Here is a 140,871-nt window from a genome sequence, read left to right as displayed (position 1 = left end):
GACGTGTTCCACTCGCAGACAAATGTACCTGGAAAAAAACAAAGACCGACGAGGCCAGAGGGAAAAATGAGAAACTGATTCATCAGTTAAGGTATCGGATGTATGCTACTCCAAAATATAATGTTGGCCATCGGAAAGTATCTATGCGTATCAGAGTATCGCAGAGTAACTACTTCACCCGTGACGTAAATTGTAGCCACCGACAACCGCTTTACGTGGTTTCAGGTAATTTCATGTTAGTACGGAGGGTCAGTGATTACACACAGATGTTCGGCCTTGTCTGAAATAATGGCCGACTCACCAGCCCGTTTTGAGTGCGAGAGGTCGGGTATTCGATCCCTAGTCTCGTCACACAAAATATCTTACAAATGATAATGGTAGCTCCATGATTTGGCACTCGGTATCACGAGGTAAAATAAGCCGAAGTATCTGTTACTGGATACCCTGGTCAATGAAAAATAGCTTTGTAGCTCATGTTGTCTTACCATAAGGCAATCATAACCGATGTTAAATAAAGCTTATCTCTACCGAAACATGGAGTATTCCTGTACACCGGACTTTCTACAGCAAAATGAAGGACATGTAGGCGTTGCCTTAGGTCTGGAAAATCTTTTTCAAAACGAATTAAAATGTAACGAACCTGCTGTGTAAACGGGTAACTTAAGTTGACTTATTTTCTATACACCTGTATGTTCATCTGACATCAACATTTCAACTCTTAATTTAGACTTTTATTCCGTTATTGTTAATTATAAGTACAGACTGATAAAGCACCTTGTAAAGCCAGTTGGTTCTGGGAAAAATTCTAGACAAATGGATGTATATGGGCCAAGTTGTTGATTCAGTATCGCAATATTCTACCCGGCAAGCAAGATTGAGAAAATTGCGTCCTCTTTATCCTTTTTCACAGAGTATAACTATTTGTCTGGTGTCTATACAGCAGAAGTCGGTTGTATATAGTCACCATTACGTTCGGCACCTGATTCAAAGGAGTTTGTGTGACTGATTTTCACGCACGACTTTTTCGTGGCAAAATAGCCATAAAAACGCAGTGTCATGATATGCTCGGAATCATTCTGATTTCACTGATGGTCATACTACTCCAGCACGCGTTCTTCTTTATGACAACTTACGGTTACAAATCAGATAAATGCGACTGTTCTCGGTGACAACCTATATGACAGATTCAATGTCATCTGTCTATAATGAGCGTGAAGTCATTTATAAATAACTACTTGGAACTGTACAGAAAATAATCCAGGAATAGCGTTAAGTGAATAAGTATTCTCATATATATATATTTGAATATTTCAGGACCAAGACTTTGATACTTTGCCATGAAGAGCGTGACATAGTTTTTACCAAAGTTGACCCAGTTTCAAGTAATACACGTACCTAGCTTTCATTAGACACATATTTTGATATGGTTTCATGAACAGGTAGAAATCATGGCCTCTATCATGTTAACAAAACTAAAGTTCCTCCAGTTTCAAATTTGATATAGTTTTTATCAACACAATCATTTTGACCAAGTTTCAGGTAGGCCAAACAGAAAATGTGGCATCTTGAGTTTTAGAAAGGTTTTTCTATAGTCTGTTTAGTTTCTTAGTCTTTTTTACCCAAGATGGTCAAGTTTCTCTGTACATTTCATAGGAAAATATTCTGACCAGGTTTCATGTAGACTGGGTATAAAATATATGCCTGCTTTACTATGATTTATACAAGTTTTTTTGTTTTTTTACAAAAAATGACCCAGTTTCGAACTTGACATGCACTTCATTAAGACAAACAGGTAGAAAATATGGCCTCTGAAATGTTACAAAAGTTTTTCTGCATTAGATCTGATGACCCAGTTTTCCAGTTTCAAGCTTGACCTAGTTTTCATTAAGAAAAACAAGACACAGTTTCACTTAGATAAGTTAGAAAATGTGGCCTCAGGAGAGTTAACAAGATTTTCTTAGATAGAACCTAGTACCCTCGTGTTTGATTTAAGGTGACTCGTGATTGAACTGAACAAAAACTAACAAGAAATTGCTACTCAATACTGTTATGTTATGTTATATTCAAGTTGGAGACAAGAAAAAAATGGGCATTGATCTTCCTTTACAAGTCTGGTTAAAGCCCAACCAGCATAAAAAAGCAGTCAAGATACTATTGTTATTATTATTCCACATCTATCTAACACCATTTTCTTTTCTTTTACAAAATGTACTTCCCTCCCAAAAGAAAAAGAGCTGTCGGAGGACAGCAACGCTCTACTATTCAACATCCTTGTCAGTTGAATAAATATAAGTCGAAAAAGTGGCATAGTTTTGTAAAGGTTATGGAACCGGTACAATGCATATCAGCTCATGACAGTGTGAAGTTTCATTCCATTCCCATTAGTGGGTACTGAGATATCAGCCTATATACAAAAAACTTGACCAAAAACTGCTAAGTCAAAAAAGGGGCATAATTTTGTAAAATGCCAAGTAGAGTTATGGAACTTGTGCATAGCATGTTAGATCATGAAAGTGAACAAGTGTGTGAAATTTCAATCCGTTCCAGCGAGCGGGTACTAAGATAGCTTACATACAAAACCCAAAACATCTTAAGTAGAAAAAGGGCCATAATTTTGTAAAAAAGCAAACTAGAGTTATGGAACTTGTACAATACATATCTGCGCATGACAGTGGAAAAGTGTGTGAAGATTAAATCCATTCCCACCAGTTTTCCATGCAAAAACTTAACCAAAAACTGCTATGTCCAAAAATGGGCACAATTTTGTAATAATGCTAAGTAGAGTTATGGAACTTGTGCACAGCTTGTCAGAACATGAAAGAGAACAAGTGTGTGAAACTTCAATCCATTCCCATTAGTGGGTACTGAGATAGCAGCTTACATACAAAAACCTTAACCCAAAATTTCAAAATTGACAAAGGGGCATAATTTTGTAAAAAAGCAGAACAGAGTTATGAAACCTGTGCAGTGTAAGTCAGTTTATCACTGTGAATAAGTGTGCGCAGTTTCAATGAATTTCCACCAGTGGTTACCGAGATACCAGCTTACATACAAAAACTTAACAAAATCGGGATGCGGAAGCAGTGGCGAGTCCAATAGCTCTTTCTATTCTTTGAATAGTGGAGCTAAATATGAATTAAAGGGAATTCCTATAGTTTTTTATGCGCATCTTTCTGCGCAGCCGACACTTTCTACGGAAAACTGAACTGAAGTCAACATTTGTTGGAACATGTTACAGACAATCTTAAATATGAGGAATCTTGAATGAAAGAACATTTTTTATAAGTTTTATCAGTAATCAAATGTTGATACTGGTTTATGTTGTATTGACAAGTATCATGCCTGACAGATATCTTGCTATTTTTGTGGTTGTGTTTTCACATCGCATTTTAGTACAAAGACAGTGTTGTTCATATAATGTAAGATAATTGACTTAGTACTGATAAGACAATATCACCTTTCAGATTATTTAGTATTCAATTATAGAAAGAATTAAGAATTTTTAAAACTTTTTTTTACTTCTAGCACACATACATGTAATCAATTTGGCCAGGTTCGCGCCACTTTCCGTCCGAACAGGTGTTGTATTCTAGCGGTCTTAACATAAAATTTAGCCTGGTGACCCATACATTTTTAGCCATTTTTATGCTCACAATACAATTATCTATACACAAGAAAAAAAGGAAAAAATTCTATGAAAGAGTTTTTTCAAAATTTAAAAAAATATTCTTCACTATGGGTATTTTTCGTTGAAAAAAGTTCACAAAAGTAAATATGAAACAATATTTTTTTTTCATTTGTACCCATTATTGTAAGGATAGAGTATTACAAATATGACTATAATATCAAATGAGTATATAATAAAATCTGTAAAAAGAAAAAAACCTTATTGTGCTGTCTTGATGTATATTTGGTTGGTATTTATAAAAAAGCAGAAAATTATGAAAATGTTGAAAAATCGCTGGCAGTTTCAGCAACAGTGGGTGTGTTCAAAGCAATTTGTCACAAAAACAAGCCTGGTGACCTATTGTTTTTATTTGTTCATTGTTTTCAGCACAAAATTTCCTATCATATATGTGAATTTAAAAAAATTCTATGAAAGGAAAAAAACTATAGGAATTCTCTTTAAAACCTAAAATTTTGAACAAAAAACTGTTTTACACTTGCTTATGAAGCGACTGATAAGTCAGTTTAAACAAAGAAATGGGGTTTAAGCAACCAGCATATCAGCTTCCCTTTGATTGGGAAAGGGTTCAGTTTATGCCAAGGCACAAATCCCCTAACATCATGGTTTTAGTCATTTGCAAAACTAATGACACAGCGTCCCGTGACTTTAGGGTACACTTTATGATGTCATTAGTATAGAATGTGCCATAATCATGTGATTCCTTATAGGTGACTATTATGTGGGAGTTTTGTAACATACCCACACAGGTAAATAATGGAGCTCTTTCAGGGCGGGGTTCAATAGGACTGTGGAGGAACATCATATCGATAATGTGTGCTGCTGTATTTACGACATGTTTCAAAAATACTCTGTATTACATAACTTCAAGGGCCCATAACAGTTACTGATTAGTTGGGATCTTTCTTCATAGTCTGCTCAAAATTAAACAATAGTTAACTTGTAGAACTGGACCAAAATCAACATCTCGTCTCTATACGGGGAGATAAAACTAAGCCAGCAATCTGCCCATACATATTTCTCAGGGCTCCAGATAAGATGCGTATTAGCGTAAATTACGCTTTGAAATAATGCATATACGCATGTCTGCTAATTTTTTAGCCTATAAAAACGAACATGAAATTACAGAAACGCATGTAGTGACTTTTTACTAGCGTAAACAAAATCTGAATCATCAGGATGCTTTACATAACACAGCACGATCGGCATTCATTCTGCCACATTGAAAGTACACAGGCATTGAATGGTACTCTATAAACCTAGGTTAAACTATATTATTCACTCATTGCGTGCGTAAATCAAATTGTTGGGAATTAGCATTGATTGTAAGGAAGTGTATTTTAAAGCGGTGTTGATTTAAAATATCAACTTCCGGTGTGGGGTAAACAACAACATGTCTCTTTCTAAGAATGTATGAAGTGAACAAACGTGCTACGCATTCTTTAAACCAACAAAAAATGATTACCAAAACATGGTTAAAGGTATATGGAATAATCTACTGGATTTGACAGTGTGAAGCCAAAGCAAGCCAATGGAGAAAAAGAAGCAAAAACTTGAACGCTGAATGAAACTGAACTGCAAACAAAGTCATGGGTGTTACACCCAATAGATACATATGTTATAAAACTGATTTCTGTGTTTTTTCTCATTTACAAATTTTCAGGAGTAAAATTACTCCTAGTCAATTTCAGATTTTACCATTTTACTCCTTCGCAAGAATTATGACGAGTAAATACTCTTAGGCCAAAAAAATTATCTGGAGACCTGATTTCTGATGTAAATAAAGTTGGCAACTATAAAACACATTTTTCAAGTTTGGTGGTTGATCCTTTATTTATCATAATCAAGGACTTTGTATACTTGATTTCAGATTTACCACTGTTCAGATATACATACCGTACTTTGCACAAGGGCATTAGTCCGAACATCTTGGTAACTCAGGCAAAAAACCACAATAAGGTCGTGTTTTTTTATTCTTACATGCTTATTAAAACATGGTGATAAAAATTATGTTAAACTTCATTCTTCCTAGGCCTCAGGAGGCTATCTGACATCATAATTTTCCCGCACTGGTCCATGCATCAACCATTCTTCATCAAAGAATATTCAATTCTTGACCCCATTCTTTAAAACGCTGCTAAACGCAACCTGAACATATAAGAATGTTTTATATACTTATCTTTGTTATTTATCAACAAGCATAACAGACTTTAACAAGAGCATCGATGCTCATCCGATTGTTTTGTCTCTGTATAATGGAAATATTGTCCTACCCATGATTTTCTAAGTCCAAAAGGGGCCATAATTCTTGCAAAAAGCAATGTAGAGTTATGGTACTTGCTGTTCAGAGTCGGCTTTAAATGGCAAATAACTGCTCCAAGTTTTAAAGCAATAGCTTTGAGAGTTAAGTAGGAAAGTTTACCTAAACACAAAACTTAACCAAGAACTCTGATTTTTTCTAAATCCAAAAGGGGCCACACTTCATGCAAAAAGCAGGCTGGAGTTTTGCTTCTTGCTGTAGAGTGTCAGCTTTTGAAAGTTTTAACGCAAAATGCTTTGATAGTTTAGGAGAAAAGCTGACCTAAACACAAAACTTAACCAAGAAATCTGATATATTTTCTAAATCCAAAAGGGGCCATAATTCTTGCAAAAAGCAGGATGGAGTTATGTTTCTTGCTGTACAGAGTCAGCTATTGATGGTGAACAAGTGTTGCAAGTTTAAAAGCAATTGTTTTGATAGTTTAGCAGAAAAGCTGACCAAGGCCGATCAAGTGATGACAATAACTCATCATTTTTTTTTCTTCAAAAAATCAGATGAGCTAAAAAGGTTACAAAGTTAAGCCACTGACCATGAAAAAATTTCTTTTTATTACATTCTTAATACAGATTAAATTTCCTCTGGAATAACTTGCATTACTTCAAGCATCATTTAATTTAGCTATTTCATTTTCCTCTTGATGTCCACAAGACTTGTTTTCGTTGACTGTTACTTCAGAAATCTGATTGGATAGTGAATCTATCCCAGCAGTTCTTGTAACCGAGTTAGAATGGTTTCCCGTTTCATTTTCACTTAATTCATTAGCACAGGCATTTTGTGTATCACAGCCTATAGAATCAATGTTAGGTTCATCAATATTTTCATCATCATCATCATCATCATCTTCATCACCATGATCACCATCAGTACTGCCATCCATTTGATAATCTGATGTACTGCCACACTCTGTGGGAAGACCTTTATCTTGCAATCTCATGAAAGTTCCTGAAAGGAACAAAAACAAAACAAACTAGAAGGTGTTTTTGTCACAAAAACATATGTCTCCCCCCTATGTATACCTTAAGCTCTGGTGGCCATTTTGTGCATCGAAGCGGAACGTGTTGGCGATATGCACAACTAGGCTTGGTACTGATCACTCCAGTGAAGTTTCGTCGAAATCTGTCCAGCAGTTTGACCTGTGAAAACCGGACAAGATTTTTGTAATTTTTTTAGCTCTGGTAGCCATTTTGTGCAGTAAAGCAGAACATACCAGCGATATGCACAACTAGGCTTGGTACTGATCACTCCTGTGAAGTTTCATTGAAATCCAGCTAACAGTTTGACCTGTGAAAGCCGGACAAGATTTTTCTATTTTTAGCTCTGGTGGCCATTGTGTGCAGCGAAGCGGAACGTGTCGGCGATATGCACAACAAGGGTTGGTACTGATCCCTCCTCTGAAGTTTTGTTGAAATCCAGCTAGCAGTTTGACCTATAAAGCCGGACAAGATTTTTCTATTTTTATCTCTGGTGGCCATTTTGTGCAGCGAAGCAAAACATGCCAGCAATATGCACAATAAGGGTTGCTGCTGATCACTCCTGTGAAGTTTCATTGAAATCCAGCTAGCAGTTTGACCTGTGAAAGCAGGACAAGATTTTTCTATTTTTAGCTCTGGCGGCCAATTTGTGCAGCGAAGCAAAACATGCCAGCAATATGCACAACTAGGGTTGGTACTGATCACTCCTATGAAGTTTCGTTGAAATCCAGCCAGCAGTTTGACCTGTGAAAGCCAAACAAGAATTTTCTATTTTTAGCTCTGGTGGCCATTTTGTGCAGCAAAGCTGAATGTGCTGGCAATATGCACAACTAGGGTTGGTACTGATCACTCCTAAGAAGTTTCGTCAAAATCCGGCCAGCAGTTTGACCTGTGAAAGCCCGACAAGCTTAATGCGGACAGACGGACAGCAAAACCAACCATTTTATGGGGGAGACATAATTCTCGACTTGAAGATTACTATACTGGTACTGATGATAAATTCGGACAGATGATAAAGTCGGCCACCTTCGAATTATTTTATTGCAATTGGTTATTTATATAATTGAACACGCCATCTAATAGCAACCACTTATTACACCAACTGGTGTAAACAAAAATTTAGAACTCTTAGTTTAGTTTAAACAGTATTTATTAGATATATCAAGTACATAAATATATACAGTAACATTTACAATCAAAATGATGTAAAGGATCTGAAAACAAGTTTTCAGCGAAAACTTATATTAATTCATTTCCTCGACAGTAAAACATGTTGTAAGGATAGAGTGTAAAAGAATATGGTGTTTGTCTATTTATTTGTTAGTTTAAACTCTTTTTATATCTTTTTAGTTAGTAAAGTATGAACATTGTGAAAATAGTTGAGAAATGCTGCTTGGTACTAAGAATGTGCTGCATGCAGCCAGTCCGCGCCAATGGTCACCCGCACACACCGGTATGCCGGTCACGTGGAGAATCGCTTCGAGGCAACGATGTATTGTTGCACTTTAGTAAAGACCGATATATTTTGAGTCGTTGTTAAGTGTTCGTTACCAAACAGTAAGTTATTAATAGTGGGTGCACAAGGTAATTCATTTAGGAGCAGTTGTCTTTGTGGTATATAAATCGGGCATGATAAAAGGTAGTGATTTGTTGTTTCTGGTTCACCGCATATACAATAAGGATTATTTGAAATTGATTTACGAAAAAGGTCATAATTTAGGGAACTGCAGCCTAGACGGAGACGAGTATGTAGTACTTGACCAATCCTACTTCCTGAAAGGTAATGCGGCGGGGGTTTGGTTACGTTGCTGTTTAAGCGTCTCTTAAATATTTCTAACGAAGGACTTGCTTTGATTTCTTCGGACAACGCGTTCCATTCACGAATCACGGATGGAATAAAAGAATCTTTATATAATTGTGTACGACAATTTAATAAGGGAATATTCGTGTTATTTTCTTAATTGATATCTATTCTGTGTAGAAGGAGGGATAAGGTCACATAAGTAGCTTGGGGAAATGTCATTTTTCATTTTGTAGAATAGTATAAGTTTATGTTTCTTTCTTCTGTTAGATAGTGTTTCCCACTTTAAGTCGGTATACAGGTTGTTAATACTGCAGAGCTTCGTCGCGCCGGTAATAATTCTCGCTGCTTCAGTTTGTATCGCTTCTAGTTCGCGTTTAAGTTCTTCAGTACAGTTGTCCCAAAGGACATCACTGTACTCGAGAAGTGGTCTTATAAAAGATATATAAAGGCGTTCGAGCGATTGTCTGTTGATAATAAATTTCATCGACCTTAGTATTCCTATTCTCTGCCATGCACGAGTAATAACGGATGAAATATGAGGGCGCCATTTACCATCACTTGAAAATATGACTCCTAAGTGTTTATGTTCTTCTACTGTTTTTATAAGAATATTGTTCATGAATAAGTTCGGATGGTGAGGTTTATTATACTTTCTAGAAATGAGAAGAGTTTCCGTTTTATTAGGATTAAAATCAACTAGCCAAGTTTTTGCCCAATGATTTATTTTACCGAGGTCAGAGTTGAGTTGAGATGCGGCGTCTTTTGGATCGTCAACTACTAGATATAAGCTTGTGTCATCGGCGAATAATCGAATGTTTGATTTAATATCTTTCACAATGTCGTTTATATAAATGAGAAAAAGAAGAGGCCCGAGGATCGAGCCCTGTGGCACCCCGGCCATTACGTTCCTCCATTTTGAATTTGAGTTTTTTAAGACTACGCGTTGTTTTCTGTTTTCTAAATATGATGTAAACCACTGTAAAAGGGAATCCCTTATTCCAAAAGACGATAATTTATGTATTAATCCACGGTGCCAAACACGGTCAAACGCTCTTGAAATATCGCAGAAAACTACTCGTATCTCCTTGCCATCATCAAGAGCCTTGCAAATATCATTATAGATATAAACTAACTGATTTGTTGTAGAATCTCCACGAATGAATCCGGACTGAAATGGGCTAAGTAGATTTTGATTTATCAAATGATTATAAACATGCTTATGTACACAACGTTCCATTAATTTACCCACACAACTTAATAGAGATATAGGTCGATAATTTCCAGGATTAGAGGGATCTGATTTTTTAAAAATTGGCGTAACATTTGCCTTTTTCCATTCATCTGGGAAGAAAGATTTCGCTAAAAGAATGTTGAAATATTGCGAAAGAGGACTTGAAAGTTCCACGGATGCCTCTTTTAACAGTTTTGGGCTTATCTGGTCAGGGCCAGACGCTTTGGATGAGTCCATTTGATTAATGGCGTCGATAACATCTTGCCTCGAAATCTGCAAAGTAGATAAAAGAGTGTTTAAGGGTTGTTCAATATTCGGCAGAATTTTATTAGTATCATCTATATTTGACTGACTACAGAAATAATTGTTTAAAATATCCGCCTTTTCTGTATTTGTTGAGGCAGTCAGATCTCGGGTTTTTAATGTTGGGATAGTATCAGTGTTTTTCTGGTTTTTAGTTATATTTTTTGCAATTTTAAACCACTCCTTGACAGTTAATGAATTATCATTAATCCTGTTTATAAGATTTAGTTTATAGTCCGCTTTTGCTTTTTTTATTTGTTTCGTTACCTCATTTCTAATTTTTCGAAATTTTGCCCAATAATATTCAGTATTATTTTCTTTAGCTTTTTTGTGAGATCTGTTTCGCTTTCTAATTAGTTTACGGATATTACTCTTAAACCAAGGAACGTCGTTTGGGCGGATAGTTACTTCTTTATTCGGAATTGTTTTTTTTGCGGCGTCTATAATGGTTTCGTTTATGCTTAGTGCTATATGTTCCATATTATCATTTGAAAGAATAGAATCCCAGTGAACACTTCCTAAAATAGATCTGTAATTATTGAAATCCCCTTGGTCATATTTCCAAATATTTCTCTTAAAACTGTCATTTTTCATTTTGTTTAGTTTTAAGACTAGAACAACGGGACAATGATATCTGGTAAGGTCAGGAATAAATGGGTCATTTACAAAACTAGCTAGTATGCTGTTGCTATTTTTTACAATAATTAAGTCTATAACAGAGTACGAATTTTCCGTATAATGGGTAGGTTCTGTAATCAATTGTTCAAAATTATAAGACGCAACTAAATTGTCGATTTTATGTGAATGAGAGCCAGCTACATTTATATTAAAATCGCCTGCTGTTATTATATTTTCAAGTTTGGTGTTATATGCCCTGTCAAAACTCTCTTCTATGAGTGACCAGTATTCGTTATTGGCATTCGGTGGTCGATAAAAACCGCCTACTAGTAGTTTTTTATCATTTATATTTGTTTCAATCCAGATAGCCTCTAATCCGTTGATCATGAGGTCATTTCGTATATTACCATGTAAGGTATCACGCAAATAGATTGCAACACCACCGCCAATTCTATCAACTCGATCTTTTCTGAACGGGAGACCGAAGTTTGGAATTTTAAGGTCATTACTGTCGATATCTGATGTAAGCCAAGTTTCTGAGAAAATCAATATATCATAGGATTGGGCTTCGATCTCGAGAAGATCTATTTTCGGACGAAGACTTTGAATGTTCAAATGCATTATACTAAGGCCATTTTTGAGAAGGTTTACAGATGAAGATGAACTAGAGAAAGAATTATCTGGGGTGTTTGGTCCCGGATTTGGATGAACATCTCCTGACAAACGTATTAAAGTAGCAATCAAAATTGCAACCAATGATTGATATAGAATCGATTCTATTTTTATCAAAACCATGTCAAACTGCAGAAACCCATATATAAACAATTCTGTGAATGTTAATGTAATGTCAAATCGCAAAACGTTGTTTATAAATAAGCCACAGCTATGATACGGTTTAAGATTGATACTATCTTGAGTCGTCGCCTCGATTCGCGCACGAGTTATATTACGAGTAAAAAATGTGAAGTTCAAGCTTAGCAAGAATAAATAGAACAAGTGCGCAAATGTAATCCCCCCGCGAGCCCCCACACCGAAGCCAGCGAGGACCAGAGCACAAAACATGACCACATAAGCCGACACAAAAATAGTACAGCAGCATATTCTCAAACAAAAAAATGAAAAGAACAAAAAACATAGCAAAAGGAAAAAAAAGAAGCATAAAAAGATGAGAATTTCCTGAGGAAATATTAATTTGTGGGAAGTTATTTAGGATCGTAACTACTTTCGTTATTATGATTATCGTTGTAAACAATGCGAGCTACATGTATATCTTTACTTATAACATGTAATCACTGTCCAAAAAGTGAATATTTATTAATTTTAGTTATGCTATATTGAAGTTAAATATCGCTTCTTTCAAGTAGAAGGTGCAAACAATATTTATATAGTAATATTTATATTATGAGTATTATAATCATTTCTTAAATTTTATTTATAACCATAGCAAGTAAAATTGTATCTGGTATACATTACCATAGAATATCACTTCTTTCATACTAAAACTTTGTATAATGGAGTAACTACGTTTGCTTTTGTCTTTAAAACACATGCATATTTCATACAAATATAATTTTGCATAGATAATTATATACATTTTATGCATGATCCAATCGAATAGTATATCCGTCGATACAAAAATGTCCGATAGTACAGTGACAAGAACGTCTACAATTAAACTTTGTAAATAATACATGCCGTAAAATTACATTAGATATAACTTTACCATACACTTCGTAAGAGACAAAACATAGGCCTACTAGTACAGTATAATAAAATGTGAACAGTAAAACTAATAGAACATTCTATATTATGAATAAGAATAATAGACTTTAATGACTCTAACTAAACAGTATGAACATTACAAGCAAACAAGTGTATAGTCTTTAACACATATTCAAGATCACTATAATCTGATATGGGAAAAACCAATAATTCACTCCTTTAAAAATAGCATACTGACCGCTTGTCGGGTATATAAATAGCATATAGGTGAAGGTTGGGAGATTTAGAAAGACTGCACGTGGATATCGTGAGAGTAAAGTATAGTACAGAGAGGAATGCCATTCATTGGCAATTTCGTAGTAATAGTAATAAGTGTTATTCGAGCATGAATTAGAATACGTTAGATTATTCTCAAAGATGACTATTTGATACAGAGAGTATGCAACCTTATAGTGCGTTTTACTTGAGTTCACATGAAAATACCCAAGAAAACGACCTCAATTAAAGATTATAAACTTTACATACCGTAATATTATATTGAATAGGACTTTCGCTGTACATATATGAACAGAGCAGAGCATAGCGAGTCAAAACACATATTATATCTGAATAGTGTAATACGGTAAAATAGAAAAATAATAGGAACATTCTAGGTTATGGGTACAATGGATTTTTTGTGCCAATGTCTAATCGTTATGAATAATAAACGTCAAAAAAAAGACAACAACAAACTTATGTTTGCGTTTTGGAGAAAGTAGGTGGTCTTCATCACATTTATACATCCTTAAAAAGTCTTGATGTGAAAATACCAATTGAATTCTGAAACTCATTTACGATATTCAATCACAATAATCTGATATAGAGATAAACGTTTAAAAATAGACTATTAACCACCTGTCTTTTGTATAAATAGCATATACATGTATTTGAACTTGAACTTGAAGGTTGGGAGAGTTGGCATGATTGCACGTGAATATCGTGATAGTAAAGTATAGTAAAGACAGGGATGTCATTCAATGGCAGTTTTATAGTAATATCTGTTATTCAAGCACGACGTAAAATAGATACAGGGTGTATACAACATTTTCATTCTGTTTTACCTAAGTTAGTAAGATACACAAAGAATGACTTCAATTATTACAAAATTTTACAAACCGTAAAATTACATTAGATCGGACTTTCGCTTTACATGTACGAGCAGAACAGAGCATACACTTCGTAAGAGTCAAATCACACATTATATTTTGAGTACGTGAAATAGAAAAATTGATAGATACATTCTATTATGGATCTGAACAATAGACTTTTAATATCAACGTCTTAATATTTTTAATAAACAAACCAACAAATGTATGTTTCCGTTTTGAAAAAAAGTGAGTAGTCTTCAAAACATAATTATATAAAGTTTTTAAAAAATCTAAAAGTAAAAATACTAAATGAATTCTCAAGCTTACCTACAATATTCCGTAAAAGTAATCCGGTTTATTAATTCGTATAAGAATAGCCTACTGACCTCTTGTCGTGTGTTGTATAAATAGCATATACATGTTCTAGAAAATTGTGAAGGTTGGGAGAGTTAAAATGTATGCACGCGAATATCGTGATAGTAAAGTATAGTACAGATAGGAATGTCATTCAAGGGCAATTTTATAGTAACTAGTATTATTCGAGCATGGAGTGAAAAACACGGTATATACAACTTCTACAATATGTTTTTACATGATACACAATCTACATGATCTAAATTTAACAGAAGCACGAAATTTTGTGCTAATATTTATGAAGATGTGAATTTTAATTACGTTTAAATATGTTTTTCAAACAATGTGAACTTTTATTGTACACGGTGGATATATCAAACAGTGTAAAAAAGGATATTGGAAAAGTTAACCGGCGTTAACTGTGGAATTATGTCGATAAAGTAAGTTTATCACTTGTTTATGATACATATAGGTGATGTCAAAATTTAGTACAACGTTTTGTATTTTAGTTTATTTGCTGATATTTAGCACAAGCACCTTTAGGCGTGTCCTGGGTACGGGCTGGGTTTAGGCAGCCGGCCTTCTCTAACGCACTGGATTGTATCCATGTCTATAATATTTATTTTAATGTCATCTTTTCCGTTGATTTTCATCAGTGCGAACACTTTGCAGCCAGCGACCCAGGTTTTTGTGAGTTTTTTGTCACGCACTAGCTGGCGGGCCTCATATGCTATCTTTTCTCTATGTTTCGTCAAGTTTTCTTGAACGAATATGCCGTTACCAAGAATTTTCCTGTTGGCATATAGACACTGGCGGGCTTTAGAATTGGTGAATTTTACTATCACCCTTCTGTTGTAGCTAACGTCATTCCTGAAACGGCCTTTACGATGGCACTTGTCAATATCCTGACTGGAGATGTTGAGTTTCTGGCCGTTCGGAAGTTTGATTTTGCTGATGTGATCAAGGATCTTTTTTTCAACATTTTCATTCGCATCCCCAGTGTCTCCGGGAACGCCTGAGATGTCTAAGCACATGCGGCGACCGTACTGTTCGAGGTCGTCAAGTTGTAAGAAGGCATTTTTTAAGGACCCTCGCAGTGAGGCGTTCTCTTCTTTCAGAGCGTTGATCTGTGATCGCATGATTTCAGTTTCGATCTCTACCATGGCTTTAAATTCGTTTTTTAACTCGACTATTAAGTTCTCTTTAATTTCTTTCACTAAAAACTGACCTAGTTCTTTCAGTTCTTCTCTGGTCAATTTGGCGGCCATATTTAAAGTTTGTTTTTCAGGGTCAAGTTCTGGGTCAAGTTCACCTCTATCACTGAACACACTATAGTCACTGTTTTCACTTATATCAGAATCATTCCCGTCTCTATAAGACTTATGTTTTTTTATCCAGTCCTTTTCAAGGGGTGAAGATTTGTTTCTTTTCCTCCTTCGAGTAGATGGTTTGACCCACGACATGAAGGTGTCGAAAGAGTGGGTGGGATAACGATTCAGATAACGATTCGGCAAAGTCACATTTGAGGGCAGATTTTAGGAATGCTCACATCTAAAGAATATATTGTCTAAGTTTTAATCACATTATACTTCAGCTCACTTCCCTCTTTTGTGAGTGTTCACATCATTTTTGCAGATTTTTGAAGAGCGCCCAAAATTACCGCCATACCTGTTTACACCGGAAGCACTATCTAATTTAGAACTCTTGAAATGGGATATGTAGACTCCTATGTTCAACAAATTGGAAAGGGGTCTCCCTGACCATATCCTCTCAAACCTATTATACTGGTACTCCTTTTTGCATATGAATTTCAAATACCTATGACTACTCATTTAAACATTGACATTATTCAGTACTCACTTCTTTTCCTTTCAGGTAACTGCTCCAGCTCAAACTGTAATTCTCTATCTTCACTCGCTTGCTCGGCCTCAGATAGTTTTGGTCTAAAACACAAAAATATAACATTTTTTTCCATTAACAATATACAAAATAAGAGCTGCTGGAGAACATATAAGGAAGTCTGAAGCACACAGTTTTCTATACAGCACAAGTATCAGAGTTAAATATTACAACCATTTATTACTGAACCTTGGCAAACCCCAGCTTTATGAAAAAGAAAACATCAGTCTTCAAAATATGTCTTTTTTTTAAGAACTGAGAATTTCATAATATAATCTAGAACTCTTGAGTTATTCCAGTGACAACGATCTTGTTGTCAACAAACAGAATATACCCTTATCTTTAGCCTGCTGGCGGCAAGTGATTTTGCCTTTGCGAACAGTGCAGACCAAGATCAGCCTCCACATCCGTGCAGTCTGATCATGGTCTGCACTTTTCGCCTTTCAGTCAGTGAATTTTCAGTAAACACCCCTTCGAATAATAAATGGTATTGCCCAAATTGAATGATGGACCAGTCCGTTTTAAAAATTTAGCAGGCTAAGGGTTAAAACTTAAGCAACAGCATCATTTTGCCTTGATATTTTATTATCTGTCACTGATGGCAAAAATATTAATACAACTGTGTCAGAACACTTCAGTTTGGAAAGGGCTGGTACAGGTATTATTAATGTACACTTCAACTAGAGGGACAAAAAGAGCATAAATTTACTTTAAACAATGTCTTTTAATACATGTATCTTTACCTTTTCGGCAAAAAAAATAAATAGAAGAAGTTAGACTTTCACTCACCGCAAGACTACATCTTTTTTCTCCCCACATTTTGCACACTTGTTACTTGTGGAACTACACTTTGTGCAATATACATGGTAAGCTAACTTGACTGTCCTCTCTTTGCACAAAACACTGAAACAATGGATAACAACCACTTTTCAACCAGATTAAACTGACCCAATTCTTCTGCTTGCTGTTTTCAAAACAATCTTTCAAAGCATAAGAAATATGGTGAGGAAATATAAATACCTTCTACAAAATTCAGATATTACCACTAAAATCTTTTTTTCCTGTTAAAGGGAAATTAAATTTTGGCATTTTGATATTACCTCACTGAATAAAGACTTGCATTTTCACATAAGTATTTTTCACATTTCGTACTTTCATATATCATTAAATAGTTTTTACATTTTGGCACTAACAGTATTCCACAGTTTGTTTTTCAAGTCAATGGACAATAAAACGCAGAAAGAGCATTTAATACGATTGGTTAAATGCTACCCAATGATGTGTTTGTTAACTTTTAAGGTATTCATATATTAAAAAGCATAGTCATACCATGTTTTGGGCTGAGAAAGTGGCTTGTATTTTTTGTATTTGATCTTCCAATCAATGCAGTCCTTACATCTTGCACAAACTCCGGTCACCTCGGTATTCACGATTTGCTGGGTTCTCTTGCTTGTGTCGTGATATACATTCTTAAATGCCGACTTATTCTGGTATTTCTGTGGCCTTGATTTCTTAACGTTACCTCTCTGTGAGCTCATGCTCTGGAATTTCCTATCAAATAAATGGAAGCTCAACTGTATGAAATTTAAGCCTTTTTACATTAGTTTTATCACATATTAACAAACTTAACAACAGAGTGAATCTATATAATAAAGTTCAGAGTTCTAGTCAGAAAGTTTGGAAGGCATATGTTGCAAGATCTGCTGTTGTGTGGGGGTGGGGGTGGGGGGGGGGTCCCCCAGAATGTTTTAGTTTTAATGACTCAGTTAGCTCTTCTCATGTAAGCCTATCGCTTATTTTACCGACAATTTAGATCAAGTGACATGTGACAGCAATAGAAATTATACTAATACCGGAGTAACTCACTAACTGGCATGGAAGGGATAATATTAATAATGGTGCTTTTATGACAAGCCGATTCGGCAATTAAGGGTTGTTGGGAAAAGTAAGGAATGTCAAATATACAACTCAAAGCGTGAAGGCATGTCGCACACGACATGTGATAATAGCCTGTGGGACACCCTAGGGCTGTAAGGATACTCTAGTCTCATGATACAATACATATCAGGATACAGATTCAACTATACAGTACATATCGCAATACAAATGGAGTACCATAAGTAAGCATTCATGTGACAAAATGAAAACAAATCAATGTTCCTACACTTGGAAAGTACTTGAAATTTTGCTTTAAAGTTAAAGAAACTGTCATAAATGATACATTTGTTTAGTTGCTATTTTAAAACAGTGATTGTATAAAAGTTTTCATTCAATGACTCTACTATTCACTATATCGTTTCTGTATCGTGAAACAGGCCTATGATACAATACGCGTATCGCCAGACTAATCATAAATGTACCGTGATACAGTGAATTTCAATATCGTTTCATCCTTACTTAGGACACCCTAACATTGCTGTGGTCAGAAAAAATGACTTCAATATCTCTGCAAAGAACCAGGAGCTGAAATTTACTATTTAGTTGTGAATGTTTCATTTAGGTCAAATAATTCATACAGCTTTTATGAATGAAATATATTCATGACTGATAATTTTCGTCAAGTTCTGAGTCTGACAGTACTGGTACTGATGATAAACCCGAACAGAAAATGAGTTTTTTTAACTGTAACTTTTTTATTTCTGCAAATTGTAATTAATGATTGGCATCAAAATAAAGCATAACATTTGCTGAAAACTTTACATAATTCAAATTTATATTTAGTAAGCAAACCCACAAGAAGTGAGGCCCGGAAAGGGGTTTGTAAAATGGGGACTGTATGAACGTTGACTGATGATAAATTCGACCACTTTGTCATTTACAAAATTTTCTTGGTATTATTATATTGAAACTTTCCCCAAAAAGCAGCAACAGTCATTCCCGTTCAAATAATGAAAAGTGACCCAATGTCAGGCCTTCATGTTTCGACAGTGAGCATGCGCAAAAAAACACCCTCTTCCCCAGTAATTTTGGATAAATATTTTTTAAACAAATAAATGTAGGCCTAAGTCATTTATTTATACAGAATACTTACCAATGTTGTTTTTGTTTACACCAGTTGGTGTTGTCAGTGGAAACTATTAGATGGTGTGTTCAATTTTATAAATAACCGATTGCAATCGAATATTTTCCATGATGGTCGACTTTATCATCTGTCCGGGTTTATCATCAGTACCAGTATCGTAAACAGCTTTACAATAAAACTTGCTAACAAAGATTTTAAAATTATGCATCAGCCTGTGAGCAAGTAACAACCAGATAATGCAGTTAAAACACTGCAAGTCATTAAAAACTCTTTGTTCGTTCATTTGTCAACTAAGAAGAATAAACAGAACAGTCTTTGAACAGCGAAGTTCAGTCTACTGCTCCTATCCGGATACTATTCATGTTCAAATTCATTCATATACGCAGGTTCTTGATAATCTGTAAGTATATACTTCTGTAACATGAAAAGGAATATGAAAATCTCACCTTTAAATTGAAAGAGTATATCAAAAGATCATCAAGAGTAGGACACAACTCGGAAATTACAAATTCAACTCGGAAAATGTGCAATACCGGAAGGTAGATTTTATCTACTTACACCGTTATGGTATAAAACTACTAAATCAGAGGTGGCAGGTTACACCACACTAAATAGCTGTGCTTCGTTGTTTGTTTTGTTAGTTATATGGCGAATTTCCAGCTTTAACGGTGGAGGAAGACTCCAAATGCCCCTCCGTGCATTATTTCATCACAAGCGGGCACCTGGGTAGAACAACAGGCACCAGTATCGGACCTGGGACAAAAATATGTTTGTTTTCATCCTAAATGAGTTCAAAATGAAAAATCGCTATGACTAGATACCGGAAAGGGCCCTTTCCGCAAAAAGGACTTAACATGATCGGAAAGGGCCTGCCATATGTTTATTACTGGAATTTATTTAATTATTTTTTCATATTTCATTATGACATTATAAAAGAAAATAAATTATGAAAAAAAGTTATCATTTTTTTTATTTTTAAATGAATTATATAGACAAAATACGAGTAACGACTTAAACCGCGCTGATCGGAAAGGGCTTAACATGATCGGAAAGGGCCTGTCACATGTTTATTATTGAAAATTATTTAATTATTACTTCACATTTCATTTAACATATGAAAAAGACAATAATTCAAAATAAAGAAATCATCAATACTCGAATTTTAAATGAATTATAGACAAAACACGGGTCATGACATAAACCGCGCTGATCAGAAAGGGCTTAACATGATAAATGAATTACAAGAGACTTTTAATAATCTACTTTTAGACATCCACATTACTGTATGAATAACAGTCACAAATGATATCATATTCTATATCCTAAAAACTTTGAAGAATGAACAGTTTTCAAATATCTCATATATCGAAAGAAATACTTTTTAATAATTTATTTTATTCTTTATTTGATAAATTAAACATGATACATGAATGTAATTGATACAGATCAACTGAAAGTTTAATTATAACAAATATTCTTGAAATATACTTTTAAAAATTCATTGCCTATCGTTCTGTTTAAAGTACCTTAAGTACCTTATAATTGTTTATAACGAACGGAAACGTTATTCAAGAGTCACCTGTCAATCAACAAGTTGAGTAAACACCGATTGCTATACGTGTCAATCAAAAGGTTAAGGATGTTTTTACGGCTTTTCGTTGTTAAAATAATCTGCCATTGAGTAAATGATGCTTCATTCAAGGCGATTATCTGTCCAGTATAAAGAAATTGTTAGACCGTATTTGTCGCATGTCACTTGTGTGTGCTTACAAATACACTGATTAATTCATATAATCAATAGGAGTGATAATCCAATCAAACTCTATCAGGACTAATCAGAGGCACGTGTTTGTTACGCCGCATATATTATGTTAATTCTGCTTTGACAATGAACGCAGTAAACGTTTTTGTAATTATATATTAAACATAATATAATTCTTTTGAAAAGTGATTTTTCATAATTTATTTTCTTCTTAATTTATCAAATTAAACATGAAGAAATTATTCAATTAGTTCCAGTAATAAACATACGGACTGTCCTTTCCGATCAGCGCCGTTTATGCACTGATACGTGTTTTGTGTATAATTCATTTAAAAATCGAATACTGACTTTTTTTCTGAATTTATTTTCTGTTTTATTTGTTAAATGAAATATGAAGAAATAATGATGAACTATGGGTAAATAAATAAATGATTTCCAATAATAAACATATAGCAGGCCCTTTCCGATCATGTTAAGCCCTTTTCGATCAGCGTGGTTTATGTACTAACGCATATATTGTCAATGATTCATTTAAAAATAAAAAAAATGTTATATCTTTTTATTTTTCGTAAGTTCTTTAATTTTTTGATTTGATAAAATGAACTATGGGTAAATAAATAAATAATTTCCAATAATAAACATATAGACGGTCTTTTCTGATAATGTTAAGCCCTTTCCGATCAGCGCGCTTTATGTACTGGTACGTATTTTGCCTATAATTAATTTAAAAATCAAAAATTGGTATATTTCTTTGTATGTTCTTTTCTTTTTGATTTGATAACTGAAATATGAAGAAATAAAAAAAAAACAATTTCCAATAATAAACATATTGCAGACCCTTTCCGATCATGTTAAACCCTTTTCGATCAGCGCAGTTTATGTCATGACCCGTATTTTGTCCATAATTCATTTAAAAATCGATATTGATAATTTTTTTATCTTCAATTATTTTATTTTTTATTTCTTGAATGAAATATGAAGAGACAATAAAATAATTTCCAATGATAAACATATAGCAGGCCCTTTCCGATCATTTTAAGCCCTTTCCGATCAGCGCGGTTTATGCTATGACTCGTATTTTGTGTATAATTCATCTAAAAATAACAAATTGATAACTTTTTTCATAATTTATTTTCTTTTATCTATATCATAATGAAATATGAAGAAATAATTAAGTATATCCCAATAATAAACATATGACAGGCCCTTTCCGATCATGTTAGGCCCTTTCCGATCAGATACCACGGAAAGGGCCCTTTCCGGTATCTAGTCATGCCCATGAAAAATATGTAGTGAAATATGAGCCCCCTTCAAAATATACATATGTCTACTGAAGGCCAGAATCTCGAGAATCGACCCTGCTAGCAGTGGGTTCACTTCCAGGGCCTTTGTGAAATAATATTCTCTAGACAGTTCAACAAACTACCTATCACCATTTTTCACGTGTACATTTAGCTACAAATGAGACCGACCAGTCTCTAGCCCTTCCCATTCATGAAATATCTATCAGAAACGAGTGCCTTTTCTCTGCTGCTGCATTCCCAGGTATACTAATGTGGCACACGAAACGGTACGAAAATCCACGGACTAAAATATGTTTGTCACTACAAGGGTCAATTCCATAAAAAAAAATATAAATAGTAGAAATAAATACTAAACTAGGGCAACTCACAACGCCAGTAGCGTCTCAAACCAAAGGGGTCCGGCCCTGAGTTGATACTTTAATGACTTATTTTTGAGTCTAAAGCCATAATTAGAAAAAAATTCATACTAATATAGACTACTCCCTAACTCAAAAAAATCATTAAACTTATCCACTCATGTGCGGACCCCTTTGTCTCAACACGCGATATTTCTTTTTTATTGTTCAGTTCAGTAGGTATTTCATTGTGTTATCCGGTCCGCCAGTGAAACCGATCCGATAATATCATTGTATATTGTGCGAAACAATGCTGTTCCTTCGGAGATGTGTCGCTAATTGGCCCAATCCAAAGACATTGGCGTTTAAAATACCTTATGAATTCTGTGTCATAGCGTAGCATTCAATTTGAAGACCCGTGGAAATTTGAAAAACGGCCAATATCTCGTGTTTGAGACACTATCTGACGATTGTGAGTTGCCCTAGTTTATGTTTATTTATACTATTTAAACTATTTTTTTTTTTTTAGTAATTTTGACCCTTGCAGTCTGAACAACTATTTTAGCGTGGATTTCGTACCGTTTCGTTTGTCGCCACATTTCTTTCTACCTGGAACTTGCAGCAGAAAGGCACTCGTTTTCTGATAGATTTCATGACGGGGAGGGCTAGAGACTTGGGGTCGTCTCATTTTGTACTAATGTTACACGTAAATGGTGAGAGCAAGTTCTAGTTTAACTGTCTAGAGAATTGATTCACAACGGCCCTGGAAAGTGAACCCACTGCTCGCATGTCGATTCCTCTAGATTCTGGCCTTCATTAACCTGTATATTTTGAAGGGGCTCATATTTCACTACATATTTTTTCATTTTGAACTCCATTTAGGATGATAAACAAACATTTGTCCCAGTCCGATACTGTGCCTGGTGGGTCGAACCAACCGACCTCTGTAAGCCAGCTATAAAACCACACTGCTGTGACCTGGAATTACTATTCGTATTAAAAATTAGTATTATTTCATGGGATACTACTTTCTTATATTTTCCATCAAATTGAGAATACAGGGCGTGGCCCACAATGAATTTAAAACAAAGGGCTGGATGGCCCTAGGTCACTACCCTGAGTGACACACTACCATGTTTGACTTCGTGATTTCATGGAGACAAATATGCTGACCAATTTTCATAAAGATTGGATCCATAACTGATGCTGGCAAAGTTGGTGTTGACGCAGATGTTGAAGTGCTTTGTGTGGATTCCAAAGGTATCTGTTCTTTTCCGAAGTTTTGGTTCTGAATAGTCAGGCGGTAGTACCTTCAAGTCGAGATCTTTTAAAACCTACGACATACCTCGTGTGACAGCAGGAACAACATTTGATATAATTGTGTTCAAGTCTTTTTCTGATAAATTGGATGTGTTAGCTTCTAAAACCTGCTCAATTTGGTTTGTTCTTCGTTTGGTTTAGCTGCTTCCCCAGCTGCAGCAGCCTTCGCTGTCTTGGTGGCATATGAAATAGAAAACCATATACGAGAAAATGTAAAGATCAACTTCCACGAGAAATACTGTATTTACAACAATCTCTTCTTGTAACATGTTACAAGTGTATGGCAGTCCTCCTGTGTTTAACCATACAGTAAAAATAATCTATCGACTAAATAAAGTAGTCCATATGACTACATATAGTCCATTTGACTATACGAAGAAGTCCATCTGACTATACAAAGTAGTCAATCTGACTACACTATAGTCCATTTGACTACATCAATACGGACATAATATCTGAGTAACATAGACTTAGTAGCCCATTTGACTCCATGCAGCCCATTTGACTACATAAATGTAGACAGCTGTCAAGTACAATCATTTTTTGTTGTCCATTTGACAACTTGCGGTGTATTTGACTACAGATTATTTGTCTGTAACCATTATTTATATAGTGGAACAGAATATAAGAAAATAAAGACAATGTGTCTGGATTTTATAATTCTAGTAGACCATTTAACTACATTTAAACTAATCGGCCACAAACGTATAAACAAATACAGAAATCTGTTTACACTTTATAATTTTATTAGTCCAGTTACTTACATTTAGTCTTTTACTACAAACGGGCAGAAAATTTGTGATATACAAGATCTGCCATGTTCATAAGCCTGCAGAAAGTCTTGTTTATCTAACTGAAATGGTTCTATCATATATGACAGGCTAATATACTTACTATATCTATACTTACTAAAACAGCATGTAAAGATCAACTTCCACGAGATAATACTGTATTTACAACAATCTCTTCTTGTAACATTTTAAAAGTGTATGGCAGTCATCCTGTGTTTAGCCATACAGTAAAAATAATCCATCGACTAAATAATGTAGTCCATATGACTACATATAGTCCATTTGACTATACAAAGAAGTCCATCTGACTATACAAAGTAGTCCATCTGACTACACTGTTGTCCATTTGACTACATCAATACGGACAAAATATCTGAGTAACATAGACTTAGTAACCTATTTGACTCCATGCAGCCCATTTGATTACATAAATGTAGACAGTTGTCAAAAACGATCATATTTTGTTGCCCATTTGACAACCTGCGGTGTATTTGACTGCAGATTACTTGTCTGTAACAATTATTTATTTAGTGGAATAGAATATAAACAAATACAGACAATGTGTCTAGATTTTATAATTCTAGTAGACCATTTAACTACATTTAAACTATATAAACACATACAGACAATGTGTTTAGACTTTATAATTCTATTAGTCCATTTAACTACATTTAGTCTTTTACCACAAATGGACAGAAAATTTGTGATATACAAGATCTGCCATGTTCATAAACCTGCAGGAAGTCTTGTTTATCTAACTGAAATGGACCCCATATGGGTTTGGTTCTATCATATATGACGGCTAATATACTTACTATGTCTATACTTACTGTTATATGATAATATAGATACAATTGTGCCACCAATTAGAATACAGTATCTTCCAGTGCATGTGTGAATTACATATCTGCAATGCACTTCAAAATCATTTCTCTCACATTGTGGAAAAATTTCAAATCCCAGGTTGTTGAAATGAACACGTATCAGCTATCTGTAAAATGTTAGCATTAGAATGTTTCATTCCTTTCAAATTCCAGTACGTTAAGTATTCCAAGTTCTTGCTTAAACACCCTGTTTGCTTTTCTCAATAATAAAATCATTGTATATGTACGCTGGGATGTGGCGGGTGTGTTGCCTTAGAATAAATTGACAAATAAAGATATGTTTCGGATTGTAGCAACGTAAGAAAAGTTTAGCAATTGAAACATTTCGTAATGCTGTGGTCTCTGCATTTAATGCAGTAGAGCCTGGTTAATCAATATCGTTACTACCAATGAACATGACACCATAGTCAGGATGATGCTTCACTAATCAATCTTGAAAGAACAGGACATGGTTCGAGTTTGTTAAACAACCGCCACTAATTCCACAGAACTTCACGTCAATTGCCGAATCAATATTAAGTAAATCATATCTTTGCAGTTTATAAATATACGCCAGAAATTGAGCTCTATGAGAATCTCCCATGAACAGCAAACACATCTCTAGCACCAAGTAAACTATATTACTGGGTCGAAAATGACCGAGTACGAATAAAGAAAATTAAAACCATACATATACGATTGTCCAGTGTTGTACACTACGGCGATGTCTGCAGCATAACATTACATTGTGTTGGACATCAAATTGTAGTAAAACATCAGAACTGTACGTGCTAGAACCTCTTCTATTGACAATCTTGAAGTTGTTGATAATTTGCGCGTAAGCTTTTCTTGCTCCGCAATTGAATAATATTAAAACCCGTACCGTCCCGTACTTGCATAAATATATTTATTTTTCAATAAATCTGTATTTTTTTATTCTTCCAGACACACAGACCCTAAACCCCTCCCCCTCCCACAGCCTCCCACCCCCGATACACTTCTAAACCCATGAAACCTATCCACAGTTATTGATTGTGATTTTTATTCATATTCCTTTCTTGTTCATTTCTTTGCATTTCTTTTTTATTACAGCCTACCCTTTCCCACACTATAACAAATAGGTGAACGATCTGATTTTTTTCTACCGCAATGATTGCTTTCTGTAAGCCTATACAACATGCGACTTTACTGGGCTAAACCTTTATCTCACTATGCGCTTTTATTTTTTATCATATATAGGCCTAACTAAACTAAAGGAACCAGCGTGGGAGCCATCTGGTCTAATGTAATGGCTGTCAGGTATCTGAACACTAATTTTTCACTTGGTATGGCAACAGAGGTCTAAATTGAAGCTAGTTTCTGTTTAAATTTCATTGTGGATGTATTTTTGACATTTTGTTAGGAAAAATGGCAGAGCAGGTTGTATTTGGTGAAGTGAAGCTCAATTTTAGTATGAGTAGTACTTCCAGGTCACAGCAGTGTGATTTTGATGTCAGTTTACAGTAAGCAAATGTGACCAGAGAAATCTCTCTTAGAAGATACATGACCCCTACTTATCTCTTCATTTTATATCAGTTTTATCATAACTCTTTAAAATGAGGTAAGGATTTGTTCTCTGAAATGGGTCTAGCTATGTTTGGTAGCTCTTTATAAAAGGTCAGTTTTATATAGAATATATAGGGAAAACTATTTAGCTAATTGTGGCCTATATTCTTAATACAACAAGTTCCTAAAATATGTTTGAGAAAACCCCCCAGATTTGAACGAAGTACAGAGTACGTTTACATTTACATTCCCATGTCCGTGTCCGTGAAAAAGGTCTATTAATAACTGAAAATAGCTCTGACTTAGTACATGATTGATCGTGACCGGTAAACTGCGTATGATGTGATCAAAACCTTGTATACTTTGTGTGTTGTAATTACTTAGTAACAATGACTTCTTTTGTCTAGGTGCAAATGCAGTATATGGATGGCACATAAACGCCATTTAGAGAAAGAGGAGTACAGACAATGGGTGAAGGCCGGACTTGGCTTGGGATACTTAAAGGAAGGATTAGCGCCTTTTTGTGACGACATCGCCAAACAACAGCATAAAGATATCTTAGATAACATTAAACAGACAAAGAATTTACCGACTGTGACATGCGGTCAATGCACTGTGGAAACCCTCAAACCGGACCATGTGAAAATAGGAAACAAACAATGTTTTTATGGTCAAGCTAACTGTAACTGCTGCCATACGAGTGGTAAAATTGCTTGCCCAAACAACGTTTGTGGCGCCATCTATGACAACATTATAACTAACCATGCGTCCACACCACCAGCTCCTAATTGGAAAAACACCCAATCTCAGCAATGGACTGGAGATCCATGGAGTATAGCTAAATGTTTCATCAACACCCCTGGATATGATCGGAAGACATCAGCAGCCGACATCGACTGCACGGGATTACTGCATGTGATTATCAACAACACGTTTTTTCATAATCACATTGGGTGTAATTTGGCTGGCGCTAGTTTATTTTCAGAGGTAACTTTGTATGTAATGTTTACCTTATTTTTGTAAACTCTATTACATTAGACCGGTAATCCCTATAATAGACATTTCTAACGTAAACGTAAATCGGAAACAGATTACTGAATCCGTAAATGTTATTTGCAAATAATGGTCTAAGGGAGATACTATTGTATTACTATTGGATGAAATTGTCTCCCATAGACCACAAATTAGCCTAAAATTTTACGGATTCAGTATTTCGTTTCGTAATTATGTTTACGTTAGAAAGGTCTATTACTTGTATTATGCCTTCTGAAAATGTTTCCCTGCAAACACTGACAAAAGTGGTGTATATACCAACGCAATGTAATGCATGCATTTTAGGAATATGTCCCCTTATAAGTTTTGATTGTCTCTGATAGCAAGTATAACTGTAATTGATCTACTCCAAATCACACATATAGCTCTTGTCTCTGTAAGAGGAAAATCATTCGAACTTTTTCAAATTTTGGTCGACTATCTCAATAAAATATTCATGTCAATGGCTGTGCTTGTTTGGGTCAGCAGTAATACATGTACATGTTTCATCTGTTCACATGTATAAAGTAGGATATTTTTCTAGAGGCGACACTTTTTTAAATTTGCTGTAACTCATTAACATATTCTAAAACGAGTTCAGTTCATGATGATCGGGTAAAATTGATTCTTATTAACTATAGAAATCTTCTGTCTGTTTGTCAGTACGGAAACGGTTACCTAGATACATAATTCAGTCAATTCATTGGTTAAAAATGTAAATTTCGAAAAAATCTATGATAGTTATACTTTATAGTTTAGCCATAGTTTGTGATATACGTACATCAATGGATATAATATATTTATTTGAATGCAAAAAATATGTATCATTTCAGGGTAATATTGAGAAGATTATCTCTGGTACTTGGAGGATATTTCGAGATAATTTGATATATCTATAGCATCACCGTCAAATATAGACATTTATTCAAATAAGCAGTTGTAAAAAGTCAACATTTTGTTGAAACTTTTAAAATTGTATCAATTAAATACCCTCCGTAATAATAACTTTATTCCGACGGCGTCGTAGGCCGAGACATACAAATACCAAACAAACCGTTGAAATGATGACCCCGAACGAATAAAGAAACATTTGTTTATGTATTTTGAAATGTATTTACTTCATTGTTTAGGTGATACCAGTAAAACGTTTGTAGACATTACCTAGAAATAACTGACAAACGTCCTAAATTCAACACTCTGGACTAGTTACATTTATTGTCGTTGGAACGGACGATTTGAAAGTTATATTCGTGCAAATTTCAGCTTGGTACAATAAGAAGCTAAAACATTCACCTTTAGAAAGGTAGAAATATATACGCTATTATACGCTACAAGAAAGTCAAGGTGCTTAACCTACGGGGTAAGGTTTGCTACGAAGGACCCTTTACGAATATTTTAAGACTTTAAAAGGATTTTCGAGATAGTGGTCCCTGTATTATAACAAATTTTAAGCAGACATTGTTACCAAAGATATAACCGTGCAAATCCATCTTGATTTGGTAAAAACACAATAGTCTGCAATGGATCATAACATCAGCTGTTTTAGTTGGTTTTGTATATAAGCTAAGATTCTAGCAACATAATACATGTCTCTAACTTCTGTGTACATAAACAGTATTTGAGAGGAAAGTCAAACGAACTTATTAAACAGCTGTGTTCTGGAAAAATTAGAGATAAATGTTCTTTTTGTATGTTTAATCAATGAAACAGGTGAGGCAATACAGAAATGAGATATTCCATTCAAGCACCATGGAACTAGAAGAGGCAGTAGCAAACACTTACATAGATGATATGATTGCTGTACTGCAAGATGGTAAGGAACTGATTAACAGAAAAGATGCCCAGGACGCTGTAAAGAAACTTGAAGAGGTTGGTACAATACATTTTGCGACTGTTTGGATCACAGGGACCAGTATCAAACTTTTTTTGAGAGGTTGGGGAGGGGGTGGGGGCGGAAATATGAATATTCTTCATTACAAAATAAGTGTGTTTTTGGAGAGATTTTTCATTTACCTACAGTTATATATAAGATACATGATTTGGGACGGAATTGCAAAACAAATGTTGGATTTTAAGATGGATGTAAATTTTTGAAATTTCAGTTGTATCGTTATGTAGTACATGTCGGCCATTGTCCACCAAAAAGTTTGATACGGGCTCGTGGACCCAATATCTTAACAGACTCAATTTCTTAACAGATATTGGCCCAATATACAAATGTCTGCAGTTAAGTTTATACTAACTGATCTGGCAGCAAATTGGAGTCAAATAATAAATATCAAATATGCAACAAGTGGCGTGCCAGAATAAGTAAAAGAAGTTTAAACGGTTGTTCACTGGTGTGACTATTTTGCTATTTAGTATTCGCAACTTTGCCAATTATAGCGCCATCAATTTTGTAAAACGCTCACAGAATTTTCTTTGTCTTGAAATAATTTAGGAACTTTTCTAAATTACATATAATTATGTATATCTGAACAGCTGAAGAATGAAGATTTCATTGTTACAACTGAAAATATGAAGGAAGTTCTTGAAGATATCAGAGAAGAAATTAGGAATATGAAACAAACAACAGAAGGTCTTGCGACTAAGGACGATTGTGATGATCTCAAAATGAAAATCTCTGCACTTGAATCTCTCGTGTGTGAACAAACGGAGGTATACATTCTGTAACTTGTGTTAATTTTTAAGTACGGTTAAGTAACGTCATACAAGTTTTTTAAGTACAGAAGAAATGGTAACTGGTTTCTGCACTAGCGTATAACATGAGGCTGTGACTAAATACAGAGTTGGTGCACCTGTGATATATTACAGACTCCGGTATATGCCGGATTAACTAAATTTGAAAGAAAATATCATAAATGTATATATTTTGTAACCATGGTGATACTAACCCTAACCTCTAGTCAGTATATTATGCATTAGATACTCTAAATGCGTGCGGACATGCAAAAAAATGAGTAATTTTGCCGTGCGCTCCGATGGATAATAATTCCGCGCAGGCGCAGAACGGCTGCACCAACTCTGCAATGAGAAACATTCATAACGTTAACAATAAACAATGTGCAACCGTGTGCAATATAGATTGTGACGTATATAGCGTGATCCTTGACCAACTTCAAGAGATGCATGATAATAACATTTTTAGCCTATAACTGTATAAGTGTAGTAGGAGTACACTCACCAAATTCCTAATCGGTCAGTTTTTATTGTATTACTATTTTGTTAATAATGCAAGTATTTACACGAAATTTCACATACCGACATCTAAATAGGTACTGCAGCTAATTGTTGATTTATTTTTGACCGACTCACCGCAAAGTAACCGCTTTAGGCGTTTTGGCCAATTTAGCATATTTTGCACGTGCATGGCATGTGCACCAATATGCACGTGTTAATGAACACTTTTGGCATTACTGACGAAAATCCTACTAGAAAAACACATACCATCGTTAAATTGACACAGGAGCAACGCGTCCGGTTTGTCGGAATTATACAACAAAATTCAAAATCGGTCATTTCAATGAATTGTACTTTGGTTAAACGAAAAAAGAGCGCGGATGGTAGATAACCAACGAGTGAAGGTTCTTGTAAACGGAAATAAGGTTACAAATGGAAATAACCATCAAAATTCTTTTGAAATTGTAAAAATTGTAAACTAGTGTCCCCAGCTAGCAACATTCCGACAGCTCGATCCGATTGCTCTTGTGTCAATTTCACCATAATATGTGTTTTTCTAGTTGGACTTTCGTCAGTAATGCCAAAATTGTAAACGAACACGTGCATATTGGTGCACATGCATCGCACGTGCAAAATATCCAATATTAGGCAAAACGCCTAATGTGGTTAATTTGGCCATGAGTTACCAAAAATAAATTAATAATTAGCTGCAGTACCTATTCAAATGTCGGCATGTGAAATTTCGTATAAATACCTGCATTATTGACAAAATAATAATACACATATAAACTGACCGATTAGGAATTTTGTTGAGTGTATGTAATAAAAAGGTTAGATTTGCCTCAAGAAATATGCACTCGTCCTTTGTGGAATGATATTGCGCTCCTATTTAAAGTCTCGCACTAGATTTTTTTTCCCCACTGCAAAACTAATGCATATTTCTCGATACAAATCTAGTAGCTAAAGTAGTAAATCAATGTTGTTCATGTCCGAAGAAATGGAGACGCTTTATAACTTAAAAATGATTTTCATGTTTGAACAAATGATTTTTTTTACAATTTTTAAACATCAAATTAATGTTCATATCTGAAGATACAGAGGGGATCGCTGCCAAAATCATTGATCAACATTAATGTTGCACGTGGTGAATTTTCACTCCAAATGTTCTACAGTGTATTTTATAAAATGCATATAAACAAACTTTACACAAATGTCTGTCTACAAAATTTCAAAACGCGGAACTTGTCAATACTGGTGTGCTCAGAAATGGAACATACATAATGCAGAAATGCAAGCTTCACAAAGGAATCTGAATGCACACTTTAAGCGTGTCAAACGGCCGAAAGTAACAAAATGCAAGCATGACAGGGGTCTCCTGTTTTACGTTTTCGCTGATAATTTGCATGATAGACGTGGGCTATGCAGGAATCATCAATGTATACACGTGCAACCTATAAAAGTATGTTTAGCATCTACTAAAGATGTTTCTAACTGAAAATGTAATCATTGCAGTACTAATGCCAAAATTACAAGTTTACATAGATAAATTGTGTGTGTACATGAGTTACGTAGTACGTATTTCTAAGGCGTTGATTTCATGAACGTCAAAATTTCAAGATAAACAGTACATCAGTTACGATGTACGTATTTCCAAGGCGTTGGTTGCAACAACGTCTCGTTTTGTCATGCGTACATCTCTTACAACTATATGCATATACTTTGTAAAGTTATAAAGAAACGACAAAATTATTTCATTGCGCCTCGGCCAAGAACCGATGTATGACAGAATTATCGTTACTTTGGACCACAACGAACTGTGTGACGTCACACAGAAAATTAGACCAAAAATAAACACAAGCCAGTGTGCACTGACAGCAGGCGTTAAAACCAGCATGCAGTAAAACGAGTGCTGTCTCTTGAATAGCAGTCGGTATAAACTGTGTGTGAGCGTATGTGTGCGCGCGTGTGTGTTCATGTGTGTGTTGTATGTATGCGTGTGCGTGCATGCGTCTGTCGGTCGTTTTGATGGAGGGGTATATTTTACTAATTTTACTACGACTGGTGACAGGGGGCATGTAATAAACATTCGTCAGCTACTAATAACATATTTTTACATATGTACTAACAGCCCGAACCCAGTATCATACGCATGAATACGCATGTTTATAAAAAGTATTATTTTGTAATTTTGTGCGCAATAGTTATTATCATGTAAAATAATTGACAGCACTAAACTACGACCCGATATCATTTTTTTCTCGTTTTAGCTCAAAGTTTTATTTTTAAAACAAATCCTTCAGCAGGCGCATAGCGTGGCATACTCAATTACTCACTTGAGTAAACTTTAAAATTAAAACAAAAAAACACGAAAAAAGCTAATTTTTCGAAAAAGACAATAAAAATTAAAGGCTAAGGGGGGTTAGGAATTAAAACACCCCATGTTCGTAATTCAATCATGTACACTACTGCTTAGCATCGTCTTCGCGCTCTCAATCCAGATACGCACGCCTCTTTTGTGCTGGTTATCTTTGCTGTGTCAAAGAAATCAAGGGAAGTAATTATTCGCTGAAATTATAATGTTGGCTGGAGAAATTAATGTTCGCTTTTAAGGTTAGCTAGCCTTATGTCCGCCAGATCGTTTTCAGTAAATGACAGCTCGCAACATACTAACATGTCAGTTTTTACAAACAGAGAGCATTGCCCCACTTTACATTTTCTGCATGTAGCATAAGCAACACTTAAAGTTTGAAATGTTCACCATTGCAACATGTTTTTCAGTCAGGTTTTAACTTTTTGGGATTATTAGCTCACCTGAGCACGAAGTGCTCAAGGGTGAGTTTTCATGGTCAGTGATTGTCCGGCGTCGTCCGTCGTCCTTCAACACCTCCCAGCCTAAACCACCGGCCAAATATTAATGAAACTTCACATGAATGTTCCTTGCATGATCCTCATTGAAATCAGTCAGAGAAATGAATTCCATACAGAACTCTGGTTTCCGTGGCAATCGAAAGGAGTTTTTTTAAAAATCTTCTTGACCAAAACCACAGTAGCTAAGGTTTTGATATTTGGTATGTGGCATCATCTTATGGTCCTTGGCCAAGTTTAATCAAATTATCCCCCTGAGGTCAAATATGGCCCCGCCCTGGCGGTTGATATAGATTTGTATAGGGAAAAAGCTTTGACAATCTTCTTGTCTTAAATCACATGTCGGGCATAGGGCATGGATGTTTTGCATGTAGCATTATCTAGTGGTCCTCTACTAATTTTGTTAAAAATATCCCCCTAGGGTCAAATATGGCCCAGCCCAGGCCCGGGTCACATGATTTATATAGACTGGTATAGGAAAACTTGAAAATCTTGAAAATGAAAGGCCCAGCCTTTTGATATTTGGTATGTTGCATTGCTTAGTAATCCTATGCCCCTTAGTTTAAAAGAGGCCCCACCCAGGGGATCCCAAGTTTTACATAGACTTATATAGGAAATATCAATTAAAATCTTGTCTGAATGTCTAGGGCTTTGAAATTTGATATGTATAATTGACTAGTTGATCTCCAACAAGATTTTCAAATTAGGCCTAAAAAAAATTCTTTGTTTTTGTTTTGTTGGATATTTTTTTTTATTAAGGGAGACTTTTCAAAAAATATTTTTGTGTCAAAAATGAATACAAATAAGGGGGTTATGCCTTTAGAGCATCAGTAGGTTGATTTTAAACATCAATGAGCATGTTTAAAGTATAAAAAGTGCATTTTTGCATTTTTGTATTAAAAAGTTGAAAAAAAAATTCTCCAAGGCCATAAAAACATTTAGGGTAGGGCTAAAAATTTAGGGTAGGTCGGGATACCGGAAACAAACATAGTTTTACGCCCTATGACCCTGGGATGAAATGAGGCCCACTCCCGAGAGTCACTTGTTCTATGTATAATTCATAAGTTATTTAGGAAAAATACATAAAAATTATCAGATCATATTTCCGAGACTGTTTTATTATAATAACTTGTTGACACAAAGTGATTAGGGGTCACTTGACCTTGACCTACTTGTAATAAATAACTCGACAAGATAGATTAAGCTCCTCCTATAATATCGTATTTCATTATTGTTGCTGTATATAAGATATACATATTTCTATTGAGAGAGTGTGAGTTTATACTTTCGATACAACACACGTAATAAATATATAAACCATCCTTCGGGTCTTGTTTTGTTTGCGTGTCAATAAGCCGTCTCAGTAGATGAATACATATATACAACAATGGCGTTATATATTACACTACTGACCCACTTTCTTTTTAAAGATATAGTTTTAAAATTTGGATTATGGTTTGTGTACAGTTTTGCACACGGATCTTAACACTGATTTTCAGTGACCATGGATTTGACCTACTGACCTACTTTTTAATATTTTAGCATCAGTATGCTACTTCTAAGGTGAGAGATTCAGGGTCATCATGTCCCATTTGTATAACTTTAAACCTAATTTAAAACTTTGTGTATTAAGACGTCTACTTTTTAATCCCCCACCACAATTGGTGTGGGGTTATAGGAATGGTCTCCGTCCGTCCTTCCGTCCGTAACACTTTCGTGTCCGCTCCATATCTCCTAAACTCCTAAAAGGATTTTCATGAAACTTGGGTCAAATGATCACCTCATCAAGACGATGTGCAGAACCCATGAGTCAGCCATGCCAGCTCAAGGTCAAGGTCACAACTCAAGGTCAAAGCTTTGAGCCTTCCATTTTGTGTCCGCTCTATATTTCCTAAACCCCTTGAAGAAATATTATAAAATTTGGGTCAAATGATCGCCTCATCAAGACAATGTGCAGAACCCATAAGTCAGCCATGCCGGCTCAAGGTCAAGGTTACAACTCTAGGTCAAAGGTTTGAGCCTTCCATTTTGTGTCCGCTTTATATCTCCTAAACCCCTTGAAGGATTTTCATCAGACTTGGGTCAAATGATCACCTCATCAAGACAATGTGCAGAACCCATGAGTCTGTCATGCCGGCTCAAGGTCAAGGTCACAACTGAAGGTCAAAGGTTTGAGCCTTCCATTTTGTGTCCGCTCTATATCTCCTAAACCCCTTGAAGGATTTTCATCAGACTTGGGTCAAATGATCACCTTATCAAGACGATGTGCAGAACCCATGAGTCAGTCATACCGGCTCAAGGTCAAGGTCACAACTCAAGGTCAAAGGTTTGAGCCTTCCATTTTGTGTCCGCTCTATATCTCTTAAACCCCTTGAAGGAATTTTATAAAACTTGGGTCAAATGATCACCTCATCAAGACGATGTGCAGAACCCATGAGTCAGCCATGCCGGCTCAAGGTCAAGGTCACAACTGAAGGTCAAAGGTTTGAGCCTTCCATTTTGTGTCCGCTCTATATCTCCTAAACCCCTTGAAGGATTTTCATCAGACTTGGGTCAAATGATCTCCTATGTGCAAAACTCATGACTCAGCCATGCCGGCTCAAGGTCAAGGTCACAATTCAATGTCAAATGTTTTAGTCTTCCATTTTGTGTCTGCTTCAATGAATTTTATAAAACTTTGGTCAAGTGATCACTTATCAAATTGATGTGCAGAACTTCAGCCATGCTGGCTCAAGGTCAAGGTCACAGCTTAGGGTCAAAGGTTTGAGCTTTCCATTTTGTGTCCACTCTGTATCTCCTAAACCCCGTGAAGGATTTTCATCAAACTTGGGTCAAATGATCATCTCACCAAGAGCTCATGAGTCAACCATGTCAACTCAAGGTCAAGGTCACAACTCAAGGTCAAAGGTTTGAGTTCTGTATCTCCTAAACCCCTTGAAGATTTTTCATGAAACTTCGGTCAGTTTATGATCACCTCATCAAGACGTTGTGCAGAATTCATGAGTCAGCCGTATCAGTTCAAGGTCAGGGTCACAGCTAAAGGTCAAAGGTTTACCCTTTCACTATCCATAACAGTGGTGGGGGATTTAGCTGTCTCTCAGACTGCCTTGTATGGATTACATTAATGTCAATTATGAACATCGGTCTTGAATTTCAAAACTATTATACAGGAGACGTCTGTGACATTTGCATTTGTATACAATACGCATTGAAGTACTAAGCAAAAAGTAAGCATTTTAAAGAATTACAGAATGCATTTTAGAATTTTAATAGACAGACATTTGCAATGTTTGTATGTTTGCATTTTATAGTATGCATGTCGAACATTTTGGATGAAAATTCATCACATGCAGCATAAATGTTGATCAATAATTCTGGATGCGATCCTTTTCCATAGATATGAGGAATTACCGAATTGAAATCTGCAAATTATGTGCGTGAAATTAGCCAGAGCAGCCAGAGTAGCCAGAGTTTAGCCAGAGTTCAGCCAGAGTTCAGCCAGAGAAGTCATAACTCTGGTTACTCCGGCTAGCCAGAGTAGCCAGAGTTCAGCCCGAGAAGTCATAACTCTGGTTACTCTGGCTGGCCAGAGTAGCCAGAGTTCAGCCTGAGTTCAGCCAGAGAAGACATAGCTCTCGTTACTCTGGCTGGCCAGAGTAGCCAGAGTTCAGCAAGAGTAGTCAGAACTCTGGTTAGTTACTCTGGCTGGCCAGAGTAGTCAGAGTTTAGCAAGAGCAGCCAGAGCTCATCCAGTATCTAGAACTCTGGTTACTCTGGCTGGTCAGAGTAGCCAGAATTTAACCAGGGTAGGCAGAGTTCTAGATTTTTAACATGTTCTGGCTACTATGGTCAGCCAAAGTAGCCACAGTAGTCAGAGTCACCAAGATATCACTTGCTCTGGTTACTCTGGCTGTTTCTAGTTCAGTCAGGATAGCTAGAGTTTCTAGGATTTTAACATGTTCTGGCTACTCCGGCCAGCCAGAGTAGCCAGAGTAACCAGGTACCATGTTCGCAAAATATTTTCAGTCTTAGCTAAGTTTAATTATGAAACTTAATATGTCATTTCTATCTTAATAGCATATTTATTTTCATGTACATGTGTTTTTTTTTTCTTCAATTTAGTGCCATTTTTTAACAGAAGGAATATGAGACAATACACTGGGGATAAAATATGTCATGAATAAGATCCGGAATGGGCCAATGCAAAACAAAAGACAATGACAGTCAGGTCGCACTGCACTAAATCACAGTACAGTGTGGTATGGCATACAGCCGTATAAGCACTGAAGATCCAGGATGGATCGGTGTCGCTTCGTCGTATCTACCCTACGTGGGAGGCAGGTTACTTTGTAAAATTACAACTTATATATACGATGTCCGACTTTCTACGGATTTACCCTATAAAAATAAAACATACCTAAGCATTATTTACAATGTATATAAACAAACAGCCTTTGCATAGACCCGTTTATTTTATTTCATTTTATATATGAACAGGGTAGCTAGAACATATTAAAATCCTAGAACGTCTGACTACTCTGGCTGCTGTCTTTTGAAAAATAAGACAATTTTTGAAGTCCGTTTTATGAATCACTTGATACATATAAAATACTAAAAAATCAAACCTGAGATAACCAAAAGGGTCATTTCGCCATAGGTATTACAGTATTTATTTTCTCCGGCTATTCGGGCTAGCCTGGGTAGCTAGGACCAATGGACATCTTGGAAATTCTGGCTGTTCTGACTAGCCAAGGTAGCCAGAGCAACTGACATCCTGCTTACTCGGCTACTCTGGCCAGCTAGAGTAACCAGGTTTCTGGCTACTCTGGCTGAACTACTCTGGCTGAACTCTGGCTACTCTGGCTAAACTCTGGCTGAACTCTGGCCAGCCATAGTGACCAGAGTTCTGGCTACTCTGACTACTCTAAATAGCCGCTTGAAAATAGTTATTAACTTGAAATTTTTAAAACATGCTATTTTAGACAGAAATGACATATGAGTCGCGCCATGAGAAAACCAACATAGTGGGTTTGAGACCAGAATGGATCCAGACCAGCCTGCGCGTCAGAATCCATGTTGTTCGCTAACAGATTCTCCAAGTCCAATACGCCTTTAAAGCGAACAACATGGATCCTGACCAGACTGCGCGGATGCGCGGCCTGTTCTGGTCCCATGCTGGTCGCAAAGCCACTATGTTTGTTTTCTCATGGCACGGCTCAATTATTAAATTTCATAATCAAATTCAGCTAAGACTGAAAATGTTTTGTGAACATGGGTCCTGGTTACTCTGGCTACTCTGGCTGACCAGAGTTGCAAAAACATGTTCAAATCCTACAAACTCAGGCTACTCTGGCCAGCCAAAGTAACAAGAGCAAATAAAATCCTGGTGACTCGGGCTACTCCGGATACTCTGGCTAACCAGGGTAGTCAGAACATGTTAAAATCCTAGAAACTCTTGCTACTATGGTTGAACTTTGGCTGAAATCTGGCTGCTCTGGTTGAACTGTGGCTACTCTGGCCAGCCAACCAGAGTAACAAGAGTTCTGGCTATTCTGGCTAATAAATAGCCACTTGAAAATATTAATTAACTTGAAATTCAGTTTAAGCATGTTATTCAGATAGAAATAACATATTAAGTTTCATAATCAAATTCAACAAAGACGGAAAATGTTTGTGAACTAGGTTACTCTGGCTATTTTTAAAATCCTAGAAACTCTGGCTACTCTGGCCAGCCACACTAACCAAAGCAAATAAAATCCAGGAGACTCGGGCTATTCTGGATTCTATGGCTGACCAGAGTAGCCAGAACATTTTAACATCCTAGAAACTCTGGCTTTTCCTGCTGAACTCTGCCAGCCAGAGTAACCAGAGTTATGACTTCTCTTGCTGAACTCTGGCTGAACTCTGGCTACTCTGGCCAGCCAGAGTAACCAGAGTTATGACTTCTCTGGCTACTCTGGATGAATTCTGGCTACTCTAGCTAGCCAGAGTAACCAGAGTTCTGACTTCTCTGGCTACTCTGGCTAAACTCTGGCTGAACTCTGGCTAAACTCTGGCTACTCTGGCTAAACTCTGGCTGAACTCTGGCTACTCTGGCTGCTCTGGCTAATTTCACGCACATCTGCAAATTAACAATATTTTCATACGTGTATATGTATTAAACTGGTGCAACAATTACTTTTCTTTTAAGGAGATACAACGACTCAAGACAGATGATTCTGCTCAAAAGGAACAATCAGAATATGAAAAGTCCAAATTAGGTAATATTACATGATACTAACAGTAATTAAATATAGTGAAATTATGACTTAATAATTATAGTCACACAGAGCTTTTCTTTATTGCTACTATCCACACAACACTAGATTTTTCTCTTCATTTTTGTGCCCCCCCCCCCCCCCATGAGTGGTGGGAGCATATAGATTTGGTCTTGTCCGTGCATCCGTGCGTCCGTCCGTCTGTCCGTGCCGCGAAATGATGGTTAATGACTGCATAAGGGTACTTCCTTTGATGTCTTCTTCCGTTTGTTATGTGACTATTTTTCTTTTTTATTGACTGTTAGAACAATAGAGAGAACAATGGGGAGTCACATAAAGACCGTTCGTTAGAACGTCCGTGCGTGCGTCCGTCCGTCCGTGCCGCGAATATGGTTAAGTGACTTCATAACGTATTTTTCTTTGATGTCATTCATTCCGTTTTTTTTATGTGACCTTTTTCTTTTATGTGACTGATAGAACAACAGAGAGAACAATGGGGGTGTCACATAAATACCGTTTCGTTAAAAACTTCCGTCCGTCCGTCCGAATTCGTGACGCGCCTAGCTTGAAAGTATTTGATATAAATTTGAGAAACCTTGCATGAGTCTTTATCATTTTTATGAACTTGCGCACCTCCTATTTTTCGTCTGGCTTCACCCCCTATTTTCAGAGTTAGGCCCTGAAAAGTCAAAAATGCACTTTTTGGGACCTTGTGACACGCCTAGCTCAAAAAGTATTTGATATAGATTCATGAAACCTTGCATGAGTCTTAATCATGATAATGAACTTGCGCACCTCCTATTTTTCATCTGGCCTCGCCCTCTATTTTCAAGTTATGGCCCCTGAAATAGTCAAAAATGCACTTTTCACCTTGTGACTGTCTAGCTCAAAAAGTATTTGATATAGATTCACGAAACCTTGCATGAGTCTTAATCATGATATGAACTTGCGCACCTCCTATTTTTCATCTGGCTCCACCCCCATTTTTCAGAGTTATGGCCCCTGAAATAGTCAAAAATACACATTTTCACCTTGTGACACGCTAGCTAAAAAAGTATTTGATATAATTCATGAAACTTGCATGAGTTTTAATCATAATAAACTTGTGCACCTCCTATTTTCGTTTGGGTCTGCCCCAATTTCGGAGTTATGGCCCTGAAGTAGCCCAAAAATGCACATTTTCATTTTCTGACATGCCTAGCTCAAAAAGTATTTGATATAGATTCATAAAAACCTTGCATGATTCTTAATCATGATATGAATTTGTGAAACCTCCTATTTTCAGGGGTCCACCCCCTATTTTTACAGTTTGGCCCCTGAAATAGTCAAAAATGTACATTTTCACCTTGTGACACCCCTAGCTCAAAAAGTATTTAATATAAAGGGTTGAAAACTCGCATAAGTCTTTATCATGATATAAACTTGCACACCTCTAATTTTTTGGCTGGCTCCCCCCCTTATTTTTTAAAGTTATGGCCCCTGAAATAGTTAAAAAATTGCATTTTTTCACTTAATTATATACCTAGCTCAAAAAGTATTTGATGTAAATTCGGGAAAACCCTTGCTGGAGTCTTTATCGTGATTTTGACCTTGCACACTTGGCTTTTTTTCTTGAGAATCTTAGCCTTATTACGAGTTATGGCCCTTGAAATAGCCAAAATAGTGGATTTTTTTGTTTGTGATGCTCATAGCTCAAAAAGTATAGCGCCAAGAATAATATATAAATCCTTTTCATAAAAGTTTTTTGAGGCTATACCCCATTAAGACGCAAACAATTTGAATTATTGCCACTTATTTGTGACAAATGTACCAGTGGGGGGCACACCCTGTGTCCTACAGACACATTCTAGTTCTTTAAATAAAAGACAAAGGAGAAGGTTCACTTTTGCCAAAATTGCCTAAAAAAAGATGCGACTGGAAGTTTTTTAAAGAATCCTTTTACCTCTCGATTAATGTATAAAATAATAAGGACAAAGTTCACTTAAGCCTTATATGGCCTACACAATTTGGAACATTTTCATATTGATTATAATGAGAAAAATATACATTGTTTGCTACTATTCTTATATACTATTAGTCTTAAGTTTTCATGAAATGGAATTATTCCGTGAGGAAAAAAATGCATTTTCACTCGTGGCTTCGCCACTCGTGATGATTACAAAGTCCTAGCGTCAAAAACAAATTAAAAAGTAGAAGACGTATCAATATGTGAAATTCTAAATACCACTGTCGTTAATGATGACGGCACATACAGCCAGCTGATTCAGTTTTACTTGTGTGGCGTGTAACAACAGTGTTAATGTCTCAAAGGTCAAGGTCACGCTTAGAGGTCAAAAGTCAAAAATAGTGTATAAGTTTGTCAATGATTGTGGGATTTTAAAATAACTTGGCACAATGGTTCACGGTCATGAGACGGCGTGTCGCGCGCAAACCCATGTCAATATCTTAAAGGTTAAGGTCACACTTGGAGTTTAAGGTCAAATTTCAGGACAATTGTTTGCACAATTTCAGAAATGCCATTTATAGCTTAACTGTTTGAATTTTAAGAAGTGGTATTATCAACCTCCGCGCAGGAGTATTGTCAAAGAACCATACTGTACCGATAAGGGGAAGTAACACTGTGTCTGAGTTTGGGCTATTATACTCTCGTCGGCATTGGTGTTGACATCTGACAAATCATAGTATTCCACTCGAAAGCACTCTTTAAGTAGTATCATAACTGTCAGTCCTTTTGACAGCTGGCGGGCTCGACATGTTGCCCGTGGGCATCTAGTCATGAAAACAAAATTTTATTTACTCAATCAGCTCAGTTGGTGGAGCACCTAACTAGCAAGCAAGGGTCGTGAGTTCGAGTCCTACACTTGGCAGATGTTTTCTCCTAAAACTAAAATTTTAGTGACGAGTTAAATTGGAAAGTGTGGGCTACATTGGCATGTTAGAAGCTGAACAGTTGATGCCTCGCTCTGCGATTTCACTGTAAGGGAAGGCTAAGTGGTAGGGTTATGAAGAACATGCGGTTTGCAGGGCTATACTCTGTTGGAAGCTCAACAGTTGATGCCCTGCTTTCAGTTCCACTATAAGGTTAAGCCTTCACAGTTAAAGTAATGAGAAGTATAGTGATTCGAGAAGTATAGTGATTCGAAGCTTCTGGGTAATCAGAAGCCCGGTAAGCTCAGTTGGTAGAGCACCTGACTTGCAAACAGGAGGTGTAGTTTGATTCCTCCACTCGACACATGTTTTCACCTAAAATATAACAGTTTTAGTTAGTGCTTGGGCTCGAACTCGCGAACATTTTTGAAATTTTATCTGGTATGTTGTGACAGTTTAAAGCATTAACTATAGCAAATTTTCTTGTCAAGATATTTATCTTGCATTCATGAAAAAATATATCTTTTCAAGATACGTGTATATTTTAGTTTTCATGAAAACTAACAGCTAAGTTGTGGCAATTTTATGCCACCACCGGAGGTAAGTTACTCGTCAAAGAAAACAATTTAGGAGTGCAAAGGGTCTACGCGCCTAATAACAGGTACAACATTTGTGAATTAAGTGTGACACTGACCTGTTTACGAAAGACCCATGGTGACATGTCACCTTTATTATTTTACACTTTCAGCTTCCTGATTTCATGATTTTCACTTCATGAATTCATAATTTCTGCTGCCGGATTTCACGATTTTCCAATTCATGAATTCACGATTTCTGCCTTCTGATCGCCAAGAATTCCAATCACGAATTCACGATTAAACTTCACAATTTCTTGATTTCGCGATTTCCACTTCACGAATTTACGATTTCTTAATTTCACGATTTCCACTATACGAATTTACGATTTCAGATTCGAGAATGGGGGCATTTTCAGGGAGGAGGCAGGGTGCAGAACATGTTCAGATGTGGGAAAGAAGCAGAATTATAGTCAGTGTGGCTAAAAACTAGAGCGTCCCTGTTTTTCTTTTGAATTTTGGAAGCTGTTAGGTTATAAATATTATTAAAGTGGCCCTGGAGATAAAATTATCCTGGCAGCTTCAAACATTTTTTACACCTTCTTTGTACCCCGCGACAACAAAGTTGTAAGGAGGGGTATCTGGTTCGGTTGTCTGTCTGTCGTCCGTCCGCCGTCTGCCGTAGACACAATCTTGTGCCCCACCATCTCTCCTCATCCCCTTGAAAACAATTTAATGAAACTTCACACAAGTGTTCAAAACAGCAGTAGTTTTTGCATGGGGAAATGTTAGGTTCCTCGAAAAAAATTTGCAGAGTTACGGGACTTTGCTTTTGTTACTTTACTGTAAACATAGACCAATTTTGTGCACACCATCTCTCCTCACCACTCGCCCACGGTTTAATTAAACTTCACAACAAGTGATCAGTTAACAACAGTAGTTGTGGGATGCGGATGTTAGGTTCTTTCAACAACAAAAATTGCAGAGTTATTGGGACTTGTTTCTTCTAAAATACTATGTACAACAGTCTGCATGTGCCAGTCTTGTGCGCACCTAATCTTCCGAACCCTTGCACACAATTTAATGAAAAATTCACACAAGTGATCAGTACCAACCCTAGTTGTGCATGGTGCATGTTCCATTCTTTTTGATAAATATCTACATAGTAATGGACTTTGTGTTTTTGTTACTATATGTATAGATACGACAGTCTATATACATTCACCACTAATTAAAGCAATCTCGTGTGCGTCAAATTGCCCAAAGTACTTGTTTTGTACATGGGGGTACATTCATCACATTTAGTGATAGCCTCTAGTTTGTTTTGTTATTAAACCTCCAGCGGCACGTTGGTGCAGTGGGAATGCCTATGACTAGCCATCTGGTGATGCGGGTTCTAATCACGCCGTGCAAGATATCCTGGGATACTTTCATGTAGTGGATTTCCCCAAGTACCAATGTTTCTTTTATGAAAAGTTTTCATCACTAAAAACTAAACTTCAGCTGCACAAAATAAGAACTCCACTTCTTCACCTCTATCAATAAATTTTATTTTATAACAAATTACATCCCCATTTTGAAAATCAAATCTTTTAGTATCTACAAACAATGCCCTATTGTTATAGTTTTTCTAGGTCAACTTCATGAATTAGGGCGAAACGAGTACAGATTTTGTACCGGGTACCCATGAACAATTACTCCGGGGACCCGGTACCAGGGCTAATATTGAAAAACGACATAGTGCCTTATAATCATTGATTGTCATCCTTTTTTATGAGGGTATTGGAGCAGACAGCCATGTTTGGGAGTAAATTTAAAATTTCTTCCCAAAAAAACACCATAAAAATGTCAACTTTGATGGCATAAAATTATTCTGTTAAAAAGGAGGCAGCAGGATGCAGACATCACCCATGTAAATAGATCAGCCATATTAACGAACATATTTTCATGTTTGTTATCCAGTTAATGATTATTTAATATACCATAATAACAAATGTATACATCGGGAAACAGGTAATAAGTATGTACCCGGGTACTTACGATTTTCTACCCTACCCGCGGGTACCCGGGTACTCGTTTCGGCCCTACATGTAATGATTAAAAGTGTGAAATCGTGAAGTTTAATGGTAAAATCATGAATTCGCGAATTGGAAATCGTGAAATAGTGAAGTTTAATCGTGAAATCGTGATTTCGTGAAGTGAAAATCGTGAAATCAAGAAATCGAGAAATTGTGACGTTTAATCGTGAATTCGTGAAGTGGAAATCTTAAAATCAGGAGGCAAAAATAGTGAATTCGTGAATTCATGATGTAGAAATCGTGAAATCAGGAAGCAGAAGTCGTGAAATCGCGAAATCAGGAACTTCCTTGCGGCAAAACTCGTGAATTTGTGACGTGGAAATCGCGAAATCATGATGCAGAAAGCGTGAATTAATTAATATGAAATGTCACTGCGGGTCTTTTGTACCTGTTATATCAATTTTCAATTCTGAAACATCTTTTTTATAAAGTTAGTACATCAAATGTGGTATCACTCATTCTCGGCACCTGCACGGTACCAAAAGAGATATCAAACTTGCGTCCATTTTTTAATGGAGATAGCACGCTTCTTTTCATACTAGAATACATTTTATACTTTTTGAAGCCTGCATTTATCTAGATGGACATGTGTGTAAATGAATCTAAGATATTGATTATCATGACTATGAATTTAATAATACTTTCAGCTACATATTCTACAAACACAGAAGTGTCTTAATTTTGACATTCCATACATTCAGATTAACAAATAATATGCAAGAGATCTCACACATTAGACTGAGATATCTTATAGACAAAAAAGCGATAAAGTCAGAGGATTCCAAATAATCATGGACCTTCTTACAATTTTATCATCTTGGACAAAACCCAGTAAGGGGATAATTTGAAACTCATTAAAGTCCCTAATTATTGCAAATACATAACAAGAAATATGCCACCGTAACAAACCTGTTATACGCTGGTTTCTCACTGCTGTTTGTTTGTTCGTTTGTTTGTTTGTTTTAGGTTTAGTACCGTTTTATCAACAGTATTTTAGCTATGTAACTGCGGTCAGTAAACTTAACTGATATTGTTCCTGGATATTGTACCAGTACAAACTTGTTCTCCGCAAGTAACTGCCAACTTCCCCACATGAATCAGATGTGGAGGACGAATGATTTCAGACTTAATGTCTTTTATCCAATCCTCACGTAGAACATGTGTCACACCCAGGGCTCGAACTCACGACCCCGAGATCCATAGATATGCGCTCTTCCTATTGAGCTAAGCCTACGGGCTTGTTTATTCTTTAGTTGTGTTTACTGTTACAGAGTTACAGAAAAGTTTGATAGAGTTTTACAGAGAAGGTATACTACGCATGTCTGCACTTCCAACAACAAGAGGGTAATCTATGTGACTTTAAAGATGTGTATGTTAGACCACGAATGGTGATTGAATCAAAGGGTAACAAGAAATTAGGGGAGGCTGATGTTCTATCAATGTCTGATATTTTCACAAAAGATAACAAAACAATAAAATCAATTTACGTTCTTTTGGGGAGCGGCCACGGTAAAAGTGGGGTTTCTGAAAAGTCTGATTAAATTTCTGGTGGTTGGCACATTTGAAGAAGAACAAAAATATTACAGATGAGTTTAAATGGTGTCAGGAAATGAAGAAATTTAATTTTTTGTTTCACCTTCCTCTCCGTCATTTTACAGAGAAAACGAGGATTAAAGAAATGTTGGAGGAAAAGTACAGCACCCGCTCTTACGAAGCTTCTTGATATCGAGTCTCGAACTTGTCTCTTTGTTCTTGATGGTCTTGATGAATGGGCTTCTAGAGCGTCAACGCGTCTTCCTGAACGCGACGCATTGAAGCAATATACTGTCATAACTACGTCACGACCATGGAAAATTGCAACGTTAGGAATAACCGATAATGAGATACGGCAAAAGATTATCATTAAAGGGTTTGATGATGAAGCATCTTTAATGAATATGATTAGAAAGACGGTTCCAATATTAAACAAAACGTTTGAGAAAGACAAAGTTCCTAGTGATTGTGAAATGGCGCTTCAGAACAAATCTGCGAAAAGTTTAAAACATATAGCGATTATGCTGCAGCAGTTGATTTGCTTGTGGTTTGACGATAAACTTCGTACTGAAACCTCCAGATGTGCCCTATACTCTGAAATACTTGTCCTGTTCTTTGACTGGCATGAGAAGAAATACCCCGACGATCCCCTTCTCACAGAAATGATGAAGAAATCAGAAGACCTGAAAAATGTAGAACTTCCTCGGTATTTGAGAGATACTGAAGTCTGTAAATCATATAGTTATATCATTCAAGACGTATCGCAGCTTGCGTATGAAACACTGTTCAATAACACGAAAGAAACGTCTTTGTCATTTGATAGTTCTACATTTGAACGACTGAAAATATCAAAAGAAGTAAAAACATGTTGTCTGAAATTGGGAATCTTGTCTGAAGATAAATGTCTAAGTTTCTCTGCAAAAAGTAGAAGGTCGGTTATTACATTTGTTCACAAAGTCACTTCAAGAATATTTGGCTGCTGTATATATTGCTATTCGTTGTAAAAACCTACCGCCCGTCGGCAGATTCAGGAAACGCAATTTATCTGGTCATTGTGCACAACGTATTTAAAGACATTTTCAGTAAGTGCACGACTTTGGGTGAAGTATAAAAACAAGCAAATGTATCATTAGCAAATGGGGTCAAAGCCTAGAATTGCTACATTCATTTCAAGTATTAACGATATCTTTTACGGTAGACAAACGCGTTAAAGGGTACAGAAAAAATTGTTGACTTTGGAAAATTTTTCCTTAAAACAAATATCCAAAAAGTATTATTAACTGTAAAAGAAGTAAGCTGCAAATCGTATACAGTCTAACTTTTATTTGGGTAATATTGCGGATAGACACTACATTCAGACGATTTCCAGTCAATGTTTATTTCCCTGACAGTGTTTTTTCGTGTAACTTTTATACGGGTCATTTGACTTCATAAATATAATGAGAGTTCAAAATATTTTACGAATACAGCGACTTAAAGCTTTAATATGGGTTTTTTCCCACCGAAGTTTAAGGGTAAAGATATAATCATCTGTGATGTTTGAAGGAATACTTCAATTAAAAACACCTGGTAGGTTTTTTTAAAAGAAGCGGAAGGGGAAACATATTTTTAGAACAATTGTCCGGTCTCTAGATAGTCGTCTTTCACATTACAGTAAAATATTACCCTGGTCTTTTCCCTTAAAGACTTTATCTCACTATGACTTTCCTTCAGGTACTCAACTTGAACAGATGGTTTGATGATGCAGAGGGGTTCATTGGTTTGGCCAGCTGAAGTAATTTATCCAAGCATCAAAACTACAGGCCTAAGTACGGTCACATTTCACTGTGATTTGTGTAAACACATCAAATCTAGAAATTTTAAAAATGTTCTTTTGGAAGCAAAAATGTGGAAAGTATTTGAAATCTTAGTAACTTAAATTTTAACAGAATTGACTTGACGTGTGGGTATCATTTTGATTTTGAAAATATTCTTTCATGGCTACTAACAGACATATTGATCACATTGTTCCCATTATTGCCCCATCCGAAACTTACTTTAAGAAAATTTACATTTACTGAAAATATAATAAACGTCCCTTGGATAAGAAAAAAGTTAAATTGAGCTTTGTACAGTCACAATGAGCTTGCAACCTGGCGGGGGTTTGTTGATAGTCTTCTATCATACCGAACCTGTTAAGGTGGAGAAGTTTAGGTCTATAACAGAGATGGGGAGGAAATAAGCCTGTAGAGGAAAAGGGAGAAGGGAAGCACTGAGTAAGATTTTAGGAAAGAAAAATTTTTTCATTGGGAAGAAAAGAAAATGATTCACCAAACAAGGAAGAATACCCGTATAATTTATTCTGTTGTTTTTTGCGTTTTCCATTTGCGATGGTTAAAAAAGGACAGATTATCAAAGTTGTAGAATACATGAACCATTTTCCCCAAAAAAATGTTTGTTTTTAAAAGAGAAAATAACGTTCGGGTATTTTTTTTAATTCAATTTGCAAACTATTGTTACGTGTTTTCAGGGAAAAATTGAAATATCATAATGAGATATAAATTTTCACAGAAAAAATAAAAAGATTTTATCCCAAAAACATATGCGTTTTTTAATGTGACATGGGGAAGGTTAATATTCAGTTATATTTTTTAACAAATTAGTGATACAATTACAACCTGCATAATTATTAGGATTTTTTTGAATTGTTCTGCGGAAAAAAATGAGTGGAACAGAATACATCAAAACCTGCACATAAAAGACAGATTAGAGAAATTCTAAATACATGTTACGGGGAACTCAGAAATTAATTGTCTTTTTAAAACCGCTCATAGTCTTTTCAAATCATTTTTTTATAAAAAAAGGAAAAAAGGGAAAAACATTGTTAAACATTTGTTTTGCCTTGGAACTTTATAAAACATAGATCTACCCCTTTTAAAACAAAAAGGTTAACTTAACTTTTATTAAACTTTGATTTAAAAGAAGGCTGCATAAAAAAAAGGGCACCATTCATTCTCGAAAAAAAACTACTTTTTATCATGCTCAGAGAGGTTTTTAATTAAACAAGTGGCCCTTAAATGCAGGGCCTTTAAAGGCGGGTTCATTGACGGCAATTTTGTAAAGTAATAAAAGTGTAAAATTAGGTTTTTCTAAAAAAACTGTAAAATTTTATGTTTTGTGTATTTTTTATGTTGTTTTTCTTTTTGAAACCTGTGATTTTGCTCCCTTTGGTAGGGGAAAACATTTTTAACTTTTTAAAAGGGGCACTGACCTCCGTTTTTGACAAAATTTATCTTCTTTAAAAATTTAATTTTGGAAAAAATCTGCAGAGGATTATGTATAACCAGCGTTAAAAATAATATTTATTTCTATATATTTTATTTAAAACTTTTTGCTCCATAAAGCGTACAAACGTTTTCCTTTTTCAAGGAATTTAGTAAAAAAAAAAATTTCTGTGTTCCAAAAAAAAAGCTGTCGAATTGAAATTTTAAAGCTCTCTTTCGAAGTATACATTAAATTTCATGATACCTAAACAGTTTCTCTTTTTTTTTTGTCTTTTGATCTGGGGCCAGTGTCTGTAACAAAATTTAGCCATTCAACCTGGGGACAAGATACCGTTAATTTAATTTGAGGGGAACATAGCCTCACCGTTAGATAATAATTTTTTCTTTCTTAAAAGGCCCCACTTTTCTTTTGGTTTTTTTTCAGCACTCAAATCTATTCTTCAAGAAAAAGTAAGTTACGATATTTAAAATGGTCTGGGGTGTGCGCAGCCATTAGAAAAGTGTCATTTTAAAATGAAAAAAGAAAAGCTATTTAAATTTTTATGAATACACTTCACCGGTGAAACCCTCATGTGTGTTACATCAAGAAATTTTTGGCATATAAAAAAAAAGGAAAAGGAATTTGATAGAGCCTTTAAGCATAGTTTTTTTGGGGGAAAAAACTCAAGAACATGCAAGAGACGAACAACCATTTAGCGTAATGATTTAGATTGAGTGAATGTCTATTACAACAGTCACTTTTAAAAATATATTTGATTACAGTATCTATTTTTGAATTTTGGGGAATCGTACTATGCTTTCGGATTGTTTCATCAATTTGAATTCTTTAGAAATAACTTCTCCTTCTCAGTTTTGTTTTATGTCAAAATATTACCAACATGTACAAAAGGGTTATTTGTACAAATAGATAATTTTTTTGTAACATATATTTTGAATGTGTGAAATGTTGACAAATTCATTTTCAAAAGAAACGTGTATATTATAAATTTTTTAGCGAAATCGTCGAATTTTTGCATGTATATGGCTTTAAAGATGCACCACAAAAAAACTTTTCTTTCGTAATTTTTTGATTAATTATACTTGTTTGCAAACAAAATTGGGATAAAATTATCTAGCTGCAAAACGCCGACAATATAAGCAAGGGAAAGTAAAAAATTTTAAACTTTTAGTAGTTGAACTACTTGGGTAGGGCCCCTTTTGTTTCAAAAATGTTAAAGATAGTTATAATTATGTTTAAAATCAACTGAAAAAAAAATAAATGAATGTTTCCAGATGAATTTGAAAAAACATTTATTTTAGACGGGCCAAATTTCCCCCCTGGATTTGAGAATACATATTATACCCGAATTCGTTATTTTTCACGAATTTTTTGTAGGAGAAAGAGGACGACGGGTTTGGTGGGGCTTTAAAAAAAGTTTTACCTGTACCACATACTTTTTTTTAAACGAAGTAGAAATACTTAACGTTTCACTTTTTACAAAGTACTAAACGTTAATTTTAAAAAGTGAACGCATTGAATAAATACTTTTATTTAAACAAGAACAAAATGTTTTCTTACACTTATATTTCCCTCCCTGAAAACAAAAATACACTTAATTTAGTCGTCAGTGGGGAATGTAATGCAACTAAAAATGACTTTAAAAGAAATTAGGGGTTTTTAAAGTTTTAAAAACAAGATTATTATATCATGGGAACTATCAACATTGTTGCGATTTAGAAAATCACGTGTAATATTTTGAGCATTTGAATAAAAAACAAAAAACCATTGATTTATTTCTTTTCATATCAAATTTTTGCTCCCTGTGTGTCAGGTGACGTGTGATCGCTCACCGTCCGGATCCCTCCACATTTCTTTTTTAACATATCTCCTTTTAAACCCCCAGGCCATTTTGATGAAACTCCAGGTGTTTTTTGGATGACTTTCTTAAAATAGAAAGAATGAAATCCACACAGAACTATGTTTGCCATGGCAATTTAACCGAAAGCAAATATTTTAAATGTTCTTTTCCAAATCCACAAGGCGTAATTGGACTTCATATCGGGATGTACAAACTAAAGGGCTCTTAAAGATTGTTCAAATTATGTCCTTATGGTGAAAAAAAGCGCCGCCCTGGTGGCAAAAATTGTTCAGATTGTTACCCTGTGATGAAAAGATGCCCAGACCTGGGGATTCGAAGTTTTACACAGACTTATATAGGAATAAAAATTTTAAAATCTTGTCTGAAACTGCAAGGCTTAGGCTTTTGATATTTGGTGTGTTACATTGCCTAGTGATCTTCTACCAAGGTTTTTCAAATCATGCCTCTGAGATGAAAAGAGGCCCCACCCAGGGGTCATAAGTTTTACAAAGCCTTGTATAGAAAAAAAATTAAAATATGTATTGTCAAAACGACAAGGACTAGGCCTCTGATATTTGTTATGTAAAAGATCACAAGTTTTACATAGATTTATATAGGAATAAAATCTTCTTTTCTGAAACTGCGAGGCCTAGGCTTTGATATTTGCATTGCCTAGTGATCCTCTACAAAGTTTTTTCGAATTATGCTTCTGAGATGAAAAGAGGCCCCACCCAGGCCTTGTATAGAAAAAAATAATATATGTATTGTCAAAACGACAAGGACTAGGCCTCTGATATTTGTTATGTAGCATTGCCTTTTGGTCCTATACCAAGTCGTTTCAATTATTACCCTGGGGTCGAAGAGGCCTCGCCCGAAGGTTTTACATAGGCTTATGTAGGGAAAAATAAAATTCTTCGGGTCTGAAAGTTCAAGACCTAGGCCTTTCATATTTAGAATGTAGCACAAAGTGCTCGGGGAGAACAATTGTGATTGCTCACCGTCCGGTGTCCGTCTGTCCGTCCGTCCACACTGTCCCCTGCTCAAGATTCTTCATGCCCCTGGGTGAAATGAAGCTCAACACTGGTGGTCCCAAGTTTTTCAAAAACTTATGTAGGAAATCTTTTTTACAATGTATTCTAATCTAAAAATACAAGACCTAAACCTTTGTTATTTGGTATACATGTACCGTTGCCTAATGGTCCTCTACAAATATTGCTCAAATTATTATCCAGGGGTAAAAAGAGGCCCAACCCATGGGTCCAAAGTTTTACATAGACTTATGTAGATAATAACTTTAAAATTCTTCGTGTCTGTGAGTTCAAAGCCTGGGCCTTTGATACTTGATATAGCATTGCCTATAATGGTTCTCTAACAAGATTGGTCAAATAATATCCCTGGTGTGAAACGAGGCCATACCCTCAGGAAGAAAAATAAATTACTGACTATTCTGAACTGCTACTCATGTCAAGTAAACCTGAAAAAAAGAGTTATTAAGTTAGCCATTATGCCACCGCTGGGCGGGTGGGGAGGGTGTATAGTTTTGCTGCCAAAAACTTAGTCTCGAGTGGCGATAAACCGCGCAAACACTGCTTTTATATCCCGATAAAGCTATAACGCATGGAAAACCCTGGCGAATACCCGCCAAAATGTACCGCTAACTTGACCAAAACTGGTTAATATCGAAATGCGAATAATTACATTTATTAATCGACTGTGGCCTTAGGTGGCTGGTCAAAATATAATACCGGTAAGCGTGTATTTCAACTTATTGTAGCCATAGTTGACCAGACATAAACATCTATGGAGCCTTTCAAAACTCAATTGACTGTGGCCATATGTGAATGGTCAAAAAGGTGTATGACTATGACCATGTGACTTGTCAAAAATACAATGTATAATAAATACATTTATTAACCGACTGTAGCCATAGGTGACTGGCCAAAACTATAATAACGTTTATTTCAACTTATTGTAGCCATAGTTGACTAGATATAAAGATCTATGGAGCCTTTCAAAACTCAATTGACTGTGGCAATAGTTGATTGGTCAAAACGGTCGCTGGTGCCTGTCAAATGTCAATTGACTGTGATCATATGTGATCACTGATGTGTTTCAAAGGCCGGTTGACTTTGGCAATAGGTGATTGGTCAAGAATAGCAAAAGCATCTTGGATAGTCAATCAGCACAGGTCAGAAAGGACTGACCATGATTATCTATACTGCTGTTCAATGATCTACTGTTTGTAACTATAGGTGGCTGGTGACGAAGCAACAATGAAACAGAACGCATGGGCAGATCCTCTTGTACTCAAGGCGAGCACTCTACCATGTCATCATTTTAAAACCTAGCTGAAATTGCAACTGAATAGTAAGGAATGCTGCTTATCTGTGTACTCTATTTACAAAGTAATTGTATGTACGGGAACCTTCTACGTGTACATATAGTTACAGATAACCCTAGGATATATATACCTATACTTATTTTTGTCTATGTGTATAGAAACGGATAGGTATTGTGCAGATACCGCAAGGTCATATTTTGTAATATACTAATGTAGATCTACTATATGTATACGACTCTGTCCGAGCCGCCATCAAATACGTGTCGAATATGGGCCGATCCGATGTTAGTGCGTTGTCTAGTGTACACTGGCGAGATACGAAAACGCAACAAACGTGCTTGAATATATTTTGTACTACAAAAAAGAATCACCTTGAAAAAATGCTCAACACATACACATCTCGGTACTCTATACCCATTGTGTTACGGTCTGTTTGGACACAATGGGTATAGAGTGTCGAGATGTGGATGTGTTGAACATCTCAATGTGATGCTTTTTGTAGTACAAAATATATTCAGGCATATATTTGTTGCGTTTTCATATCTCGTTGGTGTATTATGGCCGGTCACGCTAGTAAAAATAAAATTTAAAAAAATCTAAAGCGAGTACCAAATCGTTATAACCCGTCAGTCTTATTAAACTGTGACGGTGCGACCGTAAACGATCACTGTGTTCCATTCAACATCAGTTTACTCTACTGGGCCAAGAAAATGTCTTCATTACATGCTTCAAGAGAGTTTGAAGCGCCTCTAACACATTTGTTTAATTAACACATATGTAAAGACTTACGTAAATTGTTTTCTGATTGTATAAATAATGTTCTGTAACCAAATGATATCACTGTTAAACTTAAAATGTTGTAAAACTAAAAATGTTGTATATAACACACTTAAATGCGAAAACTTAGGCACCAGGTGATATTTAATGACATGGAGCCGACATGAATTTTCCGATTTTTGTTTCAAATGCGACAATATGACACGGTGGTAAACTGTTTTTGTAAACAAATACACATTTAACAGGGTTTCCACAAAATGCAAATTGCTTTTCGACACAACAATTAATAAAGATCATATGTGTGAATTACTAGATTATTAATTTAAGAAATAGCCTTTTATCACGAAAACTCTGCTAGCTCGAACTGTCAAAAAAAAATGTGGAATCATGAAAAAAAACAACTCTAGTGAATTCTTTCTGAAAATGTGACGCGACTAATGATCAAAAAGGTGCTAAGCAGACATGATTATTATATGTACTCGAATAAAATGTTTTTGGGAAAACGATTGGCAAAAAATAATCGGGAATGGAATTGCGCCACGAGCGCGAATGGAGTTGCTCGAAAGTATCTTGTATAATCAAATATTCATTTTTACATCCTAATTGTTTTTTGGGGTTTTTATTTTTTTCATTATTATTATTATTTTTCATTATTATTATTATTATTATTTGTTAAATTTTTGGCAAGAAATCTTTATGATTGTCAGTGTCCTTATAATAGCTGTCTACGGTCAACGCTAGGCTGAAAGTACACATAATGTTCTTAAAGATCGTCTATTTGAATGTTCGGAAAAAGACGTTAAAGCTTTTTAAGTATACGTATTTTTTATTTAAATAACGTAAGTATTATAGCTCGATATAATTGCTAAATCCCTGCCGTTTTCAATTTTAGCTTGAAACAAAACCGGGAGATATGTATGAACTGAAGTATAAAATATGAAATTTCGGCGCCACTTCTAAACTTTTACGCAAAAATTCAGAACCCGGGTCCCTCGATCCAGACTTGCTCGCTCAGAGTCTATTTAAAAAGAATAATATAAATAAACAGGAGTGGGGGAAGTGGTTTTCGCGCTTTGATAATGAATGGCTCTTTGTTTCATATATAAAATAATACAAGCATATCTTTTAAACACACACACACACACACACACACACACACACACACACACACACAAACAAAATAAAAATGGAACGGTTACAAGTTATGTTGACTTTCATAGTATTAAATGAACCATTTTAAACCATGGTTAACGAATTTGTGCAATTCATTTTAGAATAATTCCTGTTCTGAAACTGTAAGATACAACTGTCTCTTAGAAAATAGTCTCTTGTCAAATTCATCCAGACAAAAATTATCCCCACTCCTCACTATGATGTCAGACCGAATGACGCACTGGTTGGAACGTTTGCCCGTCAGTCGAGTGTTAATATGATTGGTGTCTCTCAGTAACTATATTTTAATATTTTCAATGGGACAGTTGTAAGTTACTGTGGAAAACAGTTCAGTAGACAGTTGGCCAAAGCCCCGAGAACAAAATCCGTAGGCATTTTAGTACAATATGGTATCATACATCAAAATATTCGTTGGGGTATATGGAATTCAGCCAGCGTGGATACCAGGCTCAAATATCCCTTTTCAAGTTTTCGTGAGGCCCCAAATGGGGTGCACGTGATAAGAAATAATAATGAAAGTAAAATGTTGTTTAAATTACAGGTTAAGGTAAAACTTACTTAAATATATAATAGAGTGGAAAGATTCAATTATATAATATAATAAATGTAATTTTCAAGTGAAATTAAAGACTAAGAGGCCCTAAATTGGGGGTTCTCAGACGGCATTTACATGATGATGTGACGTATCCAATATCTACATCTACATCTACATGATACTTCCAACAATCATTAACGATTATAACTGGAAGGCGCTTGTCTGGGCAGTGTTAAAAATGAGAAAAATCATTAGATGCAAAGAATAAAAATTACTACAGGTGCTAAGTTAAAAACATAGTGAAGGAAGTTACTGCAGATGTGTTATAATTTGCGGTACATTGGTATTAACATGTAATTAAGAAATGAATTTTTATCCTCTATAGTATCCAGTGCATATAAAAAACTAAAACATATTACATTTTCTTTGAAATTTCATATATAATTCAAGAGGCCCCAAAAGGAGTTACACTCAAAATGAACAATTTTAACCGGAGATGCTGCATATCATTTTTGCCATCAATGTAACATTCAGTTAAATGTGTGGATATACTCACGCAGTCTTAAAACATTAACTGTACTAAAACTTATTGTGTAAAGTAATTTTATTGTTTTTATAATTGCAGCATCACTTCCTATTGAGGTCTAAGAGCACTAAAGCCGAGACTTTCGCAAAACACTTTGATACATATAGAATAAGTAACTCTGAAAATTTCAAGAAATTGTAGAGCCAATATATTACATATACATGCTACTTCGCTGCATTTCATTTCCTAAATCACTTGCCCCTCTTCGATGTGGGTTCGAGCCTCACTCGGGGCGTTGAATTCTTCATGTGAGGAAGCCATCCAGCTGGCTTACGGAAGGTCGGCGGTTCTACCCAGGTGCCCGCTCGTGATGAAATAATGCCATATGACCTATCATGTGTCGTCGCGACGTTAAATAAAAAAAAACATATTTTCATTTACTTGTTACTACAATAAGAGTGCGTAAAATATCAGTTTATTGGTACTAAATTTTGAGACACATATAGTCAAATTGTCCAAATATGGAATACTGAACCGATATATACACTCAAAAAAGTAAACACGCAATATCATATTCTGGTAAATATTTAATTTTTATTTTGCAAAACATTGTGTGTAAATATTTGATGTACATTGATATACACATATAAATTGCCAAACTTTTCAAAATTCCAGTGCATTTGAAGAATAGTGAGAGCTATTCTATCACTCTGGTGTTGGTGTCGCCTTTATTGACATCCTCACCTTGGATAAGTTTTGCATGTAAGTTCATATCTTAGCAATCAATATATGTGTTGGATTAAAACTTTACATAAGGCCTTTGTGTCATCTAACCTTTTGAAATAGAAATAATCTTGACTGAGTTTATTACAAAATATGATTCGTTTTCAACCTAGAATATTTGGTAAAAGTTTAGCATGAACCTAAGAAACAAGGTCTATTTAAGAAACTACATGCATTTGATTAAAATTTCACATAGTGCTTCTGGTCGTCAAACCCCGGAAGTAACCAATATCTGGTTTTGTAAGTCTTGCCCAGTCATGGTCCTTGTTAAACTTAGAAGTTGTTGAATAGTCGAACGCAAGGCTTTTGGGCAGCTATTGTTATTAAAATCGTTATCGGACTTTCGATAGCCAGAACAGACATTTTTCAAAAATATTTTGTTGAAGCAGTGATATGCCATATGACCAATTGACATTCAGTTGTTTTGAAATGGTGGAGTCACCAGATGTAATAATACTACTGCAATATAGAAAACCTTGTGTGACATTACACGTAAATGTTTGTAATCGTGTCTACATCACACAAAAGTGTTTTGCAAGGTAAAAACTTCAAACTTATCAAACTTAAACTCTTGGTCAATTTATTAATCATTTAACAGTATCAAGACTTTTACGGATATTCGCTATGTCATTCCTTACTGATAATCGAATTCCTGTATATATATATCGAAATGTAATTAATATCAGTTTCTAAGGTGGTAGTGAAATGAATTACAACACAGGCGTCAAATCATGCTTAGACTGTCCTAAAGAATGGATGTTGCATTTTTACTTTTTGAGAGTATTTTCAAAGCACAAGGCTAGACAAAAAAAAATCGCATGGACAAATATTCATTAAGAAAAACTACGTTCGAAGAAAGAATCTCCCCCCTCAAACAAAAACCCCATATCAGTGATTGCATGGATGTGTACATAATTAACTTTACACTTAATATACATGAACAAAGTAAAATATATAGACAACGAGAAAGATACAGACACACAAAGGAACAAAGTGGAGCACAGATTTGGAACTCTCAGTCGCAAAATCACAACTCAAATTAAACCAGTAAAAAGTAAAGTAAATCTTTCTCCTAATCCTTCCAACTAACAGTGTAAATAAAAGACGTTATGGCAAAGCATGTATAATACGAAATGTTTCTGTAGATTTAGATACAAAGTAAAATAAAGAAAAGTAGAAACTTCACAGATCGCTCAACACGACAAAAACGAAAATGTTGCAGGCTCGGTTTTATTGAGCCTGTTCATGGACGGTAGAGGAAATGCATGCTACCGTCCACGCCCTCTAGCCCCGGGTTGAGCAGAACTCAACATTTACACATGCTAAAAGTACAAAAAACAATTTAGAGACATCCGCAGATGTATTCAAACGGCGATGAACATGGAACCTTCAATGATACACGTGTTGAGGCGTGTAATGCCATGAAGAACCTAACAACCATTAAGACATGTACTCAGTTCTTTTAACCTGAGCAAAATAGGCTTCTAGAGCATGATAAGCCTAGAAGTGAAAAAAATGACCAAATATTAACAATTTTTAATGTTTAGCTGAAACTACATGGAGGGCCCTCAGGTTGGAATCTAGCCCTGACCATCACTAAGGTGCCAGGAAAATCGTTTCATGCAGTTATTTGTACATAAAAATGCTTACTCTCAGGAATCCCTACAAGTATAACTATCGTTAATAACGAACAACAAAATATACATACGTAATCTATTATCAAAATTGTAAACAATTCTAACACGATCCGATTCATTTTCCTATTAAACAAAGAAGGAAGAAAGCAGTGAATTATCATACAACAAATCACTGTTCTGACGTCACATCTATTACGTCATGGCGTCAAGCGGCATAGCGGCGCGCTGGAAAAGAAACCGATTGAAAACGGGCAAATATTTAATGCATGTCATCAAGGATGTACTTTAAAATCCTTTATAACGTGTTAGAATCGAAATAATATATCTCATTTAGTGATTTGCTCTTGAATAAATCACTGCTTGTCGTTCAGATGCGTATTATTATATCACTCGGGCTACGCCCTCGTGATATAATTCCTTCGCATCTGAACTCCAAGCAGTGATTTATTCAACGACAAATCACTGGATCAGATATATTATTTCTTAAACAAATTTCACAGGTCCTGGACATTCTTGCTCCTATAGCATGAATAGAGGCGAGTATATGAGGACAAAGAAGAGCCGATATCTACAATCTGCAAGGCACAAAATTACACAAAATACTAATGATAACATTATTTTTGAATATATTAGAATTTTCTAGCCCCTTTGTGGCTACTTCATAAACACCACCTACCAAAAACGTAGCTGGTTGGGAAAACACCGTAGGTGCTACATGTTCACATGAACATCAGTTATCCTTTTTCAGGTAATGAAATACTTACAATAATAAAATGTAACTATCAGCTATGCAGTGTCATTGTGACATTTACTGAAGTGGACACACACCAGTACTGGTGTCATGTGGTACATGAAATGCTGACCTCCAGATTGAGCAGCGGAAACCTAAATACTTGACAACTGCTCCGCTGATACCAAATTAGTTAAAAATATCTTTGACTTGTCTTTCTGGCTAGCTGAATCAAGTGATTTGATTGTTGTTTGGGGTATATTCCAATGTTACAAGAGATCAGATGAATAAAGAAACATGTATAGGTGACATTGCCAATGAATATAATTGTAGGCTTGCTACTAGTATATAAAGAGGGCACACATTAAGAATAATCTGGTCTTTGAGCTATATTTATACTATGGCATATTAGTTAAAGTTCCACTTAGATCCTATTTAAGAGATGTGAATACCATCATACATATAAAATGGTGAATCATAAATAGTCATATGCTAAATATATTTCAGCAATGATTCTGTTAACTAAAACTACTTATTAATCTAAATTATCATGAAATGTGAGTAATTTAAACCCCTTTGGAGCCTCATTTTTTTTTTTTGGGGGGGGGGGGGGGGGGGGGGGGGGGGTGTAAAATAACTACCTAAGATTCAAATATTAAATCGCTGTGAAGAAAAAATTCTGGTAAATTGTATGGTTTACAACATATGAAAGAAGAGGGCAATTTACCAATTTTATTTTCAACAAACTTTAAAATTTGCTTATCAATTATTCTACAATAACATGACCCCATAGTGGCGCTTATTCTTTTATTATTTTGTGTATTAGAATGCCTGTTACACACCTGAACCTTAAATACTCAACCTTACTATCGTAGAGATTTCACAAATAGAGTAAAAACAATATACTTCTAAATTATGCGATACCTATCAAAAATTTCAAAATATTTTTTAAAAAACCCTGTAATCGGCCTCAAATTCTAAAATAATTAGTGTGATGAACATATTTATTCATATTAAAATAAATTTAATCTAAAATAGATACACATTTTATCAAATAATGATAAAAATGAAAATGTTCTTTAATTTCTCTTAAAATTGAGAAAAAACTAATTGTCCACTCTTGGGGCCTCACAAAAAAATAAAAATGGATTTTTGAGCCTGGTATCCACCCGCGTTGAATAGAAGAAAGAATAACGAACATTTTAAGGTATGATACCATATTGTACTAAAGAACACCTACGGATTTGTTAACCAGGCCTCCTTTCCAAGTTAGCCAACTGTCTATAGTGTTTGTAAAAAATAAAATATTGAAGAAAACGAAACAAACAATAATTATTCTCGGCTAAGTTTGACTTTGTTTGTAACGTCTATCGGAAAGTGGCTCCCATGGTACTTCTCTCTAGGTTTTCCAAGGAAACAAGTTTGGTAGCTCCGGTGACTATTCGCGCACATTCATTTTGAATTTTGCCGTGTTCTTTAAAATGAAATCTAACCAGACTCCAGCATATCTATCCTCTCTAGTTCCTGACTCTGGTGATACTCGCAAACAACCTAAAACTCTGAAAATATCCTGGTGACCTGCAAGAACATTTTTTATATTCCAATTTCTTTTTCGCCTTCCGTTGTACGTAATTGGAATTATTGAGCCCAAAGATATCCGTAATTCTGAAACACTTTCATCATTCAAAAGTAATCTAAATAAAAACAAGCAGCGTACTCCAGCCTATTACTACACCGGAATCAGATAACTCCAGGTGCTCCATACACGGCTAAGAACTAAGTGCAGTGCATTGAATCAACATCTTTACCTAAAAAGTATTTCTCCCACACCATTATGCCAATGTGGACAGATGGAAACTAATTTCCATTTCTTTTTTGAATGCAGAAATTTTGATCTTTGTCGCAACGATCTTCTTAGTAATCTGCGGAATTTCGAAATTGACTTGGATACTATTCTGTTTGGAAACCCAGCCCCATGAGCCCTATCTGATCAGGATAAAATGACTATATTTACTCATGTACAGAACCGAATCATAAATCACAAACCAAATATAAGGTGGTTATGGAAATTGAATGTGCGCTCGCCAAATTTCAGTGTCGTATAAAATCGTTTTACGCGAACATATTTTATTTTCCTTTTGTAAGTTAATTGTTTATGTTGTAGAGTCTATAGGACTGAATTCTGTCAAGAAAAAAAAAACATTCAAAAATACCTTTAATTAAAAAATACATGTGTATTCCGGTGTATTACCATATTTGTGTCGAATACTAAAGCCATTTGTTCTTGCCTAAAATATATTTGTTTAAACAGTATAATTAACCATACTACACGGGTGGTAAACGCGCAATCCAATTCCCACTGGGAATACGCTAAAAATGGGTTGCGCGACTTCCGGTGCTGGTGTTGCGCATCAATATATACAAAATCGAGGTAGGTGGGTTTTTGTTTTTGTAAATAATTACACATTTACGAGTGCTTTCGAAAAAAAGCAAAATGCTATTCGACACAAACATGAATAAGGATCATATGTGTGAAATACCAACTTATTAATTTAAAAATCAGCTCTGTTATCACGAAAACTCTGATGGCTCGAGTTTGCCAAAAAAGCGGAACCCATGAAAAATGCAGATTTTCTAACTCTTGTGCCTTCTTTCTGGAAATGTGACGCTTTCGAATGATCAAACACGTGTAAACAGTCATGATATTTACATACACTTGAATGAAATGTTGCTTTTGGGGAAAGATTGGCAAAACAATAATCGGGAAGGGGTTGGCCCCGGGAAGGGAGTTGCGCGTATACATTATAACAATTATAAATGTTTTATGAGAACCCCATTCCCGGTGCGCAACCCCATTCCCGATGATTATTTTGTCAATTATGTCCCCGTAAGCAGGTTTTTGAAACAAATAATTTTGATATTCGTTACTTTATAACAGTTTGATTTTATCTTTAAAAAGCATCAGATGTCCTTAGTTTAGGCATATGAGGTCAAAAAAACTGCCATTTTTGTTGATTTCATACTTTCTTTCACGTTCGTGTCGCAGAGTTTTTGTGATAATAGAGCCGAATCATAAATTACAAACCAGATATTTTACACATATGATGTATTATCATATCTGTGTCGAATAGCATTTTCCTTTTTTCGAGAAAATTTATTCTTGTCTCATACTAAGCAAAATCATAACTTCACATACCTCAATTTCGTCTTCTTTTACGCGCAACACCAGCACCGGACGTTGCGCAACCCATTTTAAGCGTATTCCCGGCGGAAATTGGACTGCGCGTTTACCACCCGTGATACTAGGTCTATTCAACAGTCTACCCTATATGAAACATTTTTACTGGACACTAGTCTAGCACCAAAATGTCACGAGTTACCTCCCTTATAGTATTACACGCCATTTGTTCTCGCCTATTCTGGTTACATATCTTTAAACAGTAAGTATATTCTAATTATTATTTTACAGCCCACTTGGTATACTGAATCAGTTTGAAATGCGGGTCAGTCAGTGGTTTACACTTACAGCTGATTGTAGGTGATTGTGACATTGAAAACTAGTCTTAATAATTGTGTTCAAGAGATGGATACAGGTAATGTTGATGATTGTAGAAAATATGGAAAAATAGTTTACAGATATTTTATACAGGTTCTGCTCACAGGTAGCAGTATCGTAGACCTAAAAAAAAACACCATCGAACACCATCTAAAAACTATTTCAATAGTAAATTATAGAAAAAAAAATTTAGATGGTGTTGGATGATGTTTTTTTTTTGGTCTACGATACTGCTACCTGTGGTTCTGCTATGGAAATCCTTAAACCATATACGTTAACCAAAATGTGCAGACATCAGTACAAGGATTGTCAGGGGCGTAACTGGGCCTATTTTGAGAATACGCACAACTGCTAGGGGGGTTCGGGGGCATGCTCCCCCAGGAAAATTTCTTTGGTGCGTTCTGGAGGGTATCCAGATGACGAATTTCAGCAAATTTGATTTAAGACCTATTTTTTTTTTTAAATTGAAAAACTTCTTCTTTGCATTGTTCCTGTGAAAACGGACGTGACACCTTCAGCTAGGCTGAACGGGTCATTGTCCACAGAGGGTACTACTTCAAGGTCCCTTAGGGGCTTAGTCTAAATAATGAGACCTCGGGCAGACCGATTTTACATTTTGATATTTTACGTTGTCTACCTAGAGGTCTCAACCCGAAACAATCAAAACTGTGGTGGAAACTGTGGTCAATTGAAATTACCATTTATCAGTATAACGGTTTTTCTTTAGCCCTAACTGCTTACCTTTGTTGTTTTTTAAAACATAAATAGTAAAAAAAAACATAAGAACAGGACTTATTTATCAAGAATTTCTGTTGTAAAAAATTTAAACCTCTATAACGTTTCAATCGTCTTCATGTAATGGCGGTCGGAGGCGTGACCAATGAAAACGCTTCGTCTAGTAATGTGTTTACTGGTGATCGGCCATTTTCCAATATGTAGTACACTCGTGTTAAACTTGGCATTTTTTTAACTGCCATAGTTTTAATTTTTCTCAAGAAATCTCGGTAATATATAAATCATTGAAAAGGAAAAAAAATTACAGGCTTTCTATGTATTATTTCTTTTTTTTTTTCCGTTGCATTATTATAACATAATTTCCCCCCCAAAAGGATTCCATTGGGTGTTACTTAGCAAAGAATGAGGGCAGTGCTACCACATTCTTTAAACCCTTTTTCTGGTTTGTACTCGGAGGCGGATATCGACAAGTCAAAATAATATAACGATATTCAACTCTCGAGTACAATTATTTGGACTACTTAGGGGCTATGAGTATACTCAACCGTAATCCAATACCCAATGGGGACATTGTAGTATGCTCAATTGAAAAAATACTAATAGTGCCTGCAGATACAGTGTACAGATACATCCATGTTGAACAGCTAATTAAGGGCAATAAAAATAAATTGTAAATATTTTCGAAATCCATTTTGTAGCGATAAGTTTATCTACCATTTAATTCATATTTGAAAACAAGACCAGTTTGTTTTTGGTTTTTTTTTTTGTATAATAGTTTTGCCGATTTATCTGGAAAAAGGTAGGGCAGGAGGAGCTGGGAAAAAGAAGTGTCCTCGATTGTAAAGTATTTTTTGTAAAATCTCAAACGCAGCCCTGTTCAACCTGAACTGAAACAACCAACAAGGCAACACTCTCACCAAATGAATGATGATTATTGAATTAAAAATGTAGCCACTCTCTGTTCACAAGGCAAACGCTGACAGCCAGAGGACAGACAGTAGTTGATCACAAAAGCTTACCTGGTGTACCTGTGCTCAGTTGTTCTCAACATGTTCGAAATACGCATTTTTATTGTTCTTGTATTTTTATTCAAGAAGGCTTGTAATTGCTCAGCAATTGGTGCCGAGTGGATACTGGTTCAAATCCCACTATAGCCCATTACTTTTATATGTTCTAAGTGATTAAGGTCACTAATTTTATATTCTTACACAATGTCATACCATCAACTGTGAAACGAGGTTTGAATCCCAATGCTCAACGAACCCCATCTGTGAAACAAGTTCGCAGATAAAAGTTAAAGACAGTCGTGATAGTTTTTTTTTCTCAAATTAAAATAATTTTCTTTGACTTTAAATAATAAGATATCAGCAATAAAAAATACACTTACCATATAGTTTACAGTTTTGATGATTTAAAGATGATACATTAACAGTGTACCCCTTATAAATAAAAAAACTGGAATAAAACCTTTTTTGCAGCAAATAAGCAGGAGTCAGGACATTTCTTGTTTTATTACATCCTAATTCATATTAAAAAAACTCATCTTTTTTTTTTTTATGTATATGATTTGTTCTTAAGCATTAAACATTATTTTCATGTATAATCAGCATGGAACCTGTTTTCTGATATTCCTGCCCTTAAACTGTTATTTAAATTTTTTTTAAAAAACAAAACACTTCACATTTATTAATTTTCCTGAAAAAAGAGGTAAAATAGCCACTAAGAAAATCAACATAAAAAATAAGTTTACCATCTATGATCACTGTGTGTGCATCATTTTTGGACACTTTGAGTTTTTTTTTAATCTTACTTTTTTTTTCACTTTCCCAAATTTTAGGGCAGGAGGGTCGGTAAAACTAAAGATAGAAAAATACTGACCTAATGTATTTTGGAAGACATTAGTTAAATCAAACTCTTTGGGGAGGCACGAGATAACAGTTCTTAGATAAATTGTGCCGCTGGATGCTTTACTTGCTAGTTAGGCCTAAAAAAATCTTTGTTTCCGGTAACATGCTAAAAAAATTAGGGTAGGTAGGTTGGAATTTGGGGGTTTTTTTGGATTTTTTTTAATTAAGTGAGACTTCTCGGAAATTAGTTTAATGTCAAAAAATGAATACAAATAAGGGGGTTATGCCTTTAGAGCATCAGCAAGTTGATTTTTAACATCAATGGCCATGTTTAAAGCATAAAAAAATGCATTTTTCCCAACCTTTTGTTAAAACGTTGAAAAAATATCTCAAAGGGCCCAAAAAAAATTTTAGGACCGGGCCAAACATTTAGGTATGTCGGGATACCGGAAACAAACAATATTTTTTACGCCTTAGCAATGATTTTTCCCTGTTTAAAACGTTGGTGTTTAACTCAGGGGATGTTTTCAGTATTTCGGCGGTCCCTTAGTATACTCAATGCAATGTTTTGCTTCCCACACAAAATAATCGTCTCTACAATAAAAGTAATTATCTGTCTATTTTTCTCAATTATTACATGATACTACGACGAAAGAGTATTTTCATTGTTCTTTCTGTCCCCCCTCATAACAGCCAAAAAGTTATCTGCAGCACTTGATTACTGAACATGGTAAGGATGTGACAGGTTCCCTAGAGAGCTTCTTATTACATGGGTTATGCTCACCAAATAAAAAGCAGTTAACGCAGTAGACTCCTTTCTAGACTTAACCGAATATCGCAACAACTTGTAATCCACAAACCACAAAGCTTGTGCCTTTCGCATTTTGTCACTATTATAAAAAGAAAGAAAAAATGAGAACTGATAAAACATGTCTCGCTGGATTCAAACCTAGAACCCATAGATTCGACAGCGAGTGCTCTACCAAAAAGACTTATAAGTTATGGCGACTATACGATTGCGCAATATATATTATTGTAGTATTTAACCAGTTGCTGTACCCACCGTAACAGTTTGCCGCTTCTTGGAAGTTCAATGTCTAATGTTTACATGTTAATTAACACATTATTGACATACATATAATTAAATAAATGCACTTGTAGCAATTCAAAATTATGGCAGATGTTTAATTAATTTACTATGATGATGTGGAATATAATTATATAGATCTAGAACTAACCAGAAGAGATTCTACATCATTCTAAGTTAACTTACTTATATGGGAAATCAAAAACATGGACTTGCTTCCTTTCGTGAGTGAGTAATGCCACGTTTTCATCTTTATTACAAGACCTTGGGTTATCTGTGCTTTCAAAAACGTCAGCGTAAGGCGGCGAAGTGCCACAGTCAGCCATTTCAAACATTTGTTTACATGTTACATTTGGAATATACCGAAATACAACGATAAAGCGAGACAATCAAGGGTTATAAACAGTGACACGAAGTAGGTCTGTGGTCTGCTTTTTGTGAGGGACTTTTCTCATTTTGAGATAAAGAACTCAAGAATTCAGCTGTGATCGATAGGAATTTAATGCCTAACCCCCCTTAGGCATTGATTTTTAATGCAGATTTCGCCTTTTTAGACTTTTTATTTTTTGAAAATGCGATTTGAAAATGACGCACGTGCGTATTTGCGTATGCCTAGTTACACGCCTGATTGTATGAATGTTACTCAATAGTCAATATACATACAGTGTGTCAAGGTATTCCGAATCTAAAGCAGTTCCGAATCACTTCAATTTTTTCTTCACATATTGCCAGTAAAATGTAAATGTTTTGTCAGTTGAATGTCCCTTACTAACACAAATAATACCACAAACTTTTGAGAAGTTGCGTGTTATATTGTTCTTGCAGGGGAGATAAATGTTGTAAAAAGTGATTCGGAACTACTGACCAGATTACCGTTTGGAAATGACCTCATATAAAATTGAAGACTTCCTTATTTTCAAAATAACTTTTTGCAGATGGAAATAAACAGTCATGGCTATGTTTTGAAATGTTTATTGCTTATTTTTCATAATTCTGTATATTTTTCTTTAGAATGGCAATTATTTGCAAATTTTCGACGAAAATCAGTATGTACCCTATGACCAAACTAGTAGTCCCAGAAATGATACTATACATTTTATTTTTTCATCTGGCCATATGAACACTAAACCCCAAAGGACACAAGGACACAATTCTGTTTGACATATTGAACGTTTTCTGTTAGGTGATTCGGAACTGCTATACACACTGTACATGTATTCTGATATTTTTTGACTGGTTGATCAGGTCCCAGAAAAGTCACAAATTAGCTATATAGCTAAATCTAGCTGTATATAGCTAGAAATAGCTATAAAACCAATAACAATTGTTTAACATATGTGTATATTAAATGTAAAAAAAATTATTATCCCATTCAAATGGTTTATGAGACAGAAGACAATCAAAAAGAATGGAGTCTATGCAGTTTCGTTTCAATACATGTTGCGAATTTTGCGATTAGTCATTTATAAATTTGTCTTATATACCATAATTATCACAAGTGAAAATTCAGTGATGATTTATCCCCAGAATACTGCCACGTTATTGAAAAATGTGACTACAAAGATCTTGGATTTGTGTTTTTGTCTTTCATCTTATAAACCTTTTGGACGTAATTGTGACCATTTTGAATCTTGTTTTCACATATTTTGCATTATTGGTATTGGTTTTATAGCTACTTTTAGCTATATATAGCTAGATTTAGCTATATAGCTAATTTGTGACTTTTCTGGGACCTGTTGATATCCCCCTCGATATCTTTTAGGTATAGACAAACGTGAAATATCAGAATGTAAAAATGGTGTACAAGGTCTTATTTTTGTACCCCCCGACAACGAAGTTGTAAGGGGGGGTATACTGGTTTCAGGTTGTCTGTCTGTCTGTCCGTCTGGCCGTCTGTCCGTAGACGCAATCTTGTGCGCACCATCTCTCCTTATCCCCTTGACAGAATTTAATGAAACTTCACACAAATGATCAGTACCAACAGTAGTTGTGCATGGGGCATGTTAGGTTCTTTTAGAAAAAAAACTTGCAGAGTTATGGGACTTTTTTTTTTTGTTACTATACTATATACATAGACACAATCTTGTGGCGCACCATCTCTCCTCATCCCCTTGACACAATTTAATGAAACTTCACACAAGTGATCATACCAACAGTAGTTGTGCATGGGGCATGTTAGGTTTTTTTTAGAAAAAAATTTGCAGAGTTATGGGACTTTGTTTTTTTGTTACTATACTATATACATAGACACAATCTTGTGCGCACCAACTCTCCTCTCCCCTTGACACAATTTAATGAAACTTCACACAAGTGTCATTTAACAACAGTATTTGTGCATGGGGCATGTTAGGTTCTTTCAGAAAAAAAATTTGCAGAGTTTAGGGGACTTTGTTTTTTTGTTGCTATACTTATACATAGACACAATCTTGTGCACACCATCTCTCCTCATCCCCTTGACACAATTTAATGAAACTTCACACAAGTGATCAGAAACAACAGTATTGTGCAGGGGGCATGTTAGGTTCTTCAGCGACAAAAATTGCAGAGTTATGGGACTTTGTTTCTTGTTAACATACTATGTACATACAGTCTGCATATGCAATCTTGTCATGCCTAATCTACCAAACCCTTAAAACACAGTTTAATGAAATTTCACACAATGATCAGTACCAACCCTGTTGTGCATGGTGCATGTTACATTCTTTTTGATAAATATTCTGCATATTATGGGACTTTTTTTTTGTTACTATACTGTATACTTTACAGTCTATATACATACAGCCCACATAATTATGCAATCTTGTGTGCGTCAAATTGCAATGTACTGTGTCAGTGCATGTGGGGGGTACATTCATCACCTTTAGTGATAGCTCTAGTTTAGACTACACCAGAGGATACCAATCTGTTCAACAAGCTATAAAAATGAATAGATTGCCAATTTGAAAGGTGTATAGAGCAAATCTCACCAACATTACGTTGGAACTGAATGCAGGGCCATAGGAAGCATTTTCAGATTTGTGTGTGTGGGGGTGTGGGGGGGGGGGGGGCACACATTATAAAAATCTGCTAAAATTGACTTGCTGTCAAAAAATCGCAAAGATAATTACCATAGTTGGTCTTACAGCCCTGGAATGAGATCTAATTTTACCGATGTATGAAAATGAGAGCAGAAAGGTAAAAAACTTCCAATTAGATTGTTTGTTGATAATGATAATGTTTTTTTTTTATGTTATTGTTTCTTTGGTAGTGGAACAAGGGCACTATCTACTAATATATTGCAGCACGCAAACACTTTGCAAAGTCAATTTAGATGCTACAGGCTACGTACAATTGAGAAAATGTCTGCTTATAATTATAAATGCATAATTGCTGAACAGCAAATTTTATTGGAGTATCTTCAGAGGGTATTGTTTTTCTAAATGGTAAAAAGACATGTTATATTAACTAGATATATATCGTTTTCATGTGATTGAAATGGTTTGGTTTAAACAATATTTTAATAATCACAATTCATTTACAACATGTACGTATATCAAAAAGGCATACAGGAATCAGTAGGAAACTGAAGCTTATTTGAAACTCTCTCCTTTGAAATGGTTTAAATTGAGGTCTCAATATTTAGTAGTTTATATGAAATAAAAAAGGAGATGAATCAGTATGTTGTAACCTCATCAATGTTGTAAATTATAAATGCACTTTTTGAGCGTTGCCTGCTGTGAGAAATACTCAGCGGCATTTGAATATGTTTTAAAAATGATTCTGTTAAAAAAAAATGATTTCATATGATTACAGTTTTCAGGTGCATTTTTTGGATATAGCTTAACCTTTCATTTTTTTGTGTGTGTGTGTACTGAATTTTGGGAGAACAAAACACATGTTTTTAGGTTGGGACAGACTCAGTTTACCATTGTCATTTCATGAAAGACACAATCCCTGACCAGAAGGGCACATCGTAATGGTTGTAACAAAATCAAATGTCTGGAAAAGTGCAGTTTAGCTAAGTTTAAAGCTCAAAACGGTCACATACCATAACAGAATCAGACACCATGATGTGTTGCAGATATAATGCAGCACTCTGCATTGCAATCATTTTTGGTTGTTTATTTCGTATGAATGCATTGACAGTTCTGGGGAATTTACACCAAATTCCCAAGGAGTGATCATTACCAAGCCTAGTTGTGCATATTGTCAGCATTTCTGGACTTTCAGCAGGGTTATAGTCTTTGATTCATCATGTTTTGGCCATTTTTGTTATATTTTTGGGCAGATTTCCACCAAACCGCACAGGAATGGTCAGTGCCAAGCCTCACTGTGCATATTTATGGCATTTTCCAGTTTGCTGATTTTCAGCGAGGCTATGGCCCTTGAATCGTCAGATTTTATGACGTTTTAGCCACTTCTCTTAATTTTATTATTGGGTGGATTTTCACTTAAATTTATAGGAGTTATCAGTATCAATCCTCATTGTGCATATTGTCATCATGTTCCGGTTCAGTGATTTTCATTGGTCCACTGGAGTTATGGTCCTTGATTTGTCATGTTCTACCCTGATCAGGCAGCTGTCTGATACTGCTAGGAGGAATCACACCAAACTTTCAGCAGAGTTATGGCTCTTGAATTGTCATACTTCACAGTGTTTACACTATTTGCTATATACAGTTATGCTGACTTTCACCAAACCTCACAAGTGATAAGTGTGAAGTATGGTTGTGCATATTGTATCATGTTCTGATTAAATGATTTTAAGCAGTCGTAAACCTTGATCTGCCATTGATCTGTGCTATTTCTCCTATACCACTGGTTGGAATTTCCACCAAACTTCACAGGAGGTACCACTGCCAAGCTTAGTTGTGTATAATGTTGAAATGTTTTTTTGTTGTTTTTGTTTTTGTTTTGTTTTTGTTCTAAACAGCAGTGGCTACAGGTCCATAAACCTGTTTCCTAGCCTCCATTCAAGACATATCCAGTACCCAAATGAGTACCCTCCATTCAAGATATATCCAGTACCCAAATGAGCACCCTTCATTCAAGACATATCCAGTACCCAAAAGACCAGCTTCCATTCAAGACATATCCAGTACCCAAATAAGTACCCTCCATTCAAGACATATCCAGTACCCAAATGAGAACCCTCCATTCAAGATACGGTATATCCAGTACCCAAATGAGAACCATCCATTCAAGACATATCCAGTAACCCTCCATTCAAGACTATCTATACCAAAATGAGTTCCTCCATTCAAGACATATTCCCGTACACAAATTGAGAATCCTCCATTCAAGACATACCATTACCCAAAAAAAACAGCCTATCTTCAAGACATATCAAGTACCAAAATAGAACCCTCCAAACAAGAAATCCCCAGTACAAAATGAGAACCCTCCATTCAAGACATATCCAGTACCCAGATGAGAACCCTCCTTTCAAGATATATCCAGTAACCAAATGACTAGCCTTTATTCTAGACATATCTAGTAGTCCAGTGACTAGCCTCCATTCTAGACATATCCAGAAGTCAAATGACTAGCCTCCATGCTAGACATATCTAGTAGTCAAATGACTAGCCTTCATTCTTACCAAATGCCCTGCCTCCATTCAAGACATATCCAGTAACCAAATGACTAGCCTCCATTCTAGACATATCCAGTAGTCAAATGATTAACCTCCATTCTTACCAAATGCCCTGCCTCACTTCAAGTCATACCCAGTAACCAAGAGTGACTAGCCTACATTCTAGACATGTCCAGTAACCAAAATGGCATGCCCTGCCTCCAATCTGGACATATCCACTAACCAAATACCATGCCTCCATTTTAGACATATCCAATAGCAAAATGCCCTGCATGCATTCTAGACATATTCAGTAACCAAATGCCCTGCCTCCATTCTAGACATATCCAGTACCCGAATGAGTAGCCTCAAGTGAAGACAGTCATATCCAGTGACCAAATGACTAGCCTCCATTCTAGACATATCTAGTAACCAAATTCTCTGCCTCCATTCTAGACATATCCAGTAACCAAATGCCCTGCCTCCATTCTAGACATATCCAGTAACTAAATGCCCTGCCTCCATTCTAGACATATCCATTAACCAAATGTCATGCCTCCATTCTAGACATGTCCAGTAACAAAATATCCTGCCTCCATTCTAGACATGTCCAGTAACCAAATGCCCTGCCTCCATTCTAGACATGTCCAGTAACCAAATGCCCTGCCTTTGTCATTATAATAATTCTATATGATTGTTTAGGTTGTTTTGACGTACTGTTACGAAGATTAGTCTGTGATTTTTGGACTCTGATATGATGAAACTGTGAATATTCATTGGGGACTAATCTTTGTTGAATTGTTAATGAGTAAATCCCAAGGAACAAGTTATTCCATTTGTTTTATGTTCAAAAGTTGCAGTCTGCGAATTCATATCCAGTTAAACATCCAATATGGCCCAAAACCACTTAATTCATTTGCCACAAAAATTAATTCCACAGCAACACAGCCTTTTAGTCTATTGGTATTGTTAACATCAATATATAAATAAATATTGGTTTCTTTTCATATATTTCAGTCAGAATTATAAGGTGTGAAAGACACTAACATAACTGTAATCTACATGCTAGAGTTATGACAAGGCGATTGCGAAGACGGTTGAAGTTTCTGATCATTGCAGTTATTTGCAGTAGTGCAGTCTACATGATTCACAGCTGGTTTCAAGAAGATGATCAACCAGCCAAAGAAATACATATTGTGACACGTAAATCATTAGATCCTTCACTTACGGTTGTCCTTCAAGATTTTGATCCATTCCATAATGATGTGTATAATACTGTCAGTTACATTGCAAAGAATTTTACGGCAGTTAACGTCATAGTCATCACAGAAAAACTTCCTTATCCGCCAATGAAAATACCGAAGTTGCCAAATGTGAAGCTGCTCGTGATGAAAAATGATGTGAAAAAAACGCTGAATGACAGTAGACCTGAGTATCATATTAATACAAATTTTGTTTTGTTTGTACCAGATGGTGCAATAGTTCACGATTATTTCATGAGAAAGTTTAAATATTTTGTCGCAAAATACGATTATATGAAGTACGAAGGGTATGCAATACCACTAAGAGGTACAACTTTGAAATGTCATGGTATTGTTTTTTCTGTTAAAACTTGGACTCTGGAAATAGGTGGCAAATTGCCAACTACAAAATGTGGATATGTTTCAGGCGATCATGGAATCTTGCTACGAACAAAACACCTGTACGAATTATCAAATCCATTTTTAACACCAACTTTCATGTCTATTTATATACAGTTATCTCTCATATACTTTAAAGCCGTGATCTTAGACGATTTATATCTCATAAGTACTAATAATGTAAAACCTGACGCTCAAACAATTTGGCAGCAAAAACAGACACATTCCCAGAAACTGAAGAATTTGTATTCCGAGCTCGGAGTAAAACTTGTCTTACATGAGAACAAACGAGAAGAATGGTATGGTTGCCATAAAGATTCTTTTCGCTGTTTTGATACGGTCTACAATGACATGCCTGAATTTCTTTACCAAGAAAGATGGACTCCGCCTTGCTGTTTAAAAAATCTGCGTGAAACTGCAAAACATGTTTTCGCTATTCTTGACCAAAATAAAGTTCGGTATTGGCTTGAAGGGGGAAGTTTGCTTGGTGCAGCACGAAGTGGCGACATTATACCATGGGATTATGACATTGATATAGGTATCTATCAGGAAGATATTATCAAATGTGACCAACTTAGAAAAGTCGCAAAAGAAGGTTTTATTGACGAAGAAGGATTTTCTTGGGAGAAAGCAATAGAAGGAGATTTTTACAGAGTCCAGTTCAGTGATACTAATCATTTACATGTGGATATTTTTCCGTTTTATCCGAAAAATGGAATAATGACGAAAAATACATGGATTAAAGCACATAAACAAGACACTGAATTTCCTGAACGATTTTTAAAACCTCTTGGTAGAATTAAATTTGCAGGTTTAAGTGCTTCTGCACCAAATCATGTTAGAGAATTTTTAGAATACAAGTTTGGAAGAGGAGTGATTGAAAGTCCAAAATACCCAAATACTATGGTTGCAGGCTGACCACTTTATAATTTAGAATTTGTTTTTTAATGCTTTTAATATATTATTTATTTCAGTTTAAAATTGTATTTTATAAAAGCAACCTGCTGTATACAATGTACTGATGTGTATTTTTTAAAAGCATTCTTGTAATATTCAGGAACAATGATGCCTCTGGAGAAGCTTACAGTTTTTTCTTTCAGTCTTCAGAAATAATTCTTACTTTTACAGAACTTTTAGTCTTCATTTGTAAGTTTTTCTTGCTCAGTTTAAGCAACTGAAAGTAGTTCAGGGTTGTGTCATTGCTGTGAGGTAAATATGTTAGTCAAATTATTATTATTATCCAGCAATGGACCAAAGCAGTTCTACATTGTTTATTAAACTTTTTGTCATAAAACCATTTAAAATAGCAGATTTCTTACTAAAGTTGTTGTATTCTTACAATTATATCCAGTATGTACTGGTATACCTCAGTTACATAAAGGTACATACTGCTATCTACCAAAACAGGTAAAACCAGTACACTGATGAATATCAGGCATCCCCACTGTAATTAAATTTATCAATGTTATGTCTTGGTCAAGTTATGTGCTATCCTTTGTAGGTATCAATGACTTCAACCTATTCATCATATCTCTTTTAGTTTGCGTATAAATATTTAAATAAGGTTAATAAGAATTACTTCCCTTTAATTTTGTATATTTCTTGATATTGAAATAAGCATGCATTTCTAATTCTTACTGCATGACAGATATATATTGCGACAACTTAGGATCGTTGTTACAAAATGTTGATGCTCATTTTCGATTCTTTTCTTATTTCTCAGTCACAGTGTATTAAAGATACCATATAAATCCATCTACAAGATGATCATTCTATAAGATGGGTTCCTTTAATTACGTCAAAATCAGCAGTACCAAATTTTGCAGACTCTTTTCATAAATATTTCAAGTCAGTGACATTGACTCGCTTATTGTTAAAGATGAGGCTACATAATTTATCAGATTTTTATGTCAAAAAAACCTTGTCTTGTATTAATAGGCAAATTAAAATACAGTGTACATTTTACCTAAAGTTTGGTTCAAATGAAGATTTCGATTTTTTTTCGTGCCAGCTGTGAAGCTTTATCCTTTTCAAAGCAAGTTGCTGGTACAGTCAAACACTGCTCTAACTAGGATAATTTGTACTCTACCCTCCGCTTGAACTCTCAGCAAAATATCTAGGTAGTGTAGTATATTTTTCGATGGCTTGAAAGTTTGTGTTGTAACATTATAATTATATTGATTCATTTCGGACATAGAATATTGGTGATTGGACATTCCTTATGATACCAGTCAGTACTAGGTTACCAAATTGTTACTTACATATACATGCAACTGTTCCATTGTGATGTACATATATATAGGTTTTCATGTAAAAATAAAAGGTACTATATGGTTTCACGGCGGGGAATCACATGATCAGAATAATCTCTGAACCAAAATAAATTTATTAACCAAATGGGAAAATATTGAAGCATCTTTTGCTGTAAATCTAAAATATAGCCGATCATATGGCAACATAGATGTATCCTAAAACTGCATAGATTTCAATCACAATCCCCTTCTAATTATCTGGAACACTTCAAGAAACTGAGACTTCCTATTTTCCATAGTGTTTGTAATTACAGGATATTTAACATTATAATTATCAATAATTTAACAATTTTCATTCATCATATGTTAGGCTATGTTTAAATTTCATATCTTATCATGGTAGGAATTTTATTCATGTGTTTCAAATTATAAATTTGGTTTATAGATTGTTTTGATCATTTGAGTCTCTAAAGTGTGGTTTAATTTTTCAAACTGTACATTTTTACAGATTTTTATTATTTGCTCATGGCTTTTAGTTTAATAAAACATTTTTACCTTCATTTTGTAAGCTGTATTTGAACAGGAGATGTTTGTAAAATAAACAAGCTTTCCTTCCTCACAATGGCATTTTAAGATAACCGAGTATATGATTTTCAGTCTTATTTATGCATAATGATCTTTAACTTTGACCTAATGGCCCCAAAGCATTAAGTGCCATCGTTTGAACAGAGACACTCTACATATGTACATATGTAGGCCAAAGCATTCTCCAGTGATTAATTGTAACAGTTTATGTACTGACTCAAAACTTTAGCAATTCATCAATTGATCAAATGCAATCATTTTCAGTCTCGATGTCATTGTGACCTTACTGTTGGCATTAACAATAGAGGTAAACTACTGACCAAAAGCAGATGTCTGTGTAATTCTGAATCATTCTCCATTTATTGATTGGAAATTGTTTTCAGCCCAATGATCACTAGCTACATTCAGTCATCCTATCAAGTTTGACAGTAATAGGCCAAGACTTTCTGTACTTGCCGTATTTTCCGGACAATAGGCTGCTGCACCGTATTGGCCGCAGCCATATATTTTAACTATATCAGAAATAAAATTTAACATTTAGGTCGCTCCGGGATATTGGCCGCGGTCTAACACCACTAAGCGGCAAACATAACCATGTCGTCTAAAAACTGTCCTCGATAAATAGTCATTGAAATCGGTTGTATTTTTAGGTAATTACACTTTGTAATCTGTCAGATGTAGTGAACTGTTAAGTCCGAATGTAAGTTTCTTGAGCTGGTTATAAAGGCCCTCTCGGCAAAATTGTCGTTTCTGTACATTTAACACGAGTCGACTGGCTTTCAAAATGCAAGTGAAAAATTAAAACTGTTGTATAGACCACATGAAAGGCCCATTTAGAAAAAAAAAACTGACGTATAGGCCGCTTCGACGCATAGGCTGCACCCCTGAAAATTTCACTTTTTTAAACGTATAGGCCACGGCCTATTGTCTGTAAAATACGGTACTGAAAGTAAAATATTTTTTACCCTTTGATGTCGACAACAAAACAAAAGTGGCCATCTACTGACCAAAAGCAATTATCCCTCTTAAGTTCGGTAGCCATAGGCCCAAGCATTATTCAGTTATTGACAGTTTTCAAGTGAAAGATTACTGTTGCCATTGACCTACTGACCCGACAGCAAAAGGAAACATCCTCCTACTGGGACTACCATCCTTCGAAGACTGACTGTTGTATGTCAAATTTTTGTTTACTGACTGGATACAAAATGGTTTACATGTATTAACAGACCTGAGCAAAACAATTTACTGCCTGTCTTTATAAGGGGGCCTTTAAAATGAAATACGCACCACAGTAAACTTATTTACAGGCCAAATGGGTTTAGTATACAAAGATTGCATTTCGGATTCATATGAAATATATTGACCCCATTGCAGAATATTTTCAATATGATATGCCATTCTGTTTGCACTTTTTCATGTACAGTTAGAATTAGAATCACAAAGTAATTTTCAGTAAGTATTAAAGTATGAATTGACCTATGGTCTCAGAACATTTAAAACATGTCCATGTTTTCCATACACAAATGAAAGCTGCAAAAAAACACGATTCATTTGTAAAATAAAATTGGTGCAACTTTCTTATTCTTTAAACAAAGAGCTTTTGATATCATTATATTGCATTTTTCCATATGGCTATTACCTTGAAGATGCTGCTGACCTGTCTCCGTTGTTGCTCTTTGTAATCTCATTGGGTATTTATCTCATTTTGTATTTACTTCATTGTGTGTTTATCTAATTGCATATTCACCTCATTGGGCAACTGCCTCATTTGGTATTTATCTCTTTGGGCATTTACTTCATTGCATATTTATCTCATTGTATATTTACCTCATTTGGTATTTACCTCATTGGGCACTTATCTCACCTTGATGCATCTGACAACCATATTTTTATTGTAAAAGGGAATAAATTTAAAACAGAACTATCTCTTTGGTGTTTAGCAAATTTTTAATCTCAAATATGCAATAAAATTTTTAAATATTGAAAAAATTATTCCAAAATATCTAGTAAAGGCAGGAATCATATTTAACATCACAGAAATGCATCATATTTGCAAGTATGGAAATAAATACATTAAAACAGTTTCATATGTACATAATGTTATCTTTAACAGAAACTTAACTACATGTAAATTGTTTCAGGAACGCCTTGGTTCCTTCTCAAAATTTGCAATAAACATAGAATTGCAAAAACAAAATAATTTCAGTTATATTTTTTTGCACAGTTTATATAATTTTGTTGCGATTCAAAAATATCTGACCTGCTTATAAATTTAAATAAAGGTACTCGGTAGTTTCTGTGCATAGGCAATATGTTACAGTCACAGTAATTTGTATTCCCTTAAAATTGGGAGTTTCTGTGAGGAATATTTTCTCAAAATAACTAACAATGATCAGAAAAAAAATCTCTCAAAAAATTCGGACAGAATATGATACAGTACACAATACTTGTAATTTTGCACTATAAAGGGGAGAGTAAAACTGGTCAAATTGTGAATTTGATTTGATTTATTCCCAAGTGCACGTGTTTGTATATATATTTGCATGGTTCTAAATCACTGTGACTGTACAGATGAAACATTTGTTCAAACTTCTCCAGACACTGTAGCACCTATGCAAAACTTTCTCAGGCCATAATAAAACTGTTTGAGTATCACTGCTACTTTATTTATAATGAATAAAATAAAAATCTTACTAACTGCAACTTTCAGCTAGTATGAATACAACTGAAAAATATCATGTTGTGTCTTTTTTACCTTTATCCATATTTTTAAACTCATGTGAGAATATACCAATACTGTCAATTTATTTCTTATAAGGTTTTTTGGTAAAATGTTCTGTCATGACACTTTTAGAGACTTTTAAAACTAGATCTTTGAACATTTAACTGGTGGGTTTTCCATCCTTTGGTTCTCGTACCATGCCGAGGATTTTATCAAGCTTGGCTATCTCGGCTTGCTCTCTGACAGACGGGTCAGGGGCTGCAACTCCTTTCTTTTCCTGCAGAGTAGAAGAAATGAAAATAGAATGATGAATATTTCAGATGAAGAAAACACACAAATGAGCTACACCATGAGAAAACCAACATAGTGCATTTGCGATCAGCATTGATCCAGACCAGCCTGCACATCCATGCAGTCTGGTCAGGACCCATGCTATCTGCTATTGGTTTCTTTGATTGCAGCGAACAGCATGGATCCAGACCAGGCTGCACAGATGTAATGGCTGGTCTGGATCCATGCTGGTCGCAAATGCACTATGTTGGTTTTCTCATGATGCAGCATAAATAATACTGTGACTGAAAATGATTCAGTAAGTGAAAGAAGACTTACATACTCGACTGTTTAATGCATTTTTCCTGTAACAAAGTTGCTTTTTCTTCCATTCATTTCTCACTAAATACAATGCAGCACCATTGATATTATACAACATTCCTAACTCAAAAGGGTTTATACAGGATCTCTTCTTTTATATGCCATTAACGTTTGTTACAGTTCAGACTCAGAATTCAAGTTGCCATATGACCTATCATGTGTCGGTGTGACAAATCAAAAAAAAAAAAAAAAGACTCAGAATTCGTATGAAACTTGCAAAACATTTTATTTAACATAAAAAATAAGTAAATAAGTTGCATAAAACTTTCAGAGAAATTATTTTTGCAAATTTTCATGGGATAAAGACTTCATTTCTGCTCATAAAGTGAGAACAATTCAAGATATCTTTAAAACTCAAAAAGATGTAACTAACACACCTGGAAAAAAACCCATAAAGTTTAATACTGGAAAAATACTTTTAAATTTGCTCTTAAAATTCTTCAAGAAAGAACAGAAGAAAACATACGGTACATGCTTTTAAAAAAACGGTGAAAATGAAATAAAAGGAAATTAAAAAAATGTGATCACACATATGAAAAAAGGTTTTGACTTCTATGCGAATCTGAAATCTCTTAAAGAATAAAACAGCACTTTTCTGGAAGTAACTGGTCTGTATAAATTGAACTGTGTTAATTCATTAAACGACCAAAGAGGTATTCTTGTATACAGCAGGAATCTAAAAATAACACATTATAATGACTCATTTGTAGATAATTAAAAACAAATAAATACCACATGTGCCATTTGGTTGCATTTTTACAAAATGCATGAAATTACAAGAAGTATCAAAACAACACTGGGGAGGGGTTTTTTAATACAACATTTTCTGTACTTTCACTTACTTGAGTTATATGATAGTCAAACTATAAAAACAGAAATCCACATTTAAACACTACTCATAATAATAAATGACCATAAGCTTTGCAGTTAGATGTCTAAACTGTAGACTTCAGACTTTTTTGGTCAACATTGCACTTTGAAATACATGTATACGGTAGACATTCTCGATTCTTTAACCACTGGATATTAAGTAAAAACCATGTATAAAAAATTTTGCCGACAACATTTAAAAAGATCACATTTAATACAATGTAATTAAATCAGTTTCTTTTTCTCCTATCGATTTTCTGTAACTGATGTTATGTACAATGTATTTCACTTTTCATTTTCTCTGAAAGTCCTTCACACAAGCACACTTAGCTATACTAAATTTTGTACTTATTTGTGCATGTGCCATGCAGAGTATCATTCGTTATGTCATAATAGTAGTAATTTTTGCCCACTTATTGTGAAACACCATGGTTGAACCACAGCCTGTGCTAAAAACTGAACCAGCAGTTTGTACCATTGAATTTCATTGGCCAGTTACATATGGGTAATTGCAAATCATGGAGTCAACTAGATTTATTCCTATGGTCCAGGTTTTTTCACATTCCACATTCATCGCTGCAACTGTGAAATCATTCTCTGTACAGTCTAGCCTAGCTTATCAAATTGTCTTTCCCCATGCTTAAGCCAGGTGACCACTTATTTTACTTTGTGGGTTTTCGGATCAAACTGTATGGCTTATAAATTGGACTGTATAGAAATTTAATGTTACAGCTTGTAAATATGTCCATACAACTGAATATCATCATCATCATCATCATCATAACTTGTGTTACTTATCAGTTAATGTGAAAGTTTGAAGTGTGCGGGTAAGTGGTTCTCAAATTACTGAACAGAAACTATGTTCAAGGCTCAGGCCTTTGACCTTCAAGACTTTCACCTTTGACCCCTAAGACAACAAAGGTTATCTTCTTCATAAGCTTAATCATGTTCAATCAAGTTTGAAGGGTATGGGTCAGGTGATTCTCAAGTTATTGAACAGAAATCTGTGACCTTGAACTTAAACTTATTGTCTTCAACAGTTATTATAAACATCAATGGTTTAAATACTAACAATGCTTGTGTCTAGTAATTTGAATGCTGGTGAAAATACAATTCAGAAAACTGGCGTTCAAAAATAAATAACTATGCATGCACTGTTTTAACCTTGAATGTAATAGTTATTGTAACAGGTATGCCTAATTACTATAATTCTTGTGTCTAGTACTGAAATCTGGTGAAAATTACATTATGAAAGAAACAGTGATTTTTCTAAAAAAAAAATTTTTTTGACTATTCATGCAGTGTTTTATGGTAGAAATTTTAACTTACAGTAAGCTTAATAAATAACGCTGTAATAGAATTATCTTGTTCCTCCTCTGACTTTAAATTGAAACAGGATGTTATTATATACATTGTAGAATAAAACTATAATCATTCTATCAGTGTAAAAACTCAAACTTCTGATTGATGGATCCTGAACTCAAGAACAAAACTGACCAGTCACAGGACTGCCTTTGGAGACTTGTCTCCAAATTTTTGGCCTTGAGATTTTCCTTCTTTGGAACCAATAACCTTTCAATAGTAAAGTTATGACTTTTCCTGTAATTTAAATGTTGAAATGATAACATTTACAACGCTTTATTTGACCATATTAAAGAGGTTGGGTCTACTTTCTATTAGAAATCACTACAGCACCAAATCCAATGTGGATTTTTTAATATTAGGCAGATTTACGAATGATTATCTCCGTTAACTCACCTTTGGTTGTTTTCTTAAGTTTGGCGATAACTTGCAGCTGGTTACTGTTCCCCTGTAAAACAGAAAACATGGAAATGAGAAGTGAAAATTGATTAAGCACTTTTTATAGAATGATCAAAGCTCATCTGAGACACATTGCAGCATTTGTCTGCTGTCTGTCTGCGGTACAACATTCACACACCAAACATGTTTCCTGAGATAAAGCTAGTTAGCTGATGCAATACAATAACCAAGACTAATGTGACCATTAAGGCAGAGTATTTAAAAGGTCACAATGTTCGATTGGCTGTGATTGTTTACATACGCCACGTTATTCTAAAAACATGTATCTTTTACAAAGTTGCCTGTTATATGATGTTAGATCTATTTCTTTAAAAGTACTGTAATGATTAAGTTGATATGAAAGGGGAAAAATACAGATTGTAAATATAAAGAATGCATTTTGGCTATGCAGCTTTTGACATTCAAAAACTTTAAACAGCCCAGATCCAGACAGTAACCGTAAACTATTTATTCCTCCGTATAGAAAGGTGCAGACATATGCAAGTTTTTTCTCTAAACCAGTTCAGACCCAATTCTTCTATCTGCAACTTTAAGACTGTTTGCAGTGATAAGTTTTATACATGAATTTTCTTTCTAACTGAATACGAGTTTCAACCAAGAATGCATTTTCAAACTTACAAAAAATAAGATTGTAAACCAGTCTACATATGCAATTAAGCCATTGGTCAAATTCAAAATTGTGTTACAAAACAGCCAATCAGATGCTGTAGATATGAGCCTGGTCAAACAAAGTTTTACAGCCTTGGAACCAGGAATTTTCTAACACATACCTATCATCTCCAACAATGACTATAGGATATTGAGGGTTGAATTCTAGATGTGTGAGTTTTGTCTTCTTTTTCTGTGCAACCATCTGCTCACAGAGTGGCTCGTATTTGTTCACATTCAGATCATATACAAACAACTGAAACACAATACAATATCTCATTACTGTGAGATTTAATGAGATTTTTCTCTTTGTTATAATTGGAATCACAAGTTTATTTTATTTTACAGATATCTGAGAACTAATTGTATTATTTTCAAACAAAGCAATTCATTTATCTGTTACAGTTAAAAATGTCTTCAATCACGTTTTAAAATATGCAAGAATTTCACAAATACTTTAAAGCACCAACATCTTCATTTTGTTGGGTTATATGGACACAATTCTGGCCAAATAGCAAATATCAAAGTTATCGATGGTGGGTAAAGGACCAGATGCAACTCTAGATAGAACCATATACATCTGTGCCACAAAAGCTTGCTACATGCATGTCGAAGTTATTGTCCAAACAAAATCGGATGGATACATGCATACACTTAACAGCCAAGTTGATGACTTTGTCAGGCTCATTGCAAGCAGGCTAGAAAAAAACAACTTGTTTCCCTGCTTCCTGTGGAGTTCTGGTCTGAATTTTATTCAAACTTACAAGTGTTTACATTCAGCAGCATAAGCACTTTAGTTTCAGCAATAATTTACTAACCTTGCCATCAGCAGTGACTGCAGCAAATACTGTGGAAGAAAAGGGTGCCCAAGCAACATCACCTACGGAGTTATTCAGGTCAAATGTAAACAATGGTTTCCTGAAATAAAATGAAGACATATTCAAGAAAAAAAGCACAGGAATAAACTATTCCGCTAAAACACACATCAGCTCAAAGGCAACATCAAGACACACTCATAACATCAGAGCTGACATCATCATTAAAGAAAGTAGTCCAACTGTTGATTTTAATTCATATCAAATGGGAGTCAAATACAAGCTGTATATTCATATTCATAAAGAGAAACAAGATGTTTACCTAGTAGCACTATCAGCAGATTCATTTTTGTCACTTGCAGATTTATTTCCTCTTTCCCAGATTTTGACAGTCCAGTCAGCACTACAGGTTATGTAGATATCTGGATGATATGGGTTCCAACGCACCTGTAATATACATGTGTGTTACTTGAAAGACTAAACAAGAAGGTTTCTTTGGGTCCAGTGCCATTTATAATTATATTTCTGTTAGATTATGTCCGCAGCATTACTGGATTTTCAACCAGTGGCAGTAGGCAGTAACAACTTGGATCTCTGCAAGTCAAAAACCAACTTCCCAATGCTAAGTCACTTTTATTCTATTTCTGCTCATTTTCCATCACGAGGATACAGTATCTGCATGGTAGCACACACTCCCCTGTGTATTAACAGTCATATCTTTAATATATGCAATTAAAACCACAAAGTTATTTTTGATTACCTGTCACTATAAGAAAGGTGTTAAGGAAATGATACTGAATATCCAAGCACTATTTCTACAGACAACTATGTTGCCTTAAACATAAACCAGCAATACCAGTAACAAGGTTGCCATGGCAACAAATGACATACTTTTAAAACTGAGTGGCTTTAACAATCTGTGACTTGAGAAATTTCTTATAAGAAATAATTTCATGTATCAAATCTCTACCCAACCATAGATTCTAAGAGTTTGAAATACTTTTGCTTTTATTTTTTTTATTTTTTTTTTTGTTATCTCATTTTTTCTTTACACAAAATGGTTAAAAAACTTACAAGGGCTTTGATACTACAATGTACATTTTTTGTGGTATAAAAATCAAGTGACCACACAATAACAAGTTAGACAAAAAAATGTTCAGATTTGTAACATATTTTGCAGATTTTACCTTGTAAACTGCCATATTGTGAGCATCCATCGAGTCAAGGAACTGACTGCTATAAGCTTTAGAACATGTGTGAATCTTTCCTTCTTCAGAACCAACAACAAACATATAGTCATTCTTCTTATGAAAGTCAAATGCAGTTCCACATCCTGAAATATACGGTAACTGAAACTGAATCAAAGTATGTTACTAGCACTTTATAGACTCTTCTGAAATATTCTTAAGGAATCTATATTAGTAATCCTCATTATATTTATTGATGCAGCACATAAATAAGCTGTTATAAAATAAACATTTTCCCTGTTGTTTTTTTTCTGTAAATGCCAATTTCTGTCCCCATTTGTCCTCAATGCCTATTTCAAATTTCCTTTTTTTCACTTTCTCTTGAGTTATTTGCAATGACCGATCTATTTACATTTCTATACAATGGCTCTACTTCCTAATTTTTTCTCTGTAATGTCTCCATTTCTTTTCTATGTTTCTATTAAAGCACTGATCCTCCATATGGGTTATCATTCACACCCTTATTCTGTTATGACCCACTTTCTTCTCCACGTATTTTCAGTGGCAATGGTACCATTCTATCACTATGTCTGCTGTTACTTTGGTACCTTTTGATTTCTTTGCTGTTACCATGGTGTGTAACTATGGTACCTTTTTATGCTCCCGGCATCTACTGATGTGGGAGGCATATAGTGATTGTCCTGTCTGTCCGTTCGTCCGTCCGTACGAGGTTAACAAAATTGGACACGTTTCGTCTATCATCAATAACCCTAACTAGAATGACTTGATACTAATGCAGATGTATCCTGTGACCATTCCTCATCTTCAGACATCATCTGACCTCAGTTTGACTTGACCTCGTTTTCGACAAGGATGCCACCGGGGGCATCAAGCGTTTATTGAACACAGCTCCTTGTTATTTCTATATTGTCATTATGATACCTTTCCATCTTTTTGTAACCATGGTTATTCTTGTTCCATTACCATGTTCCCTTTCAACATATATGTTTTCACCTTGGTACATTTTGATTTTTTTGCGACCACTACAACTTCTTTTATTTTATATACTGGCACGCGAGTAGTCCCCGGACAGCAGTAGTCACCGGACACGTTCCCGCAACGCTCTAATTTCGCGATTCGTCTACATATTTTTATGCCTAATCATACAGACGTTTGTTTTGGAGAAGTTTATCAAGTTTATTTTTTTATAGGTAATCATATGCATATAATAATCGTGGAAATCCTTCTGCATGGTTACTTGTTTACATTTTCACTGGAGGGGCTTCCGTTTTTATTGCGCATGCGCAAGAAAGGCCCGTCTGGAGGGTTTTAAAATTAAGGCTACATGTCTTTACTTCACGACTAGCAGACGATACATACACGTTCAACTAAAAAAACTTATTTTCTTTGTGACAACAATACTAATATGCCAAAATATTTCATAATTTGTTCGATTAATCAATTATTGCCCGTGACTTAAGCATGATTATTCTATTTTTATAGCGCAATTTTCCGTGTGGCTGGGACAAATAAATTTGACTCAAACGTTTGATCTTTTTACAGTTATATAAAGTATCATCTGTGTTTTTCATAATTGAAGCTCATATGGGCAGTTCCCAATAAATATGTTCATGAAATAATAGTGTCCGGGCATTACTATTGAGCATGTTAAAATTTGACGTTCTACAGACCCCTTTTCGGGCCTCGCTTATTCCCCGCGAACGTGACGTCATTTCACAGGAAAACCCCTAAACTGGTAATACCGGAGCTAAGGTATTTATATATGTTAATCGTTTTTATTTTTGATATTGTTTAAGCTTTTGGGGACGAAATATATGTGATTTCTGTCCGGGGACTACTTGCATGCCAGTACAGATGCTATGACTTGTTTCAATTCTTATATCACCATAAATTGCATTCATTTATATGCAACTGCAATGACTGTTTTCCCATTTCTAAGTCATTGCCATGGAATCTTTTATTTTATATGCAGACTCACTTTCTGTTTATTTCACTGCCAAATTTCCTTTCCATTTCTATGCTGTAATGATGCCTGCAGATACCATAAATCCTTTCTATTTTTATCAGCTGCTTTTTGTTCATATCGTTACCATGTTTCCTTTAGATTTTTAAGCTGATATTACTACTTACAACTGGCAGATGCCATGACCACTTTTGCCAATTTCTATGATACTGCGATGCCTGCTTTCAATTTATGTTCTGTTGTTATGATTCTTTTCCATTTCTTCTATGTCATAACCAAAATTCCTTTTCATTTATAGCCTTGCCTTGACTTATTTCAATTTTAACGCTGTTGCCACGTTTCTTTAAATTAATGTGTTGGGGCAATAATGCCTACATCTATATCTATGCTATTACGGGTAACCATGGAACTTGCCATCACCATAAAAACTTTCTCTTCCTCTGCAGTTACCATGGTATCATTCTTTTTATACACCATGGCCATTCTATGCTATTGCAAAAGTATCTTTCTGTTTCTGCTGTAACCTTGGTATCTTAATACCTCTAAATTGTTACCATGGTAATTATTAGTTTTATCCTATTAATATGGCTTGTATCCATATGTTCTGAACACAAATTTTCATTTCTGTGTTGCCACCATGGTGTCTACAGGTCTATTTCTATGTTGTTGGCGTGATTAACTTTCTATTCATTTACTTCACTATAACTGGTATCTTCTATGCTTTCACCATGGTTTCTGTCTACTCCTATACTGATACTAAGGTACTTTCCATTTCTATGTTGTTACCAGAGTTCCTTTACATTTCTTTGCTGTCAATACAGTACCTTCCTGTTCCTATACAGTGCCCTGCAAAAGTCCTAAGACTTTCACTTTATATGCAGATGTTATGACATTTTTCTACTTCTATAATTGTTCATTGACTCCTTTTTTAATGATATGCCATTGGCATAACAACTTTCTTATGTAGTAGCCATGTTTTCTTTCTGCTTAATATGTTATCCCCATTACTCCTTTCAATTTATATGCAGATGCCACGACTTGTAACTTTCTATTTTTATGCAACCGCCATATTCCCTTCCCTTTATAAGCTGTTGCCAAGACTCCTTTCTATTTATATGCTGTTACTTTGACTTTTTTTATTTCCATAATGTCTCAATGTTTCTTACCATCAACATGCAGTTGCCATGATTCATTTCCATTTCTATAGCATTGTTATGAATCATTTCCATTTATATGCAATCGCTTTGACACTTCTTCCATTTCTATGCAGTTGCCATGTTTTTTGCCACCATGTTTCACTTCCATGTCCATGCTGTTATCTTGTTTTCTCCTTTTCTTTCTGTAGAAACTTCTTTACTTCATCATACAATGACAGCAACTTGACACCTTCAATTCTTTTCAGCCTAGTTTCAACATTCAATTCAAAGGCAAAAAAAAAAACAACAAAAAAAAAAAAGAAATCCGTACCAATTGTTTGGATTTTGGTTCCATCAGGACCCTCAGCTGGAGCATCAGGCATGGCAAGCTTGATCACATCTTGGAATGTTAATTCGTTCTGAAAAGTAAAATTTAAAAGCAATTATTTCTGGGTATAGATACTATGAAATCAAAAACACTGATATACATGTAGATGATAATTGTCACTGACTTAATCACTGCTTGTATCCATGAAACAGTCAAGTTTTTTTAACAGAAACCAAGAAATTTTATGCAGACAAATTTGCGAGCCCTCACACTGTCATAAAGCTTTCAACAAGGATGGTCAGGTCTACCCCCTAGGTTTAAACCAAGCACTTATACTGACAATGAAGGACAGCAATTAATAGTAAGTCTTTCCTTTTAAAAGATGCACACTTAGTCTAATTAGCTGTAAGTTTGCACACATGTATTCTACCTAACAGATCATCTTCTTTCTCTAGGCTTTAACCATGTCCATTGACTCAATTAAGTTAAATCTATGCACTAAACTATAAAACTTGGTTTGGAGACTATTTTAAAATGTGCAGATCTGACTGGCTACCTTTCAGCAAAATGATACAATCAATCAATTGTAAGCTGCATTCCTGCCTCCAAACTTGATTATATAATCTTGAAGTAAAATAATCTCAATAAAATCATTACCACAAAAAACATGTCAGTAGTTCAAAATGAACAGACAATACCTTTATGATTGTCCAGTGTACTATCCGTCCATCTGAGGAGATTGAGTAGAAATTGTGGTTGTTTTCTAGATCATCCTTCTGCCATCTCACCTACAAATTATCATGACATGAACTTTAGTCAATAATATCTCTCCTGAATTTGCCTATAAACAATTCCTGTACCAAAGCTTTTAACTAAAATCAGTAGCATATACATATATGCCAAGCTCTAAAAATACCACATCAGTCTAAAAATATACATTGATAGATTTTCCAATAATCAGCTTTGCTTATTCATGCTATCATACACATTTAAGTTCTATTCTACACCCATTACTGAACGGAAATAGGCTGTTTATAATCTAACATTTGTATTGTCACGATAACCTCATTTAAAACAAATAAATCTTTTTATAACACACTTTTTGTGCGTAATGGCATTTCAGTGAAGTTCTGAATTCTGCCCATAATTGAGCCGTGCCATGGGAAAACCAACATAGTGGCTTTGCGACCAGCATGGATCCAGACCAGCCTGCGCATCCGCGCAGTCTGGTCAGGATCCATGCTGTTCGCTAACAGTTTCTCCAATTCCAATAGGCTTTAAAAGCGAACAGCATGGAGCCTGACCAGACTGCGCGGATGCGCAGGCTGGTCTGGATCCATGCTGGTCGCAAACCCACTATGTTGGTTTTCTCATGGCACGGCTCAATTATCACGCAATATGTAAGGTTAACACAGTCGAGTATGTAAGAATGTTACACCAGTTGTAGGCACAGAACAGATTATCCAACTTGAGGATACTGTCAGGCTGTAACTCTGCAAAGCCTCATTACTGCCAAACAGTTGTACGAGAGTCGGATATTCCAATTTACATCAGCAACAAAGTATAGACATTTTTTTGCATACTTACTAATGACCTTCTTTTAAGCACATTTTTCTTATTGTAGATTATGAATTTAAGCTTTATTTCATAAATTATGCTATTCATGATCTTATTGCAGCTAAAGAGTCATCTTACACACTGAATGGTAAGGCAAACTTTTTTCAGCTGTGGTGAAAACACTGGGAACTCCTGTTTAGTATGCAATAATTGATAGTCAGTATTATCTTCTCACCTGCCAGACTGGGTCTGTATGTTTTCCATTTTTGGCTGTACATCTATGCATTGGTCCATCTTTCTTTTCTACATTGTATACTCCAACACTACCATCATAAAAACCGACACACACCATGTACGGGTGTTCAGGATGTACGTCAAGACACATGACACCACTGTCTGTCTCGTAAATGTTCTCTGGGAAAGAGGGGTTCTTCAGGGAGTAGAACAGAATCATTCCACCTGCTTGCTTCATGAAGTCATCTGTTAACAGTTAAACATTGTGCTATATTTCGGTTTAGTTATGTACTTTTTGACTGCTACTAAATAAGAAAGATAAAACTTTACAACAATTTAATAAATATACAACATAATTGCATTGTTATTCCATAAATGTCTGTAAAAGAGATACTAATAATATATTACTGTAGCAACCACAATGTTGCCATAGCAACAATAATTTTGTCAAACTTAGAACAGTAACTAGAAGAAATTTTCCTTCATACAGCAGTCCTCTTAACAACCACAATGTTGCCATAGCAACCATATTTTTTTATAAAACTTGAGAGTAAACTAAAAGTAAAGTCTCTTCATATGTCATCATAGCAACAATAACCATCATTAAACTTGAAAGTTTATTCTATAATCCTGTACCAACCAAACTGTTGCCATAGCAACCAGAGTTTAGATTAAACTAAAAAAAAATGTAAGACCTAAAGTTCCTTCAAACTTGTTTTCTTCCAACTAGAATGTTGCCATAGCAACCATAATTTGTTTAAACTAAAATGAGAACATCAATGTAAAGCTCCTTCATACTATAGTCCTCTACCAACACAAACTTTGCCATATCAATTCTGATTCTGATTCATTTTGAAATAAGACATAAAAAAGTAATAGCAACAACAATTTTGATTTAAACTTGGAGGCTATTACTGTAGTTCTCTGTCAACAATAATGTTGCAAAAGCAACCAGAGTTTTGACAGAACTCAAAAGAAAAATACAACCAAAAGTCCTTTCATACTTCTATACTCTACCAACTAGAATATTGCCATAGCAACCATACATTTCATTTAACTTAAAAGTATATAAGACATAAAGTCCCTTTACACTATAGATCATTATCTGATCTATACTGGCATTTTAAATCTGTTTAAAATTTCAATATATAATATCTGATATACATAATTACATGTAGCTTACCAAAATAACAAACCTGACCTCCTTTTTCCCACTACAATGTACTAAAATTAACCAAAATTTACAAACACTGTTTTCTTTTAAAAAAAACCCAAAGACTGGGATCACAATTGGGACAACAAAGCCCCTTCTCAATCAAAATGAACCAATGCAATATTTGCAACCAAATTTGAAGAGGAACTACTTACATGATCCAAAAGACACTGCAAACAGATCTTTATATTTGGGGTTCCAGCAGAGTGATGTTACAGCCAACTTCTTTGCTTTCTCATAGCTGAATTTCCATAGCGGCAACAGTGTACCCTCGTTTTCACGATACTCATCAGACGGATCTTCCCAGTATTTGAAATCTAAAGGCAAAAGGTTTCAATAATTAAATTCAAGAACATATGTCTCACATGCCTACTCCTAACATACAATACAAGAGCTGTCTGTTGACAGCGCGCTCGACTATTGGAAGAATCGATGGAAGTATGGTGTCAAAATATTACCAGAGATTTTCAGACAAAAGAAAAATAATAGATAAGACAAACAATGCACCTGTATTTGTGGATTTGGATAAGTCTTGCACTATATGGCAATGTGTAACCATGATGGTAAGCAAGTGTTCAAAGTTTCAAAGCCATATATCAAACAGTTAAGACAAAATATGCAATGGTTTGCGAAACTTAACTAATTTCTAAGTCAAAAAGGGCCATAACTGAGCTAAAGTCCTTGTCCTAGTTATGTAGTCTTGCCTACATATGTAGACTATGATGGTAAACAAGTGGTCAAAGTTTCAAAGCCATATGACGAACAGGTTAGGCAAAATATTGACTGGTATGAAAAATTTAACTGATTTCTAAGTCCAAAAAGGGCCATAATTCAGCCAAAATAGTTGACAGAGTTATGTACTCCTGCCTATAGATGGAAATCATGATGATAAACAAGTGTTCAAAGTTTCAAAGCCTATGTCAAATAGTTTTGACAAAACGCTGACTTGTAAGAAAATTGTACCAATTTCCAAGTCCAAAAAGGGCCATAATTCAGCCAAAATAGCTGACAGAGTTATGTACTCTTGCCTACAGATAGAGACTGTTATAATAAACAAGTGATAAAAGTTTCAAAGCCATATGTCAAACACTTTACACAAAATATGAACTGGTATGAAAAACTTAACCAAGATTTTTAAGTTAAAAGGGGCCATAATTCAGCCAAAATCCTTAATGGAGTTATGTACTCTTGCCTAAAACTGGACATGGTGATGGTAAACAAGTGTTGAAAGTTTCAAAGCTTTATCTCAAAAGACTGTCTAAATGTGGACAGTCTGGTACCAAAAACTTAACCAAGGTGTGACACTGACGCCGACACCAACGCTGACGCCGTGGTGAGTAGGACAGCTCTACTTATTCTTCGAATAGTCAAGCTAAAAATATACCATGAATAATGATTATGAAACTCTGATAAAATTACACCTAAAATGTCAATGTATGATGTCATTTGTGATGTCACTTAATGTTTGTCCTAATGAGTAATATTTCATTAACATCAATATTTTCAATTCTGATTCGGCTAAAGAAAGTTACTGTGAAACATTTAATTGCTGGGCATAAAAGTTTAAGGTTTTCATGAAAACAGCTATTTTGCAAGGATATAAATTTGTTGATGATGACTTTTTGAACCAAAAAATGTGTGGGTCTATACCTACCCTGTGCTATGTCATCATATGTATTCTGATTCACCATACGTTCTATAATCTTTGATGCCTTAGAAATTCTAGAAACATCATCTCCCTGGAATAAAAGAAAGTTAAAAGTTGGTCAATTCCTGAAGAATGAGAATATCTATATACAATGTAGTAATGTTTTATAAATATTATTTCTTTGAATAACATATCCATTTAATGTCACGCAGGCAAAACAGTTTTTGGACATGGCAAATGCTTCATAAATCCCTATCAAGATCTGAACAAAGAGTAACATTTTGTAACTGTTTATACAGATATATGTATATTCAATTATTTATTTTGACATCCTATTCTTAAATACATTTGTTAACAATATGTAGGCAATACAGAGGGAACACACATATATATGCTTAAGAATTTTTTATCTTTTCATATCCATATGGCAGAGAAAGGATTTTAAAAAAGTTAATTGGAAAAAAGTTGATGTTCAAGGAAAGAGTTATTACTAAAACTTTGTTACATCAAACTTCTCATTTAATCCTTTATTATCTGTTCACTGAAGTCTAGAGTGAGCAAGCACTAAAGAATCTAATAAGCAAGCCCTTATTTTCTGACAGGAGAATAAATACAGCAAAATTAGTTAATCTTTTGAAGTTTAATAAACTGAGTACATTTAGTGTTTTTGGTATCAGAATTCTGCTTAAGCCAGTGTAAGAGGGTCCGAGGTGCGTTTCCCATTTCATCATCCCTCACAAACAGACCAAATCAAATCAAGTTTTGCTTGACCCTGCTTTATGCCTAAAAAGATTTTCTGATGGATTTTATTGAATTTTTGTCAAACCTCTCTCTTAGAGCAAGCATTTTGAAAGAATACTACAAAAAGGCTTCATTCTTGTAAGAATAATTATCTTGTTCAATGGCATGATTTTTCAACTGAATTTCAGATCTTAGAAGTATTTCTTTTAGACTGCATACCAATTACCAGAAATATATATAAATATGCCTTAAACTTTGTGCTAATCCTTCTGTTAAAAGCACAAACATAGTACATGGTATTAAGATTTCTTTTGATGTCAAAATTTGTTCCCCTTTTCAATCTGTTTCGAGTCCAAAAGCAGAAAACTGCATGCAATATCTGCTGTTCAAAATGTCTGGTACAATGGAACTCTCTAAACCAAAAACAAAGCCTCTAGACCAAAGTAAAAGGTTCTTTATGAGTTTACCATATTTTCTACAGGAGAAGAACTTATTCTGGATCAGGACAACTGCTCAGTAAATTGGAGGGGTCTCCAGTTTTCATGGACTACAGTTTAGAGAGTTCCAATGTATTTTAAATCTGCAATGATTTGATATGCCATGTATATTAAAAACTGGCAAACAATTAACTAAATAAGAGATTCTGCAATTTTTTACTTCTACTTCAGGTTTTTAAGAACGTCACTACATGCATTTAGAAAACACATTAATCTATGAAAATGAAAAAAGTTAATCACACTCAGTTAGGTCAATAGAAATAAAATTTCGTGTTAGATCACACATTTTGGAAAGAATTAGTATCATTAAATGGATAAAACAAAATGAGTCGCACCATGAGAAAACCAACATAGTGCATTTGCAACCAGCGTGGATCCAGACCAGCCTGCGCATCCACGCAGTCTGGTCAGGATCCATACTGTTCGCTTTCAAATTGCAATTAGAGAAAACGTTAGCGAACAGTATGTATCCTGACCAGACTGCGAAGATGCAGCTGGTCTGGATCTATGCTGGTCGCAAATGCCCTATGTTGGTTTTCTCATGGTGTGGCTCAAATAAAAAAGCATGTCTAGAAAAAACAGCTTACCTGCTGTGTAATTTAAAGAAAACAGAAAAAAATCCATTGAGACCTGAGTAGCTACTAATATGCAGTGGAATTACACTTGACAACAGATATATACAATGTAGGACTGTTTCTGCTCTGGATTTTAAGTTATTAACAACATCACAAGTCATGTTTTAACATTAACCTAACATCCAAGTAACTTTAAAAGTAACAAGAAATGTGTCATCTGGTAAACTTGTAGCAGAAGTTCACAGTAAAGTATGTACTCACAAGTGATATTCTAATGAATTTATGTTAAAACAAGGACAACTTTTGAGGGCTGAACAAAAAAACATCAAAATGTATACTTTTAGAAATAAAGTTACAATTATAGTTTTCCATGGCAGTCGGCCCTCAATCTAATTCCCAAAGAAAAAAAAAGAGGCACAGAAAGAATCTGGTAGAACTTTTTTCTGAAAATAAGAAAGAATTAAATTGTTATAACTTACCGATGTTTCAGTAATTGTGAGCCTCTTTCTGGTTTTATCCTCTTCCTTCCTTCCAGGTATAACTTTCTTCTCTTTATTTTTCTCCTGAAATAGTACATGCTTATTGTTAAACTTGCTTTCACTGCCACCTGTATTACTCAGCCACTTACTTCAACCAGCTACTTGCCTTAAGGAGGTAGGTTACCTTCATATTTGTATGTGCGCATGTCCAACCGGAAGCTAACGTGACGATTTACGACGACGTTTACGACAAACTAAATGTGTTTGTATATTCATTCTTCTGAAAACAAATCATAGACATGTCTTCGATTTGACGCTTTATGGTTTAATAATTCAGAAATAATGAATAAATCCCGCAGAAACGCTTCAAAACAATGTTGCCTTAAAATGACGTCATTGACGTCATGACATTACGTGTCAGTTACCGCGCAAAACTAATAGCTTTTTATCTTAAAAGTACGTAATTCTGTGCATTTTCTTAATTCAAACTATTTTCAAAAAAACATTATTTGCTGAAATATTTGTATGAGTCTTTTGCTCTGAATAATAATCAATATTTTGCTTCTTTTATGTAGTTATATTGAAATGTTATGCGGAATGTAAGAAAGTGGATGATGGTAACCATTGTTATTTGGAATATAGTTGGGTGAGAGGTTACGTGTTACGGCCATTTTCAAATAAAAAATCTAGCAGTTTGATTTCTAATACCTATTTTTCAGGTTCCGTCGATAATTTCTTACTTATATACTAAAACTAAGATCTAAAATTGTTCAAATTTCAGAAGAAAATTGTGGTTTTTTAAATTGAACTGATGTTACCATGGAAACGAAGTCCGTGACCTATGTATCTAAATGTAAAATTCAAAAGCGTTGACACTAGTCTATTTAAAAAACACAGCTTCGGCTTTTTATTTTCATTTCAACAATATCCATGAGAATAATAATAGCATGTTGAACGATTTTTTCATGGCAAATGCCAGACGAGGGGTACTGCTGTAAGTATTCTAAGCTTAGAAATTTGTTTGAATAAATGCAGATAACACGAAAATATAACTTACGTTAGAAATAATATGTTTTAAAGCTACATCAGCTAGAAAGATAATCTTATTCAATATTATTTTATAAGAAATTACGACAAAAAGCAAGATATAAGCCATTTAAAACATCTCTGTTGCCATGGTTACTTTAAACTTTAAGAAAAATAGGGTACCATGTATAGTGCTTGGTATTTTGCTAATAATATTACCCAAATATTCCATGTTGGTCATTACCAGAATGGCACTGAAGCCGTCGAAAACCCCTATTTTTATACATAGTTGTTTAAAAATGAGAGAAAATGCGTTACCATGGAAACACGAGTCCCGCGACATATACATTTTAAGCTTATATTAGAAAGCTAACCTGCATACTAGTAAAATTATAGATTATGCTGACTTCTACGGATATCAATGAAAGTAAAATACACTGAAAAGTGTTAAATATCCGTATTTTCCTTCTTCTGTCAATATGAAATACCTATGGAGGGTCATGTTCTTCAAACCTGGATAAAAATTGAACTTGAAGGGACAGAGACAAACGAAAATAAGATTTTAGCTGTTAAAACTTCATGTTACACGAAATACAAAAAGATGCTGCGGTTCAATTTATTTGAATTTACCCTTGTAACAAGGTAACCTACCTCCTTAAACAGCCATAGAGAACAATATAAATTTGTTGTTGACCTTTGATTCAAATGTCATTCAAAGGTCAGCCAATCAAATTTATAGGGTTAGTCTGACACATACTGACAAGCATCCATATTCATAAGGCTTCTAAGTTTACCGGTAATCTAAAGACATTTTTTTTATAAAGTTTACATGCCTATTTCTATGTTTTCAATACATTTTCTATTCAAAACAAATCTGTGAATATTTGGTAGATGTATATTCCATTTTACTGTTCAGTGAAAATATAAGCTAAATAAACCATAACAAGAGGGCCATGATGGCCCTATATCGCTCACCTGAGTACCATTGCTCTTAATGATAAGATCAAGTTTTGACATAGATCACATAGGCATAAACATTAAATATCATCAGGATAAATATTTTCTTGTAACAGTCACTTTTGACCTATGGGTCATGTACTAGTCAGGGCCAATCTCAATACCAAGTTTGAGGGCCCTAGGCTCAAATGCTGCATTTTTGTATTAAAAGTCATGCTGACCTTTAGCTCGACCTAGGAGTCATGTACTGGTCGAGGCCAAACTCCATAGTTTGAGCATCCTAGGCCCAAGCGTTGACATGTTATAAGGAATTTTGATACAAATGGTCACAGTGACCTTGACCTTTGCCCTCATGTTCATCTACTGCTCAGTATCAACTTCCTAATTAAGTATGAGGGTCCTAGGCCCAAGTGTTGTCGAGTTATTAGGTTATTTGGTACCAATGACCTTCAAGCTATGGGAACCAATATCTTATTGTGATTTAAGTTGTGTGCATGATTTTTTGAAGTTGAATGCAAAATGTAGCATCTATCATGTTCACAAGGTAAAAATTAACATATTTTGGCACTTTCAATGTTCAATCTGGGGCCTAACTCTAGAACCTATGATTGGATCTGATGGATTCATCATGGAATCAAAGATCTAATGTTGTTAAAAGTTTTGTGTATGTCTGTATCAAATAAAAGCATAAATGAACCCTCTATATGGCTGAAAAGGCCAAAATAAAAATTTATGCCCCTTATAAGGGCAGCAACTCTAGAACCCATGATGGAATGTAGCCTGTTTTCTAAAGGAACAGAGATCTTATTGTGATTTAAGTTGTGTGCGAGTATGGTTAAAATTCAATGCTAATTATCGCTTCCATTGTGTTTACAAGGTAAAAATTAGTCTTTTTTTGCACTTTCAAGGGTCAATCAGGGGCCGTAACTCCAGAACATCAATTTGGATCTGATCAATTCTTTATGGAATCCAAGATCTATTGTTGTTAAAGATTTTTTGAAGAAGTTTGTATCAAATCAAAGCATAAATGAGCCACAAAAGCCAAAATAGCAAATTTTGGCCCTTTAAGGGGCCATAACTCTGGCACCCATGATGGGAGCTGGCCAGTTTTCAAAAGTGACCGAGATATTATCAAGTTATGCCCATACAAGTTGTGTGCAAGTTTGATTAAAATCAAATACAAAATGTGGTCTCTATCGTGTTCACAAGGAAATTGTGGACGGACGACGGATGAGATACGATAGACCAAAGGTGATCACAAAAGCTCACAGGTGAGCTGAAAATAGTGTTTGAAATGATAAAAGATCTTTAAACTGATCTTAAATGATTTTTTTCAACCAAGATGCTTTATAAATATTGGCCCTGAATAATATGCTTTCCCTTCCACTAGTTTATATAAATTATACGCTTACTTTCTTTTGTAATTCTAATGACTATTACGAGATCTCTTTGATTTACCAATTACTCTGTCCTTTTTGAGCACTGTATATTTCATATATGAAAACAATCCTTTTCAAGTACGTCTCAAAGCTGACATCTCATGATGCACGCAGCTTCAAATAGTATTTCTTTGTGCAGCAATGTTCGTCTGATTAGCTGCCATATATAAAGAACTACAGTATAACCGGTCTTAAGCAGCCAGTCAAGGGAGTGGGAAAAAGTGGATGCTTACAGCAGGTGGCTGTTTAATGCAGGTAATTTATAGAATGAATGAACATTTTGGGAAATGAGATAATGGCTGCTTAATAGAGGTGACCGCTAAAGCAGGTTTTACTGTACTGCAGTACAGAATTAGCCTATATAAGATTATTTTGTTTGTTGCGTTTAATGTCACACTGACACAATTCTAAATCATATTTGACTTTTCAACATCTGACAGTGGAGGATGACCCCAGTTGCCCCTCTGGGCATTATTTTAGGTGTGAGAGGACACCCTGGTAGAAACATCAACCTTCTATATGTTAGCTGGATGACTTCTTCAAATGAAACAATTCTACATCCAAGCTAGTTTTCCAACCCACAGGGGAAAGAGCCTAGTAAGATAGCGGACCCATATCAGTCAGCAATTTTCACACAATATTATGGTCTGGTATGTATTTGCACACTCTGTGGTCGAAAATGTAGCTCAGGCAAGCACATGGCTGTTTTATATCGGAGTTAGAACACTGAAATAGCTTACATCTAACATTTCATCCAACAGAAATGGCGGACTGTAATAATGGGTCCACTACCATATATAAACCATAGAAAACAAACACTAGAAGTATATCATACCTGTTTTTCAAAGTCTTCCTGGTATGCATCAAAGATTTCCCATTGTGTTACATTGGCAGCGAATACTGCTCGCGGTGGAGGTTCTGTAGCTGTACCTCGTTCCTGCAAAACAGCATTACAAATAGTTTAAAATTACTAACAAAATAATTACGCCAATTGTTTTGCTACTGTTGTTTGTTGTACAATCCAATGGTCACATAATCTCTGTAAATACCTGATTCAGTACCGTTTTAAAAAACTTTGGCAGTAAAAAAACAAAATCTCAGTTGCTTGTTATACTTGTATGCATTTTTCGTTGACATTTGCTAAATAAACTTTTTTCTACAGAAGAGATCAACTTACTTTATGTGTTGTGTTATGTAATACATAAATGTACCAGTAACTGATGTATTTGATGCACATTTTTGGAGAACAAAGTTTTTCCCTGATTCCTCTTCTGGTATTCATATGATATGTCATTCTAAAGAACTCTAGAGGGTAGTAATGGCAACTTTTTAAAATTCAAAACATCTCGGTAAGTGTTTTCCATTTTAGACCCCAAAAAGTTTTTACACTTCCACTCTGGCTTTACTTGTTGATGGACTGTTTAAATTTTTCAGGATATCTTAGTTAGCAATCAAAATTTCCTTGTTTTGTAAAAAATTGGAAAAAAATCTCCATCCCTGGAAATTCACAAAAAAAAAATCTATTACAGATTCTGGAGATGAAATGGTAATAACTGTTTTGCCAGCTGAAGATAAAACAGTCTTGGTGGTTATGACCAGTGGATACAGACATGAAAAACTTAAGACTGTGAGAGTTTTGCAACCTGACAGTGCTATTGCTACTGCACTATGCCAAGAAAAATCTAATAAATTTGTTGTTCCAGTATGAAACTTTTGAAAACTAAGGTAACTTTGTATGACACTTGGAACAGGCAGGTTACAATTCCGTAGTATTAAGGCAGATGATCTGAAATGCCAATTAGCCTATCAATTACATATTCTTTGTATGTGACTTCAGATTTACCAACTGTTACGGTAAGTTTTTTGCTTGTACAGCAACAGTAAGGGCCAAGAATGCCAAAATTTTATACAAGAAAAAAAAACGGAAATTGCAGATGGTCATCAATATTTTAGGCAGAAAGAAGTTTTAAGAACAACATTCTACAAGAGAAAATACAAACCCTATAGGGATTGTTGTAGGTCTGTGAGGCACGTTCACTGTAATTGAACTGATTTGTCAACTTTTTTGAGCCGCCCCCTTCGGTTTGTGCTGGAGCTGGGGTTGAGGCCTCTTCCCTCTGCTCCTCTTTAGCCTGTAAAACAAAGATACTGTAATACACACAAACTTGGCTGTAGAAAATGAGACAGAAAGACAAAATATTATGGGTATAATCAACAGATATGCTACGGATGAGAAATTAGAATCAAATCCAGAATTTTTGCATAATAAATTCACTGCAGTTTTTATACTCCGATTCAACAAAATTACTCAATATATTTAAATTCTATCCTTTTCCGGCTTTTAATTATTATGAAATCCTCAAACATTATGCGATTGCAAAGTTGTTTAGAAGACCAAAAATACAATATCACTGCAATGTGAAATAAAAGCGAAGAAAATATCTACTTGTTACAAAGCAGGACATATCTTGCTTAAAATAATAAATATGTTGTGAAGACACTATGTAAATGAAAGATGACGTACTAAAAAAAAATTGTGGCTCACAAAAAGAAAAATGTTTGTACGAGGAAGAAATAAATGGTACACAAAAACACCGCAGTGAGAAGCTACAATATACTGGTAATACTTCTGGTTTTAGTTCTTGCAAGTTTATTTTAGTGGAAGCTGTCAATGTCCTTTCCTGGGAAAAACTAATACTGGTATCCTATGACATAACCCTAGTGGGGTACGAACCCATGAACTCCTCACTGAGCTGCTGTGACTTACGTCCACTAATCCTTTAATTTTAGTATTGCTTAAGTGAAGTAAATAGCTTGCTGATAAACTATTAGTTGTACGAGTCCACCAATCCATTTACTTTTGGTTTTTGCTTAAGTGTAGTAAATAGCTTGCTGATAAACTATTAGTTGTAAGAGTCCACCAATCCTTTTACTTTTGATTTTTGCTTAACTTTGGCTGTTTCAACATTTCCATATTTCACAAACACTTAAAAAAATACTTAAAGAACAATACATTTTTGATGGACAAAAAGGATTTTTATAATGTGAATGTTTTTAGCAATGTTGATGGCAAGGTTTTCTACCTATCTTCAATGCCAGAGTACAAGCTAAAGCAGAACTAAACCCCACAACTACATTTTAATACCAAAACCTTAGCCTGCTATATTTCTAAAATGGACTGGTCCATCATTTAATTTGGGCAATACAATTTATTTTTCCAAGGGGTGATCACTGAAAACTTACTGACTGAATAGCGAACAGTGCAGACTGATTTTGGTCTGCACTGGCCGCAAAGGCAAAACCACTGCCGCCAGCAGGCTAAAGGTTAAAGTGTTACTGGAATGTTTATTTGGCAAAGTGATGCATAAAAAGCTTTTAGTGAACAAACTTAAAGCAAAAATTATTTTTTTCTTTGAGACAAAAATATTTTGTGAGTTTCTATGAAAATGGGGTTTACAGTACTCTATTGCCAAACATTGTCAGTTTTGCCCTTTTGGCCTTGGTTTGAAATGAACTGGTAAAAGCACTAAGTGGAACCTGATGCAACAATAATTCTTCTAAAGTACATTGTACTAACAACTTACCAACAAGAAAGATAAATGAGCCGCGCCATGAGAAAACCAACATAGTGGGTTTGCGACCAGCATGGATCCAGACCAGCCTGTGCATCCATGCAGTCTGGTCAGGATCCATGCTGTTCGCTTTTAAAGCCTACTGCAATTAGAGAAACTGTTAGCGAACAGCATGGATCCTGACCAGACTGCGCAGATGCGCAGGCTGGTCTGGATCCATGCTGGTCGCAAAGCCACTATGTTGGTTATCCCATGGCACAGCTCAAATAATGTTATACTATAAACAAGATTGGCAAACTGGTGTTGCAACCTTTATACTCTTTATATGCTTAGTATATATTTTCAAACCACCTAACTGCAAAAGGGAAAACTGAAATGACCTTGAAATCGTCCTTTTTTAAAGATTTTTTGCACATGTGTGGACTCTTAACTAGAGTTACAGTTAAACACTGCCGTTAGAGTTGGACTTGGGTATTTCCTACTTTCGGTTTGGAGTCGAATATCAATAATCTGAGATTATTACTGTTACACAATATATTTAGTCTTGATTCATCCCACCCTCATTGCAAATTCAGTTTCTTTCATGGTCAGCATCCTAAGAACATGGAATGTATAAACCCAAGCAGTCCATAGCTGGACAAGCTAAACAAACAATAATTTTGCTGATTGTGAAAGCATCCAAGACAACAAACATTATGATTGTCATGTGTTTACCCTTTTTACACGAGTTGCAAACACACAAGAAAGATAGATATATAGACAGAGTGGGGGATAGACTGACATGTGAAGACAGAAGTTGAAAAAATTTAGATCAAAGTTAATATATAAACCTCGTCCGTGTCTATTGTTGTTTGAACCAGCTAGCAAAATAGTAATAGTGTAATTCAAGTACATTTTGACATCATTTTGGGCAAAAATCATTCACCATCTTTTAGCATCTTAAATTTTATTTTTTAAATTTTAAAAAAAGCTCTTATATTGTCAGATGAAAATAAGGCTTATATGACTTGACTATTCAAACAGATTGAATAACATTTCTCAATATAAACATTAAAACTGAAATATTTTCTCTCGCTGATAAAACATTAACACAAATCCTTTAACAGATAAAGGAAACAATATATTACTTAATATCTCAAATCAAAAAAATCTTATTTTTATTCACGTTTCATTACTTAAAAATAGAGATTAAACCTTGTTCTTGCTTGGTTTCAAGAAAAAATTTCATCACTACTACACAATGTGTATATTTCAACTGTTTGTTTCAGCCAGTATCTGTCATGGCTTCATTTATCAAAGAATATTTTGGACATCTATAATTTAAGTGTTTTATTTTGTTTTGTTGGGTTTAACCCTTAGGCCACACCAAATTGATAAGTTGTTCATCGGATTTTTTTCTGAAAAAATTGAGGCGGCGAGCGAAAAAATAATTTAAATATTTTTTTAGGTTTTTGAGAAAATCAGGAGCGAGCGAAGAGCGAAGAAATATATTTGTCTTCATTTGACTTTGACTGACTAATAAAAACCTTAAAATAGAATGTATAGCCCTTTTAAATTAAAAAGTAAGTCCCCAGGGATTGAGAAAATCTGACCTGCAGACACACACCAAAGCGAACCCATGAAAAAAATGTAATAACATTGTCATACAGTACACTGTAATCAAATAATGCATGCTTTTGAAAATGCTGTTAGAAAATATGTAATAAACAACAATGCATAACCTTACACCATACTTATCACACATAATTATGTGACTTGATGTAGCATTCTTAGCTGACTTTACAAAGTTTTTGATACATCAAATATCTATGCGAGTGTTACTAGATCTGTTAAAGCTTCTTAGAACAGTTATTTACTGACAAAGTCTACACCTGGAGAAACAATATTCTTAAGTCTGAATCTAGACAGAGTTAAGCTCCTTTTTAACATAGAATATTTTTAATTAAGTTTTATATAATGACCAGTAGCTCTGTACTTTCAAAGCTTCTGACTATTATGCCCCTTTTACTGGCAAAGCTCTGATTCAGAAATGTCGAGCATGATGTCTTATGTACAGCTCTTTTTCTAACTTTAAACTTTCATAACATATTAAATTTGTTGAAACAAAGTCTCAATTAAAGTCTGAAATGGAGATTAACGTGCATTAACATTAGTCTACTATATGATTGGAAAATATGAAAATCGAAACTGTTCTGAAAACAACTCATAATGTAAATTCCTTATCCCACCAACTTTCGTATGCTAATGCTGATCATTTGGCAAGGAAAAACAGAAAACAGATAAGTGACATGCATCAATAAGTATTTACCCTTACCAAAATAATGTAGATTGATGTTATCAAATAAATTAGTATGTTTTTCTTCATCCAGTTTTCAATGAAATAAATCGATTTTTTGTAGCATGTAATTTGGTAAACATTTGAAGAAAATGGCGTAATTGCATAAAGGGGAAACAACTTTAATGCAACTAAATATAAGTGTTATGATTTATTACAGACGATGTGTGCGTAGTATGTATTTATTTTGATTAAAATTCATCTGAGAACAATCTAGGACTGAAATTATAAGCATTTATACACTTTTACGTCCGTAAAAAGTAGCGCACCAAAAAAATTTGGATTGATTTTTTTCAATGGGGCGAGCGCAAGCCAAAAACAAAAAAAAATATTTTTTTTGTGTTTCTGAAAATATACGAGCGGCAAATCCGATGAACAACTTTTTAATTTGGCGAGGCCTTACCCTGCTAAATTTCTATAATGAACTTGTCCATCTTTCAATTTGGACAGTACCATTAACTGTTAAAAGGGGTGCTTACCAAAAAGATAGTGACTGAATGGCGGACAGTGCAGACCATGATCAGACTGCACGGATGTGCAGGCTGATCTTGGTCTGCACTGGTCGCAAAGGCAGAATGACTTGCCGCCAGCAGGCTAAGGGTTAAATGTCATACCAACACAGTTATATGCCATATGGCCATTTTCCAGCTTTTGATGGTCGAGGAAGACACAAAGTGCCTCTCCAAGCATTATTTCATTATGGTCAGTCACCTGGGTAAAACCAACAACCTTCCATAAACCAGTTGGATGGCTTCCTCATATGAACAATTCTACGCCCTAAGTGAGGAAACATCAGTGTATCTTCATATATTTGACATATTTCTGTAATGAAATCTTCCAAGAACTCACTAATTAAAGCAGACCAAATTATAATAAATTACCCATAGAACCTTATCTGCAATGGTCTCTTCCATCTTATAACATGTATCACCTTTCAAACTTTTACAATTAATGTAAACACTTACCTCCTCTTTGGCCTCCTCGCCGTCGGCACCGGCACCGGCGGCTCCAGATGCCGCTTCACCAGCTTCGCTTACAGCCTGCTCACTGTGTGCTAGAAATATAATATACATTAACATCAGTCTTTGTAGGAAGATATTTGCTTCTTACAGGTGATGTTAACAGAGGTAATACTGTGATTAAGTTACAGCAACACCCAGCATCTATAAATGCTTCTTAAATTCAAATTATCAACAGATTTGAAGAATTTTCAATTTTCATAAAATTTATTTCATACAGTTATAATATATTTACTTACAGCCACCTTCAGGTACACCAAGTCTTGTACGCTGACGCTGGGCCTCATCTGACTCTTTGTGGATCATGTTACCATCTAGAGCAAAATGGATAGCCAGCTGGTCGACACTTGAAGTCTGTTTGTATTGTCTCTCCTACAAATATGTTTTATTATTACCAAATACGCTCCATAGAAAGTACAATGTTTTTGTCATTCCGTTTCCCTCTATAGTGAATGTTTTTATACTCTGAAGAAATATGCAAAAACATCTCTCGCAAACTAGTTTAAATTTCCATTTTCCCCCTCATAAAACTATATTAAAGTCAACTTGATAGATGTTCATGTCTATGAATGTATAGATCTTGATTCAGAAAAAAAATTATGAAAAATATGTTAAATTACATAAAATTTCCAGGAGTCAAAGTAATTATCACTTCTCCCTACATTTTCAGACTCAACACACTTTAAACATGTATTTAACAATTAAAGAAACACCACAAACAGCTATTCATGCCAAACATGAATCTTCATGGATTTTTTCGAAATTGCATATTACAGCAAAAACAGTTATTCAAATACCAGTAGCCTGTTTTGTTGAAACTGTGAATTCATACCTATCCAATAATTTTTTCATCAGCTGGGCCTTACCTTAAAACTGTATCGGACAATATTCTGTGGAGCATGTGGATTGTTGGCTGTCAGAATCCTTGTGAACTCTTCTTTCAATTCCTGTAAAACAACAGTTCCACTTTAATCCAGGCTGTCCGAAGCAGTGTTTTATTTATCAAATGACAGATATGGGCAAAGATATTACAAACAAAAGAACTGAAACTGGCCCTTTTTTCTCTTCAAACCATGTTTAATCCGAGTCAGTTTTTCAAATATGTAAATTTATGTGTAAAGGATCTCTCATTTGGTTATCGATGAGGTTTAGTGAGAATTTGCTCTATGATCCCACGAGAGTTTCAGATCTATTTTATTTCATAGATCTTTAATATTGGTTTAAACACCATTTCTCAACAGTAGGGGATGTTCCTGGAACAATACTAATTTGTTACATCAGCAAATACCTTACAACGATGATGGACATCACACGCATTGCTTTCATTAAAATACATACATGTATAACATATAATTAATTACTGACATACAAATGGCGCAATAGAAACAAAGGGACCTAACTGGAACTAGGACATAACTTTACAGATATAGGTTAGACCAGCCATTTATTTGAAGTATATTATATATTCAAGTCGACTTCTGTTTGAAGACCACAATGCCTGTAATAATCATCTGACCTGAACACGAAGACACACCTTATACAATGTATAATGATTCTCTTCTTGTTAATGAAGCTTCCTATGAAGTTTGGCTAAATTCCAACCTGTAGATGTTGAGAAATACCCCAGACAAGAATTTCAGGACAGACGAATGCAGCATATGCTCTCCAAGGGGAGCATAAAATATTCAAATAGTCTAGCTAAAAACTGATGAAAATACAATTAGGTGACAATATATTTCATTTTACCTGTTCAGAAAGGTCCAGCTGATCATCTGGCTTCACTAAAGTTTTTGTCTGAAAAAGTAGCACACTAAATATTAAACATCCTTCAACTTTACTTGAATTTACACAGAATTTCCTTCCAAACATACAAATGAGTTCAATATTGTGTCATATATTGTCTAATGCAAGAAAATTACAATCTATTTTTATGCCATCCTAGCAATTCATAGGTACTACGCCATCTTTTTTAACATATTTATCCATCATTTCTTGCAAACGAATTATGCATTTTCACAAAATTATCTCCATGAAATTAAAAATTTTGAAGGGAAAAAAGAAGTCCACAAAACTTACAATGTTCCATTCATCAGCATCAGTGCCATCTCCGGCATCTGTCATGTCATCCCCATCCTGAATAAAATCATAAACGAAACCATTATGATTACATATCAGGCTTCCGGTGTTTTATACAATACAATACAATACAATAAAGGATTCATTTTTACTGATAAACTTTGAATCTGACATATTGGCATCACTTATACAAAGATTTCTCAATTTTTAAAATATTGTAGACAAAAATGCTTCACATAAAATGTATCCAAAAATAAATGCCCCCAAAAGGTTGTTGTGTTTTGCAAAATACGGTTTTAATGCGCACAAAATTTTATGACTGTTGGGCATGATTCCTGATTCTTACACTAAGTCTTGTGACTTGGGGTGATGTAGTTTATACAATTCTAAGTGCACAAAAAGTAGTATTCAATCTTTAAATTTACATTTTTTCAGTAGTCTGCCATAAAAACATGTGGTCAGCTTGCCATGAGTATCAAAAAAAGTAGAATAAATGTCAGGATATTGATCTTTTCATAACCTAACTAGAACAGCCAAAATGACCCACCCATGTTGAATTATAATTCACCTTCCAATTAAAATATAGTTCCTGATTTTAATTTAAAATATTCTTAGACCCAGAATAAAATCATATAGTCATGCTGATTCAATTCAAAAAAAATATTTTAAGCTATAATTAATGTTCTTTTTGAAATTTTTGTACCCAGCATAAAAATTGTAAAATGCCATTTAGTTTATTTTTTTGTAAGAATCACATCAGGCCGCAAATGAAAATGAAAATGTAAACATACAGTGAATTTAAATAATAAACTTAATCAAGGCACAGTACCAAACAATTGGATATCACTTAATCTTTAATCTAATCAATGATAAAACAAAACAATGATTATTTACACATCAATGGCTTGAGCACCAGGGCTGACTAGTCTGTGTTCAGTTCAAAGGAGATAACTCCTGAGGCTATTCAAATTTCGTTTAATTATGTCCCTTTTCTTCTCAAAACACTGGATAATCAGAGCTAAGAAAGACTGGCCAGAATATATAAGAGAAATGATTATAAAAGAATTAAAAAGACTATCTAGTCGAACTCGAGTATTTAGCTCATCTTGTGGCTTCAAGTGATATGTATTTTAATGTAATTAATTAAACTTTTTCATTTAACTGAAAAAATAATTAGTAACTCAGACACAAATCAATCAATCATAATAAATTTTAATAACAAAATCAGAATTTTAATCAATCTAAAAAATCACTCTATTTAAAACTGAAAATTGTTCTTAAAAAAAAACTTGCAAACGATGCTGTAAAACTATGAATCATACTGAACCTGCATATCCTAGCAAAGCATAGCTTAATATTTCATTTTCTGGCCTAGAAACATTAATGACAAAAAAACTATAGGGCCAGAAAAAAACCTGTGAAGGGTTACTAGGGTTACTTCAACAACCAAAACATTGAGCCATTCCATAATGCTTTTTTTTTAAATCTTGGCATTTTAGGGAAATTTTGGCAACATTTGAGCCGTGCCATGAGAAAACCAACATAGTGGCTTTGCGACCAGCATGGATCCAGACCAGCCTGCGCATCCACACAGTCTGGTCAGGATCCATGCTGTTCGCTAACAGTTTCTCCAATTCCAATAGACTTTAAAAGCGAACAGCATGGAGCCTGACCAGACTGCGTGGATGCGCAGGCTGGTCTGGATCCATGCTGGTCGCATACCCACTATGTTGGTTTTCTCATGGCACGGCTCATTTGTTAAAATTCATTCAAAAGAAGTGGTTTGATTTACTGCTGTATTCACTTTTTATGAAACTTCATCCATGAAATAAAAATCAGAGTAAAACAGAAAAGAAAAGATTGCTTGCAAACCTACTGTACTGTTTTCGGTCAAGTCACCCTAACACAGGCTTTTTTTTCCCTGGCCAAATCTGAACATAAACACCTTTATCTAGAGATGTTTGTTTGGTGTTTAAATGCAAAACAGTAACTCAAAAACAATTCAAACATTAATTTGAAGCTTAAAAATGCTCAAAAAAAAATCTTTGTAAATTAGAATTTATCAAGTAATATTCAATGATTAAAGAAAAGCTTATTAAAAGAAAATATATCAATTTTAAAACAATGAACTTGAGCAGTATAATACAGATGTATATAGCAACATTTCTGTAATTACATTTTAAAGTAACTGCCTGATTTTCATCTTTCAACTTATTTCTATATCTATTTCATATACTTTTTGCTACTGTATTTGTAGAAAACAAAGGGAACTGTTACTGTGATACTACAGATCTGAGGTCCAACTTTTATTACAATTTCTATAAAAAAAAACAAGATTCATATAAAAAATCTGATTATTTCTTTAATTAAAAAATGCAACCATTGAGAAAAAAACTATTTTTTCTTTAATATTTAAAAAATGTGAAGATTTCCTCGTGTGATGCACATTTTATGCAATTAACAGAATTAATTCTAACCTTAAATAAAAGCTGTCTTGTTAAATTCATAGAAAAGTGTCTACAGTCAATTTTCCCAAGAGAAACACTGAAAAATGTTATGTAAGTTGACCAAAAGTTTGAAAGTACAATAAAAATTTCAGAAAAGAAATTCTTAAAAGGATCATACTTCAGTGATTATTAGTTATCATGAATAAATGAAAATGATAAACGTTCTCTGTGTGTGGTGTGTAATGGTTTGTGACTGTTTAGCTGTGTGTTATATTTCACAGTTAGTCAAAAAATTCAATAAGTATTAACCACAAATCATCCAACCAAATTTGGATTGTTTTCTTTTCTTTTGAGAATATTAGGTATTTCATTAAAGAAAAGCAAACGTAAATTGGCACTGAAAACTAGAGCTATGACTTAATGTGATTAATACTTCCAGAAACAACTTTGACACAGGGTAAGTAAAATGTTGTGATCATGACATTTTCACTGCCTTTAGGTGTCTCCTTGACAACGAACCTAAGTAACAGACTCTGCAAGTCTTGATGGACATGCGTCACTCCAATGTAACACTTTTACACTCAGTATCTGGGCATATATTAAATGATATATTTGCTTTTATTCTGGATAGGTATTATTTTTTCACCATGTGAAGTTACACTGAAACAAGTTTTTTTTGCAAAGCAGTTTACAGTCAATGTGCAATCACACAGCTATGATGAAAGATGTCAACAAAATTGTAAACACTAAACAAATTTTAAGAAGCACAAAAACAAGACAAACACCAAAAATTAGCAAAAACAGTAATAATGCATTATCTGACACACAGACAGAAAATACTGCTCCAAATCAACAACACAATTTTCTGGCAATTATTTTTTCAAACAAGCATACTTACCTTCTTCTTTCCTGCGGCTTTAGGTTTAGCCGGGGCCTAGTTAAGTAAAGAAAGTAAAGAATATTAATGGTATGTGTAACTTTTATAGAATAGGAAATAATCATACAAACTTACACCACGTATCCTTGTCGTTCGACGTTTCATCATTTCTGATAAACCTCCCATACCACCCTAGTAAAAGAAAATATCAAATAAATGTACATACAATTAAATACATTTTGGAATAAATTATACAGCGGTCTACTGAAAATAAAGATCATTTAGATTCTGCTTCATGTACACATAAAAACAATACAACTGAAGGTAAGGAAGGCTTTTTAATTGTCTACCGGTACATAGCTGCTAGACACAAGTCCAGGTCCTACTTTGAGTATTTCCAGTTTATCATCTGAAGATGGAATAATTATCAAACCTGGAATGACTTTGCAGCCAGCTCTTAGTTTGTTACAAAATGCTGGTCTAACAATTTAAAATAACATTAAACCTAATATGAATAATCCTGTAATTATATAGCAGAACAAATATCTATGAGTTACTACAACTTCAAATATTTCTGATGAATATAAAGGTAAATCTGTACCTGTAAATGGTAATGCAACAGTTACTGAAGTGTCACAGTTTCAACTTGAGGTTTATATCAAGGGCTCTAATTTAGCTAGATTTTTGACAGGCACTTTTTCATTTTTTATTTTTTTTATAGAACTATCACATCATTTGATAGATTTTCAAAAGGCATAACATTATATTTAGGGATTACAGATCTGAAATAGAACTGGGGTCTATAGGATTACAGAAGTTTCACATTTCTATACAAACCTTTAATTACAAATGCAAATCAAAAGAAGACAACATATTACTTATTCAATTCCAAATATTTATAAATATATCTGAATATGTGTAGCAAATAATAATCAGGAATATCAGTATCATACTTGCACTGTATAAGTCACTGCGCATTCAGTTCTAGTGAGAAGTATTATGAGGAAAATGTATACTGTGTACCCTGAAGAATGTCCAACTACATCCTTGCCATTAAATATTAACCATGAGGAGGCATTCAAACCATTGCCAATAAAAAAAAATCTCTAGAGTAGATCTATTTCTTTTTAAATAATACTGCCAATAGTAAAACTTGAACTCATTTGGTGTAACATGACAATGATATTTCTGACATGCTTGTTCACCACATACAATCAGCGAAAATGGCTGCTTGTATACAAAGTCATGATTAACAGTCATCAAAGGTCAATTTAAATATTAAGATAAATATTTTGAAAAGAACAAAATGAGATAGTATTTGTTTTACTAGCACAGCTGCTGATGCATAATGCACATTTGTACCTGGGGTATGGACAACATGGGCAATAATAAAATAATTTGATGTTCCCTAGACAGTGAACGTATTCCTCCGGAAGCTGTTCTTTTGTCAAAGTACCGTGCATAGGCTATAGAACCAGAATTGCAATTCACTTTGTAGATGTCATGCATATTATTAACTTTTAAAATTAATTTTACCATTCCCTTGCATTTAGCGGCGTTTACTGTATCTCCTAAAGCGTACTCACTGCATGCCGTGTCTGCCATATTGGAATGATATAAACTTAATTTAAGTATGAACGAATGCGTGAAAACTACTTTGCCATTTTTAAAAGTTATTTGCTTTAAACATGTACTATTTTTGAATTATTTAAATATAAAATTTTATTGTTTTCTTATATGCATCATTTGATGTTTACAGATGTACAAAATAATTTAACTGCCAGTGGATACTTTGATCACTTTAAATACTGGTTTGTAACACCTCAGCATTTCAAGTGTATCAGGTTTTTTCTTTATTAGATTAAAGTTTGCAAGTGATTAGCAAATTGAAAAAAAAAAAAAACTTGTAATCAATACTAATTAACAGAAACTACTTAATTTGTTTTAATTGTTTCTTTTATTGTATTGCACCTTTTCAGTTTAAATTTCACGTTTATTTCGGCTTATTCCGATTTCCGCATTAATTCGTAGTGGTATGTAACATTCCAATATGGTGGACTGTATGTGGCAAGTACACTTTTGGAGACACAGTAAATGCCGACAAATGCAAGAGCATGGCTTACTGGTATGGTAAAATCAATTAATATAATAACATGCATGATACATACCAAAAGAAACAAAGTGAATTTCGGCAGCTTTACGTTCACAGAAATAAAATTTCCGTTCCCTAGCCTATGCATGGTAGTTTGGCTCTAGAACCGGTTCCGGACAAATAAGTTCACTGTCTATAGGGAACTGATTCCAGTTCTCTAGCCGCTGCACAGTGTTCGAAATTCACGGTAGTCTGACAGCCCGTGGCTACCAAATTTCAGCTCGGGCTACCGATTTTCCACAGGTACAAGCCTGACTGGGCTACCGAATTTTCCTCATTTGTTTAAAAAAAACATGCTAATTAAACGAGTACTGCATCGTGATTTTCCAGACTGAGAAACGCTTATGGAATTTTTGGTTTTTGCACTGTTACGTGTTGACAATCAAACACAGTGTCAAAGACGTAACCGCAGCTCTAATTGGCTGAATACAATCACCTCTAGCGTAACGGATAATTTGATTAGCTTTCACACTTCTCGCGAAAATCTCACAAGTACATGCAGTAGGTGGAGCTTAAATTATGCTATCAGCGTGTGTGTAATGTGTATTCAGCACTCGGTATTACATCTAACAAATTGTCAACAGTCCGAGTTGCAGTAATTGGCGAGTGCGGATCCTAAAAAATCGGGCTTAACAGTTTAGATTTCGTTTTGGCAAGGAGTGTCATGTCTGATGCTTTTGGACTCTGACGATGCTGATCTGGACTGGAGTATTTCGAGTTAATTTTTTTTAAAAACATGGCAAACATGTACTGTATGTCATTTTTATTACTTCAAACATGCATAGAGATGTCTGTAAAACAAAATGTTATATGGTGCAAAAATTATGTATTTTAAGGTGTTAAAGTTCGGGCTAGTCAAATTGGTGTCGGGCTTGGAAAATTTTTAATTTGGTAGCCCGAACGGGCTACTGGATTAAAATCTGAATTTCGTACACTGGCTGCATATTTGCGATTATTATACATGTCATTTCAGAAATCAGTTTAAAATATATCAGTTGAATGACTTCAATACAATGTATTGTAATACAAACTGCCGTACGAATAACCACCTGCCAGCCATTTCATTATTCGGGAGAGCTGTACGAATAACCACTTCCAATTATTATCTAGTTCTGGCTACCATAACTTAACTGACGCTATTTTTATTTTCTGATGGTCGCGTCCATTAAGTTATGGCGAAACCCCATTTGGTTAACTAACCAGTATCAAACCGCAACATCTCGCACACTTCTCTCGTGAGAAACGGATGACGTCATGCAACAGTTCAGAGCACATGGTTATTTTTAAAAATCAAGTTCAAAATTTCACTTATTAATGCATTTATTTTAATCATAAACATAACCAATTTCGATAAAAATTCATTAAAACATATCCTAGAAAGTTAAGTTCTCAGAAAAGGTCAATAAATAACAATTCTATACCGAATATTGGTTTTCAAATGAAGAGTACCCTGATCAGGTGACAACTGCAATGGCGGACACAATATTGCAGACAGGGGTACCAATTTGAAACTTGTGTGTATAACTTGTGTTCAAATTATGTTGCATGGATTATTTTATACCAGATCAAAAGAAAAATTAATTAGAAACATTTTAAAATAAAAGGTGAGTTCATTGCATTTCATTTGATGAAATTATAGCGTGACAGACTTCTGGCACGATTCCTGGTTAGGTTTCAGTACGGGATTCGTTTCAGCGCAGAGATCAATAACAGCATATAAACATCTCTGAGCTGAATATTTTTGGCTAATTATTATCTATCCAACAAGAATGAATATACATGGATAATCAGTGGATGCCTACATGAATTAAATCCAAGTAAGTAACACTTTAAAAACTAACGATGATAGACTGTAAAAGAAAAAGTAGACAGTATCAACATGCAATTGATAAAATTAATGTCATCAGGTCTTGTGAAGTGATCATCGTTGCTGAAAAAGATGATAACTGCCATTACTTTGATTATTTGAGCACAAAGAAGAGACACCTGATTTTGAAATATGGAAATATTTACCTGCTTCCCCTTTCCAATCGCTTTTGGTGGCATTTTTGTAGTACTTTTTGTAAATTCACTCTATGCAAACCTTGTTCTGTGGCGGAAACGGTTGCTACAGACAACAAAATAGTGACTGGTTGTATGTCAACAGAGTATAGCGGAAAGTGGTTTCCAGATATAGCGGAAAGAGTCCTTTTTGCGAAAAGGGTTAATTGAGAAATAAAAAAAAAATCTATCGTTACTGTCAAATCTCTCTTTCAAGTGTTAGGAACAGAATATATATAAAGGGTATCTTTCATATTGAATTTATTAAGCGGTTTGAATTAAATAATTAAATACGAGGCTTTGCAGAGCACTTTATCATTTTTATTAATTCATAACTTTATCATGACATCACAGTACATTAGGGGTTCTAATTGACCAATCAGAGAGCTGCATTTTCGAGTACCTGCCAGTTTCCACTTGGGTATAACGAAGTATATTTACAATGAACATATAGTGACTTTAGAAATAAATATCACACTATTTTAGAAATCAAATTAAGATTTTTCACTGCACATGCCCAAGATGATGCTACAGACAACAAACTTTTGAAGTTTCACTGAAATATTATATCGATTTAATACTTTTATTTTAGTTAAAAGTTTCAGATTTTACACAGGGAGTCTATGATAAAGTCCGAGTAAAAAGTAATCAATACCCAAGTGAAATAAGTATCATTCCACAATGTTTTGGACATGTTAAAATTATGAATCAAGTTTAATAAAGACAAAAATATAATTTTTCTTTTTATTACAAGGTAGCTTTCTCTGCTGAAATATCGAAAATTCAAGACAAAGCTAGTTAATTCGACTAACGTCTCCTATATCTATCTAAACGACGTCAATGTCAAAACATTATTAAACTTTGTTAGTGTACTTTAATACAAAAACTATTTAGTGGCTTTATTTTGATAAATAGATAACAAATCCAGAAATAGTTTTGGCGAGTTATGAATTCTTCTTCATTAGCTGTGTTTTCTTTTCTTGGCTGAGTTGAAACATCTTCAGTTTCTATGCATAAACAAGGGCTGTCACGTGAAAAATGTGACAAATTTATGCCCAGAAGCGTGCCCAAGAATGCTACTGTTGTCTGTGCATGATAAATTAACTCATAATAGGAAACATTTGTGCCAAGCAATTTTAAAATCCTTTGATAAATGGCACAGTTATGGACGAGACAAGAAACTGACAATGTTAACCTTTGAATTCCTAGTGTGACCTTGACCTTTGAGGTAGCGATCTGGGTCTTGCACATGATATGTAATCTCATTAAAGGGAACATTTATGCCAAGTTATTTCAAAATCCCTTGATGAATGGCAGAGTTATGGACAGGACAAGAAACAGATCATGATAACATTTAACCACTAAGTGTGACATTGACCTTAGAGCTAGGAATCTGGATCTTGCCCATGGCACGTCATATCACACGGCTACTAAACGCTAGCGCCTAACACCAAATTGTGGTGATAAGGAAAAGAGCTATCGACATTTCCGTGGTGCAGCTATCGCCCGTTTCTACTTGTAAACACGTGAGTAAAATTTATATTTTATCTTATATTTTTATTGATAGAATTTTTTCGAAAATCGGAGAATGCAGTTCCGTGTAACAACACTTTTACTATAGGTTGGCTGTAATTTCATTAAAATAATATGCAAACTGTGATGTCAGGAGCTTTTCTCCCGAATCTGACAGTGGCACATTTTTATATCGGCCAGTATTCATTTTAGTATTTTGTATCATTATGGTGAACATACATGCCAAGTAATTTCAAAATCCCTTGATGAATGGCAGAGTTATGAACCGGACATGAAAATTAACAGACCTGTTAACATTTGACTTCGAAGTGTGACCTTGACCTTAGAGCTAGGGGTCTTGGACACACTGTCTCATTATGGTAAACATTTATGCCAAGTGATTTCAAAATCCCTTCAGGGATGGCAGAGTTATGGACCGGACATGAAACAGACCCTATTAACATTTGACCTCTAAGTGTGACCTTGATTTTGGAGATAGGTAGCTGGGTCTTGCACATGACTCGTCGTCTCATTGTGGGAACATTTGTGCTAAGTAATTTCAAAATCCCTTGATGAATGGAAGAGTTATGGACAGGACAAGAAACAGATCATGTTAACCTTTAACCTCTATGTGTGACCTTGACCTTAGAGCTAGGGATCTGGATCTTGCGCATGACACGTCATATCATTATGGTGGACGTTCAAGTCAAGTAATTTTAAAATCCCTTGATGAATGACAGAGTTATGAACAGGACACAAAAATTAAAAGACCTGTTAACATTAGACTTTGAAGTGTGGCCTCTACCTTGGAGCTAGGGATCTGGGTCTTGCGTAGGACACACTGTCTTATTATGGTAAACATTTATGCCAAGTGATTTCAAAATCCCCTCATTGATGGCAGAGTTATGGACCGGACACGTAACAGACCCAGTTAACCTTTGACCTCTAAGTGTGACCTTGATCTTGGAGATAGGCGTCTGGGTCTTGAGCATGACACGTCGTCTCATTATTGGGAACATTTATACAAAGTAATTTCAAATTTCCTTTATGGATGGCAGCCCGGACGAGAATACTCGGATGCACGGACGGACGGACGCGCGCACGCACGGACAGTGCGATTTTAATATGCCCACCTTCGCGGGCTTAACAATTAATACAAGGAACTCTAAAACTGAGAGATAGAACATCTAAGCTAGGGATCGAAAATAGGCCTCACAGTTCATGCAGTTGCTTCATAAATTGATGCGAGAAACAATTTTGATTCAATTTTCAGTTCTCTATCTCCACTGATATTATGACTAATGTGCTGGGGGAGTGGGGCTGTGGGGTTTGAATTCTGTTCGTTTCATACCAAAGACATGATAAATGGTATATGAAACTCCCTTGCTTGGCAGTCAGTATTAAAAGAGTTGTACTAGGTCTGTATCTGTTACTGGATATGATGTTGGTCGCACATGAGTTTTATAGCTCATGATGTCTGTTGGTCATAAAGAACGTTAAATAAAACTTAAAATAAAAAAAAAAGTGGAAAAGCACAGGTCGCCCAACACGACATAAATGAAAATGTTACAGGCTCAGCTTTATTGAGCCTGTTCATGGACGGTAGTGGAAATGCAAGCTACCGTCCGCGCCGTCTATCACCGGGTTGAGCAGAAATCAACATTTACACATGTTATAAGTACCAGAATATAATTTAGAGACGTCCGCAGATGTATTTATACGGCGGTGCACATAGAACCTTCAATGATGCACAGAGTGCAGTTCCGTAAAAGCGGTCCCCAGATAAAAAAAATGGTTGTGCCCTAATTGAGAAAACAATGGGCAGAACTAAACAGAATGGAATTTAGAGAGGGGATCTATGGTTATGGAGCCTGTATATCACAGAAACTGCATAAAGACAAAACTAAAAAAAAACAACCAAAAAAAAAAATAAAAAAAATAGGCACCATATCCAAGGGGTGATTCAACAATTCCCAAAGCAAAGCTTTTATAGCGGGAGTGGAACCACCCAATCCGAAATGTTCAAGTTGAAAAAAATAAACAACTTAAACAAACACTACATAAACTTTATTTTCATTCAATGTGGGGATATTCGTTACCTGCTCTTTAAAAGAAATATAAACCTGCACCTTTACTTGTATTTTGTTTATATTTTGAAATATTTGAGTGTGAGTATGTGTCGTAGCCCAAACTGGAATCTAGGCAGATCTAGAATCTGCCTAGACCAAACTAGAATTCCAGTTTGATCTAGACCGATTCCGGATCTGCCTAGACCAAGCTAGAATTCTAGTTTGGCGAGACCGATTTCGGATCTGCCTAGGCCAAACTGGAATATTTGTTATAAACTTAAAAAAAAAATTCGTAATAGATGAAAATCGATATTCTGGTTTATACTTTTTATATTAAAGCATTGAAGAATACTGGTAAGGAAAAAAACTCTATTTACAAGTGATACTTAATTGTATTTTTAAAACATGTCCCAAAATAATATAATAAAACTAAATATTTGCCCCTTAAAAACTGTTATCAATTCTTTTTGAAGATTATCTAATTTAATAGTAACAATTATAAAGGTAGGCCTTTCATCTTCAAGTTTGCGCAACTGAAGAATCAATTTTTCAAAGATAAAGCAAAAAATATCATCATGTCAAAGTGTAAATAAATCTTTCATATTACAACTAACTACTGGCACAGGTGTTCCGTTGGTAATCTAGTTGAAAGTGTGAATGTTAAATACATAGCTATTATAAGAAAAAAAGATAAATATAAATGCTTTAATCGATTAAGTAAAATAAATAACTACCAATCAAGGCGTTAAAAATATACAAAGATGTAACCATATATATTGCCCATGTATACTTTCCAGCTCACATATCATTGCATAAATTTTATGTTCAATTTATGATGTAATACAAGTTTGAGAGTCTTATTGGCTACAAAATGTCAAAACAAAACAAAAATCAGTGAACTTGTGGATAATTATCTGTCTACAAGAAGATTACAGTTTGGCCTAGGCAGATCCGGAATCGGTCTAAGCCAAACTAGAATTCTAGTTTGGGCTAGGCAGATTCCGAATCTGCCTAGATTCCAGTTTGAACTACAACATATGTCATATATGCAACATAATTTAGTTCCAAATGGTCCGTCGGTCAATTTCCGGTTTTAGCAAACATAAGCTAATATAGCACTTCAAAGCCTGCATTAAAGTTTACATATGTGGTTCAGATTAAATGAAGTGCTAAACCAAACCCATAAAAGAAATTGTAAATGATTCAATCTGTATTGAAGAGGTAAGTAATATGTTTAAGAGACAATTGGTTTAACAATACATGACAAACATATAGTAGGATAAAAAGACGGAGAAAATTACAAAATGAACAGCCAGGTCTCAAGAACGCAGCCTCTCCGAAACGAAACTCTACAGCAGTGTAGCTTTGGATAGATATGTAAATAATTGACATTTTAAAGAAATACATATTCGATAAAGTAAATTGATATAAACAACAAGGACAAACACCCCGGCACACACCTGCACGCACACACGCACACACACACACCGGTTCGTGAGCCGCGAGCTAGTTAAATAAATGGTTTCCGACTTCTATCCGCCTGGCGCCTGGCATAGTGGTTAAACCATTTTTTCCATAGCGTAAAGATTCCAACCGAAGCCAGATTCGAAGAAAGGTCATATATAATCAGGCATCTAAAAAATCTTTAAAAACGTAACTTACCACTTAGCGCGCAATGGTGAGTGTTCCAAGCTTTCCTCATTTTCGACAAAATCATAATCAAAACAAGGACAAAGACCTATCAAGAAGAGTCACGTATCAGAAACGCAGCCCTCTGAAGAAAACTCCTACAGCAACATATGTATATAGACATGTAGTCAACATATATTTACATAAATGTACGTAAACTAATTAAGCAATTACAAAAGAATGAAAAAATGAAAAGTTTAAGGAGCACAGTGGACTCTATATTTTATCACTGAGGCATTTAAACTGATTAGCAACGCTTTCAATCTCAGCCATGCTCTAAAGTTACAATAAAGTTACCAGTACCAGTTAAACCCCTTAATCACGTAATGGTAACAAATGTAAAACACACAAAAATGTCCCCGAAAGAAAACATACCTAAAAGCTAAAGTAGGCCTATGGTTCATTAAGTATTTCATCATTAGATATTTACTTCAAATGTAGAAAAAGTATCATCAGATGTATTTGGCTTTACTAATTATGTTACTTTATTTCGTATGTAGAGCTGGATTCGTAGTTAAATGCAATTCAGTAACAGTCGAGTGTCAAAAGACTTCCAGATGTTTAGTAGAACACATTTAAACCGTATTGAGCTATATAAATATATTAAGAGTGAAATTTTTTAACTGCTGTAATACACAATAAACATTATGCTAACATTATGTTTATATAAACAGTATGTAGAATTGCTCATATTTTTAAATAAACATTGTGTGTAATATACTTTTAACAATGTCTGTTGAATATATTGAAAACCAAAAGGTTGGTTCATTACTTTTAATAGTGGTCGTCAGACATTTTTGAATATTACTGTTACTACGCTTTGCAATTGAGTTTGCCCTTTCCGAATAATTCAAATCGATATTATACTGGGACTTGACAGGTGTATGTTGACAAAAATAGCCGAGGCCATCTTCCACAATGAATTCGATTGGTCCATTGAACGATCATGTTAATCTTGGCGCTAGTCAAAAAAAATTCGATGTTCAGCTTGTTTTATATTTGTGACGGGCAATCTAAACGTCAAAACTTTGAAGTACCAAAATAATTAATGCAAGATAAATCACAGTACACAGTCATGTAAAGTTATTGGTTTTATCGCTTGCGCATATTGGCGAGTACACACGGTAAATTTTAACCGTGCATGTACAGTACATACATAGGTTTAAATCCCCAGAAAAAAATCGTAATTAGAGATATTATTTGATAATTTTTACATAAATCAATGAAGAATTGAATGCCCTTTCGATACAAGTTTTATCTGTGGGCAATTCTTGAATATATTTATACCTATAGCATGTAAGCGTCGGCAGCGATGAAAATTTCATGGGAAATTGCTTCAACTATTTTGGTCTTTCGAGTTTTTGAAGTGAGTGGGGATATTGCCCATATGAAAATATTATCTCAATATTTCCTAGGATCGCGTCAAAATTACTTTGACTAAAACGTATCTATGGAATGATATTTAAATATCATTCCATACGTATCCATTATCTTTAATCTTATTCACAATTATTTGACTAACATCATTGCTGTAATTTTTACCTCGCGGCATGATTACATAAATGGCTCTATAACGTATTTCGTCACTAAATCTTGGCTGTTTAACTGAAGGGCGGAGTCAGAATTTCAATCGAGATAAATATAAATGTGACAGGCGAGTACAGTAACTGATTATTGGCTTTTCGACGAGACATTATATCTGTAAAGGGCAAACTCAATTGCAAAGCGTAGTAAATGCTCACCGATACAATCTACAATGGAAAAGCAAAAGGTTGGTTCATTACTTTTAATAGTTATCTTCAGACATTTTTTAATCTGACCAATACAATCCTCAACTACATTAGAATATGTTCTTACTTTCGAACATGACAGGGATGTAAATATATTTGCATGCTTGATACTACATTTCTTTTCAATATTTCTTTCAAATTATGTTAGAATGAAAAAAATACCATATGATATAATCCAACAAAAAAAAAAACAAAGACAAGTATCAAACAGGGAATGTCACGCACCAAAAACGCAGCCTCCCAAAAAAGAAACCCACAGCACACAAACGTGCACACCACAAACACACACACACGCACGCACGCACTCACACACGCACACACTTTTGTCAATACCTGAAAAAATGCCACTGCATGTAACTATTTACAAGTATATTCAGTTTCATCCAGGGTTAATTTTTGATTTCTGTTGAAATTAGGAAACAATGCTATTCATATTATACGAAACTAAAACTCTGATGGCGGTAATAAGAACTTTAATGTTTTGAATTTATCATTAAAACGATTATGAGGGATCTGAAATGACCTGCTAAATTACTTCAAGATTATAGATAAGAATACATGAACAGACTCAGTCAAACCAAATCTGCTGTTATTTCTTTATTTGTTCGTTTTGTCTTCGTGTGTTTGCTTTGTATGCGAGTGCATGTGTGTGCTTGTAGTATGCACGTCGACGTGCTGTGGGTTTCTTTTTGCGGATGTTGTGTTTTTGGAACCTGTCTGATATTATGTCCTTGTTATTTTTTTACTTGGTTGCGTCTGTATTATATACTTCTTTGCGTTCTATAAATTCGAAAGGATTTTCACATTTTTTTTTTTCATTTTTTACGCCCTTACTATACGGTGGAGGTCAATCGATGCTAACCAGCCTATGTCTTACCTTGTCCTTTTTTACTTGCGTTTTCTTTAGCTAGAGATAGACGGATATGTTTTATTGTACCCGTCTAAATCCGGAACAAATACATCCGGTTTGAGATCGAAATAGTTATCCATGCATATTTTCTCTGTTTAATACTTTTTCTTGAGATAAGAATGTATTTTGCGACATAAAAATGGACAGCAAAGAAGATAGTGGTATTGACAGTGACAATAAATCAGTGCCAAACTCATCACTTATGTCGCAGGTCACTACCAAATTTTTGGTTTGCTTGTTTCGTACTAAATCAATTCGTACTGCAAACAGGTAGAAGCTTGTTAAAGGTGCAAGAGGCATATTGTAATTACTCTTATTTGTCCATGTCTCGTTAATGTCCTTTTTAATCTTACATCTATATTATTTATTCAGGTAGATGTGTGTTGTTTTGCTATCATATATCAATGTAAACAGAATTGAAATTGGAAGTGTCTAGGGGTAATTCTAGACAAGACTGTTAGTGGTTTGCTAGGGGTACAGACCTCAGTTTTTCTAGAGATTTAAGGGTCGTTAACATTTCAGATTTTATTGAAAATGAAATAACAAATAAGACTTCATCACATCTTAAACTTGGATCAAAATGGTTTAAAGATAAAAGCGTTCAACCAGTTTGTTACATTTTCCTCCGAACTTGAATAACCGAGGAATACCAAATAAATCACAAGGATTTGAACTTGAAAAAAAAAAAAAAAAAATAAAGATTTAAAAAATAATGTGAAATATGTTGTGACATAAACAGTAATGAAAAAAATCTTTCTTTATAATTAAAGTTTGGTTATACAATGTATTAGGAACATATTACGAATATAAGCTGTTTGGTAAGGCACTTCATCCCAATTGTTTAAGTTGATCCAGCTGTAAATGGGTACCAGCTAATTGTTGGGGGTATTCCCGGGTAAGGTATAATTTGTTTTAACTGTTCTTAGAATTGAGTGGCTAAAAAGCTCTGCAGAGCTTATGTTCAATTTTTCAGAAAGCGATGGAAAATATGATTGAAACAGTCTTCAGTTATTGCCATTAGTCATGACACCTGGTGGGCGCTCCAGCCCCGTTTCCCTTTATAGCAGGGATTGATAATCATATAAGACTAAATTTTATGAAAATTATTTTAAACTGGAAGTTCTGATTCGGGTCAAATAATAAAAAAGCTTTGTAAACACTTCAGAGCTGCAATTCTTAGTCCCAATGTTGTCTGTATGAAATCTAGGTAAATTCTAAAGTGGGATACCTGATGTCACTAGGTCAATTGGAAAATGATGTACCTGATAACAGATTTACATAAAACATGGTCATAATGTTTGTCTCTATGAAATCTTGGCCAGATAAGGTACTAGGTTATCTGGGGTAAGAACTATGTCAGGGCCCTCTATTTCACTAGTTATAATATATTTATATCTTCTACACATGGCGTTTCTTGTCTTTATGTTTTAAGTAACATATGTGTATACAGATATACAGTGAATGTGATAATTAGTTGGGGGCACCTGTGACATATGGACACACAATTAGTTTCATGTAGGGGAGCCAGACATCTGGCTTATGGAACACACCTAAGGCTGATTCGTTCTATGAAGATACCTGTTTGTGCCTAAAAATTGCCCCAAAATGTTAAAAACCTGCTCTTGCACCTAAAATTTATGACATAAAATTGTGTGATATTAAACTGTACAAAATAAAAACACTACGTCTTTACAGCTTGAAGAAGAAGATAAACCTGTAATTGAAACGAAGACGTCTACATCTAGTACAGCAAAAAATATCAGAAGAACTTCAGAATTACAGAAAAAAATTGGTATGGTTAATATACAAAATAATAAAAACTGCAACTGATATTCAATTTATAAATCGCAATTTTCTTTAAACAACTTCTCATGATCTGTGTGATAAGAAATAAACTTGCAAAGGTTTTCTTAACCTTTAGCTTGCTAAATTTCTAAAATGGACTGGTCCATCATTCAGTTTGGGCAATACCATCTAGTATTTGTATGGGGTATTTACTTAAAATTTACTGAATGAATAGTGAATAGTGCAGACAATGATCAACCAGCATGTATGTGCAGTCTTGTCTTGGTCAGCACTGGTTGCAAAGGCAGAATCACTTACTGCCAGGCTGAAAGGTTGAAGTGTGTTCATATGCTTGATTGCAATTATGTGTATACAGAGTTAAAAAATAGAACAAGCTGTATAATTTCTTATGAACTGATGGCTGTGTTTTCACATTATGATAAAACACAGATTGTTTGAAGTGACAAGGGGAGTAGCAAAGAATTGAAATTATTCCAGGATTTTGAGTAATCCAATACAACAAGAATGTAAGGCCTGGGACTATATGGGTTGCTCGAGTCTGCCCTGATGCTGGCATAAGTGATGTTTTCCTGTTCTTGGTCTGAAACATCCGTGGATATATCTTAACAAGATTGTTCAGATAGTTCCACTTGACTGCACTTTGGCTCCTCCCGAACAAAGGTAGAAATGGACTGTCTCATAAACCTGATGTATCTCAACAAATCTTTGTCTGCTTTATTCTTGAATGGACTTCCTTTAAGTTCATTCTGATGGTTCTGTTTGAATGCACTTTAGGGCAATTAGAACTGAAAATGGGGAAGTAACTTTGAAACAAATTTGTCTTTTGAACAGCATTATGCTTGCCCCAAATCTGAAAATGAAAAATCTTTTGGAAACTTTCCTATGAACTGCATAATGGATGTTCACCAAATTTCGGTAAAAGAATTCTCAAGGCTGACCTAATTTATTTGAAAGGATTGCTAAAACTAGAATGGAATGTTCTTTACATTACTTATCATAAACCACTTGATCAGATCAGAAGCAAGGACCTTTTAGGTTTGAAGGTCAAGGTCCTTCAAGAGGATGAGATTGGATGTTTCCCAAAGTTATAGTAAGATAATTATTTTCTATGTATAATTTCTATTATTTATTCTAATTAAAACTACTTCATGCAAATGAACACAATTTAGGAGCTTGAAGCCTTGATGGGGTGGTAGATGAAATACAGTTCATAGACAAGCAATATTTATTCTTCATGTTATGAAATGTATTTAGAATAGTCTACCATTGGTGTTAGCCTTTCAAAGAATAAAAAGAAGAATTTCAGAAAGAAGAGGCATAAGACAGTTATGTCCTCTTGGTGTTTTCTTTTAATTATTTGGTTTTGCTATGAAGCCCAGATTTTTAATTTTCATTGAATAGTATTTTCATTCAATTGGTAGAACAGTTTATACAGCAGATATTTTAGTTTGTATAAATGAGTGTTTATATATTCTTAGAAAAACAGCGAGAGAAGACGAAACGAAAAGAAGTCATTGATGAGCAACCGAAGAGAACTTTTTTAATACCGAGGTCCAGGTATATGCCATTTCTGTGGTAACATTGACAAGGTTTTTAGTTAGCGATAGTTACAGTCTTACATAAAAATTGAGCCAATGTTTCTAAAATTTTAAAATAGATTTCTGTTATCTGAAATAAGCATGCACAAGTTTGCAACATTCATTACAAGGTAGTTTGGTTTTAGGTTAAATTGATTAAATTTATTTTGCCAGAGGAAATGCTATTAGACATTTGTCTAAATATCCTAGTTTGTTACATATTCACTGTATAATGAACTGTTCGTTATACAGATACAAATATTTGAACAAATCAGCACTATCTGGTGTAACTTGAGTGTACCATGCTGGGTTTTAAATGTAGATTATCTGGACAATACATTGTATTTGAATTTGTTAACAAGATTTTTCCTTTATTTCACATTAAATGCTATATAAGACAGTATCATTATTTACATACATCATTCTAGATAACTTTAATTGTGGTACTTTGAGTAATTTTGTATTCATGGTCAAAACGCTGTTTTGGTTATTTTCTGTTGTAAATTTCAGCTGTGATATACTCCAAAACGGTTTTAATATTAAATTTCAACTTTATTTCTTGATAAAAAAAATTTACCCTGGGAAATATTAGTAAATATTTTAGCCGTAAAAGGTTTATTAAAGATGTCTTTTAAATTCAAAAAGAATCTACTACCAACCAAAGGAACTTGTAGAATGATGTATAACATATATGGACAAAGCAAGATGAAGTGGAAATTCAGGAAAACCCATGCTACTTAGTTGATGGATGATACAGTAATTATTTTTCAGACTAAACATTCCAAGTAAACATGGTGGTACACCAGTCTCACAAGATGAACTGCCTTTGGTTGCTATAGTATCTGATGACAGGTAAGAAGAGTTTTAAATTTTAATTAGAAAACATTGAAATCATGCTAAGATTTTGTTTATCTCCCCATATTGATTCTGTCAAGATTTCCTTATCTGTCAAATACTTTGTTTAGACATCTTCACAAAAAAGTGCTGCTTGGATTATAGTCAGACTTAAATGTTTGTTAGGACCTCTTTTAGATTTTTGTCAAAACTTTATAGGAGACCTTGATGGCAGAGTGGTTAAAGACACTGACGTTGGGTCACTCCTCACGGCTGTGGGTTCAAAGCCTATAGGGTGTAGAATTCTTTCTTGCTTGTTGAAATCGGTGGTTCTAGAGTTTTACCCAGGTACTTGCTCGTGTCTGAAATAATGCTTAGAGGGTTACCTAGGGTCTTCCTTAAACTTTAAGCTAACCGCCATGGTAGCCTAGAGATAGAGCGTCCGCTTCGAGTGCAGGAAGTCATGGGTTCGCAGCACTGTAAGGTTGGGCTGAATGGGCATCATGCTCACTGCTACAAGTAGACACTGATTTTTTTTTTTTTCTGAAAAAAAAAACAAAAAACATTGAACCGGAACACACACACAATCCTTTAACTTTAAAAGCTTGGACTGCCGCCATGTGACCATAATTACATTGTTTTTATGTTAAAACTCAACTAGTTTCTTAGGAAGGACCAGTACAATCCATGTTTGCATGTAATGTTAACTTTTAAATGTTTATCTGCAAGTTATATCCCTTGATAGTTTCAGAACTAGAGCACTTGCAGAATATATATATGATCAGTACTGCATTAAAATAATATCTATATGAAGCAAAGTAATAACTGACTCAGTTTGATTTAGGTCTGTTCATGAGAGGTAATGGAAAGTGCAGTACCGCTCATGCCCCCTAGCACCGGCTTAAGCGGAAATCTATTGTACAGATATTGAATAAACTCCATGATCCCAAAGGACCAGAAGATAAAACCGCACTGAATCAGTCTTATTTTATATGAGTCAAGCAGGAATCATTTTCTTTGGAAAAGATTTTTTTTGTTTAGATAATTTTTATTTCACCTTTCTATGTATAAAAACCCCTGCATCAGTTTTTGATATTTCTATGTAATTTGTTTTTAGCGAGGAGGACGAATTTGCTGTGCCAAGTCTTTCCAAAGCAGCTCAACGAGAGATCACAGAACAGCTGATCAAAGATGGATATAACCTTGACCTTGACCCAGATGATGAAGACCTTGACCTCATTCCACCTCGTCCTTTCCACGAAAGATGTGGATGCTGTCCTTCTGCTACATGGATTCCACATAGGTGTGCTGTACAGTGACCAAAACATAGGTGTAATTATTGTATATTAAGAAACGTGATGCAAGATTTTCTTCGATTTATAAATTGTTATCTGAAAATCAGGGTAGAATCAAATTGTTGTGCACTGTGCACCAAAATATAGATGTTATTATCCTTCAAATTATTGTGAAGGACAATTGATGAAAAAATTGTTTGGGCTTTTTATAACGATTTTACCCCAAATGAAATATTTAGAGTACTTTTGAGTCAGAATAATTCAGACTGATCAGTATTGTTACAAACTGGTCATGTGCACTATGTTTAAACTTAAGTTTGGAAACCAGTCTGAAGATGCTAGCATATGATTGGTTGATTCTGAGTATAGTTTAGACATTAACCAATGGCAAGATTGCATTCTGAGTCTGGTTCCCTAAACTCAATTATGGATCATTAGAACCATTCTTAGTTACTGCTTTCTCCTTCTAGGTCAATGGGTCACATCTATCAGATTCTTCTGCACTAACACCCATATTTGGCCAGTGCGTGTAGGTCAGAAACTTTTTAACTAATATTAAGAATTCAATTCTGTCTTTGTAGTGTAAATTACTATGTGTTATAGGATATGATAAACTCTCAGTTTCTGTAAGAAATTTAGGCTCTTGTACTGACTGGTCCACCTTTTCTGTAACAAGGATATTTTTCATTCTAAATTTCGGACACCAAAAATTCTCAAATTTCAATTTGGCTTGATGTGTTAGTGGATTGTCATAAAACTTTTAGAGCACATTTGCATAAAAGGAACAATATCCTGTAAATAAAAAAAAAACTCAGTAAAATTTCTAGAAAATAAATGTGTTCCAAATGAGATTTTCTAATTACAGAGAAAAATGCATTTTTTAGCTATTAAAAATGTCTTTAAAGTTTAAAAAAAAAGTTACTAATGCCACCCACGGAGAGATAGTGTCACTTATATGGATCTTGCAAAATGTTGTTGCATATCTTAAAAAATTATGTACAGGTTTGGTGGACCAAGCAGTAGGAAGTGTTTTATCATCTCATTGTTGAGAGGTATGACCTCAGCTCTTTTATATGTTACATTGTTGCATTTATTTTACACATTTTACTCATATGACGTCTGTTCCTTTGAAAGGTGGCAGTCAGGTGTACTGTCAAATTTTGGCGAGAAAGTTGAACTTTCTGTCTAAAAGTGAGTTGGCATGTTTGTAAGAAAATGTGTTAAAGGTGATGTTTGCAAGTTAATGAAAGATGTGATTTATTATTATAAAGAATATTTATCTATGAGTTCATTCCACTTGATAGTATGTTCAGAATGTGCAATAAGGAAGTTTCCCTCATGTGATATTTAAAATTGGGGCAGTGCAGGATTAACTGAAACGCAAATCCATTTTAGTTTTTTCTCTCTTCTTTTTAGAAAAATGCGTAGGTAGGTTCAGTTGTTAGTTATATTTAAATATATATTAACATAGGATATGGAGCAAATATATGTATAATGTTAGGTCAGTTTATATTCATCAAATTATCACGACTTCTTCATTGTCAATCATCTAATTTACCACGGTTTAGATCAGGTGTGCAGGAATTGCTAGCCACAGTATATCTAAACATCGGAATGTAAAACTGTGGTAAATCATACAATTAATCACAAGATGGCCTTGTTTTTAATTTTTTTTTTCATTTTTACTTGCCCATATAAACAAGATGATAAAATTTATGCTGAACTTCATTCTTCATAAAAGTAATGAATCTGATATCTTGTCGCCATAATGTTATCAAACTGGTCCGGGTGCCAACCGTTGTTTATTGCAGAATATACAATGTTTTGTTCAGCTGGCAAAATGATGGAACCATGTTAGAATGAAATACTACAAATTTCGTAAAGCTGAAGTATGCTGGTTTTGCAGTAAGTTGCTTGGTAATTCAGGTAGAGACAAAGGTGTTTTTTCTCATGTATTTTTCAATATGTAAGAAAAGGACCAAACACATTAGATTCCAGAATATGTTTTCAGTAAAAAATTCTTCTGTTTGAGCATCATTTGATGATAATAAGATTAGTAATACTTGGTTAGTAATAGATTAGCTGGAGTGGGGAACACTTTATATAAATTGTGTACAGTTTCTCGGAAACGAAAAATTTAACAGATACCAAAGCATTTAGTAACATTAGTTTTTTGTAAGTTGTACTTGTCCCTTTAGTGTGAAATTTAATCTAAATTTGATACAGTTAGATAATTCAGTTATCGGGTAATAGCCAAATAAGTTTTTACCCTGTCCAGATTGCTATATATAACAGAAATACTATCGAAAAACAGCATTAATCCCAAAAGAGGATAAGTTATAAGTTTATTTTCATAAGAATTGATGATTATGAGCATGAGAAGAGTTTAAAAGGCTTGTGTGCTATTGCTGTTAGTACACAAGGTTATGATTGTTCTATTTATATATTCAAATAATATATACTTCTGTGTTTTAATAATTCAGTGCAATTGAAGACTAAAGAAATCCAGTTTGTTGTTATTTTTACTCTTCTGCCAAAGTTGATCATTCCACGACTTGTATTCATAATATTTTAAGTCAGAAAGTTAAGACTTATTCTGAAAAAACATGTCGAATTTTTCAGGTTGCTGTGTGTTTTATAACTCAGATTTTTGCTAAATTTTTACAATTTTTTTTTTGTTTATTTTCACAATAAAGTTTCATTGGAATTTTTGCACTGCAATGATACTAGACAGAGCAAATTGTACATTTTACATTTTAAAGTTTTAACTCCCTGGCTTAGAATGTTCATGAATATTGGCATATAAAAAGAATTCCATATATTTGTTGTTTAATTCCAGAGTTTATCTTTCTATGTTACTATATTATACATGTTTCATAATGTCTTTTTTCTGTACCATATAAAACTTACATTCATAATTGTTATTGTGTTAAAAGCTCACTAGAGTCAAAGGCTCAGTATGATTTATTACTATGATATTAAGCTCATTAGAGCCGAAGGGTTATTGTGATTTGTTGCTATGATTTTAAGCTCACTAGAGCCAAAGGCTCGGGTTGGGCAATTACTATAATTTTAAGCTCACTAGAGCCAAGGCTCGGTTTGAGCAATTACTATAATTTTAAGGTCACTAGAGCCAAAGGCTTAGGGCGAGCTATTAACTATAATGGTAGTCTGGCATCCATTGTCCAGAGATTTTTAGCTCGACTATTCAAAGAATAGTCTAGCTATTCTACTCACCCTAGCGTCGGCGTCGGCGTCTCACCTTGGTTAAGTTTTTGCATGCAAGTACATACAGCTATCATTTAAAGGCATATAGCTTTGAAACTTATTTATTCTCTTTCTAGGTCAATTACCAACCTCACTGGGTCAACTTCCATAACTCTTAACATGTATTTTGAGCAAATTATGCCCCCTTTTGGACTTAGAAAATTCTGGTTAATGTTTTACATGCAAGTTACTATCCCCAAAACTAATGCAGATATTGAATTGAAACTTAACATGTTTCTTTGGGGTTATAAAACTAGTTGATAGCATCAAGTCCCATAACTCTGATATGCATTTTGGCCAAATTATGCCCCCTTTTGGACTTAGAAAATTCTGGTTAAAGTTTTGCATGCAAGTACATACAGCTATTACTAAAAGGCATATAGATTTGAAACTTATTTATTCTTTTTCTAGATCAATTACCTACCTCACTGGGTCAAGTCCCATAACTCTGACATGTATTTGGCCAAATTATGCCCTTTTGACTTAGAAAATTCTGGTTAAAGTTTTGCGTGCAAGTACATACAGCTATTACTAAAAGGCATATAGATTTAAAACTTATTTTTTCTTTTTCTAGATCAATTACCTACCTCACTGGGTCAAGTCCCATAACTCTGACATGTATTTTGCCAAATTATGCCCCCTTTTGGACTATAGAAAATTCTGGTTAAAGTTTTGCATGAAAGTACATACAGCTATTACTAAAAGGCATATAGATTGAAACTTATTTTCTTTTTCTAGATCAATTACCTACTCACTGGTAAAGTCCCATAACTCTGACTTGTATTTGGGCAAATTATGCCCCCTTTTGACTTAAAAAATCCTGGTAAAAGTTTTACATGCAAGTTACTATCTCCAAAACTACTACAGATATTAAATTGAAATTTCACATGTGTCTTCAGGGTTATAAAACTAGTTGATAGAATCAAGTTCCATAACTCTGACATGTATTTTGGGCAAATTATGCCCCCTTTGGACTTAGAAAATCTGGTTAAGTTTTGCGTGCAAGTACATACAGCTATTACCAAAAGGCATATAGCTTTGAAACTTATTTATTCTTTTTCTAGGTCAGTTACCAACCTCACTGGTCAACTTCCATAACTCTTAACATGTATTTTGAGCAAATTATGCCCCCTTTTGGACTTAGAAAATTCTGGTTAATGTTTTACATGCAAGTTACTATCCCCAAAACTAATGCAGATATTGAATTGAAACTTAACATGTTTCTTTGGGGTTATAAAACTAGTTGATAGCATCAAGTCCCATAACTCTGATATGCATTTTGGTCAAATTATGTTCCCTTTCGAACTTAAAACTCTTTTGATATTTAACATTTTGGGTAATAATTTCCTGCTTCTGAGACAATATTTCGAATAGTCGAGCTTGGCTGTCTTACGGACAGCTCTTGTTAGTTATACAACTTTGTCTCTTGATCTGTGATTTTGACATTCATTAGAAAATGGAGTTCTCTTAGATTGTTTCTTTGGTTCCTCTCCTGTACAAGAGCTTGCCTTAGTGAGCAGTTTATGGTCAGCTTTGAATTCTTGATTTAATCATTCTTAGTCCTTACCCTGCTAAATTTCTATAAATAGAACCTGTCCGTCTTTCAATTTGGACAATACCATCAGCTGTCAAAAAAGGCGTGCTTACCTGAAAGTTACTGACTGAATAGCAAATAGTGCAGATCTTGATCAGACTGCACATATGTGCAGACTTATCATGATCTACACTGGTTGTAAAGGTAAAAATAGTTGCGTCCAGCATGATAAGGGTTAGAGAGACAATAATACCAGATACAGAGATACTGTCTAAAGTTCTATTTTTGTTTCTACTGAAGTTTATATGTTTGTTTTATTAAATATTCTTTGTTTATATATTTTTTTTATTATGTTTTATACTTTCAGTATATGTTCCTTTGTTCCTTTATTGTTGTTTTGTTTCTTTTGTATTTTATTTGAGATTATTTAATAGATAGATTTTTCAAAAAATTATTGTAACTCGGTATTTTCTAATAGTTAGTTTTAGTATTTAAAGAAGTTATGCAATCTTTTTTCTCAGTAATGAAAAAACCAGTTTATGTATGTTTGCATGAATTTTTGAAAAGTGTAGTTTTTATTTTAATTGCTCTTTTCTTGTCTCTTGTTCTCTAGACATAACTTTTTTGCAATTTTGATTACTTGACAATAAAGATAATTTGAAAGTATACATAATCTTGCATTCTCAACAAGTGACACATATCTAGTTTCTTTTACATTTTACTTTTTTTCAGAACAAATAATGAATTATATTTTTTCTGTATTTTTCTCAGTTATTGTTTTTAGTATGACGTTGCCATTTAAAATACACTACAGAACTTAACATGCTTTTCTAAAAGCATTGGTAGCTTGTTGCACTCTGAATTGAGGGAAGCCCCAAATCAAATATTATTCTTACTCCTTTTGATTCAGATCTTATTTATTGTTATGTATAGTTTCATTTCTTGTTTTTGACATTGTTTTTGTTCTCTTTTTGCCTCAAAATGAATTTTCCTTCTTCCCCAAATTTGAATGTCTTGTCACGTATTAGATTGGTCCTACTGTCATCAATTCTTGTGGTCAGTAAACTAGGGGCTGGGATGTCAGTGTTAAGTCAAAGGTTAATGTCACAGTGACTTTGAGGCTGAAAATGTGTTCCAGTAAATTAGTTGAAAACAGCTGAACCATTGGCCTTCAGAATTTGAGGTTGATTGTCTGTGGTTATTGTTTTGGGAGTCTGTAGGTCAAAGACTAAGGTCACAGTGGCATTAAAATTGAAAGTAGTAGTGCTATCTTCAGCAAAAAATGTCTCTGTAATCAACATAAACACATCATTGTGTAATTGACAGAAATGTGTTGTTTTGTTATTGACATAAACACATCATTGTGCAATTGACATAAATGCATTGTTTTGCAATTGACATAAACACATCATTGTGTAATTGACATAAATGCATTGTTTTGCAATTGACATAAACACACCATTGTGCAATTGACATAAATACATTGTTTTGCAATTGACATATACACGTGTTTGTGTAATTGACATAAATGCATCATTGTGTAATTGACATAAATGCATTGTTTTGCAATTGACATAAGCACATCATTGTGTAATTGACATAAATGCGTTGTTTTTAGACAGACATGTAAATACATTGCATTATAATTAACATAAATGCAGTTTTATGTATCTAACATAAATGCATTGTGTAATTGACATAAATGCATTGTTGTATGATTGACATAAATACAGTTTTGTGTAATTTACATCTATACATTGTTGTGCAATTGTTGTAAATGCATTATTGCAAAGGGAAGGTTCATGAAAAGGGGGAAAGTAATGCTATTTCATGTTAAGTAAGAAACTGTGTAAATTCTATTATTCCTATGTAGGTACTTACACTTTTGTGTCAGTCCTTGAAATGAAATGCCGATGAACAGTTTAATATCTGCACAATCTGAAATCCACGATACCTTTTCCAATGAAAAAGTTATTACAATCAAAACCATGAAATCCTATGCTTAAGACATAATCTGATTTGTGAGAATGAAAAGCTTCTGAAGGAAGCAGACAAAATTAGTGCAATAAAACACAATTGAGCCATGCCATGAGAAAACCAACATAGTGGGTTTGCGACCAGCATGGATCCAGACCAGCCTGCGCATCCGTGCAGTCTGGTCAGGATCCATGCTGTTTGCTAACAGTTTCTCCAATTCCAATAGGCTTTAAAAGTGAACAGCATGGATCCTGACCAGACTGCCCGAATGCGCAGGCTGGTCTGGATCCATGCTGGTCGCAAAGCCACTATGTTGGTTTTCACATGGCATGGCTCAAACAAACAGCATAATCTGTTCATTATTGATGGACAAATTTGGTCTTCCTTTTCATTTCACCATTGTTTCACATACAGATACTTTCAAGGGTGTTTAAACACAAGTTTGATTTTTTACAAATATCATTTTTGCCATTAAAAACTCAAGTTTGTTCACAAAGCTTTATTTCTTTATCTGATTCAGAAAGTGTCAAAAAAGCCCTTTCATTACAGACAAAATATGGCTTGAAATTCCTGTTTGTCTTAAGCAATCTCTAGTTTTAATTATGCATTACAGGGCCATTGTATTTTCATATTTTGCTAAGGAATGAAAATTTTGATTTTCCTGTAAAAAGTATAGTCAGTGAGAGGGGGAAATGATGGGCAGTGATTTAAATATAGATTCAGCAACAGCCACTTGAAAGCATCATCCTCTACCCATCCCAAAACTTCAGCATTTGTAGAACTTGTGTTTTTAATGGCATTAGTTTTACGCTATATTATTTGTTTTCTATTATACATGTTTCATATAATCAGAAATACTGTACAGGTATGTGGAATGAAAAGTTCTTAATATGGTTTGCAAGGTCATTTGTTAAAAGAAAGAATATTTTTTTTATACATGACTTTATACTATTATACTGGTACAAAATAGGATTTCTTTTGCAATTCCTGTTCTGTAAACGTTTCAGTCAAAAATTGTGAATGACTTTATAGATGCTTGACTGAATTTTAAAAAAAAAAAATTGACAGTCTCGTCAGAAAAAAAAATGGCAGTGTTGAGTGTTTAATAATTTCCTGAAATATGGACTGTTAGAATTTTTATTGAGAAGTGACTGATGTTAATTGCCTTTATGTGATGAATAATGATGACTGTATGATTGATAAGTTGTTGAAAATAACTTCTTGTTTGGGCATGTTGGTATTTGTTATCAGTAATTGTGTCTATAACTGCTCTCAGAAAATTGTTGTATTATTTCTAGATCTTTGTGTCGTTGTAGGTGGAAGAAGGGCAAAATTGTTTTTATCATTTTTACATTCATGTCATAATTATACTCATTCTATGTAAAGATTAAAATTTTGAAAGTGTAAGATGTAGTAGTTTCATTATTATATAAAAGGATTGTTTAGTGGATTTTTGTGACCCCCCCCCCCCCCACCCCCCAAAAAAAAAAATAATTAAAAAAAAAAAAAATGGGGTAGGGGTGGGGGAGGCACTTAGAGTTGCCCTTGTCTGCCTGTCTGTCCTTACTGGCTTAAATTTGCCTACTTAGGTGGCTATAGGAACAATAGGCAACTGTTCTTTTTCTTTCATGTCATTCATTCCTTAAGCTTTTATGTGGCTATTTTTGTACCCCCCACCCCTGACAAAAAAGTTGTAAGAGGGTGTATACTGGTTTCAGGTTGTCTGTCCGTCCGTAGAAACAATCTTGTGTGCACCATCTCTCCTCATCCCCTTGACACAATTTAATGAAACTTCACACAAGTAATCAGTAACAACAGTAGTTGTGCATGGGGCATGTTAGGTTCTTTCAACAACAAAAATTGCAGAGTTATGGGTCTTTGTTTCTTGTTAACATACTATGTACATACAGTCTGCATATGCAATCTTGTGATCAGTACCAACCCTAGTTGTGCATGGTGCATGTTACGTTCTTTTAGATAAATATTCTGCATAGTTATGGAACTTTGTTTTTTGTTCCTTTACTGTATACATACAGTGTTATGATATACATACAGTCCACATAATTATGCAATCTTGTGTGCGTCAAATTGCAATGTACTGTGTCAGTGCATGCGGGGGAGTACATTCATCACTTTTAGTGATAGCTCTAGTTCTTTTACCTGTAGAGAGAACAAAAGAGTAGCCACATAAATACCCATATGTAGGAACGTCCTTCCGCCCTACATTTGGCACCTGTAGGCTTATGTTTATGCCACTTAATTATAGGACACAGTTTGGTCACACAAGAAGGATCTTTCATTTATTTAGTGGCACTTGGATTATTTTGTAAATTTTGAAAGCTATTGTTCTTCCTGACTTCTGAGTCTGGAAAGCTTCTTTAGTCTTGAGGTCACAGTGACCATGACATACTGACCCCTAAAGCAATGACAGTTTGAAAATTTCCCCAGATCGGACTTTGCACATCAGATTTGAAAATATAAAGCTTGTATTTTCTAACATTGAGTCGGGGAATGAAAAAGTTTACAGGTGGACTGACAGACAGTGCAAAATTTTGTTGCATTGTTTACAAAAAACAAGTTTATTAAGGTATTCCAGTCTTCAACCCAATAATTTAAACTAGGGTAGTTTAGTGAAGTTTTTAGATGCGTTTTTAGCTACTTTTCGAAGAAAATGTAGTGCTATTGCATTCGCCCCAGCGTCTGCGTTGCCGTTGTTAAAAGTTTTTGATAGTAAAATATCTCTGTTACTATCAGTGTTTTTGACTTGAAACTTAAAATGGTTATTTACTATCACAGTCTACACCAGGAGAAACAATCCCCATAACTCTTGATTTGAATTTTGACATATTTATGCCCCTTTTAACTTGGAATTTTATTTATTAAAGTTTTTGATAAAGTCAAATATCGCGGTTACTATCAGTCTTTGACTTGAAACTTAAAATAGTTATTCAGTATCAAAGCCTACACTAGGAGAAACAATCCCCATAACTCAGATTTGAATTTTTACAGGGTTATGCCCTTTTTAACTTAGAACTTTTTGGTTAGTGTTATATAATGTCCAATATCTCTATTACAAATGCTACAAACTTGAAATTTAAAATAGTTATTTACAATCAAAAACTACCGTCATCATAAGCAACAATCCCATAACTCTGATAATAGTTTTGGCTGATTTATGCCCCTTTTACTGGTATAACTCTAATTCAGAGTAAAGCACTGAGAAAAGTTGTGTGTGCTGTCCTACAGACAGCTCTTGTTTCTCTAGTTTTTAATTTTGTATAATTAATAGGGTCAAGTTGTGAGCATTTCAGTGTTCTAAAAAATGGCCTCTACAATGAAGTAACC

General features: G+C 34.7%; 5 protein-coding genes across 8 annotated transcripts; 3 read left to right on the top strand and 2 right to left on the bottom strand.

Moving 5' to 3' along the window:
- Positions 1–6,530: 6,530 nt before the first annotated feature.
- LOC123522842 (uncharacterized protein C9orf85 homolog) lies at positions 6,531–19,632 on the bottom strand. The gene is made up of 5 exons (XM_045300307.2): positions 19,503–19,632; positions 17,364–17,585; positions 16,824–16,937; positions 15,996–16,078; positions 6,531–6,947 (listed from the first exon to the last, which is right to left on the bottom strand). The coding sequence occupies exons 2-5, from the start codon at positions 17,570–17,572 to the stop codon at positions 6,604–6,606; spliced, it is 750 nt and encodes a 249-aa protein (XP_045156242.2). The 5' UTR covers positions 17,573–17,585; positions 19,503–19,632; the 3' UTR covers positions 6,531–6,603.
- A 7,753-nt stretch (positions 19,633–27,385) lies between these two features.
- LOC123522844 (uncharacterized) lies at positions 27,386–47,318 on the top strand. Its single transcript, XM_053549565.1, has 5 exons — positions 27,386–27,963; positions 29,719–29,877; positions 30,490–30,666; positions 40,244–40,313; positions 47,103–47,318. The coding sequence occupies exons 1-5, from the start codon at positions 27,403–27,405 to the stop codon at positions 47,177–47,179; spliced, it is 1,044 nt and encodes a 347-aa protein (XP_053405540.1). The 5' UTR covers positions 27,386–27,402; the 3' UTR covers positions 47,180–47,318.
- Positions 47,319–64,373: 17,055 nt separating this feature from the next.
- Positions 64,374–80,958, top strand: LOC123565816 (ribitol 5-phosphate transferase FKRP-like). The gene is made up of 2 exons (XM_053549564.1): positions 64,374–64,407; positions 74,761–80,958. The coding sequence occupies exon 2, from the start codon at positions 74,817–74,819 to the stop codon at positions 76,299–76,301; it is 1,485 nt and encodes a 494-aa protein (XP_053405539.1). The 5' UTR covers positions 64,374–64,407; positions 74,761–74,816; the 3' UTR covers positions 76,302–80,958.
- LOC123522847 (dynein intermediate chain 2, ciliary-like) lies at positions 80,149–117,361 on the bottom strand. Of its 4 annotated transcripts, none has more exons than XM_045300317.2 (22): positions 117,240–117,361; positions 113,096–113,131; positions 109,751–109,807; positions 109,421–109,468; positions 108,541–108,621; positions 107,914–108,046; positions 107,621–107,709; positions 105,151–105,180; positions 102,749–102,880; positions 101,584–101,685; positions 97,327–97,410; positions 95,041–95,128; positions 93,542–93,703; positions 92,175–92,419; positions 91,081–91,170; positions 90,386–90,473; positions 86,935–87,080; positions 86,070–86,194; positions 85,751–85,850; positions 85,055–85,188; positions 84,222–84,273; positions 80,149–81,219 (listed from the first exon to the last, which is right to left on the bottom strand). In XM_045300317.2, the coding sequence occupies exons 1-22, from the start codon at positions 117,270–117,272 to the stop codon at positions 81,103–81,105; spliced, it is 2,172 nt and encodes a 723-aa protein (XP_045156252.2). In that variant the 5' UTR covers positions 117,273–117,361; the 3' UTR covers positions 80,149–81,102. The 4 variants fall into 4 exon arrangements, with proteins under 4 accessions (XP_045156252.2, XP_045156249.2, XP_045156250.2 ...); XM_045300314.2 differs by lacking the exon at positions 113,096–113,131 and adding an exon at positions 113,210–113,266 and having other exon boundaries at positions 117,240–117,335; XM_045300315.2 differs by lacking the exon at positions 113,096–113,131 and adding an exon at positions 113,210–113,266 and having other exon boundaries at positions 95,041–95,125; positions 117,240–117,335.
- A 7,595-nt stretch (positions 117,362–124,956) lies between these two features.
- Positions 124,957–134,409, top strand: LOC123522849 (protein FAM219A-like). Its single transcript, XM_053549562.1, has 5 exons — positions 124,957–125,447; positions 126,932–127,028; positions 128,521–128,599; positions 129,391–129,471; positions 130,571–134,409. The coding sequence occupies exons 1-5, from the start codon at positions 125,376–125,378 to the stop codon at positions 130,770–130,772; spliced, it is 531 nt and encodes a 176-aa protein (XP_053405537.1). The 5' UTR covers positions 124,957–125,375; the 3' UTR covers positions 130,773–134,409.
- Positions 134,410–140,871: the final 6,462 nt, after the last annotated feature.

This window comes from Mercenaria mercenaria, chromosome 8, assembly GCF_021730395.1.
Source record: "Mercenaria mercenaria strain notata chromosome 8, MADL_Memer_1, whole genome shotgun sequence".
Lineage (NCBI taxonomy): Eukaryota > Metazoa > Mollusca > Bivalvia > Venerida > Veneridae > Mercenaria > Mercenaria mercenaria.
The sequence above is the reverse complement of the archived record's forward strand: the minus strand, read 5'-3'. Positions and strand labels throughout refer to the sequence as shown.

Bases quoted from the DNA above. Each gene is read 5' to 3' on its own strand.
- LOC123522842 (XM_045300307.2), bottom strand. From the start codon at position 17,572: ATGAGCTCACAGAGAGGTAACGTTAAGAAATCAAGGCCACAGAAATAC. The intron at 16,938-17,363 runs GTATGACTATGC...CCATTGTTTCAG, and splicing joins CTTTCTCAGCCCAAAACATG to TGTTTTGTGCAAAGAGAGGA. The intron at 16,079-16,823 runs GTGAGTGAAAGT...TTTGTGTTTTAG, and splicing joins AAAAAAGATGTAGTCTTGCG to ACCAAAACTATCTGAGGCCG.
- LOC123522844 (XM_053549565.1), top strand. From the start codon at position 27,403: ATGGCACATAAACGCCATTTAGAGAAAGAGGAGTACAGACAATGGGTG. The intron at 29,878-30,489 runs GTTGGTACAATA...ATATCTGAACAG, and splicing joins CTGTAAAGAAACTTGAAGAG to CTGAAGAATGAAGATTTCAT. The intron at 30,667-40,243 runs GTATACATTCTG...TTTTCTTTTAAG, and splicing joins TCGTGTGTGAACAAACGGAG to GAGATACAACGACTCAAGAC.
- LOC123565816 (XM_053549564.1), top strand. From the start codon at position 74,817: ATGACAAGGCGATTGCGAAGACGGTTGAAGTTTCTGATCATTGCAGTT.
- LOC123522847 (XM_045300314.2), bottom strand. From the start codon at position 117,272: ATGCCACCAAAAGCGATTGGAAAGGGGAAGCAG. The intron at 90,474-91,080 runs GTATTGTCTGTT...TTTACTTTTCAG, and splicing joins TACACTGGACAATCATAAAG to AACGAATTAACATTCCAAGA. The intron at 85,189-85,750 runs GTTAGTAAATTA...ATTGTGTTTCAG, and splicing joins CAGTCACTGCTGATGGCAAG to TTGTTTGTATATGATCTGAA.
- LOC123522849 (XM_053549562.1), top strand. From the start codon at position 125,376: ATGGACAGCAAAGAAGATAGTGGTATTGACAGTGACAATAAATCAGTG. The intron at 128,600-129,390 runs GTATATGCCATT...ATTATTTTTCAG, and splicing joins TTTTTAATACCGAGGTCCAG to ACTAAACATTCCAAGTAAAC. The intron at 129,472-130,570 runs GTAAGAAGAGTT...ATTTGTTTTTAG, and splicing joins GCTATAGTATCTGATGACAG to CGAGGAGGACGAATTTGCTG.